Source organism: Bufo bufo, chromosome 3 (assembly GCF_905171765.1).
Source record: "Bufo bufo chromosome 3, aBufBuf1.1, whole genome shotgun sequence".
Classification (NCBI taxonomy): Eukaryota; Metazoa; Chordata; class Amphibia; order Anura; family Bufonidae; genus Bufo; species Bufo bufo.
Genome location: NC_053391.1, coordinates 618,200,304 through 618,322,199, shown reverse-complemented (window position 1 = coordinate 618,322,199; position 121,896 = coordinate 618,200,304). Strand labels below are relative to the sequence as shown.

Sequence of the window (121,896 nt, the reverse complement as noted above, 5' to 3'; positions counted from 1 at the left end):
TTATTGAAAGAATATACTCATTAGTCCAATCGCCATATGACATTTCCTTTTCCATGTGTCCTACAAGAGACTAATGATGCCATTAACATGTATTAAATGGTCACCCACTGATGGAGAAATATATGGCTGATCACTGGGGAAGAGAATGACCATACAGGCCACTTAGTGTAATGTCCACCTCATCAGTTTATGATATGGATGAATTTTAATTAGATATTACAAACATCTTATATAGTAAGTAGCCACAGACCACACACAGGACAAAGCGTACGTGTTTTAAAAGGTTTTCCATTTATTAACCTTGAAGTGTTAGAAGAATGGCAGTATTATTTTACACAAAGCATTAAAAAATAGTTCATTAATTTCATCATTTCCCATGCACATTAGTAGGGCTGGCAGATGGTGGTCAGTACATTATAGTATTTACACACCTATTAAAGGGGTTCCCCAGGAATTTGATATTGATGTCCTATCCTGAGGATAAGTTATCAATATCAGATTGGCGGAGTCCGAATCCCGGGACCCGACGATCAGCTATCCGAGTCTCAGTAAGCACTTAGGCTTCTTCCTATTTCAGTGACATCACTGTACATAGGCAATGTGGCCTTGCTGTAGTCTGATGGAGGCCAATGTGTGGCCGAAACGTCACATTGTACACAGCCGCAATACCAATTAAAAATATCCTTTCTTGCAACTCAATTGCTGGAGTTTCTATATTTTTTATCACTGTACATAGGCAATGTGGCCTAGGCAGAAACTCAGTCCCATTCACATGAATGGGGCTGAGCTGCAACACCAAGCACAGCCACTATACAATGTACGGCGCTGTGCTTGATAAGCTGAGAAGAGACCACAGCGCTCAGTGAAGCTCTGGTGAGCACAAAGGCCTGCTCAAACAGCTGATAGGCAGAGGTCGCAGGCGTCAGTCCCTTGGCGAACTGATATTGACGACCTATACTGAAGATAGGCCATCAGTATGAAATTCCTGGACAACCCCACACAGCTTGTGCAATGCATATTCTAGTAACAAGAGATATAGGAAAAACAAGGTCATTTTCAAACTCACATTTGCAGAACGTATTAGGTGCATCACAGACAGAAGACATATAAAGAGGATCTGTCACCAGATCTCACAAAATAAACTGCATACTTTATAACATTTCTTAGACCGGATAAGGTTGGTGCTTTAAAAATCCATGGTAGAATGGCGGTATTATTCGTTCTCAGGCTGGGTTCACACTTGAGTGTTTTACAGCGCGTTCAAACGCGCTGTAAAACGCTCAACACATGAAAACCAATGCTTCCCTATGGCCCTGGTTCTCACTTGAGCGTTTTACAGCGCTGAAAAACGCGCTGTAAAACGCCCTACGCTCAAACAAGTACTTGAGCTTCTTTGGGGCGTTTTGACGCGCGTTTACTATTGCAAAAAACGCTCGTCAAAAACGCGCGTCAAACGCGCATATCAAAGACGCTCAGGTCTGAACCCAGCCTTAAAGTTTTCCTGTGGAACTAAGAGAGATGATGAGAGTCCAGGGTAATTACGAGTTAAACTCACTCCCCACCCACAGAATCTGATAAGCTCCTTACAGTGTACCTCTTCTCCTGCTGCTGGTCAAATCTCATACTTCTCAGTATACGCTGCAGTCTGTTTCTGTAGTCAGACAGACAGTTTTCCAGCAGAAGTTTCGGTGTCTAATTACAGTTTCTAAATCCATCTACTGATTTATTTTTCTTTTACTGCAGAGTCACCAGATGTAAGGCAGCTATCTAATGAGTCAATGTTCTACCCTTTAAATAAGCTTTGAGACATGACTCGGATAATAAATAAGCCAGCCTCTCATCTGCAGATAAAGTGCTGGCTTATTTATTACCCGAGTCATGTCTCAAGGCCGATTTAAAGGGTCTAACATTGACTTACAGGATAGCTGTCTTACATCTGGTGGCATTAGAGGCAGAGCTTGCTATGACCTCAGTTGCATACCTTCTTCCCATAATTCCAGAGGAGCATGTATGGCCTATAAGCCTCCTCAAGGCGACTAAGGCGCTCTCTGTAAGGAGACTACAGCTTGGACAGAGCAGTGTAAGGTTTCCGCAGCTGCAGGAGAAGAGGTACACTGATAGATGCGTGGTGGAGACAGCAGACTCTCACCTCTCTCAGTCCCTAGCTGGACTCATAAAATGCTCATTATAATATCAGGCAGAAAGTATCATGCCGCCATTCTGACATGGATCTACGCAATAACATATGCCGATTGTCTTCTGAGATCTGGTAACAGATCCTCTTTAATACGGCTGCTTCATAAAAAGTTAGCATTCATCTTCATTAATTCACTTTATGCATGATTTATTATCTCATTTTCTTTAAAAAGGAGGTTATTTTACATGTCTCATATATTGATTTCAATAGTCATTTCTGTTCAGGTAGGACCGCCATTAAAATGAATGGGAAACCTTAAAGCTAATGCTTGCATTGCTAACTCCCAAGGTGCACGTGGACCCCCTGCTACTACGGGCATAAGTCCTAACAGGGAATGAGATGAGCTCTTTAAAACTGCCCTCAACCCAATGATTACTACTTGGCGTACTGCATTATTATAACCAGTGTCCTGCTCTGACAGATTTACTTTAATAACCCTTAAGGTGACACCGTACACATTAGATTAAAGTGGATCAAAATGGATTATTTTAACCAAAATGATCCTTTAGTGAAATTTATTACAACACTGAATGATCTTTTTAGCTGACTGATGAAAGACTGTGATCATTTCATTAGAAAGCAGCCATGATTGAAATTTTCATCCATTAGTGAATACACTAGAAAAGGTTTTCACCCCTCGCACGGTTTCATTGAATATATTCTGCCAGTCTGAACAACTGTAACGGCCAATACGGACTAATATGTGTAAGGCTGCATCTGCAAAATCATCGTTAAATGGGTTGTGCAATGAAAAATATTCTCCATTTTTCACACCAGCACCTGCATCTGAATACTTTTGTAATTGTATGTAATTAATTTTTTTTTATAGCCACCAAGTTATTCACTGAAACATATCTGTATAGCGCCACCTGCTGTTTGCTCTTTTTCTAAATTCTCTGTCCAGCTAACTGAGGTTGACATATCTGCTCAGTTCCATCCTTCAACTGCCACCTGAGCTGCTGCAGAAAGGGCATGTCCCCTAAGCTTCCAGATTGAAATAAATCTAATTGAGCATTGGTGCAATGAATGTGGAGATCTCTGGAGCCATGTGAGTTACAGGGCTGGTTCTAGCTTTGTTAGCAAGAGGTTGTCATGTTCTATATGATGTCTGATTCTCATTTTTTACATTACTCTTGGGACAACCTACTTCTGTCTAATATGTATGGCCACCTTAATATTCCATTTCTCCAAGCATGATAACTGCAGCCATGCATCAGTCTCTATTAAAGGGCAATGCTTCTTAATGGAGGCACCGCACTAGTGTCCTGAGCTACGTTATACCATCACAATACATTATACTCATTTGGAGAACAGCATTAAAACTTCTAAAGTCACTCAGCAATTCATGTAAAAATGTGAAAGCAGCGATATACCTGGGTCTCATATCAAGCAATGTGAACTCTATAGCCCTTTAGGCAATAAATGCTGAACGTTGTAGGAACATTTCATTAAAAGGGAATGTGCCATCAGAAAATGACCGATTGTTTACATCACGTATTTATGTTTTTAGAATTTTTGCTAAGATTTTTTTAATGTTCCATGTCACTTATCTATATATATATATTTTTTTATATATTTAATTCTGCAATTTTCACACTGGCCACTAGGTCTAATAATAGGGCATGATTTCCTGTAGCTATTATCACCACTACAGGAAGAATCACAATGACAAGTAACACCGCTGTATAGATAAGACAGGATCCACCATTCACAGACGGTGATATCACAGCTTATCTACTCCCTCCTGACCTCTGCACAGGTCACAGAACATGCTTACGAAACGCTCCTATAGAAGTCAATGGGTCAGCTCTTGTCCACTGTGTTTGTGGCCCATATAGCTGCTCTTAAAAGACAGGAAGTCCTAACATATGTTAAGCCTAGTGGCTAGTGTGAAAACTGCAGGACTAGATACATTTTCTTAAAGGGAACCTGTCACCGGGATTTTGTGTATAGAGCTGAGGAGATGGGTTGCTAGATTGCCATTAACACATCCGAAATATCCAGTCCCCATAGCTCTGTGTGCTTTTATTGTGTAAAAAACCCGATTTGATACATATGCAAATGAACCTGAGATGAGTCCTGTCCCTGACTCATCTCACGTACAGGACTCATCTCAGGTTAATTTGGATATGTATCAAATCGTTCTTTTACACAATAAAAGCACACAGAGCTATGGGGACTGGGTATTGCGGATGTGCTAGCGGCCATCTAGCAACCCATGTCCTCAGCTCTATACACAAAATCCTGAGGACAGGTTCCCTTTAAATATAGATAGTAACATGGAAAAAATTAAAGGTTTATTCTTGTTATAACACGTTATCCCGTCCAGAAGATAGCCAAAAATGGGAAGCACATACCTTGTGGAGCCCCCCGGAAATGGAAGGGGCGGCTGGTCGGAAAAGCACGCCGCTGCTCTATTCATTTCTATGGAAGTGACGGAGATAGCCAAATATTGCGCTCGACTAGTTGCATCATTCCCACAGACATGTAAATGAGCACTAGTGTGCAGACATGACCATTGCTCCAAATAAATGAGGGACTCGGGAATGCTGATCATACATGTATTTCCTGTCCTGTGCATAGGTGATAGATGTTGTTCCTGATCCAACCCCATTAAAAGGGTTGGCTAACCTGGAACAGAGATCGGACCCACACTTATCTCCAAACGTAGTCCCCGAAGTGAAGGCGAGCACACCGCCCATGCTTTCCATTCATCACTATTGTAGTTCTGAAAATAACATAGTGATCGCCTTCAGCTATTCTCAGACGTCCCATAGCGGTAAATGGAAAACGCACCACACAAGTGCGGCCACCTCTTCATTCGCCTCTACAAGACTGACGGAAATAGCTGATCCAGCGCTTGGTTATTTTCAGATCTCCTATAGCAGTGAACAGAAGGTGACCACGCATACACGGCTGCTCTATGTTTGCTTTGGGTGTCCCGTTCTGGACATAGGAGCGTGTCCCAGACATGGTACCTGCACCTACTTGATATTGATGGCATATCCTAGCAATATGGCATCAATGTCCCAGATAGGCCAACCCCTTAACTACAGCATTACCAAACCCTGGTGTTTCCCCCAATCGTACAATAAATAATACTGTATCTTCCATTGTAAAACTGATGAAAATGACATTGTAGAATTACAGTGGATATGTTAAAATACTTAATAGTACATGAATTAAAAAGGAAAGGAAGCAACCCCATTCCATGTTCACCCCTTCACAATAGGTTGCTGTGGAGTATGCACAGTACCAGTCACGTTCAGATTATATCATTATTTCTAGCTCCGTTTTCTGTAGATGGCACGGGCTCTACGTCAGGGTGATTAGTGGCCAGTCAAAAATTGTCATACCTCTTACATAACCGTGAGAGTCCTGCAAGGTGAGTAATATGTGCACCCAATGCTTGCTTCTGATGGTGTGCCAATGACCACCACCCAACTCCATAACAAACACAATACTATGTACAAAGAAAATGGCGTGTTAGCGCGTATAGCAGAAAGCCCTCACTGCATTTCCCCTTACTTAGTAAAAGATGTTCTTTATAACTGTACATCACCTCATCTACTGTAGTAATAGTGTTAAATGGAAACCAAACTAATTAATCACCCATCATGGAATGGAGGATAGAAATGTAATGTGTCATACGCCGGAATCCCAAAAAAGGCTGGTGGCTGATGGCCAAGAGGGTTCCTACAGTAATTACTGTAGAATGCTGTAGGTGGGTACACTCGCTAATGGTAGTCATTAGTCCCACCTGGATCATGTGATGGGCTCCAAGAATTTTTCATTAGAGCCCAATGATCCCTCTAGTTGCTCCTACTTGACAAGAGGGATCATGAAGGAGGTGAGAAAAGCCACCATCTATAGTGAGTGGCAGTGAGCAGCTTCATGTCAAGCCCATTAAGACTGGCCATAGATATGAGGCAGTCTCATGTCAGTTGTAACTAGCAGACCGCCCCCTGATGAAAAGGATCAGACAAGTCTGCTTTCAATCTGCCCAACCTGTCCAAATCTGGTGCCCTCTTATTCCTGTGCCCACAATTATATATCCAATCCAAGGTAGTGGAGGTTGGCCATAGTCTCTTCAGTAGTAGAGTATTAAGTGGCTAGCTTGAGACTTCTAATGTCACCCTGGTGTGGCCTATTTCCTGGGTACAGAAGGACAGACTGGTAAAATGGTGCCAACATCCAACAGCCCAATGAGAAAAATTATACACTGATCTCCCCAAATCATACAGAACACCTAATATGTACATACCCTTTAAAAAAATTAAAAAAAACACTAGGACTAAACCCCTAACATTTCTGTGATTCTTTTTTAAAATCATAAAGCAGCAAATTACATGCTCTATTAAAACTCACTGAAAAGGTGTGAGGAATACTACATTTCATGAACTAAAATAGTATAAAACTGACTAAATAAAAAATGTAAAAATAAATTAGTCCCATAGGCTAACCTTGTCATGATTCCTGTGTCAGTTAATGCCTGCCGGTTACAGTAACGAAAACCCTCAGAGACAAGTCTTTTAAAAAGAATAAAAAAATCCAGAACCTAAAAAGACCCTAAAAACAGTGATACAGATGAACCTCGCTAAAATGCTGTGGACTTCAAGAATGATTATTGCCAGCCGCGCTGGGGCAATCCTGGCTGCAGTGGAAACGGTGTACCAGGTCCTGTGGGAAAACCGGCAAAGGCGTCTGCTTGTGCGGAAAATCCTTCAAGGGCGGATGCCTGATGATAGAGACAATTCAATGAGAGTTCATAGTACACTATGGGTAGCAATTTTTATAAAAAAAATAAACAAAACATGGCCTGAAGGGAAGAATATTTCTGGGCGGATGAGACGACAGAGGTGCAATGAGCTCAAAAACAGTACTGCATGTGACTACGTAAAGGAGGACAGTCCACCCGGTTTCAAGAATAAGAGTCCCCGACTTGTCTTCTGCTGCCAACTTCTCAAAATTTTTGTTTTATTTCTTAGCTTCACCGGTTTATATGAAAGAAATTGACTGAACACCAATATGTCAGCCAATACAGCTCCCACATCGGGAGGTCATATACCATGTTGTTTCCTGCACTCCGAGTCTGAGAAAATATTCAAAGTCAAATAAAACAAAGATTTCAAATTGTAAATTCTACTGTGGGCGCTGCAGGTTTCTGGAGAAGTGGGTTCCGTTCACACCAAACAAAATTCTGAGGCAGAGCAAACCCCGCTGTTCTCAATATGCGTGAACATGCCAAACTAGTCCGAGATTCAGGAAAAGTTTAAGATTTTTCTCCGGAGTTGCCATTCACTGGTCTGCACACTATCAGGACGGCAAACCGGTTTTTAATCTTTGTTACATGCTTGTGATTTTATCCGTTCTATAAGCACAGTAAATGCTGGATGCTTAATGGTGGTTGCGGTACTTCACTATTCTCTGCTCCTTTCTCTGGTTAATATAGGGAAATTAGGAACAGAGATTTGATTGGAGTCTACATTGTGCAGAGCAGTGATTCACTACTCCAGAGAAAAATCTTAAACTTTTCATAAATCTCGGACTGGTTTGGCCTGTTCCCGCTTATTGCGGTTTTTCTCTGACTCAGAACTGAGAGAATATGATTAGTGATGGAGTGATTTAGGAGCAGATGATATACCGTCTTTTTTGCTTTATAAGATGCACTTTTCCCCCCCAAAAGTGGGAGGAGGGTGCATGGCAGTGCATCTTAGTGATTGCTTCCATTATGTTAAACACTCACTAGTATGTAGGCGGCACGAGGAGAGAAGCGCTGTAGTCATCCTCCCTGGTCTTCCTCCAGGCACTGCACTGCCCTATCCTGACTGCCTACAGTGTCAGGACATAGGTCGCACTAGGGCCTGATGCTGTACACAGTCAGGTCACAGTGCAGTGTGGTCCGAGAGAAGACCAGAGAGCGGCGAGTGCAGGAGAGACCGCCGGACATGGAGAGTAGTGGCGGAACAGGAGAGGTAAGTTAAAGAAAAACTCCTGCCCAAAAAATTTATAATTTTAGAAAGGTACATGATGTAATGTAGTGAATGTAATCTCACCAGTGGCTGTATTTGTGAGTTATAACCTCCCTTCTGCTTCTCACCTGTGTCATGTGACCAGCAATTAGACTCTCTAAATTACACAACATCTTATGTGTGGACAGGAAGTCAGTTTCTCTATGAATTCCTTTGGGAGCCTCACTCTCAGTCTCATAGGAATTAATAGAGACATAACTGACTTCCTGTCCTGTGTCCATTGGAGATCAGAGAGTTGGTCACATGACATCACTTTCTAGCGGGTCAGAGAATAAACAGTTTGCCGGGAGTTCTACTTCAATTTATTTATTTTAGCTCTGATGGGGCTCTGACGTGGAGTTCTGATCTGAGCATCCGATATGGGGGTCTGATCTGAGCATCCGATATGGGGGTCTGATCTGAGCATCCGATATGGGGGTCTGATCTGAGCATCCGATATGGGGGTCTGATCTGAGCATCCGATATGGGGGTCTGATCTGAGCATCCGATATGGGGGTCTGATCTGAGCATCCGATATGGAGTTCAGATCGAGGATCTGATATGGGGTCTGATCTGGGGATCCGATATGGGGGTCTCATCTGAGTTCTGATGTAAAAACTAGATTTTTGTACTTATCGTAAAATCTGTTTCTCTTCCATTCATTGGGGGACACAGGCTTGACCATGGGTATAGCTGTTGCCACTAGGAGGCGGACACTAAGCACAATGGTGTGAGCTCCTCCCTTCAGCTATACCATTCCTACCGGGACTAAGCTAAATCATCTAGTGCAAAAGCAGTAGGAGAAGCAAGAAAAAAACACAGGAAGACAAAACTATGTACAAACTCAGAACCACGCAGGCCAGAAAAGGCCCGTAAAAGAGAGAACGGGTGGGAGCTGTGTCCCCCAATGAACGGGAGAGAAACAGATTTTACGGCAAGTACAAAAATCCGATTTTCTCTTCCATTCATTGGGGGACACATGCTTGACCATGGGATGTTAAAGAGCAGTCCCAAGGGTGGCCATAAACAAGAATCCACCAGCCAATCTGAGAACCGCCGTCTGCAAAACTATACACCCCAGAGAAGCGTCAGAAGACGCAAAGGTGTGTACCCTGTAAAATTTGGAAAAAGTGTGCAAAAAAGACCAGGTAGCCGCCTTGCATACCTGAAGGGCCGAAGCCCCATGATGCACTGCCCAAGAGGCCCCCACTGCCCGAGCAGAATGAGCAGTAGCCCGGATAGGTGGGGTCCGGTCACTGACGTGGTGCGCTTCCACAATGGCCGAATGAATCCATCAGGAAATGGAGGTTTTAGACGCAGCCAGCCCACGTGTCAGCCCCTCTGGAATGACAAATAGGGAATCCGTCCGCCGAAAAAATGACGTCTGGGACAGATGGATGCGAACGGCTCGTACCAAATCCAGAGTGTGGAGCAACTGCTCATGAGGATGAGACAGGGCAGGACAAAAGGAAGGTAGAATGATCTCTTCATTGAGATGGAATGCCGACACAACCTTCAGAAGGAAGGACCGAACAGGACGAAGGACTACTTTGTCCTGATGGAGGATCAGGAAGGGCGACGACAGGAAAGAGCCACGAGTTTAGACACCCTACGGATGAAAGTGATTGTCACCAAAAAGGCCACCTTGTAGGACAGGAAGTGAAGCACCTGCGGCAAAGGCTCAAACGGTGAAGACTGGAGAGAGCTGAGCACTAGATAAAAGGATTCAACGGAGGAAGGGGCTGCAGCGTGCGCAACCCCCTGCAGAAAGGTCCGAACCGCAGAAAGTGAAGCCAAGTTCCGCTGAAAAAGAATGGAAAGAGCCGAAACTTGCCCTTTGAGGGAATTGAGAGCCAGCTGCTGACGCTCGCACCAACAAAAGTAGGACTTCCAGGTCCGGTGGTAGATTCGGGAAGACGACAGCTTTTGGGCACGAATCGTGGTCTGGACAACAGCATCCGAGAAACCCAGAGCCCTTAGTACGGCGGCATCAACATGCCGTTAAATGTAGAGACCCTAAATTCGGGTGGAAGATTGGTCCCTGCGACAAGAGGTCCTCCCAAAGGGGAAGACGCCAGGGTTCGTCGGCGAGGAGGGCGACTAGAGATGCGTGCCACACTCTGCGTGGCCAATCAGGGGCCACGAGAATGACGGGCAGACCTTCAGACCTGATCTTCCGGAGGAGAAGCGAAATGGGGGGGGAAGAGGAGGGAACACGTAAGGAAAGTGAACTGACTCTATGGAATCACTAGGGCGTCGTACGCCAGGGCCATGGGATTCTTGGACCGTGCGACAAAGTTCTCGACCTTGTGGTTGAAGCGGGAGGCCATGAGATCCACGCCCAGCTGACCCCATAGCTCGCAGATGGCTATTAAAACTTGCGGGTGAAAAGCCCATTCGCCGGGATCGAGATGTTCCCGGCTGAAGAAGTCGGCAATCCAGTTGTCGACGCCGGGAATGTGAACCGCCGACAGCGCCAGAATATGGCTCTCCGCCCAGCTGAGAATCTGAGCCGTTTCCGCCATGGCTGCCGGGCTCCAGGTGCAGCCCTGATGATTGAGGTACGCCACAGCCGTGGAGCTGTCAGACTAAACTCGAACTGGACGTCACCGAAGATGGTCAATCCAATGAAGCAGAGCAACAAATCGCTCTCAATTACAGAATGTTGATTGGGAGGGAGCGTTCCTTGTGTGACCACACACCATGAACGGATAGATTTCCCAACACTCCCCCCCCCCCCCCCCAACCCCAGAGGCTTGTGTCCGTTGTCAGCACCGTCCAACAGAGAGGAAGGAAAGAGCGGCCCGACGTGAGCATCGAGGAAACTAACCACCACCTGAGGGCCCGGCGGGTCGGGGCACGGAGACGTATAAGCCGATCCAGGGAGGCTGGAGACTGGTCCCAATTGGTTAGAATGGCTCGCTTTGGAGTCCTGGTATGGAACTGAGCATAGGGAACTGCTTCGAAGGCAGAGACCATGTGACCCAGGCCCGCATGCAGTGACGAATGGGAAGAGGATGGGGCCGCAACAAGGGGAGAATCTGAAGACGGTGAGTGGATAGCTTCCCCGGGGGCAAGAATACCTTGGCCTGAAAGGTGTCGAGTAACATGCCCAGAAAGGTTAGCCGCTTAGATGGATAAAAACATGACTTTTGCCGGTTCAGGATCCATCCAAAACGTTCCAGGGTGTCCAGGACTGTGCGCAGGCTGTCTGCCGTTGCCCGGAATGACAGACCCTTTATCAGGATATTGTCCAAGTATGGAATCGCCACTATACCCCTGGCATGGAGCAAGGCCATGACTGCCGCCAGAACCTTCGTAAAGACTCTGGGAGCTGTGGCCAGGCTGAACGGGAGGGCCACAAACTGGTAGTGAAAGGGACCCACTGCAAACTGGAGAAACCTTTGGTGACTGACGCAGATGGGAACATGAAGATAAGCGTCCTTGATGTCTATCGAGGACAGGTACTCCCCCGGTTCCATGAACGCAATGACTGATCTCAAGGAAGTCCATGCGGAAGCGACTGAGCCGAAGGAAGCGGTTAAGTGCTTTGAGGTCCAGAACGTCCCCTCCTTTTTGGGGACCACAAAGAGATTGGAGTAAAACCTGCGAAAACGGTCTTGAGCAGGAACTGGGACGATCACTCCCTGTTGCAGAAGTGTGTGAAAGAGGGAGAGGCCAGGAGAGACTAGCGAAAAAAATTGAGGCGGAGGGGGGACCTGAATACCAGCTTGTAACCCTCTGAGATGACCTCCCTCACCCAGGCATCCGAGATGTGAGCCATAAAAACATGACGAAACAGATGAAGACGGCCACCTACCCGATCGAAGGGCGCTGGAAGCTGCACGTCATGCAGATGAGGTCTTGGGGTCATAGGACTTGGAGCCCTGTTGATGGGGATGCCAAGAAGGGCGAGGTTTGAAGGAAGGCTTGCGCTTCTGATCCGGGGCAGACTTGTCGATTGGCCTCTTGGGGCTGGAAAAACTCTGAAAGGGGCGAAAAAGAGGTTTACGCTTTTTCACTTGTTGAAACAAAACCTATTCTGTGGTAAATGAGTGCTCTTATCACCTGTAGCGTCAGAAATGATCTCGTCCAGGGTTTTGCCAAAAAGTCTGCTGCCGGTAAAGGGGAGGGCCGTCAAGGTCCGCTTTGAAGCATTATCTGCTGCCCAGCAGGGAAGCCACAGGATACGGCGAATAGTTACCAAAAGGGCTGACGAGCGGCCCATTAGCCTGGCTGCGTCCAGAGAGGCTTCACAAATATACGCACAGGCATGGGAGAGCTGCAGGGCAATATTCGAAAGTTCCTCCGAGGGGTCCCCCGAGGAGAGACCCTGACATACATTGTTTGCCCACTCACCAGTGCTGTGGCCAATGCTTCAAAGGATGATTCTGCAAAATATTCCAATTATTTATCCCCAAAATCAGAAAAAGAAGCCCCATCCGCCCTCGACAAAGTGGTATGTTTTGCCAAGCGGGATACTGGTGGGTCAACTATAGGTGACCACTTAGTCAAATCCTCCGGAAATGGATAAAGGACATCTAAGCGTTTTGGTAAGGCAAAACGTCTATCAGGAAAATCCCACTCCTTGGAAAAGAGGAATCAAAATCCTGGTGGTTGGGGAAACCTTTGGGCGAGCGATGGGACCTCCTGAAGGAAAAACTCGAGCCGGTCGATAAGGGTGCGGGGTTCTCAACCTGTAAGGTCTCTATAACCGCTGTAATGGGATCGTCCACCATGGAGGACAGTTTTGAAGACGGACCCTCAGGAGAGACAAAATCCGCATCTGAAAACCTCTCCTCGGAACATGCCTCTCCCAAGGAGGACACATTGGAGTGAGACTCTCTCGGAGGTGGCGGAGAGGCAGCGGAAACTGTAGACGCAGACACCCTTTTGGGGGAGAATGGTCTGGCCCATTTAGTTGGATGGCCGCGATGGGAATGAGCCCCAGGTCCCCAGAGTCGGACTGGTCAGAGGACGGCCTTGCAGACAAACGCCCCAGTATTTCCACAATGGCTTTGTTGGTATGGGAGACTTCCTGTACCATCCTTGACAGGGAGAGCGCCCACTCCGGCTCTACCATAGGCTGAGCAGTAGGGGCGACTGGGTTAGGGTCATAGCCACTTGGCGGTGGAGCAGAGCACGAAGAGCAGAGGGGATCTAACTGACCGGATGGAAATTTTGAGGGACAAGAAGCACAAGCAAAATGGCGCACAGAAGTGACCGCCTGCTTTGAGGTCTGGGCTCAGACATAATGAATACCCTGTAGTGACAGGTAGGAGGATTGAGGGGGTAGGTTAAACCCTGTAGGAAGGGGAGACAGAGCTTACCCGGCCTGTGTCCCTCACTGCAGCTTGTCCGGAGGTGCCTTGAGCCAGAGTCCCGCAGAGGTCCACTTGAAACAGGAGGTGGGTGCAGGCGAAAAAAGGCGCCAAGATTCGTGCCAGGATACAGATGAAGGAGAGGGAGTGGAGCGAACTTCATGCCCCACCCCAAAATGGAGTTGGTCCCCGGCGAAAACACAGGGAAGCGCAGGCCCGACCCTTCTGCTGTCCCTGCTAAAGAGGCCTCCGGCCCCTCCCCTTCCCGCTTGCGGGATAGCAAAGCTGCGGCTAGAGCCCCGGCCGAATGGAGATGCCGGCCGGGAGAGAAGAACCCGCAGGCAGCCGATGCAAGAGTAGGCCGCAGAGAAGCCGGGGCCTCAATTAGCAGCGGCCCGGGCAGAGCACGGGACCGGGAACGCTGATAAGGAGGAAGGGACCCGAAGAGAGGGGGCATTGCGCTCTGGAGGCTTCTCCCCCCACTCCTGACAGGAGAAAGACGCATGGAGGGGACAAGAACTCTATGGGGGAAACCACATGGGGGTAACCTGAGAAGGGGAGGGAGGAGGAAGGAGAGGAGCACTTTGGGGTCCAGAAATACTCACGTGTCCGGCGTCTTCTGCCCGCCCTGGCTCCAGCCAGATCACCATCTTCAGTGTGCGGACCCTTGGGGAGGGCCGCTACACAGGAAATAGAGGGTACTTGTAGTGGGCGGTCGTGGTGATCCGAAGGCTGGCGGGATGCAGAGGCTTTAGGAACCTCTGGTCCTCCTTAACTTCTGGAGACCGGGAAGGAGCACCGGGCTTAGGGAGACCCCCTGGTCTCCCGTCACCTGGGTGGATGTGTAGGCAGCTAGGACTGCCTGAAATCCCGCTAGAAGAAAAAAAGAAAAATCAAAAGAGTAAAAAATTAGCAGACCTGCAAAGCAGGGAGGTCTGCCTCCTACAGACACTAAAACGGATTTAGCTTAGTGCCTGTAGGAAGGGTACAGCTGAAGGGAGGAGCTCACACCTTTGTGCTTAGTGTCCGCCTCCTAGTGGCAACAGCTATACCCATGGTCAAGCCTGTGTCCCCCAATGATACGGATTAGAAATATATATATTTTTTCCATATTTTCCTTCTCTAAATCCTAGGTGCGTCTTATCACGTGTGTCTTATAAAGCGAAAAATACAATATTACTTTTCTGAACTAATTTTCCATTTAGTAGCCTGGGGAAGTTGGGTGACAACCTAGGAGCTGTTGAGTTGTCCAATTTAGTTGTCAGCTATTCTTAAAACCAGCTAAAAAAACAGGAAACCATAAAATTTCAACAGGAACAAAAGGTAAATTCTTATTCTATTATATGATGCACATCAACTACTAATAAAAGGAGGAAATATACAAAATTACGGATAAGCTTTAAACCAGAAAAAGCAATACGAACACATCTTGACTTACGTGATATATTGTACTGCAAGGGTAAAATAGCGGAACATTTTCATATAATAGAAGAGTACAGGAAGGGACATCTACATAAACTAATACAAATGAAAACCTAAAGTAACTAATATCATTGCAATCTGTCATGTTGGAGGCAACAGCAGATTCATCTGTGCATTAGAATTACATAAATATCCCCATGGAGCTTGTAAGGAAGATACTTGCCTGTAATAAAGCGGACTGTGCCGCTGCCGCTGCTGCTGCGCTCTGCTGGAGTCCTTGCAGCGACTGAGGATTCTGTGGAAATCCAGGAAGACCAGAGAGAGAAAGGAGAGGAAAAGCTGAAGGCCTGTGGGAAAAGAACACACACAACCATTATGAGCTACTAAACGCTAATTAAGCAAAAGCCTTAAAGGGGTTTCCAGGATTTTGATATTAATGGCCTATCCTTAGGATAGGCCATTAATATCTGACTGGTGGGGATCTGACAGAACAGCTGATCAGTGGGAGTGTAGGGTGTCACAGCCCCATAGATTAGATATTGATGGCCTATTCTGAGGAGAACCCCTTTAAGCTGGCCATATACTTCAGACGGATGTTCAACCGACAGCTGAACCTTCCAACCCACCCATACACATGCATGCTCAGTTTAGGCAAGTGTGCACGTGTTCTCAATCAGCAGAATGGAATAAGCTGGACCTGCCATCACAGAAAAGTCAGAACACCTCCATGCACATTAGATGGTCGAAATCGGTGGGTTCGCTGCCGTTTGACTAATGTGTATATGGATACCTTAAGCGTCTACTCTTAAAAATGGGGTTGGTTTCCCAGGATTTTAAAACGGATGACCTATCTTCTGGATAGATCATCAGTATCTGATTGGTGGGGGTCCGGCACCCACGATCCCCACCGATCAGCTGTTTGAGAAGGCACCAGCACTCCTGTGAGCGCCACAGACTTCTCGCAGCTAACCAAGCACAGCGCCGTACATTGTATAGTGGCTGCTGCTGCGCGGTGCCTAGGCCACGTCATTCGATGAACATACTGTCACATGGCCTAGAAAAAAGCAGAGGGTAGGCTGCGGAGCTCAAAGGAGCACCGATGCCTTCTCAAACAGATGATCGGCGGGGGTCCCGGGTGTTGGTCCCCCAAATATCAGATACGGATGATCTATCCTGAGCATAGGTCAACAGTTATATTGTCTCGAGAGACCTCTTTAATTTCACGTGAACAATGCAGAATCTGGGTGAAAAAATCTGCTCTGAACTGCATTTTATTCTTAAAATAATTTAACTGACATAAATCAGGTAAAATATAGATTTACATAAAACAATGCAAAAATAAATTCATTACTACTAACCCGGCTTGTGCCACAAGAGCTGAGTTGAAGTTGGAGCTGAAAGCCGAGGCAAATCCTGGTAGGACAGATGCCGGAGATGGAGCGGACGCACATGCTGACACTGGAGGAACTGCTGACAATGTAGAGGGAGGCTGGAGTCCAGGGAAGGATGGAAGAGCAGGGTTGACTGGTGGTGTGCTAGAAACCGTGAATCCAGGAAAAGATGGATTTGATGAGACCAGGGCTCCCTGTGGTACAGGAAACAGTGAAGGGACAGCAGTGGAAAGGTTTAATGGAAACTGAGAAGCAGCCGCAACTGCTGCGGCAGCTGGTGCGGACAGGCCGGGGAATACTGAGGACGTTAAAGGTGGAGTTGCAGTAGCAGCTATGCTGGTAGACGTTAGCATTGGAACAGATGGAGTAAAAGCTGGGCTACTTGCAAATGGAGATCCATTGGCCAGTGATGTGAAAGCAGGGAAAACGGGAGGCATTGCTGCGGAGGAACACAAAGCCAGTGAAGATAAGTTTGGGCCGCCTAGATTTCCATTGATTGAGGAAAGCCCTGACAATCCTGGATTCATCGAATTAGACAGACTTGGTCCGGATGGAAACACATGGCCTAGAACTGGAGGCAATCCTAGAGAACCATGAGAAGGTGTTGCTGAACGCGATGGACCCTTGAAAGCGGAAGGTGATGGACTGGCCGGTTCAGTTTTGACCAATATATTAGCTGCAGATGGTGAAGATGTAAGATTTTGTTCTGATATGGAAGTGGACGCACTCTGAGCTTGTGGACCTATGGATGCACAACTAAGAGGAGATGGTGTGGCCAACAGAGGTTGTCCTGGGATTGATGCGGATGTAGAAATTGGATTTGATAACGAAAGTGAAGAGGAACCTGAAAATATAGAAGTTCCAGGAGTGGTGGTTCTCTGAGGTGTGGGGGTTGAACATGGAGGAGTAAAAGGCTTGTTTAACGAGGAGATTGATTCTGTATTTGGAAGACTTGACAATGGCAACAGTCCGGATGTAGGCAATGAAGGCATTGATGGAGAATTCATTAACCCTGGATCATTTGAAGTTAAAAATCCTTTTAAAACAGACAGCAAAGGATTGCCTATTTGTCCAGCAGCTCCGGCAAAATCAGAAAGAGTTGGGCTAGCCATACCCTGAAAGGCAGGATTAAAGGGCAATTGTAGACCAGCAAATATAGATGGCATCATAGCATTGCTTACAGTGCTTGTAGAAGATGTGGCCGAAAATGGAAATCCTGGAAGTGACAAGGATGATGCTGCATTATTGGGCCCAAGATTAGCATATGGTGTGGAGGAACTTGGTTGGGCTGGAAGACCAGGGAATACTGAAGGGATCGATGTTGAAGGTGTGCTAACCGTTGGTATGGGTGTACCAGAGGACATCTGAGCACTTTTTATTACTGTTGGAGTGGGTGTAGAGGATTTAGGAGATGCCATTGAGGGAGGACCTTGCCCTGGCAATGCTGTTAGAGGAGAAGTCATGTTCATTCCAGAGTGTGGAGTGGTAGGAGTTGATGGTTGCTGCAATGTCTTAGCAGGAGAAGCAGCAGGAGCTGGGACAGGAGTTGCAACAGGTGTTGGGGGAGCAGAATTGTTTCCATGTGGAGAAGCAAGAAGGTTTGCTGGAGAAGCAGCAGCTACAAAAAGCAGATTAAAAAAGGTATTTAGTATAAAAATAAAAAATAAAAGACAAATCTAAGCACCATAAACATGAAATGTATTGGACATGACGAGCTTAAAGTGTACCTAAACTTTTACATTCACTTTATTAAAACCTAAAAAAAATTAATTTGTAATATACTTTTTTTTTTTGTTAAACTTTTCCTAGTAAAGTTCAAAAGCCTATTGCGCTTTGCAATCCTTACTCCTGTACGCTGCTATGGGAGTACGGATTCCACTGGGGGCGCACTGAGCACTGTACAGGCTGGAGCATCACTGCTTGCTCTGTTAATGCATGGAGTTTGGCTTCTCATTCCCCTTTTCTAAATTTCACATCCCCCCACCCATCACTTGGTTGAACTTGATTAAATGTCTTTTTTTGACCGTACTATGTAAATAATTTCAATAGCTCTTTAGTGCTTGACACAGGAGGAAATAGCTCCACTCCCTTCTGTGTGGAGATGTCATCTAGGATGTGACCAAAGGATGGCTCTGTGCCATAGTGTCCAAGCTGTGCCCATTTGCTCCTTCCCCTCCAGCCGCATCATCATCTTCTTGCTACTCCTAACTCTCCCCTACGAGCTGCTTTGCTTCACATATGATGTGACTGCAGCTATCAGAGACTCTTCATGCCTCCAGAGAAGATGATGTTGTGTCACATACTCACCTGACCACAGGTCCAGGCACACTCAGTCACCATGTTGGGATTTCCACTCTGCTCCCCTCACCTTTGTTACTGCTGCTGACTGTTCCTATGTTTCATAAGCGCCGAAGAGTTGATGAAAGGCGAGGTGGGCAGAGAGGAAAGCAGAGATCACAGGGAGGTCCAATTACAGTCTAAGGTCCCATGCTCACGGCAGTATCCGTTTTGTGGTCAAGAAAATGCAGAACCGCAAAATATGGATGAGGTCCATGTTGGATCCGTATTTTTTGCAGAACCATTGACTTCAATGGGTCCGTGGTCCACATTTTGAGGACAAGTATAGGACATGTATCTTTGTGCCGGATGGACATATGAATAAGGAAGCACATGTGCTTTCCGCATTCGTATGTCTGTTCCACAAAAGGATAGACAAATGTTTGCAAAATGAAGACCACGGACCCTTTGAAAACAATGGGTCCACAAATAAAAATGCGGACGGCACACAGACCGCATCTGTACATTGTGGATCCAATTTACGAACCGCAAAACAGATCGGGCTGTGTGCATGGGGCCTAAAGGCCAATTGGAGCTTGCCGGGAGTTCCTGACACATCAAGGAGATGGAACAGCATCTTCTCCGGAGGCATAAAGAGTCATCACATGTGATGTAACTGTAGGTGAAGGGGGCTACGAGTAAGAAGAAGATGATGCGGCGGCTGGAGGGGAAACAGCAAATGTGCACAGCTTGGGAATCTAGGAACGTGAGCCAAACCCATTTGTCTCGACACAGAAGGGAGTGGTTTCTTTCCATGTGGACCATAAGGCCCCTTTCAAACAGGCAAGTATTCCGCGCGGATGCGATGCGCGAGTTGAACGCATTGCACCCGCACTGAATCCGGACCCATTCACTTCTATGGGGCTGTTCACATGAGCGGTGATTTTTACGCATCACTTGTGCGTTGCGTGAAAATCGCAGCATGCTCTATATTCTGCGTTTTTTCACGCAACGCAGGCCCCATAGAAGTGAATGGGGTTGCGATTTTCACGCAAGCATCCGCAAGCAAGTGCAAGCAAGTGCAAGCAAGTGCGGATGCGGTGCGATTTTCATGCACGGTTGCTAGGAGACGATCGGGATGGGGACCCGATCATTATTATTTCCCCTTATAACATGGTTATAAAGGGAAAATAATACACTGCTCAAAAAAATTAAGGGAACACAAAAATAACACATCCTAGATCTGAATTAATTAAATATTCTTCTGAAATACTTTGTTCTTTACATAGTTGAATGTGCTGACAACAAAATCACACAAAAATAAAAAAATGGAAATCAAATTTTTCAACCCATGGAGGTCTCGATTTGGAGTCACCCTCAAAATTAAAGTGGAAAAACACACTACAGGCTGATCCAACTTTGATGTAATGTCCTTAAAACAAGTCAAAATGAGGCTCAATAGTGTGTGTGGCCTCCACGTGCCTGTATGACCTCCCTACAATGCCTGTGCATGCTCCTGATGAGGTGGCGAGACATGATGTCCCAGATGTGCTCAATTGGATTCAGGTCTGGGGAATGGGCGGGCCAGTCCATAGCATCAATGCCTTTGTCTTGCAGGAACTGCTGACACACTCCAGCCACATGAGGTCTAGCATTGTCTTGCATTAGGAGGAACCCAGGGTCAACCGCACCAGCATATGGTCTCACAAGGGGTCTGAGGATCTCATCTCGGTACCTAATGGCAGTCAGGCTACCTCTGGCGAGCACATGGAGGGCTGTGCGGTCCTCCAAAGAAATGCCACCCCACACCATTATTGACCCAATGCCAAACCGGTCATGCTGGAGGATGTTGCAGGCAGCAGAACGTTCTCCACGGCGTCTCAAGACTCTTTCACGTCTGTCACATGTGCTCAGTGTGAACCTGCTTTCATCTGTGAAGAGCACAGGGCGCCAGTGGCGAATTTGCCAATATTGGTGTTCTCTGGAAAATGCCAAACGTCCTGCCCGGTGTTGGGCTGTAAGCACAACCCCCACCTGTGGACGTCGGGCCCTCATATCACCCTCATGGAGTCTGTTTCTGACCGTTTGAGCAGACACATGCACATTTGTGGCCTGCTGGAGGTCATTTTGCAGGGCTCTGGCAGTGCTCCTCCTGTTCCTCCCTGCACAAAGGCGGAGATAGCGGTCCTGCTGCTGGGTTGTTGCCCTCCTACGGCCTCCTCCACGTCTCCTGATGTACTGGCATGTCTCCTGGTAGCGCCTCCATGCTCTGGACACTACGCTGACAGACACAGCAAACCTTCTTGCCACAGCTCGCATTGATGTGCCATCCTGGATAAGCTGCACTACCTGAGCCACTTGTGTGGGTTGTAGACTCCGTCTCATGCTACCACTAGAGTGAAAGCACCGCCAGCATTCAAAAGTGACCAAAACATCAGCCAGGAAGCATAGGAATTGAGAAGCGATCTGTGGTCACCACCTGCAGAACCACTCCTTTATTGGGGGTGTCTTGCTAATTGCCTATAATTTCCACCTGTTGTCTATCCCATTTGCACAACAGCATGTGAAATTGATTGTCACTCAGTGTTGCTTCCTAAGTGGACAGTTTGATTTCACAGAAGTGTGATTGACTTGGAGTTACATTGTGTTGTTTAAGTGTTCCCTTTATTTTTTTTGAGCAGTGTAGCATTCTGAATACAGAATGCATAGTAAAATAGCGCTGGAGGGGTTACATTTTTTTAATTTAACTCACCTTAGTCCACTTGCTCGCGCAGCCCGGCATCTCCTTCTGTCTCCTTTGCTGAACAGGACCTGTGGTGACGTCACTCCGGTGATCACATGATCTTTTACCATGGTGATGGATCATGTGATGACTGGAGTGACGTCACCACAGGTCCTGTTCAGCAAAGGAGACAGAAGGAGATGCCGGGCTGCGCGAGCAAGTGGACTACGGTGAGTTAAATAATTTTATTGATTTTTTTAACCCCTCCAGCGCTATTTTACTATGCATTCTGTATTCAGAATGCTATTATTTTCCCTTATAACCTTGTTATAAGGAGAAATAATACAATCTACACAACCCCGATCCCAAGCCCGAACTTCTGTGAAGAAGTTCGGGTTTAGGTACCAAACATGCGCGATTTTTCTCACGCGAGTGCAAAACGCATTACAATCTTTTGCACTCGCGCAGAAAAATCGCGGGTGTTTCCGTAACGCACCCGCACCTTTTCCCGCAGCGCCCGTCTGAAAGAGGCCTAAGAGTTACTGAAATTCTGGTCAAGCAGGAAGGCCTGAAGACAGGAAAGTTCTAATACATGATGTAAATGTATATCTTGATAAGAGTTTGCAAATGCAATATCATTTTATATATATATTTTTTTTTATTCCTGTAATACAACTTTAAGGCCCCCATACAAATTATGCTATTGTTATCTGGACCCACCAATTTGGTGGTTCTGGCTGATTAGGTGTATGGGGAGTAAACGGTTCAGCTTTCTGGCCAATGAAAACTGAGTCAAGTGTATATAATGGAGCCAAACTAGGGTCCAACCAACAGCTACTGAAGGTGGATGGGAGACTTTAAAACGAGCCCCACACCTGATAACAGATTTTGCAAACACAGCAGCATCAATATCAGGCATGCTCGGAAATGGAAGATCTCCACCACAGTCCACGGGGGCTGTAACTGACACTGGACACTCCAACATAGACTTATGTAGGACGCTCTAGCCATTTCTATAAGCTATTAAGACATTATGTGTGAATTTCCAACCCTGACGGCATTGTCATTAAACAAACGTGCAGTGTTTCCTACTTGCTTACCTTGGCTGGGTGTAGATTTTTCTTGAGCAGCAGGATCTTCAATTCCTAGAAAACCACACAGATAATTGGCTTGATATGTTCTACAAGTATAATATGCACTGACAAGCATATACAACTAGTGTTACCTGGGGCAGGTGTAACTGGATTAGAAGAATAAGCAGGAAGTAAAGTTCCGGGAGGCAAGTTCGGAATGAGGGTACCATTCACGTATGCACCTATAGATGTAGCAAACAAAAATTAAAACAATGGTGACGTCCGCTACAGCTGGGCTTACACTTTCAGATTTGCCCCAATCACATGGTCATGCAGATTGGGATCCTCTGCAGCTCCATGCAGAGAGATTTTGTTAAGCTTGGTACAGGCAATTGTGCTCCAATCATAAAATAGAAGCATGCCATTCCCAATATGGCCGCCTTCACTTCTATTCCCATTGTTCTGCTCTCTTATAAGAGCAAAACAACGAAAATAACTGAAGCCTCAGATCTGCCATATGATGGACAAGAACGACACTCGATGGAACCCACCGACTATGGTGGCGTTGGTTGAGTTTCTATCATGTGACCCAGCAATTTGCCAGACAAAATGGCGAGACATACTGCACATTTTTGTCAGCTACAATGGTGGCCCCTAATGGGCTTAAAGTGGTTTTCCCAAGCCTATTATACTGATGACCAATCCTCTGGATAGGTCATCTGTATCTAATCGGTGGGGGCCCGACATCCAGAACCCCTGCCGATCAGCTGTTTGAAAAGGCACCAGCGCCGCAGTCACATAGCCTAGGGGCAGCTCAGCCCCACTGAAGTCAAAGGGGCTGAGTACAGCGCTACTGCGAACGCCGGTGCCTTCTCAAACCGCTGATCGGCGGGGGTCCCGGGTGATGGATCCCCACTGATCAGATACTGATGAACTATCCAGACTTTTCCCCAAATCTTGGAAAATCCTTTTAATGCAGTCATCATTTTAATCACTGTTTATATGTGGTGAAGGTTTCAACAATGGAGATCAAATCAGATACATACATTTCTTGATAAAAGGTCAGATTATGAGCAACACAATTTTTCAAAAAGAACAGAAGAAGGAAAAACTGAATAAGAAAAAAATACGATGAAAAAAAATGGGCAATGACCGATGTGCATGATTTCCCTTGGTGTCACAGTTGTTCACATGGTTGAAATTAATTCACCAACTACAGATGAATAAGAACCTAACAATCACATGGCTAAAATTACCATAGAGCATATTGGATGAGGTATAGGTGTCTACAATAGTCAGGACTGGATGATTTACTTAAGTCAGATTTATATAATTCAATGATATCGAGAGCGTACAAAAAACAATGATCTATAACAGAATAAAGAAACTAAGCCAAACAAAAGCAACTGAAACAATAAAATAAATAAATGAATAGAAATGGTGCTAATCCTGGCAGGCTCGCCAATTTGTTTATGGACCCATATGCCTTTCCAAGGTGTACGAAGTGTATCTACCTTTTCCTTGTACATGCAATGACTGTCAGCATGTGTATGACAAGTATCATTTGCAGAAAACAGAATAAGTTTAGTTACTGTTATTCTCGTTTGTCTTAGCCCAATCGCGACAACTGGTGCTAAGGCTTGCTGCCCCTCCCCTTTCAGATAAAGTTTGACCTTCTCCAGAGGTATTTAAGTTTGACTGCTCCTTCTTTACCGCCATTGTCTTCCCATAGCAATCTAAAAAATAGAAGAGCAAGAAAAACAAAACAGAGCCCTGACACAGTTTAGAACGCTCTGCATGCCATAACGGTAAAAACTCTACTTGGTTATATACATTTTTATTTTCTCATACAGCTTTGCATCAGGTTTCCTACTTTGCACTGATGGAGAATTGCCTTCCCCCTGCCTCATTGTCATATGACACAGAAGGAGCATGCATAGGGGAGGTCACCATGAGGTTTGGAACATGCAGTGTACGCTTCATTGCTAGGCAAAACCATAAACTATCATATACTATATGATATTCAATATATAAAATAATATACTACTGTAAACACTGAATAGCTAAGTATATAGAATCTTCCTAATGTGATCAACGACCGTATTTTTCACTCCCATAAGACGCATTCCCCCCCCCCCCCCCCCCCCTCAAAAAAAAAAGTGTGGAGAAATGTCCCTGTGTCTTATGGGGTGAATACTAATAAGCCAGGGCTCCAGATGGCGACCAGATTTTTTAGTCTTGTCGCCATTTGCGGCTAGACCCGCAGCTCTGCAGTTGAATACAGCGGCGGGGCACAGGAGATGATAGTTCTCTGCCCCGCCAAGGATGTTCTTCTCAGCAGCGCAGTGGAGAAAGAGTCTCTCCCTCCCCCCTGTGCTGCCGCCGCCAGTAAGAAGAGAGACGGGAGGAGGAGGGGAGGGGCTGTGGCCACTGCGCCACCAATGAAGATAACTGACCTGTTAATACAAATACAGGAGGCGGGTGCCGGAATCAAATAGCCGGCACCCAACCTCTATAACAGGGAGCGGCACCTGAAGGGTTAACTGCAGCGGATCGCAGCTCCCTGTCATAGAGGTCGGGTGCCGGCTATTTGATTCCGGCACCCGCCTCCTGTATTTGTATTAACAGGTCAGTTATCTTCATTAGTGGCGCAGTGCCCCCCCCCCCCCCCCCCCATCCCAACACCCCAGTATAATAAACATTGGTGGCGCAGTGCCAATGAGGGTTAAAAATAAATAAATAAACTCACCTCCTCCAATTGATCGCGTAGCTGCCGGTCTCCTGTTCTTTCTTCAGGACCTGTCAAAGGACCTGTGGTGACGTCACTGAGCTCATCACATGGTCCATTACCATGGTGATGGATAATGTGATGTATCATGTGATGAGCACAGTGATGTCACCACAGGTCCTTTGACAGATCCTGAATAAAGAACAGGAGACCGGCAGCTACGCGATCAATTGGAGGAGGCGAGTTCATTTTTTTTTAACCCTCAATTGACCTTCTACTAAGCATTCTATATTAAAGAATGCTATTATTTTTCCTTATAACCATGTTATAAGGGAAAATAATACAGTGAATAGACTTTCATCCTGGCAACCATGCGTGAAAATCGCACTGCATCCGCACTTGCTTGCGGATGCTTGCGATTTTCACGCAGCCCCATTAACTTATATGGGGCCTGCGTTGTGTGAAACGCACAACATAGAGCATGCTGCGATTTTCACGCAACACACAAGTGATGCGTGAAAATCACCGCTCATGTGCACAGCACCATAGAAGTGAATGGGTCCGGATTCAGTGCGGGTGCAATGCGTTCACCTCAAGCATTGCACCCGCGCAGAAATCTCGCCTGTGTGAAAGGGGCCTAAGGGTGAACAGGACAAGGGTTCCAGCCCCTAAGGGGGCTAATAGTAAGTATAAAAAAAATAAAAAAAAAACACTAAGGCTACCTTCACACTTGCGGCAGTGCGATCCGGCAAGCAGTTCCGTCGTCTGAATTGCCCGCCGGATCCGCCGATCTGGATGTGACTGAAAGCATTTGTGAGACGCCTCCGGATGCGGATCCATCTCACAAATGCATTGCAAGAACGAATCCATCTCTCCGCTTGTCATGCGGACAGACGGATCCGTCTTGTATCTTTTTACACATTTTTACCGGTCTGCGCATGCGCAGACCGGAAGGACGGATCCGGCATTCTGGTATTTTGAATGCCAAATCTGGCATTAATACATTCCTATGGGGAAAAATGCCGGATCCGGCATTCAGGCAAGTCTTCAGTTTTTTTCGCCGGAGATAAAACCGTAGCATGCTACGGTTTTCTCTTTTCTCTTTTGCCTGATCAGTCAAAACGACTGAACTGAAGACATCCTGATGAATCCTGAACGGATTACTCTCCATTCAGAATGCATGGGAATATACCTGATCAGTTCTTTTCCGGTATAGAGACCCTAGGACGGAACTCTATGCTGGAAATGAAAAACGCTAGTGTGAAAGTACCCTAAAATATTAAGTTTAAATCCCCCCCTTTCCTGTGGCATGGGGGCTGATGAGAAACATGGGGGGCGGCGAGTCTTAAGGGGTGAAAAATATGGTACTTTTAACTTTTTGCACAACCCAAATCCTTGGTTTGTTCTGTCTTCTCACAACCAAAGCCAGATCCTGTTTTTTTTCCCCATCTATGATATTGCAAACTGATACCATAAAAAGCTCATATTTGTAATACTTTATATATTTTTACTAAAAAGTGTCAGGACTATGTTCTCATCACGGGCATCTATGCCCCTTTTGACGCATCCCATTATCTTATTGGCCTTGGTACCAGCTGCCTGACACTGGTTTTACAGCTTAGTTTGCTGTTCACTAAAATCCTTTTCCATGTCAGTGTTACCCAGTGTTTTACCGTATAGTATGTACGGGTGACTTTCATTATTCCTTCCCATGTGCATAACCTTACATTTCTCAGTGTTTAAGGGGTTATCTGATATCATACAACAGGACCCCCATGTGCCAGGCCCCTCAGAAGAAATATACCTACCCCGCTCCGGGTCCCCAGACCGCCGCCGCTGCTTCTCCCTGAAAACATCCGGTGTTAGGGGGGAGCAGCCAATGGCAGGCGGAGACGGGGACGAGTCACCCGCGATGCTCGGGAGGCTCGTCCCGGCCTACCATCGGTTGCTCCCCCCCCCCCAGGACCAGGAGCTGCGCAGGGAGCGGGTAAGTATTTTCCCTCTGAGGGGCTCAGTACATGTTGGGGCTGTTGTATGATATTGGATAACCCATTTAAACCTTATTTTCCACTTCTCAAATCTTCAACTTACCCAACTCCTTCAATTGCCTTTGCTAGGGAATATCAATTAAAAGAGAAGAGGCAGGATTTGGGCATAACAACCCTGAGCACGGGCAAGAAGGTGCGAACCTCCTTTAGATCTCTGATTAGTATAAAGTGGGAGCAGTTAACAAAAATGATTATTGCTACTTCACAAGACAGCATGCATGGACTGTTAAGGTATTCCAGGTGGTTTGGAGTCCAATTTTGTGCCGCTTTCCCTTTAATTACCGTACTTGAGTATCATATGCAAAAATTTATATTTTACTGTAGAATCCCTCTACAAGATGGCCCAATGTTGACCCCCATGGTACCCCACTATTAACAGTAACCCTTGGGATATTTACCCCTTTGTACCCCACAAGTGATAGTAACCAAATCTGAGTGTGTACCGTTAATAACCACTGTTTTCTATCACTGAGCCAGTTACTTACCCACTGTGACACAGTGAGGGGTTGTGTCTGGCAAGGTTGGTATTTTCCTCCCAGCATGTGCGGCTGGGCTGGTTTCCAGTCAGGTGAGGTCAAATACCGGACTGGAGTTTAAGTGCCGGTCCGGGTTTTGGCAGCACCTGGCTGTCCTTAAATAGGCAGCAGGGCTCAGCAGAGATGTCTCTGTTTTTGGGGTCTGAGGCTTTGTGCCGTGCTGGAGAAACAGCCCCCCTAAAGCCTGCTGTGGACTACTGGAGGCAGAACTGCCAGCAAGGTGACTTGTGTTATATGAACTTTCCATTGTGTGTGAATTAACAGCAAAGGTTTCCAGCATTAATTGGTCCCATTTCCTTTGCTACTGGGTAGCGAGAACATGCTCTGGGTTCCTCTACCACGAGGTAGCAAGCAAAAAGGTAGGGAACAGGTTCAAGAGTCATGGGATAGGCATGAAGGAGGAAACTTACACCACCAGCCCCTTCTGTCCTGGGTGGCAAATCAATCCACCACTGTGGGGGTAAATTCTGATCTCTGCTATGGGACACCCTCTCCTGTATGTACACTACTGATAATGATTCTGAACTATCGTATTAACCTATTAAAACCAAGATATCACTATCTCTGGAGAAGGTCAATAGTTAAACGGAGTGAAGACTGGGTAACCCACACGTGTAAAAAGACAGTCGGGACTTACTGAGTACGCTACGTGTCCCAGGTCAGGCGGCAACTGTAGTCTAATAAATTCTTTCCCCCCCCCCCCCCCCCCCCCCACCCCCCCCCCCCCCCCCCGATCCTGACAATGACCTGTTATTACTAGTAGTAAAAAGGCATTTTAAAGGGTATGTCAATACACAATTTTTTTTTTTTTAAGAGCATTATCCCTAATCAACACATATTTAAAGGGGTTGTCCGGGTTCAGAGCAGTTTGTTTATATTTTTACACTGCTAGGTAGAGGCTTCCGCCTAGCAGTGTTGCCGGTGACGTCACCGGCACTGGTGGGTGGGCTTTAGCGCTGCCCTAGGCTGTTTTACAGGCTAGGGCAGCGCTAAAGCCTACCCATTAGTGCCGGTGACGTCACTGGGCTCAGTGACAGGCAGAAGCCTCTTAAAGCATGTACAGACTAGAAACCATCCACTCGGATATGCGGGTATCACAAGGAGGGAGGGTACAGTACGGGAAACACTACATTATATGAGCTCTGTACGGACAAACCATGAACTGTGCACAAGACCGGGCATAACTGAAAAGCCTTAGGAGATAAATATATATTATTAGTTACTCAAGATTTAAAGAGGTTCTCCACCATAAAGGAGTTGTCCACTTTAAAAGAACACAGGCTAAATGGGCCTGCAGTCCATGTTGTGCCACAGTAATCATACGTGTACCTTTCAACTCACCTGAGCCGCTTTTCACGAGGCCCGCAGTTGCCCACCTACCATCTATATAAACATCCCACCTATATCCATGGTAACCAAAACAAGTGGTTCAATCATGTGACTGCTCTCTTACCCATCCATGCATCCTCTTCTGTGCAGGCGCTGGATAGGGTCAACTACTGTTTGGCGCCTGTGCAGAAGAGGATGCGGCCGTGAAAGGTGCCAACCTGTTTTAATGTATTTCTTACACAGGTAAGAGCTTTACACCCTTGCCCTTTCTCTGCCCACAGCTTAGTGACAATTCTGCCTTGAGCTAAGGACCAGAAGGTAGACAGGTCTGGTTGCTAGGGACAAGCTTCCTGACAACAAGACTGGGTCGTCAGACAGGGTAGCCCTAGCAACCAGAGAGTCAGACATCACTTCTGAACAGGCTGAGAATCGAAAGATGTTTACCCCTTTTCCAATACAATGAACGCCAGAAGTGATGAGAAAAGCAGCAGACGCTTTATAATGGAAACTACTGCACACCAAAAATGTACGGGCCGGAAAATAATTAATAGGAGCTAAAATATTAATGACAGATACCGGTGGACGTCATATTAAAGGGAACCTGTCACGTTGAACATGGTGTCTGAGCTGCAAGCAGCATATTATAGAGCAGGAGACGCTGAGCAGACTGATATACAGTTTGGTGTGAAAAGATTCAGTAACTTGTCATTTATACATCTAAATTCCTGCCCATTCTGAGCTTTGAAGTCTGAGCTTTGAAGATTGACAGCTATCTCTGACATCAAGGAGGCGGTCCTATCAGAGATTGACAGCTATCTCTGACATCAAGGAGGCGGTCCTATCAGAGATTGACAGCTATCTCTGACATCAAGGAGGCGGTCCTATCAGAGATTGACAGCTAGCTCTGATGACAAGGAGGCGGTCCTATCAGTGATCGACCGATATCTGACGTGAAGAAGGCGGTCCTATCAGTGATTGACAGCCATCTATGACATCAAGGAGGCTGTCCTATCAATGATTGACAGCCATCTATGACATCAAGGAGGCTGTCCTATCAATGATTGACAGCCATCTATGACATCAAGGAGGCTGTCCTATCAATGATTGACAGCCATCTATGACATCAAGGAGGCTGTCCTATCAATGATTGACAGCCATCTATGACATCAAGGAGGCGGTCCTATCAATGATTGACAGCTATCTATGACATCAAGGAGGCGGTCCTATCAATGATTGACAGCTATCTATGACATCAAGGAGGCGGTCCTATCAATGATTGACAGCTATGACATCAAGGAGGCGGTCCCATCAATGATTGACAGCTATCTCTGACATCAAGGAGGCGGTCCTATCAGAGATTGACAGCTATCTCTGACATCAAGGAGGCGGTCCTATCAGAGATTGACAGCTATCTCTGACATCAAGGAGGCGGTCCTATCAGAGATTGACAGCTAGCTCTGATGACAAGGAGGCGGTCCTATCAGTGATCGACCGATATCTGACGTGAAGAAGGCGGTCCTATCAGTGATTGACAGCCATCTATGACATCAAGGAGGCTGTCCTATCAATGATTGACAGCCATCTATGACATCAAGGAGGCTGTCCTATCAATGATTGACAGCCATCTATGACATCAAGGAGGCTGTCCTATCAATGATTGACAGCCATCTATGACATCAAGGAGGCGGTCCTATCAATGATTGACAGCTATCTATGACATCAAGGAGGCGGTCCTATCAATGATTGACAGCTATCTATGACATCAAGGAGGCGGTCCTATCAATGATTGACAGCTATCTCGGACGTCAAGGAGGCTGTCCTATCAGAGATTGACATTCCGCTCCGCTCTGGCGGTGCGGAGCCAAACGGATCCGTCCTGACTTACAATGTAAGTCAATGGGGACGGATCCGTTTACATTGACACAAATATGGTGCAATTGTAAACTGATCCATCCCCCATTGACTTTCAATGTAAAGTTAGGACGGATCCGTTTGACTTACACTTAGATATTTTTTTTACGAAGTTATGCAGATGGATCCGTACTGAACGGATACCAGCGTTTGCATTTATAGGTGCGGATCCGTCTGAGCAGATACCAGACGGATCCGCACCTAACGCAGGTGTGTAAGTAGCCTTATCTTGCATTTTCATGGTGACAAGTTCCATATATAACTGAAAACCAATTTACAAGTACTGGTGGGTCCTTGTGACAACTCCTTTTCTGTCAATAGCACTACAGAACTGCATTTTCTTCAGTGGGAATGCTTTCTTAGAGGGCATTCCACCTACAAATCAAGGAACTGCCTGTAAACATAAGAATGTGAGTTTTCCTGCCAATCACTAGCCTCAGTGGCCCCGAGCCATACATGCGAGCAGTGACTGGCTGCAGCGGTCACATAAGCGGTCAGCTCCATAAGTGTAAACAAACAGAGGCGGGGACCACCAGAGGATCCATCATTATATGCATTATTAGAGAAAAGGGACATCACAGAAAGGGGTCTCCCACTACCTGTGGCTCTCGCTCTGGCAGAACCAGCCTGTCTATAAATTACACACAAAGCCATTCATTTGAATGGTCGCCTCGCTTTACTACAGTTCCACAGCTGAACAATATGGGTTTTAGAAGCTAGACATAGGCCAGCATAAAGGGGTTGTCCAAGTGATTAAAAACAGGCAACCCTCGTCATAAAATAACATCTACTCACGTATTTCATTCCTCCACTTACGGTGCTGCAGCCAAGAAATCATCTTCTCGGCTGCAGTGATGACATTCCTGTCCACGTGACTACTGGCCTTGGCGGTATGCAGCACTTGACCTCTGAAGCCAGTGATTGGCTGCAGCAGTCACATGGACATCCACACTGCAGCCAACAGCACAGACCATAAACAGCATGGCAGCAAGGATCGGACAGTGCTAGGGATGAAATAGGCGAGTATATGTTACATTACATAAATAGTGCCATGGAGGACCCTTTTTTTTTTTAAATACCTCAGACAACCCTTTTAATTTCAAAAAGGGTAAAGTCCTATGAACGAAGTAGACACTTGAGGACTACAGAGCATGCGGCAAGAGGAGCGACGGGTACATGAACAGAACAGACGCTGGATGATGGAAGAGGAAACAAGAGGAGAAGAGGAAGGCAATGAGTCAAAGGCCTAAGCAACGTGCTTAGAGATATTGTTACTGATCAGGATAGAAAACGGATTGGCGATTAATAGAGATTAACGCTGTAGACAGCATGACCGCTGCTGGAATAAAGTAGACCTGGATCTATGTTTGTACTCCAGGCTACATGTCTAAGTAATTTGGAGAAAACAATTATCCTTCTCTTACTTGGCGCAATAGTTGGGTGAGGTCGGCACGGCGGAATCGGGTATGGCACTGGCCTGTGTGGATTATATGTAGAAGGCGGCTGTGGAGAAAAGAAAAGACAGGTTAGATATAGCTAGCTGTAATGAAAATGGATGCAAAGAAATCTGTCCTAATACATACCGGCTTACAGGGCCCAAGAATTCTGGCGGCAATACCCAAGCCTTCGGTTGTATCTTCTCCTTCTTTCTTTATTGCAGTTCCCTTTAAAAAAAAAAAAAAAAAAGGATTATTTTCTCCATTTTATTGTAGGCTCTGTTCAAATTCCTAGGAATCCTTTCAGCAATGGAGCAGTGTAGTGTCTCTCAGTAACCCGTCGCTGCTGAACCGTCTGCAAGGAATGAATGCCGGTTAAGCTGCATGCGTAAAGCCTCATTCACACGTCCGTGTCCATGCTGAAATCCGTGAGCAGGTGCATCTTCACGGACAGCTTTACGGTGTTGGGTCCATGTGTCCGTTTTTTGCTGTCCGTGTTTCACTGACACTGAACAGCTGAATTTTTTTTTTCAAAGCATCTCTTCTTAATGATCCGTGAAACACGAATGCAACAGTGGTTTTCACGGACCCATAGACTATCATGGACGTGATGGATGCGTGAACACAGACAAAATAGAGCAAGGCATCCGTGCTAAAAACACTGATGTCTGAATACACACATTAAAATGAATGGGGACGTATGCTGTCCGTGGAGAACACGTACAGCACGCGTCCGTGAAACACTGCCGTGTGAATGAGGCTCAAGTAACACGGATGTGGACGCATGGTGCCAGTTGGTTAACCCTAGCAGAAGGGCATAGAGAGCTACCTTTCATCTGGCACCCTGTACAGGAATTTCAGTAACCAATTAATAGATGCAGGGGACATTTCTTTCTAGTTTTTTTTTCTTTTTTGATTGGCTGCAGCGGTAATGTCGTTGTCAGGACATCATCTCTGCAGCAGGAGGTATAGAACAGCGGGGGACTGAGCATCCCCGATACAGGAGCGGAGAGGGACCAGAGATGTCAGCATGCACACAACCGTATACAAATTGCGGCTCAGCAGAACACAGATACCGGCGGCATGCATCCTGCATGCTGTTCGCATCTTCTGCAGGCCCACTGCAATGAATGGGTCTGCATTTTTTCCCCCAAAAAAAGTGTGAATCGGATGTGGACCGAAGATATGGTTGTGTGCATGATGCCAATCTGAAGGCAGGGCAGCAATCAAAGTTTGGCAACTGTTTTTCTTTTTTTCCTTACAGATTTTGACATATTTGCATTCCAGTCATTTCTGCAAAAGTGACAATTATAGTACAATTATATTGGATGTCACTTTTAAACTGGCATAGGAAGCGAAGCTCCGAACCCTCACTCTGTAACTGATAGCGTATATGTGTGGCCATGCTGACAACGCCAACATTTCTGATATCATTGTATAGCTATAAAACAAAACGAGACTGTCCTGTATTGGAAGTTTTTATCGCTTCAATAAAGTATTCCTCTTTGCTACAAGATTGAGCTGGATTTTACGTTTTGTTTTTGAGTTTACAAGCTGGTTCCGTGCTCATGGCAAAGAGGAGCAGGTGAGATCTGCCTTTTCTTCTCTATGTGATCATTGTATAGCTATGAATTGGACATTAGTACATATCAGAAAAGGATGTAGGATGTGCTGTTCACAGGTGAAATTTCAGGAACATGTCCATTTAAAGGGCATCTGTCAGCAGATTTGTACCTATGACACTGGCTGACCTGTTACATGTGCACCTGGCAGCTGAAGACATCTGTGTTGGTCCCATGTTCATATGTGTCCGCATTGCTGAGAAAAGTGATGTTTTAATATATGCAAATGAGCCTTTAGGAGCAACAGGGGCGTTACCATTACACCTAGAGGCTTATTTGCATATATCAAAACACCACTTTTCTCAGCAATGTGGACACATATGAACATGGGACCAACACAGACGCCTTCAGCTGCCAAGTGCACATGTAACAGGTCAGCCAGTGTCATAGGAACAAATCTGCTGACAGATGCCCTTTAAATCTGCAGCTACTGTTATGTAGACCCCTCAGAGTCTAAAGTAGAATGGAATACAGAAATAACTTCTTAAGGGACCCATTATGCTTACATGAAATATTCCATAAGTGCGACTGGGTCTCCCCTTAGGATATGGATTTCCAGGGATTATTCCACATGAAGAAATCATAGCATTGGGCGCTTTGCAGCCTCTCTTTGCAGCCTAAAAAAAGAGAAAAGGGAGCATCGGTTTATAGTAAATGTGAGAAATCTGATGATCACATATGAAGAGAGACAGTGGCAATAGATCAGAAAGCAGCAGTCAGCATAGACTATAATGAAGTCTGACGGTAAGGGCAAATGCACACATTCAGGATTTATGTGCAGAAAATGCACATTGAAATCCGCAGGTGTTCGCAGGGAAATCCGTGCGGACAATCCGCATCAATTGGTGCGGATTTACATGTGAATTTGGTGCAGATTTTACTCTCCCCATTGAAGTGAATTAAGAAAATCTGCATGAAATCCGGTCAGGAAAAATAAAATAAATTGATGTGCTGCAGATTTTAACCACCTCAGCCCCCAGTGCTTAAACACCCTGAAAGACCAGGCCACTTTTTACACTTCTGACCTACACTACTTTCACCGTTTATTGCTCGGTCATGCAACTTACCACCCAAATGAATTTTACCTCCTTTTCTTCTCACTAATAGAGCTTTCATTTGGTGGTATTTCATTGCTGCTGACATTTTTACTTTTTTTGTTATTAATCGAAATTTAACGATTTTTTTTGCAAAAAAATGACATTTTTCACTTTCAGTTGTAAAATTTTGCAAAAAAAACGACATCCATATATAAATTTTGCTCTAAATTTATTGTTCTACATGTCTTTGATTAAAAAAAAATGTTTGGGTAAAAAAAAAATGGTTTGGGTAAAAGTTATAGCGTTTACAAACTATGGTACAAAAATGTGAATTTCCGCTTTTTGAAGCAGCTCTGACTTTCTGAGCACCTGTCATGTTTCCTGAGGTTCTACAATGGCCAGACAGTACAAACACCCCACAAATGACCCCATTTCGGAAAATACACACCCTAAGGTATTCGCTGATGGGCATAGTGAGTTCATAGAACTTTTTATTTTTTGTCACAAGTTAGCGGAAAATGATGATTTTTTTCTTTTTTTTTTTTTTTCTTACAAAGTCTCATATTCCACTAACTTGTGACAAAAAATAAAAACTTCCATGAACTCACTATGCCCATCACGAAATACCTTGGGGTCTCTTCTTTCCAAAATGGGGTCACTTGTGGGGTAGTTATACTGCCCTGGCATTCTAGGGGCCCAAATGTGTGGTAAGGAGTTTGAAATCAAATTCTGTAAAAAATGACGAGTGAAATCCGAAAGGTGCTCTTTGGAATGTGGGCCCCTTTGCCCACCTAGGCTGCAAAAAAGTGTCACACATCTGGTATCGCCGTATTCAGGAGACGTTGGGGAATGTGTTTTGGGGTGTCTTTTTACATATACCCATGCTGGGTGAGATAAATATCTTGGTCAAATGCCAACTTTGTATAAAAAAATGGGAAAAGTTGTCTTTTGCCAAGATATTTCTCTCACCCAGCATGGGTATATGTAAAATGACACCCCAAAACACATTCCCCACCTTCTCCTGAGTACGGAGATACCAGATGTGTGACACTTTTTTGCAGCCTAGGTGGGCAAAGGGGCCCATATTCCAAAGAGCACCTTTCGGATTTCACTCGTCATTTTTTACAGAATTTGATTTCAAACTCCTTACCACACATTTGGGCCCCTAGAATGCCAGGGCAGTATAACTACCCCACAAGTGACCCCATTTTGGAAAGAAGAGACCCCAGGGTATTCGCTGATGGGCATAGTGAGTTCATGGAAGTTTTTATTTTTTGTCACAAGTTAGTGGAATATGAGACTTTGTATGAAAAAAAAAAAAAAAAAAAAAAAAAAAAAAAAATCATCATTTTCCACTAACTTGTGACAAAAAATAAAAAATTCTAGGAACTCGCCATGCCCCTCACGGAATACCTTGGGGTGTCTTCTTTCCAAAATGGGGTCACTTGTGGGGTAGTTATACTGCCCTGGCATTTTCCAGGGGCCCTAATGTGTGGTAAGTAGGTAAATAACCAGTGAAATCCGAAAGGTGCTCTTTGGAATGTGGGCCCCTTTGCCCACCTAGGCTGCAAAAAAGTGTCACACATCTGGTATCGCCGTATTCAGGAAACGTTGGGGAATGTGTTTTGGGGTGTCTTTTTACATATACCCATGCTGGGTGTGAGAAATATCTTGGCAAAAGACAACTTTTTCCATTTTTTTATACAAAGTTGGCATTTGACCAAGATATTTATCTCACCCAGCATGGGTATATGTAAAATGACACCCCAAAACACATTGCCCAACTTCTCCTGAGTACGGCGATACCAGATGTGTGACACTTTTTTGCAGCCTAGATGCGCAAAGGGGCCCAAATTCCTTTTAGGAGGGCATTTTTAGACATTTGGATACCAGACTTCTTCTCACGCTTTGGGGCCCCTAGAATGCCAGGGCAGTATAAATACCCCACATGTGACCCCATTTTGGAAAGAAGACACCCCAAGGTATTCAATGAGGGGCATGGCGAGTTCATAGAAATTTTTTTTTTTTGGCACAAGTTAGCGGAAATTGATATTTTTTATTTTTTTCTCACAAAGTCTCCCGTTCGGCTAACTTGGGACAAAAATTTCAATCTTTCATGGACTCAATATGCCCCTCACGGAATACCTGGGGGTGTCTTCTTTCCGAAATGGGGTCACATGTGGGGTATTTATACTGCCCTGGCATTCTAGGGGCCCTAAAGCGTGAGAAGAAGTCTGGAATATAAATGTCTAAAAAAATTTACGCATTTGGATTCCGTGAGGGGTAGGGTGACTTCATGTGAGATTTTATTTTTTGTCACAAGTTAGTGGAATATGTGACTTTGTAAGAAAAAAAAAAAAATTCCGCTAACTTGGGCCAAAAAAAAGACTGAATGCAGCCTTACAGAGGGGGGGGGGATCAATGACAGGGGGGTGATCAATGACAGGGGGGGTGATCAATGACAGGGGGGTGATCAGGGAGTCTATATGGGGTGATCACCCAACTGTCATTGATCACCCCCCTGTAAGGCTGCATTCAGACGTCCGTATGATTTTTACGGATCCGATCAGTCTATCAGTGGATCCGTAAAAATCATGCGGACATCTGAATGGAGCTTTACAGGGGGGTGATCAATGACAGAGGGGTAATCAATGACAGGGGGGTGATCAGGGAGTCTATATGGGGTGATCACCACAGTCATTGATCACTCCCCTGTAAGGCTGCATTCAGACGTCCGTATGATTTTTACGGATCCGATCAGTCTATCAGTGGATCCGTAAAAATCATGCGGACATCTGAATGGAGCTTTACAGGGGGGTGATCAATGACAGAGGGGTAATCAATGACAGGGGGGTGATCAGGGAGTCTATATGGGGTGATCAGGGGTGATCAAGGGCTAATAAGGGGTTAATAAGTGACGGGGGGGGGGGGGGGGGTGTAGTGTAGTGGTGCTTGGTGCAACATATTACTGAGCTGCCTGTGTCCTCTGGTGGTCGATCCAAACAAAGGGGACCACCAGAGGACCAGGTAGCAGGTATATTAGACGCTGTTATCAAAACAGCGTCTAATATACCTGTTAGGGGTTAAAAAAATCACATCTCCAGCCTGCCAGCGAACGATCGCCGCTGGCAGGCTGGAGATCCACTCGCTTACCTTCCGATCCTGTGAACGCGCGCGCCTGTGTGCGCGCGTTCACAGGAAATCTCGCGTCTCGCGAGAGGACGCACCGGCGCGTCCACCCAGAACAACAGGACCGCCGCAAAGACGCAATCCTGCGTACGGCGGTCCTGAGGAGGTTAAAATCAGCACCGCAGGTCAAAATCCACACAGAAAAAATCTGCATCGTGTACATGATCATTTTAAATTCTCATAGAATACAGTGTACATGACCTACGGTGCAGATTCTCCACATCCAATGCGGATTGTGTGCATTAAGCCTAAGAGCTTAAGGGCTAATCATGGAGGCAGATGGTGTGAGCAGCCCCCACTGACCACACGTGTGCAGGACAGTATTGCAGTTATATTGGGGAGCGGTTTTCAGGGCACTTTTCATTAGGCTTGGTATCTATACATTCTCATTCATGCAAATATCTGGCCATTCAATGTAAAAGCCATCGACTAGAATGGTCGTGCATGGGGCCACATACAAGGCTGAGCAGACAGGAGACGATGTGGTACAGAGCTGCTGCCAATTCATTCTAGCAGTCAGAGGGGGCCACACAGATCAGACCCCCACCAATCAGCAATATGCCACAAATGATAAGACACTCACATGCGGGTGCCAGCTCCCACATCATGGTGGATATATCAGTCATAAAGATCCAGTGTACCCATGAGACTGCGGCAGTAATGCACAGCTCCTGCAGCAAGGGGCGGGCCTAAGCCATTGGAGCACCGCTTCACATCATCTTCCACCCTTTGCCGCCACTCCTTCGTCTTGATTGACAGGGTCAGGCACCCTCACTGTCTGGCTCTGTATTCCTGGCACATGCACAGATCGGATGGCAGCATCAGGTAAAGTGCAGTTATCCCAATGCAGAGATCCAAATGCTGCATGCACCAGGTGAATGTTGCGGGATTACTAGGCTTGGCAGGAAGACAGTGAAAATGTCTGACCCGTCACTGAAGGAGAGCGGGAAATGGCGGTGGTGAAACAGTGCTCAGAGGGGCTAGGCCTGTCCCTTGCTACTCCAAACGTCTAACTAGCATATTGAAAGTGCCTATTTCTCTAAAACGGAGCCACTCAGCTCTCTTACTAAGTGCTTAATCAGCATAATCAACCCTAAGAGGCAGTATGCCCGATTTCATAGGGTTGATCATGCAGAAAGATACTCTTTAAGGGTAAACCATTTGTGTCACCTGTTCCAGGATTCTTCTGCAGCGTTTCTTCTCAGATAGGTTTGTCTTAAAAAGTTCTTCGACTGGTTTATAATTTGATGCATCATGAATATTCCTGAAAAGAAAAAGACCAAGGTGTTTACTCATGAAGATGCCAGGGGTCATTATTCAGGCCAAGTGACCACTGCAGAAGAGCATTAAAAAGGGTTGTCTCATCTCAGACAATGGGGGCATATTACTAGGATATGCCCCCATTGTCTTATAGGTGCGGGTCCCACCACTGGGACCCGCACCTGTATCGGGAACGGAGCCCTGCAAGGTGGTGGATGGGAGCACACCGTGCATGACCGGCCACCGCTCCCATTCACTTCTATGGGCCCGAGGGAAATAGCCAAGCCAGCGCTCGGCTATTTTCGGCAGATCCATAGAAGATGAATGGAGTGCGGCTGTGCATGTGCAGTGTACCCTCCAACACTTTCGGCGCTCCATTCTCCCAGCGTTGGGACCTGCACCTATCAGACAATGGGGGCATATCCTAGCGATATGCCCCCATTGTCTGTGAAGAGACAACCCCTTCAACAAGAAATAACCATCTTAAGTAACGTGACACCGATAACCTGTAATACATAAAGGGGGTCTAAAACGCTGGTCTTAAGGCGACTTCTACATAACTTCGCCAGATCCACCACTGCGTCTAAATGTACGCCAGCTTCCTTGCTGGCATAGATTTAGACCGTTTTCTACGTCTAAAACAGCCGCAGAAAATGATGAATGAGACGAGTCTGCTGGCCCATCCCCTTTCCCTGACCACGCTACGTCCGCTTCTTTAGACCTGGCGTGAGCGGGGAAAAGTCGCAGATTGCAGCGCAAAGAACCCTTGCGTCACAATCTGCACCAGAAATACGTCTAATATAAGGGTATTTCTTTTAGTAAATAACCCCTAATAGCTTTCCAGAAAGACATTCAGTGATAATCAATCCAAACTTATCCTGAGCATAGGTCATCATTATCTGTAACTGGATAGCCCCTTTAAATAAAACAGGTCGCCCGCTCACACCTGATTGTCATCCCATTGACTCCAATTTCACCTTCAAATTATCTGCTAATCTTAAAGGTTCACATACTTTTGCCTCTCACAGACATAGGATATTGGATCATTTGCCTCAACAAATAAAGGACTACGTTTAATATTTTTGACTAATTTGTTTGATCTGTTTATCTTTATCTACTTTTAGCACTTGTCTGAAAATCTGATGCAGTTTTAGGTCAAATGTATGCAGAAATATAGACAATTCTGAAGGGTTCACAAACTTTCAAGCACTTCTGTATCAGCTTTGTGCCATTCATACTCTTAACTGAAGCATTTTCCTGCCGGCCTGTGTATAGTACATGACTATCCTACTACTGATATATGAAGTGTATTCTAGAAGTGAACTCTGGTAGCAGCGATCACACAGCAGCAGAGCTCTGGCGTCAGCAGAAGTCGCTCCCATCTCTAGAGACCATGCCACCGGAGCACGGAAATCTCAGATGATCACTTATTACACAGACAATGGATACAACTAACTTGCAAAGAGAAAGAAACTTCAGGAAGAAAGCCAAAAATACTGTTTTAACACAAAATATGCTACCAGATCAGAGGTGTGTCCTCGCTGGTTCTCATCTAAAGGTTACCATTTCTGGACTCGCACTTCCACATTATACTTAACTTCGCTGTTGAAAGTAAGTGGCAGATTATCAAATTTGTAAGAGAATCTTTTTGTCCTAACCAGCACATAAAACCGTGCATCCAGCGATAAACCATTGACACTGACACCAGCCATGTGCACATGGCCGGCACTATAATAGAAAATGCCTATTCTTGTCCGCTATTGCGGACAAGAATAGGACATGTTCTATTTTTTTGCGGTGCCGCGGAACGGAAGTTCAGGGCCGCAGAACTGAAGTGCGGATCCGGACAGCACACTGTGTGCTGTCCACATCTTTTCCGGCTCCATTGAAAATGAATGGGTCCGCACCCATTATGTAAGTGCTCACTAGCATTAGGTGCAGAGAGCAGGTGAAGGGCTGTGAGCGCTGTCGGTACTCACCCTCCCTTTTCTTCTCCGGCCCGAAGCTGCACAGAGTCAAGTGAGAGTGGAGCAAGGGCCTGACTCTGGCGCCAGATGGGGGTCCGTCTGGCATGGGCGCCAGATGGGGGTCCGTCTGGCATGGGCGCCAGATGGGGGTCCGTCTGGCATGGGCGCCAGATGGGGGTCCGTCTGGCATGGGCGCCAGATGGGGGTCCGTCTGGCATGGGCGCCAGATGGGGGTCCGTCTGGCATGGGCGCCAGATGGGGGTCCGTCTGGCATGGGCGCCAGATGGGGGTCCGTCTGGCATGGGCGCCAGATGGGGGTCCGTCTGGCATGGGCGCCAGATGGGGGTCCGTCTGGCATGGGCGCCAGATGGGGGTCCGTCTGGCATGGGCGCCAGATGGGGGTCCGTCTGGCATGGGCGCCAGATGGGGGTCCGTCTGGCATGGGCGCCAGATGGGGGTCCGTCTGGCATGGGCGCCAGATGGGGGTCCGTCTGGCATGGGCGCCAGATGGGGGTCCGTCTGGCATGGGCGCCAGATGGGGGTCCGTCTGGCATGGGCGCCAGATGGGGGTCCGTCTGGCATGGGCGCCAGATGGGGGTCCGTCTGGCATGGGCGCCAGATGGGGGTCCGTCTGGCATGGACGCCAGATGGGGGTCCGTCTGGCATGGACGCCAGATGGGGGTCCGTCTGGCATGGACGCCAGATGGGGGTCCGTCTGGCATGGACGCCAGATGGGGGTCCGTCTGGCATGGACGCCAGATGGGGGTCCGTCTGGCATGGACGCCAGATGGGGGTCCGTCTGGCATGGACGCCAGATGGGGGTCCGTCTGGCATGGACGCCAGATGGGGGTCCGTCTGGCATGGACGCCAGATGGGGGTCCGTCTGGCATGGACGCCAGATGGGGGTCCGTCTGGCATGGACGCCAGATGGGGGTCCGTCTGGCATGGACGCCAGATGGGGGTCCGTCTGGCATGGACGCCAGATGGGGGTCCGTCTGGCATGGACGCCAGATGGGGGTCCGTCTGGCATGGACGCCAGATGGGGGTCCGTCTGACCTGGACGCCAGATGGGGGTCCGTCTGACCTGACTTACCTTACTTACCTACCTCTGGTTCTCCTGGGAGGGCTCTCTTTTCCTGGATGCAGCAGTGATGTCACATTGGCTGCAGCAGTCACATGTCTATCACAAACCAGTGATATTAATTTACTTTGCATTCTGTATTAAGAATGCTATTATTTTCCCTTATAACCATGTTATAAGGGAAAATAATAAAATTTACACAACACCGATCCCAAACCCGAACTTCTGTGAAGAATTCCGGGTTCGGGACTGGGTACCAAACATGCCGATTTTTCTCACGCGCGTGCAAAACGCTTTGCACTCGCGTAGAAAATCGTGCATTTTCCCGCATCCTATCCGGCCCTCACATGCGACGCCCGTGTGAAAGAGGCCTTAAAGTATCAGATGTAGATACAGACAAGAGTAACACCACCTCAGGTTAGGTGTTCTCCAAAAAACTGTAGATATGGCAAAGATACCTTGAATAAAGCTGGCCATACATTTTAGATTGGATGATAATGATCTGTCCTGACAGCCCACCGTACACATGCATTCTTGACTCGGCTGAGAATGTATGTGTCCTGAATAGGGAGAGGAGAGATGGCTGCTGCCAGACACCATCTTTCCAAGAACAAAAGGACCTGGTGTGTTGAAATCCAAATCGCCCAATCCTTCTCTGCAAGATCTGTTGTCAGGTAGAGTCAAAAGGCCCCCCCATACACATTAGATGGTCAGCCATCCCTGCCCAAATCAGTGTGTTCGGCTAACATACATCTAATGTGCATAGCCAGCTTAAAAGGATTGTCTCATTCGAGACATATCACTAGGATGTGCCACCAATGTCAGAAAGATGTGGGTCCCACCTCTAAGACCCACACCCATCACCAGAATGGGACCCCTCCATTCATTTCTACGGGACTGCCAAAATGTTATTTTCAGCACTCCAATAGAAATGAATGCAGGGCACAGTATTCTGGAGATAGATGCAGGTCCTAGAGGAGAGGTGGGACCCGCACCCATCTGACATCGTTAGTAGAGATGAGCGTAGCCGCTTCGCAAAAACATTTGTTAAAATACTGTATGGGGCTGCGTCTCTGTACAGTATTACAATGTATGGGCTCTGATGAGCCGAAGAAGGTTATTCACAAAGTCGTGCGAGACTGTTGAATAACTTCGGTAATTGGTTATTACAGTGAAAAACCCGGCTTCGGTTCAGCGAGGTACCTTGGAACCAAAGCTGAGTTCAGTTCCAAGGTTTTCCACTATAATAATCAATTACCAAAGTTGGTCAACAAAGTCGCGGACAACTTCGCGATCAGCGGACTTCGGCTCATCGGAGCCCATACATTCTAATACTGTACAGAGACGAATCTCCGTATAGTATTATAACAAATTCTTTAGCGAAGCAGCTTCGGATGTAGCATATCCTAGAAATTTGCCACCAATGTCTCAGACGAGACAACTGATCTAAACCAGGATCTAGTGCTAGGCACAAGTTACAGAAGGTCAGGCCCCTACGTCGAGCTTCCTTGAGGGAGGAATAGGAGTAGCGACTGGCATCTGCCCCTAGTACAGACTGTACTGTATGGAAACTCAGGAGCGACTGGTAGGCACAAGATCATGTGAGGATCTGCACCGCAGGACGCCAGAATTAATGTAATAATTACTTCTCCGCTAGTAGTTATCATTACATAACAGGCGGAAAATCATACGGGAACACACACAGCAATCTCTATGGACAATGCTGCAATCACACGAGTCAAGTTTGAAAACAACAAAACACCTAATGGCCTCGGTGTTTGTTGTCACCGTCCCTCTGATAACAGACATCTGACTTGTAAAGATGTAATCCCTCTGGTGACCTGATTTCCCTTGTCCGTCACAGCCATTATCAGGAGTTAGTGCAAGGTCACTGAGGTAGTGCTCACATACAGTACGGGGCGAGGGGTCAGACATCCCATGAAACATTTTCATACCAAAGTCCTAGCTGTTTTAAAGTAATTTTTAACATTAAAAAAAAAGCATTTTTTGCTTCCATTTGTGCCCCTTGGTACAGGCTCTGGACTGAATCAATCTCCTTCCCCCTCTGGCAGCTGACAATATATACCCCTTCTCATGTCCCTGCAAGAGTCTTCCAAGCTATCCTGAGACACTACTGCAGAACTTCTGTTCAGTCTCTGACAAGCAGGACAGAAAGATCTTATTAGCTGTTCTGCGGTGAACGAGGACCACTACGTGGAGACCTGGCCGTGTGACCAGCAGCATTCAGCTCAGGGCATGGACGTACAGAGGGAGGTAACATGACAACTAGACATTTCTCTGTGATAAGACATATGACGAGGTTGCAATAAACCTTGCAATAAATCTACAGCTGCCACACGCTTATGTGAAAGAGCATATGAAAGGGGATGCAAATTCAATGGCTGACCCCACGGATATACTCACAAGGCCAGCAGCTCCAGGGCACTCAGCCGGTCCTTACTGAACGTGAAGCAGTTCAGGATGTTCACAACCTTTGCAGCAGGAATGGCAACCATTTTCTAAAAAAAGAACAAACAATGTTAGAAACACATTCCTGTCACTGACTTAAACCCTTAAAGGGAATGTGCAAGAATGTGGGGGGGGGGACTTGGCAGGATCGGCTGAGTGTCCTGGAGGCTCCCCGCTCCTTCCCCTCCAAGCCTGCAATGCTCCGCTTGCTCGATGTAAACATCCGGTTTGACATCACCGCAGCCAATCATTGGCCATGGCGGTGCCCGGCTCCCCTTATATCATGACAAATGGTCACCGCCGCGGTCAGTGCTGCAGGCAACGTCTCAGCGAGGGAGCCCAGCACAGCAGCCCAAACCGAGAAGAGGAGCAGGGAGCAAGCACCAGGAAGCAGGTAAGTAAGCTTCCCTTTACAGGTCCGGCCGAGTGGGTTTGCCAAAAAATTCCCCATTCTTGCACAACCCCTTTAAGAACAAGCCTATTTTGCCGTTAAAAAGGAGCCGTCACCTCTCCTGACATGTCTGTTTTAGTAACTACTTGCATTTCCCATGTAATACCGCTCTTGGGGCATGTATTCTTATGAGTCTGTCTTCTTCAAGCCCCACAGGAGTTTTTTCAACACCACATTCAGGTAAGAACTCATGCACATGGCTATTTCCCCCGCCGTGGCGAGTCCGCAATACACGGGGCACTAGCCGTGTGCACCGCGCATAACGGATGCGGACCCATTCGGAGATGCGGTGCGGAAGCACGGGACGGGACCCCATGGAAGTACTACGGAGTGCTTTTGTGGTGCTTCTGGGCGTGCCAGCGCGATTCAAGTAAATGGGTCCGTGATCTGCATGCGGCTGCCCCACGGTTAGTGACCGTGCATTGCGGACCGAGCCCGGCCAGCACACAGTCGTGTGCATGAGCCCCAACAGTAATATTTTCCTTTTTCCATTGACTTGTTTTGGGGCTGAGTTTGCGGTGCACATGTTTTACACCGTTACATAAGTCAATAAGGTTGATCTAGTCCAACTTACTGACTCATTTTTATTAGCTCTTTCTGGGGGGAAATGGAAAAAAAAAAATCTTGCACCGATTTTTCTTATTCTCTTTGCATCAAAACGTGATGGAGGCTCCTGCTGGAACCTCTGCCACTGCCGTGTACCTAGCCTAAGGCGTGACATTTAATCTACGGGTCTGTATGATCACCCACAACACCAAATTATTGAAGTTTTTTTTAGGTCTTACTTCTTTGCTCAACAACAGCACGTTTTATGCAACAAAAATAAAAAAGTCTCTGCATTAGAAGGACCATAATTATTTTATCTTGATTTCTGCACCATGAGATGAAGTTTTTATTGGGACAAAAAGCAATTCCGCTACTAGTTTTTGCATTTTTTTCTGTTACTCACTGTGCGGTCAAATTAAGTGTGCACAGTATTGTACAGGTTTGTTTTTTCGGTTTGTTTTTTCCTTCCTGTGTATTGTTTTATAATTAACTTTATGATTTTTTTTGTCTCACTAGGGGACTTCGCAATGCAATCCTTTGACTGCTCATATCCCAAACCAATACAGCTTGCAGTGTAAAACTGACTGGCTGTCCATAAGGACAATAAGGTTACAGTCCTGGTAAGTCTGGAGACGCTTGTTAGGTCCCCGGCCGCCATGGCAACCAAGGGGCACCCTGTGAATGAGTTTGAGGGGGGAAATGTGGACATATGAAGCCCCCTTCCCTCTGTCGAACCCGCTAGACGCCACAGGCACTATGGACAGTTGTCAGTCAGTGAATGAGAACACTCTTGTTCAAATTCAGTGCCTGAAAACATGTACACACCTCGCCTGCTCTCTGCTGAGAAGGCCGACACTCCAGACTGATACACTGTACCGAACCATCAGAGATTTGAGTGGCTGCCGATGTATTTTTTTTGGCACCTATGACTGATCACTGAGGGCCAAAAGGCTGTGAAAGGCTCAACACTTTTTGGGCGGCCCCCATGGACAGACATTATAAGTATTGACTACCATTTAAAGGGCTTGTCTCATGTTAGACATAGGGAGGGACATATCGATGTGTTATTCCACCGATGTCAGGTGGGTGCAGCTTCCACCTCTGGGACCCACACCTATCTCCAGAAAGGGCCCTGAAAGTGCAGCAGAGCACATGACACATGCACAGCGGGCTCTCCAATTATTTCTATGGGCAGAGGTCGCAGTACGTTTTTTCCAGAAGAGTAAAACTACTCCTCTGACCATTTTTGAGGAGTATTTTTACCCGAGGTAATACAAATACATAATACGTAGGCCGGCACTCGCTCACATCTGCGTTTGGGGCGTCTGATGCAGATTCTGTCGAAAGACCAGACAGAAAAGCCTCATATGCAGAACTTTTTTGTCTGGTAAAAAGACAGATCCTGAACGGAAAACTGATCGGACTCCATCGTAGTCAGCGGAGTCTGCTCAGCTTCTTCCTGTCAGTGAGGCTGGGTTCAGAACAACAGAAGTAAATAGTGGTGGTGTGAATGGGGATTTATGGAGGTGACCCAGTACTGGTCTAAGTATACAGCAGACAATTATAGCCAAGTGATAAAGTACGGGGAAGATCCGCTATATTGGACTGGACTATCACTCGGCTATAACAGCCTGCTGTCCATTCACTACATACATCAGTGTGACATGTATGGTGCATACGGTGCAGGGTGTGATGATCACACAGTGGGGTGACAGGAGGGGGGGGGGGGGGGAATCATATAAGATTTTATGTCTCCCCTTCTTGTATTCCTTTAGATCATGTCCTCATGATAACTATTCTGCACACACTTAGGGACTACGCTCCTCATTATCCTGCAGCCGGAGGGGGGGTGCTAGTTATGGGGTGATAGCAAAGTGGACAGAATTACGAGGAAGCAGAACGAGATGCAGAGAACTGGGAGACTGGACGGAACCATGATTGGGGGAGGGGGGATTCACTCACTTGAAGACTGACGGGCCGAGTTTTTAACTGCCACAACTCTCCCACCCCCCAGCCCGCTCCTCCCGGGGACCGTGGGGACGCAGGCATGGGGGCAGCTCTTCTATCAGACCGGGGACCAGTCACATGAGTTTGCGGCTCCTTAGCTCTCCAGCGGCCCGGTCATGTTTCCTGGGGTCCTTGTGCAGCGTGCCCCGCTCTCCTTACTACACCCCCTCCTCTTTCCAGCTCCCGCCAGCTCCCCCTGCTGTTGGACCTGTATCACTCCAGCGCGCACCCAAACCAACTAGTAACAAGGCTCCTTCCTGTAATGAGCTTTGTTATTGGTTATTTCAGGCACATGCAGATCGCTGCGCTGCCCGTGCCGTTCACAGCGCGCCCTGTGCTGATGAATGTGGGGGAAAAGTCTAAGGCGTATTGGTACGTCTGAACAAGGGTCTATGATGCTTGTACAGTTGTTATTGCGACCTCTGCCTATTGGAGTTCCGAAAATCACAGAGCAAGCGCGCTTGGCTATTTTCAGCAGTTCCATGGAAATTAAAGGAGGGCAGCCACACATGTGCGACTACTTTCCGCTCACTTTTGGGGTCTCGTTCTTCAGATAGAAGTGGATCCGAGAGGTGGGACCCGCACCTTTCTGACAATGGTGGCATATCTTTGCGATATGCCACCTACTTCTAAGATGATACAACCCCTTCGAGTGACACTGGCAATCGAGATGGAAGATCAAGCATCGTACAAGGCGGTTCAGTGGATGGTAAAACCGCCCCCAAAGCTGCTCCTGCAGAGTGTCATCTGAAGAACCAACCCTGCTGAGGTCTGAAGAACATGGAACGTCCTGTCCACAAACGGTCAGCCACCAAGGAACACAGACTGAATATACTCACCAGCTGCATGGCCTTCACCGCCTTCAGCTGAGGAACAGACCAGGAGAAGTATCTTAATAATTCCACCACCTACAAGAGAAAGACTTGGTTATACAATATCCTGAGAAGCAGCAGATCCCACCGGCGGATCCCACAGCTATGATATGAGATGGCTGCATTTTATGATCCCCTCCTCATTTTGGTTTCCAATACTGCACCAGGAAACCTGACCTAACAGCTGGCACAGTGCCAATTCTAATAATCTTGAAGGATAAAAACCCAGAGAACCCTTCTACAACATGTTCCTTTAAGAGGATCTTACTGCACCTGTTCACAGGAAAAATATCCTTGTACGTGCTCCAAGGCCTTGACTTTATAATCCGTAGAAACAGCCTGAGGAGAGACGACAAAAACATGATCAGAAGACGTCTTGACAATATCACTTTATAGTGAAATAACTAACATTCTGCTATCCCAATACGTGCACCATGGGGCCGATTCATCATAGGTTTTACACCACTTTTATGGCATAAAAAGGTCACAAAGTGGCAAAGTGGAGGGTGTGTGTGGCCTTCTATGGCCTGACTGATTCACTATAATTTACACAAAATGGCGTAAAACAAGGGCATCTGTCAGCAGATTTGCACCTATGACACTGGCTGACCTGTTACATGTGCACTTGGCAGCTGAAGGAGTCTGTGTTGGTCCTATGTTCATATGTGCCCACATTGCTGAGAAAAGTGAAGTTTTAATATATGCAAATGAGCCTCTAGGAGCAACGGGGGCGTTGTTATTGCACCTAGAGGCTCTGCTCTCTCTCTCTGCAATTGCCGCTCCCTGTGCACCATGATTGACAGGACCAGCCAGGGAAAATAAATAATTCCCAGTGTAACCCTTTAAAGGCTCCATCGCATGTACCGTACCTTTCTCACTTCATCCAGCACTATCTCGAATGACTTCTTGTCCATGATTGCACTCTTATCCTTCTTACAGGTCACAGTCCAAAATCCAAAAAGTTTATTTGTCCCTTTCCCTCTTTGGCTCCGGTCCGGCCAGCTATTACAGCGTTATGAGTGCGACAAGCCCATCATCACTGAGTGAAGGCGTTTTCACCTGCACATGTAAAAGATGCTTCAATCTGAAAACAAGATGGAGGAGCTAATCAAATAATGCCATCAATCACAAAAATCTGAAAACAGTGGGAAATAATAATTATGCCGTGCGTTGTTATGATTAGTCTCTGTAAGTTCAACAAATTTTGCATAAAAACTAAGAAACTTTGTGCTATATCTTATTAGAGAAAAATGCCTCTTTCTCCACTTAGGAGTCACTTCTCCCCCTCCTGCACTGAGCATTCACCCCCAATTCACTGCTAAAATACTTCCTGGGAGACAGATTATCAGCTCACTTAGGGATCAGGTGACTTGCTGCCCACAGTTGTCTATGGAGAGGGAAGACAGAGGCATGGACACACATAGACGCTGCTGAGTCTAGTTAGTTTTCTATCTTATCCCAGTGATGGATTTACAGCTACACTGCTGTATAAAGCGCCCCATGCTGCCGTTTCTGAGGGTGCTTAATAAAACAATAAATAAAAAAATTACGCCCCCACATGTCACACCGCATCTTCTAGCCCCGCTCCCGGCAATCCCAAACTATATATCCCACTATTTCAAAATAACCATTATGGAAAGGAAACGTTCATTTAGAAAAATATATATTTTTGCTGCACCTCGTGCTATAAATGAATGGAAAAAAAGACTATATAAAAAACGTATAAAAAAAAAAAAATGATAAAATAAAAAGGACATAAAAATAAATCCCCATGTATCGCTGAGAAAAAGAAAAAAAAAACAGGTGGAAAAATTTATTTACAGAACTGAACAGGAAAAAAAAAAAAGTTATGTTTTCAAAGACACATGAGCTAAAAATAAATAAATGGATGGAAAATGTGTCTGGTGAGGAAAGGGTCAGAGACTGGTCAGAAAAAAAGTTAACAAGGGATTGTACATGATTTATAACTAATTAAGACCCTAATTAAAATAAAACTGATGGCACTGTAAATGTGTGGGCATAGCAGGATGAGGCAGAGAACATACCCTGCCACTGCCTGAGGCCTTCTCTGATTACCAGAAACAATCTGACAATACCGGTAAAACCCCTGCCACAGCGGCCTGACAACCAGATCTGTACTGGGGAGAATGACAACCATAGTAATTAGGATACTCTCTGCAGCGTCCAGGGGTATGTTCACACAGTGTTTTCTCATGCATGTTCCACACCGAAATGCTTTGCATAAGTCCCATTGATTTAAAGGGGCTCTCCATCATAGTTAACACAGCGCAGTTTTGCAATCTGCACTGTGGAAAACAAAAGTATAAACAGGGTGCAGATCTGTGACAACTGAAAATCCGAGGCCGAGAGCCATGAGGCGGCTAGCTTCCCAATGCCCATGGTTTTCAATAGGGGCTGGGGACGGACGCCTCACATGCCCCTCTATCAGCAGCCATGCGCCGTACTGCGCGCTGCACTAACATGGGGGCCATGCTTCACAGAATAAGGGCTCGTTCACACGACCGTGACGTTTTTTGCGGTCCGCAAATTGCGGATCCGCAAAACACGGATGGCGCCCGTGTGCCTTCCGCAATTTGCGGAACGGAACAGGCGGCCTATTCTTGTCCGTTTTGACAGGACTCATAATTTTTGCGGGGCCACAGAACGGAGCAACGGATACAGACAGCACACAGAGTGCTGTCCGCATCTTTTGCGGACCCATTTAAATGAATGGTTTCGTATACGGAACGCAGAAAACGGCCCGTATACGGAACGCAAAATACATTCGTGTGAACAAGCAAACATACATGCGTCAAATTGTACCACTTTTTAGGCAGATTTTTGGTGCAGACACATTAGTAAACCTGGGGCCTGAGTGCTAATAAATCTCCCAGATTACCGTGCGAAAAAAATAAAAAAATAAAGAAACCGCAGCACATTACATTACCAGCAAAGCGTAGCAGATTACACGAGCCTCATGTACGCTTTGCCGATTGTTTCTGTGTGGATTTCCAAACTTACAGCATGTCCATTATGTTCGCGGTTTTAGCTGCGGATTCCACCCTTTTCAAAGGAAGGGCGAGATCTGCAGCAAAACCGTATGTAATCTGCACCAAAATCCGCAATTAGAAATATGATGCAGAAACGCACATAAATCCGCAGGGAAATTCATGCGGATCTTATGTGCGTTCGCCCGCGTGTGCAGGAGGTCTAAGGCGGAGAGAGCGGCTGTGTGGAGGGGGACTGGGGGTTTTTGGTCGGAGCTTTCTCGGAGAGTCTTCGGCTGAGATGAGGGGTGTGAGAGGGGGCACCGGTGGACGGAGTAGGGGGAACGAGATGATGTGAGAGTAGTGACGCAATCCTGTTTAGAAGAGGCGAGTGCAGACTCGGAGTTGAGGACGGGTTGTCGGCGGTTTTCTTCCAGCGTCGTTCTGCGTGTTTTGTCTGGTGCCAGGCTTGTCCATGGATTTGCCGGGCTCTGGGGAGTGTAAGGGGCGACAGGGCCAAGGGCTGAAGGAGTTGTGGTGTTGTAGAAAGGGGCGATGTGGTGGACGGCGGTGAGAGGGAGTCAGTGTGTGAATGGAGAGGTGTGCGAGGGCATGGACGGGAGGGGCAGCTGAGGGGAGTGGATGAGAAGAAGAAAATTGCGGTCTGAGGGGAGTTTAAAGGGGCTTTCCCATCTTGAACATTGGGGACACATCACTAGGATATGCCCCCAATGTCTGATAGGTCCAGGTCCTACGTCCTATCCTTAGAGCAGAGCCCCCAAAGTAACAGAGGGCACACCACATGCCACCCTCCATTCATTCCTAAGGGAGTGCCAAAAAGCGATGGCTCGGCTATTTCCGTCAGCCCCATAGAAGTGAATGGAGCGGTGGCCACGTGGTGTGTTGAGGGAAGTGTTTAATTGAAATATATATGCCCTTACATATATATTGGCCCTTTTGCATGGGCCAGTCCAGGTGGTAGGTGTATACATAGAGATGTATGTATGCCCCTTGTCAGCATACATCTCTATGTATATAATATATGTATAGGTGGGCTTATTGCTGCCCATTTAGACACCCTGTTTTGTATATGTATATATATATATATATATATATATACATACATATACATATACACACACACACTTATGGATGTGCCCCAAGCATCTATAAGTGTATATATACAGTTAAACTGCCCAGAAGTTCCCATGCCCCTGTGTGCCGCTCACCTCCAGCGCTGTAATTACAGCGCCGGAGATGTGCGATATCTCCACAGGCGGGAGGATCAAAGGATCCCCCTGCCTGGGAGCGCGGGCTGGTGCAGGGTGGGAAAATGGGAGCGAACGCCGCAGGGTTTAAATACCCCAGCGGCACTGCGCTCCGGCAGATCGGGATCCCCCCTTGAAGGAGAGTGCATCCGGCGCTCGGACAGGGAACCCCTGCCGGGCGCCCAGCAGAGCGCTGTGCTCTGCGCTCAGGAGTCCTCCCCCCTACATAGAAGAGAGCGCAGGCAGCCACCCGGGCTGCGCTGCACTGATACACAGGACCCCTACCCTCCTCCCGGAAGCAGAGGGCTGCGCTCTGAAGACCCCCCCCCCCCGTTCACATAGAGGGAGCGCAGACACTGAAAAGGAAGGAGCTGTGCTCTGCACTCACCCGACCAGCTCAGATCCTCGGCAGCCCCAGAGAAGATAGAGAGAGGGAGCAGCCAGTGCTCATCACTGACCGAGTCATGGATTGGCTAAGTATCCATGTCTCCTTCCCCTGCTGCAGTCCCAAGCATAAACCCCTCTACCCTGCCATCATTCCCTGTTCCCCTGCGTTAACCCCTGCTCTGCCCTGACACCCCTGCAAAGCATTAACCTCTGCATTGCCCTGTCCCTGCAGAGCCCTGACCATTAACCCCTTCAATGCCTGATCCCTGCTACTGCTGCCCTGATAACCCCTGCCATACCAGATGTTAACCTGTGTACCTTGGCCTGCATCTATTTTCTCCTGCAGTGCCACAATTGTGTTTAAACCCTTGTATCCGGTAGGGACAGTAAGTAGCCAGGCGGGTAGGTTATTGATATGTGTGTATGTGAATGTATTATTGTAATGTATAGATAGTGTGTGGGGTGGAATGGTAATTGTGTGTAGTGTAGTTAGGTTTGTATTGTGTTTATTGTAGTACTGTTTCTTTACTGCGGTGTGTACGTCTATATGTATATATATTTATATCCATTGATCTATAAATATATATAGATATATAGAGTTAGACTTGTATAATTGTATTGTGTAATAAATATTCTTTATTGTTCATAATAAGGTGTATGGTGTTTTTAGTAGTCGCCGCCGTAGTATGGTAGTAAGGGCTCTTTCACACTTGCGTTATTGTCTTCCGGCATAGAGTTCCGTCGTCGGGGCTCTATGCCGGAAGAATACTGATCAGGATTATCCTAATGCATTCTGAATGGAGAGTAATCCGTTCAGGATGCATCAGGATGTCTTCAGTTCCGGTACGGAACGTTTTTTGGCCGGAGAAAATACTGCAGCATGCTGCGCTTTTTGCTCCGGCCAAAAATCCTGAAGACTTGCCGCAAGGCCGGATCCGGGATCAATGCCCATTGAAAGGCATTGATCCGGATCCGGCCTTAAGCTAAACGTCGTTTCGGCGCATTGCCGGACCCGACGTTTAGCTTTTTCTGAATAGTTACCATGGCTACCGGGACGCTAAAGTCCTGACAGCCATGGTAAGTGTAGCGGGGAGCAGGGGAGCAGTATACTTACCGTCCGTGCGGCTCCCCGGGCGCTCCAGAGTGACGTCAGGGCGCCCCAAGCGCATGGATCACGTGATCACATGGATCACGTCATCCATGCGCATGGGGCGCTCTGACGTCATTCTGGAGCGCCCGGGGAGCCGCACGGACTGTAAGTATACCGCTCCCCCGCTCCCCACTACTACTATGGCAACCAGGACTTTAATAGCGTCCTGGGTGCCATAGTAACACTGAAAGCATTTGGAAGACGGTTCCGTCTTCAAATGCTTTCAGTACACTTGCGTTGTTACGGATCCGGCAGGCACCTCCGGCAACGGAAGTGCATGCCGGATCCCAACAACGCAAGTGTGAAAGAGGCCTAAGTCGCACGTAGTGTAGTTCAGTGTAGTGTATATGCAATCAGAGGTAATCAGTAGTGTTTGTTGCTTATTTAGGTATAAATAGGCGGAGTCATCACTAGACGACTCACGTTTATTTATGAATATTAATTATTGAGATTTGCGTAAATATCAATAATTAATATCCCCTTTAACGTGGTGCGTTCCCATTCATTGCAATAGGACTTCTGAAAATAGCCGAGCTTGCCGCTTGCCTATTTCCGGCGCTCTCATAGAAATGAATGGAAGGTGGCTGTGCACGCATGGTGCGCCCTCCGTCTCTTCAGAAGCTCCGTTCTAAGGATAGGTGAGGGTCCCAGAGGTGGGACATTGGGGAAAATATCCTAGCAATATGTCTCCAATGTCCAAGATGGGACAAGCCCTTCAAGAGATTAGATAGGGAGCAGGGGGGAAGCAGGTCTACTGTGTGGGTGGCTGTGGAGGACGTCAGAGGCAGGAGATTAGAGGCAGCTCAATGGCGGGCGTCAATAGCTATGCTGAAATCCGCCATGATGATGGTGGGGAGGTCAGCTGAGAGGAACTGTAGAAGCCACGTATGGTGGACGGAGAGGAGATGTGGACAGAGTGGACTTCGAAAGAAGGGAGGGGGAGGAAGAGTGAAGAATGAAATGTGAGCAGAGCATCAACTGCGCTGACACACTGTAACAAAACATCAGGACAAGAGATAGTGTAAAGTAGAACTGATTTAGTTGCCCACAGCAGCCAATCAGATTCCACCTTTCATTTACCAAAAGAGCTCTAAGAAATGAAAGGCAGACTCTGATTGGTTGCTATGGGCAACTAAGCCAGTTCTACTTTACACCAGTTTTGATAAATCTCCCCAGGGTTCTCTAGCCTGGATGCAACTGTAACGACTCCTCAGCTGAGGGCAGGACTAGGTCTGCACGGGTTTCCAGCCACTGCAGGTAAACAAGGTTCCATTCACTGACAACAGGACTATTATGATATAAAACCGTAAGTGCACGGAGTACTCCTACTTACCGCCTGTCTACTGAATGGAGGCCGGGCATCTCGGGGGTTCGGGTGATCCCTGCAGACAGCTCTACCGCCCGGCACCAGCCACGTTGTCCGAACGGCGACCGGTCCGTGTATAATCTATCCCGATTCCTGGGATTATTACCGCGGCCGTACAATGGGTCGCAAGCTGCAGGATACGGCATACAGCTTCCGGGGCACACGCACAAAACTGAGGGGCCAGGCAGGGGGGACTGTGAGACCCGAGCACCACGACTCCTCCATAGACACCGGGCAGAGATGGGCGATATCACCTCTGTCTATAGAACATGAATGGAGACCAGTAGTGAAGGGGATTACAGAACCGGCACACGCTGCAGCGGCCAAAAGAAGCCGCACTGTTATCGCATGTAGCAGAACCCCTCAGGGACCCCCATACACATCCAGCCCGCGCTGAGTGATGACGTAGCGGGGAGCTGCAGTCACCTGACACCAGGCGCTAGTTAACCCCTGCGCTCCTGGTGGTCACTTGTGTATACCAAGGTAATGTACATTATAGTGTGTCTATTACTGCTGCTATTAGCTGTGGAACTACAGGGACCAGGAAGCCTCTGACATCAGCTGTAGAACTACAGGGACCAGGAAGCCTCTGACATCAGCTGTAGAACTACAGGGACCAGGAAGCCTCTGACATCAGCTGTAGAACTACAGGGACCAGGAAGCCTCTGACATCAGCTGTAGAACTACAGGGACCAGGAAGCCTCTGACATCAGCTGTAGAACTACAGGGACCAGGAAGCCTCTGACAACAGCGGTAGAACTACAGGGACCAGGAAGCCTCTGACATCAGCTGTAGAACTACAGGTACCAGGAAGCCTCTGACATCAGCTGTAGAACTACAGGGACCAGGAAGCCTCTGACAGCTGTAGAACTACAGGGACCAGGAAGCCTCTGACAGCTGTAGAACTACAGGGACCAGGAAGCCTCTGACATCAGCTGTAGAACTACAGGGACCAGGAAGCCTCTGACATCAGCTGTAGAACTACAGGGACCAGGAAGCCTCTGACATCAGCGGTAGAACTACAGGGACCAGGAAGCCTCTGACATCAGCTGTAGAACTACAGGTACCAGGAAGCCTCTGACATCAGCTGTAGAACTACAGGGACCAGGAAGCCTCTGACAGCTGTAGAACTACAGGGACCAGGAAGCCTCTGACATCAGCTGTAGAACTACAGGGACCAGGAAGCCTCTGACATCAGCTGTAGAACTACAGGGACCAGGAAGCCTCTGACATCAGCGGTAGAACTACAGGGACCAGGAAGCCTCTGACATCAGCGGTAGAACTACAGGGACCAGAAAGCCTCTGACATCAGCTGTAGAACTACAGGTACCAGGAAGCCTCTGACATCAGCGGTAGAACTACAGGGACCAGGAAGCCTCTGACATCAGCGGTAGAACTACAGGGACCAGAAAGCCTCTGACATCAGCTGTAGAACTACAGGTACCAGGAAGCCTCTGACATCAGCGGTAGAACTACAGGGACCAGGAAGCCTCTGACATCAGCGGTAGAACTACAGGGACCAGGAAGCCTCTGACATCAGCGGTAGAACTACAGGGACCAGGAAGCCTCTGACATCAGCTGTAGAACTACAGGGACCAGGAAGCCTCTGACCCATCAGCGGTAGAACTACAGGGACCAGGAAGCCTCTGACATCAGCTGTAGAACTACAGGTACCAGGAAGCCTCTGACATCAGCGGTAGAACTACAGGTACCAGGAAGCCTCTGACATCAGCGGTAGAACTACAGAAACCAGGAAGCCTCTGACATCAGCTGTAGAACTACAGGGACCAGGACGCCTCTGACATCAGCGGTAGAACTACAGAAACCAGGAAGCCTCTGACATCAGCTGTAGAACTACAGGGACCAGGACGCCTCTGACATCAGCTGTAGAACTACAGGGACCAGGACGCCTCTGACATCAGCTGTAGAACTACTATGATTCAGCCGTTCATCTGACTATTGATTGCAGAAAACGAGGCGTATGCTGCAGAAACCTCATTAAAATGAACAGAACTGATTTTCAGCGGCGGAGGTTTCGGCACCGGGTCTGCCACGTGTGAAGTCGCCTGTTGTGCAGCAAGCCTTGATGTGGCCGACAGGATTGATGGAAAAAAGTGTTATCTCTACTTATCCATTGGCTTTTGGTTTGCAGGTGGCGATTCAGTTCATGCCGGGATCACTGATGGGCGCAGTAGTTGATGTGATTACTTGGGCACTGTGGTGAGGAAGCATCAGTGCTATGCCAACGTAGTCACAGGACAGCTGCACCATGAAGTTCAAATCCAACGTCTGCCTGTCTGCCGCCCTGGTCAGCCTGGCCCTGTGTGTGCTGCTGTGGAGGGATGGAAGATATAAGGTGAGTGTCAGGAACACACCGCCGAGGTGCGCTTAAACAGTGAAGACGCCACAGTGCTCGCACGAGCACCACAGCCTCCTCAAACAGCTGATCAGCGAGGGTGCCGGGAGTCAGACCTAGGGTATTCCCACAATAACGATATATATCGCGATAAATGCTCATTTAGAATAAAAAACACTCAAAACATGCACTTGTGTTTCCTTGTTGTCCCCATACAGTAATATCTCTTAGTTCCCCCCCATCTGATGAGGCGGCCTCCCTGCTCCTCCATTCATTCTCTATGGGAGTGCTGGAGATAGCAGTGATCAGACCTCTTCGGCGCTCCCATAGAAAATGGGACATGCTAGCGGAAAACAGTAATAAGTGGGTTGTTCAGAGTGCGCCCATTGTCAGGAAGGGCACACTGGCATCCTAAACATGCCTTTCAGCCAACTAAAACATTGGGGGTCATTTACTAAAGACCAGCACTTCCCATATGGGTCTTAGTCCCTACACACTGCAGCAGCCATATTACCGCAATCCCAGAGCACAGCGACTGTTATCTCAGCCCCGGCCTCTCCGCGCAGCAGTCCCCGGAGCATAGCGACTGTTATCCAGCGCCGGTCTCCTGGCTTCGGGGGTTTACAGCCGCTAGATGCCTTTGTGACCTAATGGACCTGAGATGACGTTATGCCCCCTGTGACTAGGGTTGTCACAATATCAAAATTTTGATTCGATTTCAATCCCATAAAAAAGTATTGCAATATTTGATACCACAAGAAAAAAAATAAAACAGGCTTCTCTGTGGTACTGCCGGCGGGTGTACAGGCATTTGGGAGGTGACAGGTTCCCTTTTAATATTTTACTTTTTATTTAGTAACTATTAGCCCACTTAGAGGCTAGAACCCTTGTCCTATTCACCCTGATCGATCTCTATTAGGGTGAATAGGATTCTGACACTCTCCTTGCTGCCCTGTGCATAGTGCACACAGCAGCAGGGAGTCTACCATGGCAGCCAGGGCTTCAGAGCCCCGTGATTTCACTGCTGGGGCTCCGACTGGAAGTTGCCACTGCCACCAATGAAGATAATACTGGGTTAAGGGGGGACAAGGCCGCTGCGCCACCAATGATTAAAATACTTAGGGGGGGGTGCACTTCACCACCAATGAATATAATGAACCCTTTAATAAAAATGGAGGCGGCGGGTGCCAGCCATATCACACAGTCGGCACCTGGCCTCAATGACAGGGATCCCGCTGAACCGTGTCAATTAACCCCTCAGGTGCCACACCTGAGAGGGGTTAATTGACGGGTTTGGCGGGATCGCCATGTCCTGACATTGAGGCCGGGTGCTGGCTGTATGATACGGCTGGCACCCGCCGTCTCATTTGTATTAACAGGTTAATTATTATCATTGGTGGCGCAGTGCGACCACCCCCCCCCCCAGTATTATATTCATTAGTGGCGCAGTGCGACCATCCCCCCCAGTATTATATTCATTGGTGGTGCAGCGGCCACAGCCTCTCCCCTCCTCCTTACTGCTAAACTGCGATATTGCCGTTTCTTAATACCGCGGTATATCGTGAATACCGGTATATCGCCCAATCCTAGTCGGACCCCCACCAATCTGATATTAATAACTTAGGCCTCTTGCACACGACCGTATGGCTTTTTCAGTATTTTGCGGTCCGCAAAAAACGGATCCGCAAAAATTACGGATGAGGTCCGTGTCCATTCCGTTTTTTCACGGAACAGCTGGCCCCTGATAGAACAGCACTATCCTTGTTCGTTATGCGGACAATAATAGGACATGTTCTATCTTTGAACGGAAATACGTAAACAGAAGGCATACGGAGTACCTTCCGTTTTTTTTGCGGACCCTTTAAAATGAATGGTTCCATATATGGACCGTGCACAAAACGCAAAAAACGGAACGGAAATGAAAAAAAAAAGATGTTCGTGTGAACGAGCCCTTATCCTGAGGATAGGTCATCCGTGTACTAGCTCTGCACAACCCCTATCATATTTCCCCTAGTTACACCTCACCCTTGATATACTCAGGATAGCCCATCAATATCAGATTGGTGAGGTCTGATCCTGAGGATAGGTCATCAATAGTGAAAGCCTGGAAAATCCCTTTAATATTGGAGACCGATCTCATCCGTGGAACAAATAACCTGAACTAAATTGGGACACATTTCTTCATTCTAATAGTCATTACGGACACTGAGCTTGTATTGTGTCAGGCATTGCTGGTTTATCAGGGTGCACATAGTCATGTGCTGCAGACAACAGTCTGAATGTGGCGGTATTTTACTTCCATAGGCCCGGGCAAAATCAGTCTTTAATTTCCTAAGACCAGCGTCACGACAGCTCTACAAACTGGATGCCGGCTGGCCGAGAAGCCCTGGGGGAATTACAGGAGTGCCCTATGACGTCGCTGTGGATCACCTGAACTCACTGGTTTATGTCGCTCAGGTATTTCATATCTTCTATTAAAAGGTTTGACCAGTTTCTATCACTTCAGCTGAGAACAGGACACACATGTGCAGTAAGCCGGATTGGGACAGATGCACACTGGTGCAATATTAATAGTTTTTAGTTCGTAATGCCAATTGCAGCTTGCGCAGGTATTGTAACAGGGCCCTTTAAGATGTTATAGCTCCCGTACCAGGTGAGGAATGCCAGAGGGGGATAATGTCTCTGTGTAGTCGGTATTGTGTCAACGGGGTCTCCTACCTTGGTACGGCTGGACTCCTGGATCCTGGCTCACTTGCAATAAAATTGAGTGTGGTCAGTAGGAGTAATTGAGGAATGAATGCAATCCAGACAGGAAATATAATCCAACTCGTCTTTACTTAAAGGGCTTCTGTCACCCCATTAAACCGTTTTTTTTTTTTTTCTTTACTAATAATCCCTACACTGCAATTTCATCATACATAAGCTAATTAATGATTTTCGTTCAGTAGAATTTGTTAAAAATCGATTTTTATAATATGTAAATTACCTTGCTACCAGCAAGTAGGGCGGCTACTTGCTGGTAGCAGCCCCATCCTCCGATGGTAATGACGCCCCCTCTGCTTGTTGATTGACAGGGCCAGGGAACGGAATCTTTCTGTGCTGGCCCTGCCTGTTTTGATTCAATATCTGGCGCCTGCGCCGCGGTCGTACCTCTCTTCAATCTGCGCAGGCGCACTGAGAGGCGGCCACTCGCTCGGCCGCTCCATCCTCAATGCGCCTGCGCCGATGACGTCACATCTACACCCGGCGCAGGCGCATTGAGGATCGAGCGACCGAGTGAGTGGCCGCCTCTCAGTGCGCATGCGCAGATTGAAGAGAGGTACGGCCGCGGCGCAGGCGCCAGATATTGAATCAAAACAGGCAGGGCCAGCGGAGAAAGATCCCGTCCGCTGGCCCTGTCAATCAACAAGCGGAGGGGCGTCATTAGGATCGGAGGATGCGGCTGCTACCAGCAAGTAGCCGCCCTACTTGCTGGTAGCAAGGTAATTTACATATTATAAAAATCGATTTTTAACAAATTCTACTGAACGAAAATCATTAATTAGCTTATGTATGATGAGATCGCAGTGTAGGGATTATTAGTAAAGGAAAAAAAAAAAAACGGTTTAATGGGGTGACAGAAGCCCTTTAATGCAGCTTTGAATCCATACAAGATACAGCAATAGTCTTGGGTCCCAGCAGGTATTGGCAATATGTGGCAGGAATCTATATGTATTCTGCTTCTTATCATATGCCTAGTAGAACAGGCAGGTATCTATCTTCTGCTCTGTCTGTAGTCTGCTTGATATGGGCCTGACTAGCTGAAGGAGGAATTTGGCTTCTCCGGGTCTTTGGATAAGTACTCACAGGACTGCTCGCAGGGTATGATGGCTTCTTCCTGGAGATCTTTAGTTCTGGAGATGGCTGCTTGCTTGTCAACCAGCTGAGGTAGATGACTCATGCTGGGAAGGGTGATCCTGGGCCTCAGCCGAGGCTTGGATCCTAGGTTAGGATCCCTGTTTCTGGGAGCTCCTACCAACACAGCCTTCCCCAAGGAGGGGGCTGGTACACACTGGATCTAACTGGTTTCTTCCCTCCCTATGAGGCAGGATGTGGGAACATTCCACACCTCCTCAAAGAGGGGGAAGCTAGATTGGAATGTACTATTCCAGTCTAGCAATACTAAACTGGCTAAGATCCTGTTACATACTGCTGCCACCTGCTGGTGTACATGGAAAATTACAGCAATAATATGAAACAGGCATAAAAAATACATATAATGGAAAATGCAATGTTAGACTACACAAGATGACAATACATATGCACCTGACATGTTGTAGTGGGGAGAAAGAGTTTAGTGACACATGCAGCCAGTAATGATGTGCAGTAGTTTAATAAGAATAATTCCTGCTCAAACGCAGGCCCCCTCCTCACCTATGTGCAGGCTCTGCATCAGGAACATGGCTACTGATGCAGAATCCCGTCATTGGCCTCCACAGTAGGCCAAACCTGCCGATTTCAGTGAGGCTGGCCGACCATCTAATGTATATGGGTGTGTCCTGACAGCAGAAGAAGAGTCAGGCATGTCGGTTTTAAGCGTGTCCAATCCTTATGTTCTCAAGGAAATTAATCTGCATGGAGATGGAGGACACAATGCAGGCACGAGATGACAGGTCTCAGTACTTGGTCAGTTGGAGTCTGCGCTACTTGGAGCACAGCAGGAGATTCACTGAGCAAGCGGTGAGACCGAAATATACAGCACAGGTACGAGATGACAGGTTTTGGTGCTTAAAGAGTAGCAGGCACAAGAAGACAGGGCAACATGAGATGTCTAGCCATGTCAATCCAGGAGGGGGAGACTGAAGCTGAAGGAGTGCAAGAAGCTGGTGCTCCGAGGACTCTGTCCGGCCCCACGGTGCTCCAGTTAGGTTATTTGCATATGAATGAAATGCATTTTTCTCAGCAATGGGGCCACGAATAGTCATAATTAGGGTATCGTTTTTATCAGCATGATCAACCCTATCAGGCTGTATCCCTTGTTTAATAAGGTTGATGATGCTGACAGATGCTCTTTAAAGTTAATAGAATCCACTAGGCTGTGTTCAAACTGGAGTCATGCCTTCCAAGTCTGGTGGTTCCTATATGTCTGCTATCAGATTTTCTATCTGATAACAAAGGAGAGCACTCTGATAACAAAGGAGAGCACTAGGGAAGTCAAATTCACCAAGATAGCATAGTAAAAAAATACACATTAGTCTAAAGTTGGTCAAAACAGATGATTTTAACCCAAACGAACGTTTGAAATTTTACAACGAACAGTTGTTGTAGCCAACCATTATCTTCTGAAAAGAAGTCGGTCATGTTCAATAGTTTAGTCTAATAGTCGTTCATGAATGAGGGATCTTTCTTTGACAGAACGTTTCCAGAAAGATCTTTCTTCCATTGCCCGGAACATGTATGTCAACTTACCTATAGAGGAAACCACAAAGCGTATGCCGTGAAAACGAATGGCCCTGACGGACCCCAGTGACACACAGGTTCCTCTGAGGTGTTCATCATGCGTGCATCGCTCTCTTGTATGTGTGACGAGTGGAGCCTCCAACACTCGAATGGGTCCGCAAATCCGGAGATGCGGAACGGAACCCTACGGAAGCACTACTTCCGCTCCGCAAAAAGATAGAACATGTGCTTGTGCATTGCGGCCCGCAGCACGACCACGGGGCGCACACGCCAGTGTGAAAGAGGCCTAAGACTGGGCCCCCTCTTGCCCTGGGCCCCATAGCAGTCGCATGGTCTGCCGCGCGGTAGTTACGCCCCTGTTAATAACTAATGTCAGATTATTATTGTAAAGTAGCCTCAGTCTGTTTAAAGGAGTTGTCTGGTATGGACAACCCTTAGGGCTCTTTCACACTTGCGTTCTTTTCTTCCGGCATAGAGTTCCGTCGTCGGGGCTCTATGCCGGAAGAATCCTGATCAGTTTTATCCTAATGCATTCTGAATGGAGAGAAATCCGTTCAGGATGCATCAGGATACCTTCAGTTCCGGAACGGAACGTTTTTTGGCCGGAGAAAATACTGCAGCATGCTGCGCTTTTTGCTCCGGCCAAAAATCCTGAAGACTTGCCGCAAGGCCGGATCCGGAATTAATGCCCATTGAAAGGCATTGATCCGGATCCGGCTTTAAGCTAAACGTCGTTTCGGCGCATTGCCGGACCCGACATTTAGCTTTTTCTGAATGGTTACCATGGCTGCCGGGACGCTAAAGTCCTGGCAGCCATGGTAAAGTGTAGTGGGGAGCGGGGGAGCAGTATACTTACCGTCCGTGCGGCTCCCCGGGCGCTCCAGAGTGACATCAGGGCGCCCCAAGCGCATGGATCACGTGATCGCATGGATCACGTCATCCATGCGCATGGGGCGCTCTGACGTCATTCTGGAGCGCCCCGGGAGCCGCACGGACTGTAAGTATACCGCTCCCCCGCTCCCCACTACTACTATGGCAACCAGGACTTTAATAGCGTCCTGGCTGCCATAGTAACACTGAACGCAATTTGAAGACGGATCCGTCTTCAAATGCTTTCAGTACACTTGCGTTTTTCCGGATCCGGAGTGTAATTCCGGCAAGTGGAGTGCACACCGGATCCGGACAACGCAAGTGTGAAAGAGGCCTTAACCACATAACCAGTGCCCTGATAATTTTGCCAGCGTGTCCCTCTGCAGGCGAAATACAGTGATCCCTCAAGATACAATGGCCTCAGGATACAAGATCTCCAACATACAACGTCCAGGGCCATCATAAGGTGAAACTAGACTCAACATTCAATGCCTCAGACACGCATCCAATCAGCCACCATGGCCATGTCTCTGGTAAAACATCTGTATTGGTGGTCTAGTAGCCTATTTGCAGTACATTGCAGTACTGCATGTCCTGTACTGCCCCCTGTCTGTGCCAGGATGAGCTACAGGTGACACTAGGTGTTCCACCAGGTTTTCTGTTGTCCCCTAATGGGCATAATAGTGTGGTCAGGGGTTGTGCAGAATTAGAAAAACTTGGCTGTACCTTCCAAAAACTGTGCCACACCTGTGCATGGGTTCTGTGTGGTATTGGAGCTTGGCTCCATTGAAGTGAATGGGGCTGAGCTGTAGTACCTCATACAACCTGCAGAGATGTGTGGCAGTCTAGCTGGAAGAAAGAATCAGTGCTTTTCTAGTCCTGGACAACCTCTTTAGAAAGAGAACAAAAGTGGAACAGAACTGCCAGACTCGGTTAGAAGTCAGAAGAAACAGTTAACATCCTTTACAAAAACGCACCCACCTTGTAAAGACGGAACATGACTCCAGTGGGAACAGAGCCTTGTTGGCTTCTTGTTAAAGGGGTTCCTCTGGATAGATCATCAGCATCTGATTGGTGGGGGTCTGACACCCAGGACCCCTGCCGATCAGCTGTTTGAGAAGGCAGCTGATCGGCGGGGGTCCCGGGTGTCGGACCCCCGCCGATCAGATGCTGATGATCTATCAAGAGGCTAGATCATCAGTTTAAACAAACTGCAGAACCCCTTTAAATAGCAGCAAAGGGGCATGTTCTTGTAAAAAAAAATATATATATATAAATAACTAGACTATTGCTATTTTTATATCGCATTTGTGTTGCCCTAGAGAGGGGATAATGTGTCCAAAGTGCTGGTCTTTACAGAGGACGGATACTTCAAGACCGCCTGGAAAACACACACACTTGAGATGCCTCATGGTATATTTGCAGTGACTGATGAGAAAAACGTAAAGTCCATCTGGATAACGGACGTGGGGCAAGGTAAGTGCACTTATGTCTGGGATGAGACAACCCTTTAAAGGGCTTTCCTGAGATTATTTAACTGATCGGCTATCCTCAGGATAGGTCATCAGTATCTGATTAGGGGTGGTCTGACACCCAGGACCCCGCCGATCAGCTGTTTGAGAATGCACCTATGCTGTGAAGAGGCTGCTGCTTTCACCACAATGCCGCTGTGCCGATGTCCGACCCTGATCGATCAGATATTGATTACCTGTCCTTGATCACTGGACATGTTTACAGGGGACAGTGATCAGCGATCATCAGCCCAAGAGAAAGGCCCTTTAGACGTTTAGGGCAGATCCACAGGATATGTAATAAAAGTCTGGTAGATGTAGGTCCCATCAGGTGAATGGAGAGAGATGTGCATGGGCGACCACTTCTCCTGTTCTGGTCTCGGTGGTGGGACCCCCATGTATCAGTCATTTATGGAGTTTCCTGTGTACAGTCGTGGCCAAAAGTTTTGAGAATTACATAAATATTGGAAATTGGAAAAGTTGCTGCTTAAGTTTTTATAATAGCAATTTGCATATACTCCAGAATGTTATGAAGAGTGATCAGATGAATTGCATAGTCCTTCTTTGCCATGAAAATTAACTTAATCCCCAAAAAACCTTTCCACTGCATTTCATTGCTGTCATTAAAGGACCTGCTGAGATCATTTCAGTAATCGTCTTGTTAACTCAGGTGAGAATGTTGACGAGCACAAGGCTGGAGATCATTATGTCAGGCTGATTGGGTAAAAAATGGCAGACTTGACATGTTAAAAGGAGGGTGATGCTTGAAATCATTGTTCTTCCATTGTTAACCATGGTGACCTGCAAAGATACTCATGCAGCCATCATTGCGTTGCATAAAAATGGCTTCACAGGCAAGGATATTGTGGCTACTAAGATTGCACCTCAATCAACAATTTATAGGATCATCAAGAACTTCAAGGAAAGAGGTTCAATTCTTGTGAAGAAGGCTTCAGGGCGTCCAAGAAAGTCCAGCAAGCGTCAGGATCATCTCCTAAAGAGGATTCAGCTGCGGGATCGGAGTGCCACCAGTGCAGAGCTTGCTCAGGAATGGCAGCAGGCAGATGTGAGCGCATCTGCACGCACAGTGAGACGAAGACTTTTGGAAGATGGCCTGGTGTCAAGAAGGGCAGCAAAGAAGCCACTTCTCTCCAAAAAAAACATCAGGGACAGATTGATCTTCTGCAGAAAGTATGGTGAATGGACTGCTGAGGACTGGGGCAAAGTCATATTCTCCTATGAAGCCTCTTTCCGATTGTTTGGGGCATCTGGAAAAAGGCTTGTCCGGAGAAGAAAGGTGAGCGCTACCATCAGTCCTGTGTCATGCCAACAGTAAAGCATCCTGAGACCATTCATGTGTGGGGTTGCTTCTCATCCAAGGGAGTGGGCTCACTCACAATTTTGCCCAAAAACACAGCCATGAATAAAGAATGGTACCAAAACACCCTCCAACAGCAACTTCTTCCAACAATCCAACAACAGTTTGGTGAAGAACAATGCATTTTCCAGCACGATTGATCACCGTGCCATAAGGCAAAAGTGATAACGATGTGGCTCGGGGACCAAAACGTTGACATTTTGGGTCCATGGCCTGGAAACTCCCCAGATCTTAATCCCATTGAGAACTTGTGGTCAATCCTCAAGAGGCGGGTGGACAAACAAAAACCCACTAATTCTGACAAACTCCAAGAAGTGATTATGAAAGAATGGGTTGCTATCAGTCAGGAATTGGCCCAGAAGTTGATTGAGAGCATGCCCAGTCGAATTACAGAGGTCCTGAAAAAGAAGGGCCAACACTGCAAATACTGACTCTTTCAATAAATGTCATGTAATTGTCGATAAAAGCCTTTGAAACGTATGAAGTGCGTGTAATTATATTTCACTACATCACAGAAACAACTGAAACAAAGATCTAAAAGCAGTTTAGCACCAAACTTTGTGAAAACTAATATTTGTGTCATTCTCAAAACTTTTGGCCACGACTGTATATGCCATAACATCTAAGATAGGAAAACCCTTCACGAAACTGAAAGAGCATCAAATAGGACAGTGGGGAGGTTCTAATCATTGATCCTCACAAATCTAATGGTCCGTGCTAAAATAATCTGTTACCATGATCCTGGGCTATTATCTGCAGTAATAGATGAGTAGTACTGAAAATAAGGAGTCCAGATCCTTATTTTTTTTAAATAACTGACCCCCTTCCCTATTGTTAGCTCTCAAAGCTGCGCTGAAATATACAGTCCGGACTGTGTATGCACAGCAGTCCCGACAATACATTTCAGTGCAGCTTTAAAGGGGTTTTGCACCATTGCTGGGTTTGGCTGGCTCCCCCACTTTGGCAAACCTGCAAAGAGAAGCATACTTACCTGCCTCCCAGCGCTGGCTCCCGGCTACTTCTCTTCCCGGCCTCAGCTTCTCCGCCTGGCTCCCAGGATGTAAACTTCCCCTCTGATGCTGCTTTTGTCCAGGAAAACCAAAAATCGGACAGTGTAAATAAAACCAGTCAGATCCTTTGTTTCCTCATTCCTTCTACTTGATGTAAGTACTGTGCGCAGGTCCTGATACTGTGTGCACAGAGCGCAGTACTGACTGCATTACATCGTGGGGGTTTTATCACGTAATAGCTTTCCTGTCATTACCTTCTGCAGGACCTTATGGACACACGGTAAAACAGTACTCTCCATCTGGAGTGCTCCTTAAAACCCTGGGGACACCAGGTATAGCCGGCTCTCGTCTGAGTCCCCTCCAGTTCGATCAGCCTGCAGACATCTTCATTAAGGAGGAAGATGAAATCTATATTGTGGATGGAGATGGAGGGATGAACAACAGGCTTCTCAAGCTGACGGATGGTACGTCTCTAGATTGATGGGACTGAGTGGTTGCACCATCTGGAGAACCCCGTCCTCAAATCTAAAAGGTCCAGGCAGTTGATACATTTCCATGGCAGCTGTTATCAGTAGGAGGTGTGCGTTTCTAGAGAGGAATTATAGGGTTATGTGGTGCCCTTTCAAATACATAGTCAGGACATGATCAGGGCATTGCCGTGCTCTCCACTTAGGCTAATGGTGGGCAGTGAGAGTGGAGACCCCCATATGATCTCCATATCATATAATAGGGCCTATGGAAAGGCTTTGGACCAATGAGATGACCCCTTTAAGCTGCTCCTCTGATCTTGTATCTACAATTATTTGAAGTCAGATGGATAAAGATCCCGCAGATCATATGGATTAATGCTGGTGTATTTGTTGACAGAGTCCCTTTAAGTGGAATTCTAAGGGATCTGCTCCATACATTTCTTTTTTATGTCTTAGAACGCTTTGATTTTGTTTTAGACTTCAGCTTGCAGTGGACTCTGGGAGGCAATGGAACGAAACCTTCCCAATTTTACATACCTCACAGCGTGGCCATGGATGACGTTGGTCGTGTAAGTATATATGATATTCATCCTATGGTTCACATATCGGTGTAAACTATAGTTACTACTTGGTTCTTTCTACATTTTGCTAATATCTATCTTTTTCAGTATAACTTTTAATAACTTTTCCAATTACACACACTGGCAAAATAACACACCCAGATAGAAATGTCGGATTGCTGTAAAACTCGGCATGCTGTTATGGTATATGATCACAGGTGTGCTCTGATTAGACACTGGGTCTTGCCACAAGAGTGTAAAAGTGTTTCCCCTGTGCCCTTTAAAAAGGCTCTCAGAGGTTACTTTTGAGTAGTGTACCACTTGGTGAGGGATTGTTGCCCACTAGCTATGCTTCTACAACAGTGTTCCACAACTCCAGTCCTCCGGGCCCACCTCCCGGTCATGATTTGAGAAGATCCCACAGAATGAATACCTGGGGTGAGTCCTGATGCACTGACACTAATTATATCACCTGCTCAATACTAAGGAAATCCTGAAAACATGACCGGCAGGTGGGTCCTGAGGACTGGAGTTGAGGAACACGGCTCTACAACATACATTTTGCCCAGTTCCCAGACTTGCACACCCCTGTCACTGCCCGCACTGTTTGCAGGTGCTCAGTAAAAGGACGTATGATGTCATGGCACCCATTTCGTGTCCTGCCATTGCCTGGACAACCACCATTGCCTTTGTCATGAACTAGAAACTATGGACTGGAACCGTATCGTCTTTAGCGACAACAGGTTGTGTTTGGGATCTGACGATGGTTGGGTTTGAGCATGGAGGCCTCGTGGTGAGCGTCTCAATCCTGCCTTTGCTGTGGAGCGACACACTGCCCACCTGGTGGTGTGGTGATCTGCGGAGCCATCACAAACGACAGTCGGTCACCCCTAGTAGTGATGTGTGCAGGACATCCTGTGCCCACATCTGTTCCTCTCATGGCAGGGCTCCTAACTGGCATATTTCAGCTAGATAATGCTCATCCACACACAGCAATGGTTTCTCAGATTGTAACATTTCCTTGGCTGCCCATTCACCAGATTTATTGCAAATTGACCATTTATGGGACCAGCTGGGACGCCAGCTACAGCAATCTAAGAGTGTGCAGGACCTACAGACCCGGCTGTAACATCTGTGGGCAAATGTGCTGCAGGATACCGTACAGAACCTGTGTGCCTCCATGCTGTATCTCAGGGACGCTCAACCGGCGGCCCTCCAGCTGTTGTAAAACTACAACTCCCACCGTGCCCTTCTGTAAGCTGTCTGGGAATGATGGGACACACATCAGATAGTAACACACATCCTTTTTTTTCTCATCTGTTTTTATTTCCTGAACATTATTATGGTGGCGGCCATCTTGCCTGAGCTGTTCTTAGCAGCATTTAGAAAGCATTAAGAAAATTACTTTATGGCAGCCCCATGGTCCATAGACACAATGGTCAGGAGCGGAACCTATGGACTTTTTGTGGACATGCTCTGTGACCTGTGCAGAGGTCATTGTACAAGAAAAGAATAGGACATGTTTTTTTTTTTTTTGCGGAGCCGCGGCCCAGAAGTTCGGGGCTGCACTCCGGAAATGCGGATGCGGAGAGCACATAGTTCCGGCCCCATAGAGAATAAATGGGTCTGCACCCGTTCCCAATATTGCGGAACGGATGCGGACCCATTTGCGTACGTGTGAATGGACCCTAATCCTGAACTTTAGAAGTGCATCCCAATCTACCCCACCCGAGTAAAATCTCTACATTCACCCCTGTCCCATCAGTTTGATTGTTCAAGGGCTATATTGGAAACAAAATGGATTTTATTTAAGTCGCCCCAGGTATATGGTCAAGTGTCACCTTTGCTTATCCGCTTGCACAGAAGTTTTTAATGATGGCAAAAAGACTGGTGTCCTCTAGTCCTCATTTCGATGTTCCGTGAGGATGCATCCATAGAGTTGTCACCTTTCTCTGCTCACCTACTTCCACCGTCCCCTATTTGTATTTGTCTCTATATATGTAGATCTGGGTGGCAGATCGTGGGAATAAAAGGATCCAGGTGTTTGATGCTATGACCGCAGAATGGATTGGAACCTGGGACAGCTGTTTCACAGAAGATGGCCCTTATTCAGTCAGGTATGGATGCCCCTCCTAAAATATACACTCAGTTCATTGTAAAAATGTTGCAGATAAAAAGGGTCATTTATTAAGACTGGCGTTTTAGACACGTTGTTAATATACCCTGTAGCTGGCGGTGGATCTACCGGAGTTATTTGGAGGCACCAGCCTCTACATAATTTCGGCGGATCCACCGCCGCTTCTAAATGTAAAACGGCTTCATTGCTGTCTTACATTTAGACCATTTTCTAAACCAGACATAGAAAGTGATAAATACAACGGGCCACCTATGCCATGCCTACTTTTTTAGACCGGGAAAAGTCGCAGATTGTGGCGCAAAGGACCTTCGTGCTGCAATCTGCGCCAGAAATACGCCTAATTTAGGTGTATTTCTGGCTAGTAAAGATCTTTTCTGATAAAATCTCGGATATTACAAGCTGTAGTGTTGTGAAGAGCTTGGTACTCGGCAGGCGCCATCTGCCAGCAGTTAAAATTGTTTCAGAATGTAAACGATCCTTATGTTGCGTGTAATGAAAAGAAATCAGACTTGAAACTGCAATGTGTACTTCGTGTCAGTGCACAGGCGATACATTAGGCATATCTGTGGTAGCTCTGTATGTAGACATTTACGAGAACTTGTTTCCATATGATGCAGTTAAAGGGTTTTTTGTGGACTTTAAAGGGGTTATTCAACCCCTATAATGATCTCCCTAATGATAGGGCTCCTCATATGGATTATACTTACCCCGCTCCCTGTGTCGCTCCTGATCTCCGCATGGGGGGGATTGGGACGCAGCCAAAATCAGGCCATGACTGGGACGAGCCTCCCTAGCATCACCCGCAATACTAGGGAGGCTTGTCCCCGTCATGACCTGCTATTGGCTGTACCCCCGTCGCCGGATGTTTTGATCCGCATGACAGGGAGATGCAGTGGCGGCCGTGCCGGGATCAGAAGCGACGCTGGTGCCGGGGAGCGGGGTAAGTATAATCCATATGAGGAGCCCAGGCATTACTGATGACATGGTCCATAGGATAGGCGCTCCATATCAGATGTGGCGATCGCTGCACCTCTGTACACGTGCCTGGTCGCTGCAGCTCTGTACACGTGCCTGGTTACTGGTGCTCTGTACACGTGCCTGGTTACTGCAGCTCTGTACACGTGCCTGGTTACTGGTGCTCTGTACACGTGCCCGGTTACTGGTGCTCTGTACACGTGCCCGGTTACTGCAGCTCTGTACACGTGCCCGGTTGCTGCAGCTCTGTACACGTGCCCGGTTGCTGCAGCTCCGTACACGTGCCCGGTTGCTGCAGCTCCGTACACGTGCCCAATTGCTGCAGCTCCGTACACGTGCCCGGTTGCTGCAGCTCCGTACACGTGCCCGGTTGCTGCAGCTCCGTACACGTGCCCGGTTGCTGCAGCTCCGTACACGTGCCCGGTTGCTGCAGCTCCGTACACGTGCCCGGTTGCTGCAGCTCCGTACACGTGCCCGGTTGCTGCAGCTCCGTACACGTGCCCGGTTGCTGCAGCTCCGTACACGTGCCCGGTTGCTGCAGCTCCGTACACGTGCCCGGTTGCTGCAGCTCCGTACACGTGCCCGGTTGCTGCAGCTCCGTACACGTGCCCGGTTGCTGCAGCTCCGTACACGTGCCCGGTTGCTGCAGCTCCGTACACGTGCCCGGTTGCTGCAGCTCTGCTCCCTGCCACAGTTCTCCACTTTAAATCTGCAATCAGAAAGGTTGTAAAATGTGTCATTATTTCCGTCCTCTAGGTTTACATCGGACAAGAAGTATGTTGTCGTGGCCCAGCTGAACATAAGCAGACTGCTTTTCTTGGCTGTACCTCCAGTCGGGGCAATTGGAGACTGCAATGTTGTCAACACCATCCAGATGGCTGATGGGGTCCGACCTCACCTTGTAGATGTCAATGTTGAAACCGGTTCCATATATGTTGCAGAACTTGGTGCTGAACAAGTTCAAAAATATGTGCCCCTTTAAGAAAAAGAGCTATAACTGAGAAGTAACACTAGAACTCTCTAGGATGACGTCTTGAATCCTGCAACTGCTGGTGCCATTCACTGTAGCTTCTTCTATTTCCTTCACTTTTGTTGAGAAGTCTTTATGATTGTGACCTTTTAAGTGTAAGTGTGTTTATGTCATATCCTATGTAAATGTTCCGTTTCCCTTATATTGAGGGAACGCTCTATGAATTCTTTCAATCTCATTTGAAGTGGTTGTCCACTCTTTTGCATATGATGGCCCATCCTCAGGATAGACCATCAATATCTGATCATGGGGGTCCAGCACCCAGTACCCCACCATTCAGCTGTTCTGGAGTTTCACGGGCGCTGGAACAACCGCTCAATCCGTTGTGCAGTGGACAGAGCTGATAACGGCAGTGCTGCTCCTTTATTCTAGACGGCATCCACAGGCCATGCATTAATCTATTGCTCCTCAGCATCATTTCTAAACCTCTTCATTGAGGAGTTTAGTAAACATTTGGATTTAAATGCATAAGCCCCCCTACCACATCAAGGTGGCCTCTGTTGAGTGGGTCCTTACTCCCTACCTCCTTCACTCACTTCAGTAGGAGCAGTGCTGCAGTTAGACCCCCGCCTATCAGTTACTGATGGTCTATCCGCACTTGTCAAGGAGTGGACAACCCCTTTAATAGTTCAGATCTAAGTTTCCACCAAAACTGTCTTGATAGGCCATAATCTTGCAAGTCTCAAAGAGGAAGACAGATGCCAATGGCTTACACATATAATGATGAGATTACTTTAGTATACCGACCATTATTTTTATCTTGGAAGGTCTCTGCCCTTAAGCCTCATTTCTCCAATTTTTAGGATTCCTTCACACTTGAACTTGGGGGTAACTATCTCTCCTTGGGGAGAGCACTTTCATTGGCATGATGAGACTTATAGGCCATACATGCTCCTCTGGAATTCTGGGAAGAAATGAATGCAAATGAGCTCTTACCAAGATCTGCCTCTGATGCCACCAGATGTAAGGCAGCTATCCTATAAGTCAATGTTCAACCCTTTAAATAGGCCTTGAGACATGACTTGGATATATAGGATACCTTACATCTGGTGACATTAGAGACAGAGCTTGTTAAAAGCTCATCTGCATCCCTTTCTTTCCAGAGGAGCATGTATGTCCTATAAGTCTCCTCACACCGATTAAGGAGAGATAGTACCCCCCAAATCCTGACTTAGGCCTCTCACCCAGTTAAGCCAGTACTCTCTGCTCTGCACTGATGAAAGGCAATCACCCCCAAACAGCAGATGAGATGCTGGCTTATTTAATATCCAAATCATGTCTCAAGACCTATTTAAAGGGTCAAGCATTGAGTTATAGGATATAGCTGCCTTACACCTGGTGGCATTAGAGGCAGAGCTTGTTAGGAGCACATTTGTATCCCTTCCATTTACACTTAAATACACTCCTACAATACCAAGCTGTTTTGTGGTCCATGTGGTTTAGTATTATGTCCTTCCCCCCCTTCCTTTTCCAGTATCTGAAAATCGTAATTGGGTTAATATTCTGCTCTGACCTTAGAAACTTTGCTATCTCTGTCAAGTCATTTTAAGGTATTGTCTGGTACTCGCCTTGTTGTATATAGTTTTTTGGGACATCTCTATTCTTATTTTGGTGAATTCTTATGTATTATTATTTGTACTGGAACAGTCAAGAAATAATAAAAGGTGAAATGTTTGTCATTCTGGATTAAAGGGGCTTTCCATACATTAATCAGACCTTCATCTAAATGTGAGGGCCCCATTTCCAGTTTTCAGGTGGCTGCTTGCAGGGTCACTTGTTTACAGGATTGTCGGCCAGACCCTCAACTGTCACACTTATGGCATGCAGTAAGGGCAGGGGACCATATGCTTGTGAGTCTATAAAGGGGTTGTCCAGGATTAGAAAAAACTGCTTTCTTCCAAAAACAGCACCATCCCTGTCCACAAGTTGTGTATGGTTTTGCAGCTCTGTTCCATTGACTCTAATGGGACAAAGCTGTAATAACAGGCACAACCCATGGGCAGTGCTGTTTTTTAAAGAAAGCAGTCATGTTCTTCTAATCCTGAACAACCCCTTGAAGATTTTGGCCTATCCAACCACTAGCAGCATCGGGTAAGTGACTTAAAAACAAGTGAAAACACACCTATGGCTGCTCATAGCGGTACTGTCTCACTTTTATCTCATGTCGCATTGTGCTGGCTGGGAGTCATCCCGCACTGCTGGCAAGTGTCCGCTGGGAGTGTCCTGGCTTTTTGTCAATTGCCCCTCCCCCTTTATCATGATTGATGGGTCCAACATTCCTTTGTGTCATCGTTTCTGGCACAAAAATCCCACAACTGCGCTGTGTATTTCAGAGGCGGCGCATGCACACTAACTTTCCTTCTGTGGGAAGCAAGGAACGTTACGGTGCATTGCAATAAATTATGACATCAGGGAATTCTGGAAACGCTGGACTCAGGCTACTTTCACACTTGCGGCAGAGAGATCCGGCAAGCAGTTCCGTCGCCGGAACTACCTGCCGGATCAGGCAAAACGTATGCCAACTGATGGCATTAGTAAGACTGATCAGGATCCTTATCAGTCTTAAAAATGCCTGATCAGTCGAAAAAATGCATTGAAATGCCGGATCCGTCATTCCGGTGTCATCCGGCATTTATTTTTTTCACCTTTTTTTCAGTCTGCGCAAGTCTTCAGTTTTTTTCGCCGGAGATAAAACCATAGCATGCTACGGTTTTCTCTTTTGCCTGATCAGTCAAAATGACTGAACTGAAGACATCCTGATGCATCCCGAACGAATTGCTCTCCATTCAGAATGCATGGGGATATGCCTGATCAGTTCTTTTCCGGTATAGAGCCCCTGTGACGAAACTCTATGCCGGAAAAGAAAAACGCTAGTGTGAAAGTACCCTCACTCAGGATGAAAAAGGGGGGATTTAGTGAAAAAATTTACAAAGAGCCAGGACAGTTCATTTGCTTGGCAACGTCCAGCGGACCCAAGCTCGAGACGTGATTGACTTGATTTCCTCTGCTGGTATGACACACTGCTATATCTCCTACCCAGCAACGTTAGCAATTGGGTACGCTAAAATCATCTGCAATTCCCTTTAAGGGCTGATGCACACTAACGCATTTTTCGTCCGCATCTGATCCACATTTTTTGGCGTTGGTGGGTGCGGACCCATTCGCTTCAATGGGGCCACAAAAGATGCGGACAGCACTCAGTGTTCTGTCCGCATCCACACGTCCAGTCTATGCCATCTGCAAAATTATAGAACATGTCCTAGTATTGTCCGCATTACTGTTCTATTAGGGGCCGACCATTCCATTCCGCAAAATGCGGAATGCACATGGCCAGTATCCGTGTTTTGCTGATCAGCAAGTACATGAGCCCTAACACTTAACATCAGTAAGACCCCCAGCAATCAGAATGTCTAAGGTGACTTACAATGTAAGACGGGGTTATCTACCGTATTTTATTCATTGGACCCCCAATTAGAACTCAGATCACACCCCCAATGTGAGTAAGAACCCCCCCCCATTCAGATCCTCAATGTAAATGACCCCCAAGCAGACCTCAGATCAAACCCCCAATGTGAATATGACCCCTCCCAAGCAGACCACAGATCAGAAGCCCAATGTGAATGAGCCCCCCCCCCCCCCTACAAGCAGACCTCAGATCAGACCCTCAATGTGAATGACCCCCCCAAGCAGACCTTGGATCAGACCCCCAATGTGAATATGACCCCTCCCAAGCAGACCACAGATCAGAAGCCCAATGTGAATGAGCCCCCCCCCCCTACAAGCAGACCTCAGATCAGACCCTCAATGTGAATGAGCCCCCCCCAGCAGACCTCAGATCAGACCCCCAATATAAATGACCCCCAAGCAGACCACAGATCAGAAGCCCAAAGTGAATGACCCCCCCTACAATCAGCCCTTAGATCAGAGCCCAATGTGAATGACCCCCAAGCAGACCTCAGATCAGACCCTCAATGTGAATGACCCCCCCAAGCAGACCTTGGATCAGACCCCCATTGTGAATATGACCCCCCCCCTCCCAGAAGATCTTAGATCAGAGCCCAATGTGAATGACCCCAAGCAGACATTAAAAAGCAATTAACTTCCCTCTCCTGCTCCAGACACCACCGCTGTGACACTCTTCTAGTTCAGCCTGCTGCGCGCTGTGTTGGGACCCGGCGCACACAGCCTGAGGACACAGTGCGCCGACGTCCTCACACTGTGCGCAGTCACAGCACATCAAGTGGCCAAGGACCAAGAATCGGCGAGTACACACCCCGGAGAGCTCCTGTACGAATTTGCTCCATAAGATGCACTGACATATCCCCCCTACTTTGGGGGGGAAAGAGCCCCTCTTATAGGGCAAAAAATAGGTAAATCAGACCTCCCTCAAAGCCACCCAAAAGCAAGATTATCTTAAAGGCATTATCCCTCAGAACAGAACATTTTTAAATTAAGTATTATTGCAATATACCTGCAATTAAAATATTGTTAGTTTTTTTGTATGTACATTACATTTCCTCTCTGGTAGCGCCCCCTGCTGCTTTATCTTTGGCTGAAATTCTGGCCCACCTTCTCCTGCTTTCAGAGGTGGACAGACATGCTCAGAAGCATCCCTGCTTTCTCCCCTTCAGTGCTGGTGTAGTGATCTCATAGTGAAGCAGCCGGACACCTTTCATTCATTCACATTCGTCCCTACCTCTAATGTCATCGAACTATACAGCTATATCTCTGTCTAGACCGTGGAGAAGGGGATTGCATTCCGTAGCGTTATTTAATAGTGAAATCTTTGGGGCTGTGTGTGAGGATATATCTTCTATGCTGCACTCTTTGGACATGCAGTTGCTCAATTGTCACATGTGACGAGCTGCTGCCCACCTACAGAAAGGGTAGATAAACGGCTTCAGCAATGTGAGTAAGAACCAAAGAATACTGAAAATTTCAATGAAGAGCTGTGCCTTTGCATTTCTATTGTTAAATGAATGGTGAACATTACTGCAAACTATTTTTTTAATTTGTGGGATAACACCTTCAGTAACTATGGCGTCGCATACCTGACATCTGTGCAGCTGCCTCAGAGCTTGGACAAGTGTTACTGCAGCTTCACCCTTCTTTCTACTTAAGAAAATAAAATGTAGCGCTCTTCAGGGCTAAGTGCAAAAATCTACTTCTTAGGTGATAATTAAAACCAGCGCTAATGCAAAGTGCAAACATTCAGTTTCTAACATGGTGATTTAAAAGCAGAAAATAAACTCTTGCATATGTATGAGTATAAATATGTCCTAGGGTAAACTAAGTAGGTACAGGCCTCAGCCTAGGAAAATACTTTTTCCCGAGACAACTCCCCTGATGTAGAGCTGATTGTACGGATGCTGCGACTACATTCCCCATACAATAAGCAGCACCAGATCTCAAGAGGCTGTAGGACAGATTGCCTAATTCTTTAAAGAAGGGTTGTCCAGGGATTTTGATACTGATGAGCCATGCTCAGAATAGGCCATCAATGGTGGGGTTTCCGTCACCTTGCACCCCTGCTGATCAGCTGTTACCTTGAGAACTACATCAGAACTACACAGCTCCATCCATAGTGTAATGGATGGAGCTGGTAACTGCAATACTGCTCCCACTAAAGTGAACTGGAGCAGCCCTGCAGTTACAAGCTTCATCCGCTACACAGTGAATAAAGCTGTAGTTCTAGCGGCAGAGCTGCAAAATAACATCTGATCAGTGGGGGCGCTGGCTGTTGGATCTCTGATGAACTGATATTGATGGCCTATCCTGTCAATTTTGAGCAGTTTTCCTGAATTTCTGGTTTGCATTTCTCCCAGAGATGGTGGGAGGAGATGAGTTCCCATCCACTGAACACAGAAAGTAGAGGAGAATCTGCTTCCTAAACTTTTCTTACTCACGTAGAAGCATCACCGGGATCATGGAGGACATTACAGAGAGGTTCTGACCTGCATAGTTATGAACAACGTGCTTAGGAAGTTTATATGTCAGTGCATGTAACACCAGCAGTCTGCTTCTCTATGTGTGCTCCTGCTCACCCACCCCCCCTCCATAGACTTACAGTGACATGCGTAATATGATCCTCCTGTGACGCTGTTTCTGTCTAGGACAGGATTACGCCATTTTTCAAAGTGAAAAACATGAGAACTAGACATTGCTCACTGATAAGACATATTACAAAGTTTCTTGTGGTCATTTGTACTATTGATTTATGCAACGTTGTGTAAACATTAGTGACCATTTAAGTGTCAGGTTTATGGTGGGATGAAATTTATTGACTCTTTTGTAGAATATTATTAGTTTATGTTCAGAGTCAGTCCAGATAATTAGGATATCATCAATGAAACAAAAGTAGGCCAGGGATTTGATAGTAGGTTATAGGATATGGGATAACAGATAAGTGGGTGTCCAACTGATGGGACACCTGTTGATCACAAGAACAAGGACCCCCCAAACTGAATGGAGAGACATGTCGAGCATGCGCTCTGCCACTCTATTGATCTCTATGGGACTGCTGGAAATACCAGAAGTCTTCTAGAGATGAATGGAGCAGCAGTGCACATGCACAACCTGCCATTCCAGTCCCATGATTGGTGGCCAGGGGCGGATTGGCCATAGACCCTACATGGCGGCCATCCAGGTACATAATGACCTGATTCTCTCCTACACACCTGGCCAGCAGCCGGAGGTGCCCTCCTGAATTCAACTATATGTATATCCACAGGACAGCAATACAGTTGAATACTGTTCAGCAGGTGACAGTATTTTGTGCTGCACTGTGGTATTTGGTTCAGCTGGGGGTGGTATATTGCTCTGCACTATGGTATTGCTGGCACTGCCTTCTTCTGTTGCCCCTGCCTAACTATGTTGCCCCACCTTCTGTCAGTTTGGACCTACCTACAACATGGGGCCACTTTTACGATTTTTTTCGAGGGCCACTTTTAGTTCCCAATCTGTCCCTGTTGGTAGCAGTCTGAGTGGTCGGGTAACATCCAATCTAACAAGTTATCTCCATCAACAGAATAGGGGATAACTTGATATAACCAGAATACCCCTTAAAGGGTTTCTGTCATGAGAAAAATCGTTATGTAGCTGACTGTCATTAGCGATGTGCTAATGTCAGCAGTACATAACAGTATAATTTATAACTCCTGCCTGCTGCCGTTCTCTCAAAATAAAGACTTTTATAATATGCTAATGAGCCTCTAGGTGCTAGTGGGCGTTGCTGCAGCACCTAGAGGCTCTGTATTCTCACGCTTTGGCACGTCCATGTACAGATGATTGAAGTCTGAGTTCTCCTCAGTGTCCCGTAAATCCCGCGCCTGCGCCGCGCAGTGAAAGAAGGACGTGCTCCTGCTGCCGGCTTCCTCACTGCGTCACAGGTGTGGCATATCAAGGTGCTGATTAGACAGCATGAATATTGCACAGGTGTGCCTTAGACTTCCCACAATAAAAGGCCACTCTGAAATGTGCAGTTTGATCACACACCACAGATGTTGCATCGTTTGAGGGAGCGTGCAATTAGCATGCTGACTGCAGGAATGTCTACCAAAGCTGTTGCCCGTGCAATAAATGTTCATTTCTCTACCATAAGCCGTCTCCAAAAGCGTTTCAGAGAATTTGGCAGTACATCCAAGCCGGCCTCACAACCGCAGACCACGTGTAACCACACCAGCCCAGGACCTCCACATCCAGCATGTTACCTTCATAATCATCTGAGACCAGCCACCTGGACAGCTGCAGCAACAATCGGTTTGCATAACCAAAGAATTTCTGCATAAACTGTCAGACACCGTTTCAGGGATGCTCATCTGCATGCTCGTCGTCCTCATCGGGGTCTGGACCTGGCTGCAGTTCGTCATCGTAACGGCAAATGCTCACATTCGATGGCGTCTGGCACGTTGGAGAGGCGTTCTGTTCACGGATCAGGGCAGATGGCAGACAGCGTGTGTGGCGTCGTGTAGGTGAGCGGTTTGCTGACGTCAACGTTGTGGTTTGAGTGGCCCATGGTGGCGGTGGGGTTATGGTATGGGCAGGCGTATGTTATGGACAGCGAACACAGGTGAATTTTATTGATGGCATTTTGAATGCACAGAGATACCGTGATGAAATCCTGAGGCCCATTGTTGTGCCATTCATCCACGACCATCACCTCATGTTGCAGCATGATAATGCACGGCCCCATATTGCAAGGATCTGTACACAATTCCTGGAAGCTGAAAACATCCCAGTTCTTGCATGGCCAGCATACTCACCGGACATGTCACCCATTGAGCATGTTTGGGATGCTCTGGATCGGAGTATACGACAGCGTGTTCCAGTTCCTGACAATATTCTGAAACTTCGCACAGTTATTGAAGAGGAGTGGACCAACGTTCAACAGGCCACAATCAACAACCTGATCAACTCTATGCGACGGAGATGAGATGTGTTGCACTGCGTGAGGCAAATGGGGGCCACACCAGACACTGACTGGTTTTCTGATATCCCCCCCCCCCCCCCTCCCAAGTAAGGCAAAACTGTGCACATTTCAGAGTGGCCTTTTATTGTGGGCAGTCTAAGACACACCTGTGCAATATTCATGCTGTCTAATCAGCACCTTGATATGCCACACCTGAGGTGGGATGGATTATCTCGGCAAAGGAGAAGTGCTCACTAACACAGATTTAGACAGAACAATATTTAAGAGTAATGGGTCTTTTGTGTATGTAGAAAATGTTTCAGATCTTTGAGTTCAGCTCATGCAAAATGGGAGCAAAACAAAAAGTGTTGCGTTTATATTTTTCTTCAGTGTACGTTGTGACGGGAAACTGAAATAATCAGTTCCCTGTCACTGAAAGCCATGAACAACTCATAAGGAGCACTATGTTGCGCTATTATTCTTCTCAAATATGGTGGAGTATCCAATGGTCCAATGGAAGTGTGAACAGTGCCAAAGGCACAGCAAAAAGAACTCCACAAACATGAAACAAGATATTTTACAAATAAATTATAAATTAAGCGGGAAAAAAAAGTACAAACTTTATAGACAGTACGTGAAAAGTACAATAATACGATATGGGTTTTGGTCAGTATTGAAAATTGGATCTTCCCTGTGAAAACAAAGCATAAAAGATCGAGGCCACATTTTTAGCCTATATTTAGATTTCTTTTCTGTTTAATTTCATTTGTCACACAAGGGGGCACCAAAGACTCTTCACGTCCTCAAAGTTGTGAAAAATACTGGAGATTCTGAGACACTTTTATGTGAAGAGTTTCTTTGATTTTCTTGATGTTATTGTCTCATGTCAGTTATATATCAAGCTGAAGTGTACAAACAGAGACCATGAAAAATTTGACAATATTCGTATATTTATCCTTGGTCTTAAAGGTGCTCTCCGGGGGTAGTATAAATAAAGATAATTAAAGTGAGTACCTGATGCACCAGAAAGATGTAATAAATGTAATACAGTGATACTGCCCATAGAATGTGCTGTGTCTTTGCACCCAACACAGAAGGGCTGTACAAACACAGACAAAAAAGTTTCCTTAAAGGGGTCGTCCTAAAGTTAAAAAGAAAAATAAACTATCAATAAATGTTGTGTGATGATGTGCCTTAGCCACACATGACCCAAATATGACCACTGCGCTTTAAATTGGTTGTCCTGTTTGTGTTTCAGTACAAAAAAGCAGGATAATTACAATGTGGATAATCCTTTCCCACAATAGAGGTTCCACAAAGATGATCTGACTGGAACAGACAGTGAGTGTGTGGACACAAGACACACTCTACCAACTAACCAGTTAGACCTAAAGGAGCTATCCCCTTGTTTTCACCATTTAACCCCTATACAGGTATCTGGCCTTCGCTGCAGGGGATCGACCAGGCTGCTACCTCTTGGAATAGTCCCAGTGCAGTTGGCAGCTGACCCACAGGGGGGAGAAATACAAAAAGCCAAGGGGTTGGGCAGTACTTGTAGTTGCTAAACAGGCAGAGATCAGGGCAGGCAGAGTTCATGCAATTCCTTGAAACAGTTCATAGTCAGGGCAGGCAGAGTTCATGCAATTCCTTGAAACAGTTCATAGTCAGGGCAGGCAGCAAAGAGTCAGTACAGTAGACAGGCTCAGATCAGGGCAGGCAGTGGAGAATCAGAGTTGGTATAACAGGCAGAAGTTTAATGCAAGCGCAGACAATCAGAATGGCACACTTTCACTTATAGCTAGGAATCTAAGCTCAGGCAAGGAGTGAGAGAGCAGTCCAGCATTTAAAGCAGAAGCTGATTAACAATTAGAAGCAGCCGTACAACTAGACACAGAGCGGAGGAGGAGGGAGTGGTGGTACAGGCAAAAATGGGAGTAGTAGCAGGGATGGATTAAGTGCATCATAGTGCATCATTATTGGACCCCCTCCCTCAATTTTCCCTTGACCACCCCTCTTCCATAGTTCCACCCCATGTTTTTTCTGGTAAATATTAAAAGTATATGACATCATGGTATGCATATATACATAAGGGCATTATGCATACACATACACAGGGGCATAGTATATACAGGGGCATACTTTTCTACACAAGTGTCACACAGACAAAGATGTGCACCTATCTAACATCACCAATCCTACATCAATGCAGCACTCAGCCTCAGGGTACATTCAGACGACCATATGTGTTCTGCGGTCCGCATGTTGCCGGCTGCATTTTGCGGAACGCACGCGGCCAGCCCTACGATAGAAATGCCTATTCTTGTAGGCAATTACATTAGGAGCCACTGCTACAGTTAATTGGAAGAGGCCCGTAAAGAGTGAGTTACCTCTGCTCTGTTGTTCATGCAGTGCTGTGGCCGCTTCTCACTTTTGCTATAGGATTGTGTGGTGCAGTTTGGGAAGCCATGGCCTCCTACCACCCCCCTCCCCACCCCCAGGGGCCTTGGACCTGGGGTGGCTGACAAGGGCAGACTGGGAACTTAGAATGGCCCTGGAAAAAAATTATAAAAGTGGAACCAATTTTTAGGTGCGTCCAAGTTGACAGAAGGCAGGACAACACAACTAGGCAGGGCCAACAAAAGTCACAAGTAGGCAGGGACCACAGAAGTAGGCGGGCCAGCAATACTGTGCTGCAGCACAAAATACCGCCCCAGCAGAACCAAATACTACACTGCAGCATAAAATACTGCCCTATCCCCATACTGAGGACGGTAATACCATTGAAATCAGGAGGTACCTGTGGCTGCTGACCAAGTGCATAAGTACCTGAGGCTCCTAGCATTAATTAAGGCTGAGAGCATCAGATTGTTATGTACACACTTAACGGCCATGAGGAGGCTCGGGCAGCCTCCTGGGCATCGGCCCACCGGGAAATTTCCCTGTTGGGTCTATGGCCAGTCCGACCATGGTGGCTGCCCAAAACGTTGTGATTATGATCCGCCATTGAGTAGTAGTAGTTCATGAATAGTGTTCCTAATAGACGTAATGGTGGCAGTCCCGGTGGTCGGTAACATCCGATCTAATAGTTATCCCCTATTCTGTGGATGGAGATAACTTGATATAACCAGAATATTCCTTAAATACAGATGACGCAGGACCCTCATTCATGTGATCAGTGGTGGTCCCAGCAGTCGGCCCACACCGATTAGACATTTATCCCTTATTCTATGGATATAGAGCAGGTTGACAACTCAGCACAACCCTTTTAATGGCACTCCATGCTACGGCATACAGTACTGTAACAGGGAAATACGTTGTGATGGGAAACTGAAATAATCAGTTCCCTGTCACTGAAAGCCATGACCAACTCCTATGGAGCACTATGTTGCGCTATTATTCCTGTCAAATATGGTGGAGTATCCTGTGGAAGTGTGAACAGAGCACAAGGCACTGCAAAAAGAAATGCACAAACATGAAGCAAGATATTTTACAAATAAATTATAAATTAAGTGGAACAAAAAGTACAAACTTTACGGACAGTACGTGAAAAGTACAATAATACGATATGGCGCCAAAACCCTTCCATTCATCAGAAATTAATCTGGTCTCAGCGGTGACATGCTGGGTTGTGTGCCACTTGGGGACACGTTGAGGCCAGTGGCGTGCACGTGACCCTGTCTGTGCAGGGAGTTTACATGTGAGGACCAGAAGTCATGGAGTGTGAACGGAGAGGTGGTGAGCAGTAAAAGTATAGCTCCCTTCACAGGTCCTGCTGTAGGGGCTGGATATTTTAAAAAAAAATCTGTACAACCCTTTAAGGCCTCGTGCACAGGAACATATTACAGCTTTTGTACAGACCTGTAATAGGGATGCCATAGTGGTGCGTGAGACATGTATGGAGTTATTCTCACCTTCTCGCATTGCTTGAAGGGGAAAGAATCTCTGTAGACAAGGAATCTGATGGAAGCTATAGGGCAGTAGATGGAGCGGTACGGGCCATGTGCACCATGTACTGCTGTCAGACCCATAGACAATGAATGGAGAAGCAGGGCTCGTGTGTGACCACCACTCCATTCACATTCCTCCTTACTGCAGTGCAGAGGAGGAATGGAGGGCTCGACACCCCCATTCTAGTGATTAAAGGGAAGTTTTTCATGGGACATACCCTTTAATATAAGAACACAGCCTACCAATACATTGACCACTGACTCCACCTAAAATCAAAGAAAATCTGTACATAGAAATCTCTGAACTACTTTAATATACATAATGTACCGGGCTGAGATCTATGGATTGCACTATTGTCATGAAGTGCCATCATGTCCTTATGAATAGAGCGTCCTGCCTTCTGTTCTGGGTCCAGTTTATCAATGGCGGCCATGATTGCTGTGCTGTCATCCATCTGCTGTGTTACCATGCAGGGTAAATGTGAGGCAATAACCACCAATCTCCATTTACACCTAAAATAGCAGCTAGAACTTCCCGTCCTCTCAGCTCTAAAGTGTTTTCTCGTACTTGTTCAGACACTTACACATCTTCCTTATGGCTCTGATCTGTGAATCTCACATAATTAAATAACTTAAAAACCTGATATCCTTAACCCCTTAAGGACCGGGCTCATTTTCACCTTAAGGACCAGGCCATTTTTTGCAAATCTGACCAGTGTCACTTTAAGTGCTCATAACTTTAAAACGCTTTGACTTATCCAGGCCATTCTGAGATTGTTTTTTCGTCACATATTGTACTTCATGACACTGGTAAAATGAAGTCCAAAAAAATTTTTTTTTTGCACAAAAAAATACCTAATTTACCAAAAATTTGAAAAAAATTAGCAAATTTCAAAGTTTCAGTTTCTCTACTTCTGTAATACATAGTAATACCCCAAAAAATTGTGATGACTTTACATTCCCCATATGTCTACTTCATGTTTGAATTGTTTTGGGAATGATATTTTATTTTTTGGGGATGTTATAAGGCTTAGAAGTTTAGAAGCAAATCTTGAAATTTTTCAGAAATTTACAAAAACTCAATTTTTAGCGACCAGTTCAGGTCTGAAGTCACTTTGCGAGGCTTACATAATAGAAACCACCCAAAAATGACCCCATCTAAGAAACTACACCCCTCAAGGTATTCAAAACTGATTTTGCATACATTGTTAACCCTTTAGGTGTTGCACAAGAGTTATTGGCAAATGGGGAGGAAATTTGAGAATTTCATATTTTTGTCAAATTTTTCATTTTAACCCATTTTTTCCACTAACAAAGCAAGGGTTAACAGCCAAAAAAGATTGTATCTTTATTGCCCTGACTCTGCCGTTTACAGAAACACCCAATATGTGACCGTAAACTACTGTACGGCCACACAGCGGGGCGTAGAGTGAAAGGTGCGCCGTTTGGTTTTTGGAAGGCTGATTTTTATGGACTGGTTTTTTGACACCATGTCCCATTTGAAGCCCCCTGATGCACCCCTAGAGGAGAAACTCCCTAAAAGTGACCCCATCCAAGAAACAACACCCCTCAAGGTATTCAAAACTGATTTTACATACGTCGTTAACCCTTTAGGTGTTGCACAAGAGTTATTGGCAAATGGGGATGAAATTTGAGAATTTCATTTTTTTGCCTAATTTTCAATTTTAACCCATTTTTTCCACTAACAAAGCAAGGGTTAACAGCCAAACAAGATTGTATCTTTATTGCCCTGACTCTGCCGTTTACAGAAACACCCCATATGTGGCCGTAAACTACTGTACGGCCACACAGCGGGGCGTAGAGGGAAAGGTGCGCGGTTTGTTTTTTGGAAGCCAGATTTTGCTGGACTGGTTTTTTGACACCATGTCCCATTTGAAGCCCCCCTGATGCACCCCTAGATTAGAAATTCCATAAAAGTGACCCCATCTAAGAAACTACACCCCTCAAGCTATTCAAAACTGATTTTACAAACTTTGTTAACCCTTTAGGTGTTGCACAAGATTTAATGGAAAATAGAGACACAATTTCAAAATTTCACATTTTTGGCAGATTTTCCATTTTAATATTTTTTTTCCAGTTACAAAGCAAGGGTTAACAGCCAAACAAAACTCAATATTTATGGCCCTTATTCTGTAGTTTACAGAAACACCCCATATGTGGTCGTAAACTGCTGTACGGGCACACGGCAGGGCGCAGAAGGAAAGGAATGCCATACGGTTTTTGGAAGGCAGGTTTTGCTGGACTGTTTTTTTTGACACCATGTCCCATTTGAAGCCCCCCTGATGCACCCCTAGAGTAAAAACTCCAAAAAAGTGACTCCATTTTAGAAACTACGGGATAGGGTGGCAGTTTTGTTGGTACTAGTTTAGGGTACATATGATTTTTGGTTGCTCTATATTACACTTTTTGTGCAGCAAGGTAACAAGAAATAGCTTTTTTGGCACGTTTTTTTTTTTGTTATTTACAACATTCATCTGACAGGTTAGATCATGTGGTATTTTTATAGAGCAGGTTGTCGCGGACGCGGCGATACCTAATATGTATACATTTTTTTTTATTTATGTAAGTTTTATACAATAACTTCATTTTTAAAACCAAAAAAATGTTTTAGTGTCTCCATATTCTAAGAGCCATAGTTTTTTCAGTTTTTGGGCGATTATCTTGAGTAGGGTCTCATTTTTTGCGGGATGAGATGACGGTTTGATTGGCACTATTTTGGGGTGCATATGACTTTTTGATCGCTTGCTATTACACTTTTTGTGACGTAAGATGGCAAAAAATGGCTTTTTTTACACTGTTTTTATTTTTATTTTTTTACGGTGGTCATCTGAGGGGTTAGGTCATGTGATATTTTTATAGAGCCGGTCGATACGGACGCGGCAATACCTAATATGTATACTTTTTTTTTATTTATGTAAGTTTTACAGAAAGAGTTCATTTTTGAAAAAAAAAAAAATCATGTTTTAGTGTCTCCATAGTCTAAGAGCCATAGTTTTTTCAGCTTTTGGGCGATTATCTTGAGTAGGGTCTCATTTTTTGCGGGATGAGATGACGGTTTGATTGGTACTATTTTGGCGTACATGCGACTTTTTTGATCACTTTTATTACCTTTTTTGGGAAGTAAGGTGGGCAAAATTTCAATTTTCTCATAGTTTTTATTTTTTTATTTTTATGGCGTTCACCGTGCGGGGAAAGTAACATGACCATTTTATAGATCAGGTCGTTACGGACGCGGCGATACCTAATATGTGTAGTTTATTTTATTTTTTTAATTTTTATTCAGTGATAAATGTTTTTTTTTAATCTTAACTTTTTTCACTTTTTTTTACATTTTTGTGACCCAGACCCACTTGGTTCTTGAAGATCCAGTGGGTCTGGTGTCTGTATAATACAGTACAGAACAATATATATTGTTCTGTACTGTATTTTACTTACACTGAACAGATCTGTGCTTTTAGCATAGATCTGTTCAGCACCATGGACAGCAGGACGCCTGAGCAGGCGTCCTGTTGCCATGGGAACCCTCCCCGTCTGCTCAGAACTTCGCAGACAGGGAAGGGTAAGCACGGGGCTGAGGGGGGCTCTCTGGGGGCTCTCTCCCTCTCCATCGGGGGGCTGCAAAGCCACAGCAGCCCCCCGATGGAGAGGGAGGGAGCTCCCTGACCGATGACAGTTAACTTTTTCCATACAGCGGTCCGTACGGACCGCGGTATGGAAAGGGTTAAACGGCTGACATCTTCACAGATGTCAGCCGTTTATACCAGGGTGCCAGCAATGTGCTGGCACCCTGGTACAACCACTAGAAGCCAACGATCGTTCATGGGGAGGCGGGCGGGGGATCGCGATCCCGCCTGCCGCACCGCCCGCCTCCCGCAACGCCCCCACCGCCTGCGACACCCCCCCCGCACCACCCTCCGGCATAAAATCGTGCAGGGGTGCAGGGGGGGTGAAAAATATTTATTTTAGCCACTCTAAAGTTTCTGATCCCCGCGGTCAGGGACCGCGGCGATCAGAAACTGCAAAAAGCGCAGCAAACCGCAGGTCTGAATTGACCTGCGGTTTGCTGCGATCGCCGATACGGGGGGGTCAAATGACCCCCCCTGCATTGTTACGGGATGCCGGCTGAATGATTTCAGCCGAAATCCCGTTCCAATTAACCCCTGGGGCGCCGGAATACAGATTTTAAGTCAGGACGTACCGGTACGTCCTGGGTCCTTAAGGACTCGGGAAATAGGGCGTACCGGTACGTCCTAGGTCCTTAAGGGGTTAAAGGGGCTGTGTCGTATATGTCAAAAAACCGCAGCACTCGCTTGTCTTCAATTATGCAGGATTTATTTACCAACATAAATGCGATGTTTCGACCGTCATGGTCTTTCTCAACCGAGTGCTGCGTTTTTTTGACATATACGACGCATCTAAGGGGGATCTTCAGACTGGCTCCCAACACGGCTGGCACCACCACAAGAAAGGTTTCATTTTTTCGTTGTGCTGCTATTAACATTTTTTCTCTGTCTATTAAAGGGGCTGTGCCACTATTGTTATTTTATGCTATTATAATATAATATACCGTAAGAATTAAAACTAGCTTATTTTTTCATTTACTTTCTGTTACAAAAATGCTCCAGATTAGAGATATTCCCTTAATGTCATTATAACGGCGCCGCCTGGTGTTTAATCTGTATAGTAATGTGCACGTCCGCCTACTGTGCTGGATGAACATGGTGTCACAACCAGACAGCTGAGAAGCTCTGACAGAAGCCTTTCAGAACCTCCTCCTTGAGTTTTCTTTGTTTTGGTTTTCAGTTTCTCATCTCGTTAGCCTCTCTCAGCTGTCATGCAGTTGGACTGATTGCATCCCTTTAAATTCCTCCCCATGATGCATTAGTGTGCGGCTTATACAACTTCCTGGAGTGTGTGTGCATGCTGTTCCTATTCCCCAGTCTTCTGCAAGATAAGTGCTGTTCATTTATTTATGATTTTCTGTTTGCTGGATCTCAGGTGACCCTGACTCCCTCCGTGTCTAGTGTAGGGAGCCGGTGGTCGTGTCCCCTCACTATTGTAGGGTCTTCAGGTGTTAGATAGTCGAGGTACGTGGATATGCGACCATCCACCTTTGGGGTGTTCGCATAGGCTGAGCAGTCAGGGAGAGTCTGCCAGGTCTCATGCAGGGGTCTCCCTTTTGTTCCTTAGTTGTGGATCCAGTGAGTCATAGATTATTTTGCATTGTCTTGTTTCCTGTACACCATCCGTGACACATGGTCGCACATGCTCAGTTCCATCTTTCAACTGCCACCAGCTCTATCTACTGTTAAAAGCTTTGACAATTACAGGGAGAGAGCTGCAGCCAAAAGGAAGTTCGTAAGACTACGGTCGACTACACTCAAAGACCAACGTCCAGAGCAATTTTGGGCACTTGCTCCATCGAAGGGTAAGAACGTTAGATTTTTAATGCCGGCTTATGTGTGCTGGGAACACACAGTGAATTATTTCAGCGGGACTTCAACATAGCGGGACGCCGCTAGTACTGCTTGTTGGGGAAGAGCAAAACAAAAGTTTTCCTATGTGATTGAGTTCGTATTAACCAACCTTATTCGATAAAACATTGATTCTTATTGGATTAAGACATTTACCTTCAAGCTCATATCTATATTCGAATAAGCATCGATCCTTAGGATCTCGGGATCTGCACACTATTGATTGCTGCTATATGTGTATGCTGTTCTACTATTGTTCAAGTCAGAGACACTAGTATATGCACTTTGTTTTGTATTCAGCGATTATTCCATCATCGATTTTATTGTGTTATTTTATTCCATTGTAGATGTCCTCGATCTTGATGAGCGTTTAGTTACTTCGTTTTGCATTCAGTGATTTTTATCGATTTTATTATCGATTTTATTGTGCTATATTATTCTATTGTAGATGTCCTCAATTTTTATGCTCTAGCCGATATTTTATTGTTTTTGATCTACCCCTCAATTGGGTAGAATTAGGTTTATCTTATAAATAAATTCAGTATTGGTCGAGATATCTGAGAGTGCCCAGTTCCTTCTGTTCTCACATATATATATATATATATATATATATATATACACATATACACAAACACACTACATATGATGAAAGAACACTGAAAATGTTTAGACGACCAGTCATGATGGAGTTAAGCATCTTAACACCTAAATCCATGTAAGCATGAGTGATGAATATGCTAAATTCTCCTTTCCTTCTGGCAGAATTCAGCCGCCCGCCAACTGCAAACAAAGCTTGAATTGACTGAAAATTGTCCATTTGGTCCAATTCCACAGTGAGAACTGCTTCTTCAGCCCAGTTCCCGCCTAAGCTACCACATGTCTGACTTCCCTCAAGCATATTTATGCCTAAAAAGATTATCTTCTGGGCATGATGAAAACCTGTCTTCTGCAGTGAATCTCCAATGAATTTACTTCATAATGACTCAAACATTTGACCATGGTCCAAGTATAAACCAGATCTCCCACTATAGAAATCACGAGGATGACAAAAATGTAAATCCTGGGTGATGGCTGGTGGCTTCTGTTTTTGAACAGCTATTGGATATTGTGATTAGGGGTCCCGTTAATAGACTGTCATTGACAATATCTCACTTTATATCCTATTAGGTTATGTTGACTTAAAGTGGTGTGAAAAATATTCTACATTTTTCAAACCAGCACCTGGATCTGAATACTTTTGCAATTTCATGTAATTGAAAATGTAGTATAGCCAGTGAGTTATTCACTGAAATCTATGTGTATAGCGCCACCTGGTGTTTGTTCTTTTATTTATTTTTCTGTCCACTTTGCAGAGGTGGACGAGCATGCTCAGTTCCATTCTCTATCTGCCACCAGTTGTATCTACTGTTAGAAGCTGTGACAATTAATGGCAGAGAGCTGAAGCAGAAAGGAAATGCCATCTGAGCTGTTAGAGGGAGAGAGCTGCCGCAGAAAAAACACAACCTCTAAGCTGCCATCCTGATAAAAATCTAGCTGTCACGGAGGGTAGGAATGGTGCAGCCCTAAGCTCCACACACACCACTATCCCTACCTACTTGCACGGTCCATCCTAACCGACGGTGCGCAACTGGACGGCAGTCCCTAGCTTCAGTACGTGCAGGGTTCTACAGGGAGGAAACTAGGTGGAAGGAAAACAAGAAACTAAGACAGAAAGGTAAGCTACCAGGCTGGGTAGAAACCAAATAAGCAAATAACAAACCATAAGCAAAATCAGAACAAAATGGAAGCCGAGGTCAAGTGCCAGGAGGTCACGTCAGCACAAAGGAATAACACAAGATCGAGGTCAAATACAAGTTGAGGTCAGGAGCCAGGAGGTCACTTCAGTGCGAAGGGATTACACAGGATCAGGAGTCAAATACAAGCCGAGGTCGAGTTCACAAAATCACACATGCAGGAAAACGCTAGTGAGTAGTAAGACCAATCACAGGCAACTTGTGGCCAGCAAGTTGCCTGTTATATAGGCCAGTCGGAATGGTCACATGACATGGCCAGCGCCACGTGACCCTGCGTCAGCCCCAGCCAAAACCCTGAGCGCCGACTCATATCCGTCGGCGCTTATTCCTGCCCCTGCTCGTTGCCTGGGGGATGGAGGACGCCTGCCGCGCTGAGGAAGCGTGCGCCGCCGGGTCCTCCCCACCCCCTTGTTACCAGCCGCCGGCTTTTCCTCCCTCTCTATCAGCGGGACACCGGCGGTGCTGCAAGGAGGGAGCGCACCGCCGGCTCCCTGTTACACTAAAAGAGCAATTGCAGCAATGAATGGGGAGATCTCTGGATACATATGAGGTAGAGGGCTGGTTCTGTCTTTGTTAGAAAGAGATTGTCATGGACTAGATTATGTCTGATTTTCATTTTTTACCTTAATAAGATGGGGCCCCTACTATGTAATGTATGAAAATAAAAAAAAACAGCATAAGTAGCAATAATTTGAGGTATGTATAATAGCACCTTATATCAGAAAACCTACATTATAGCAAAAATCCACCATATTGGTATTCCCTACTAAAAGGTGACAATGGTCTTGCACCTGACTGCTCACCCCCACCCCAATCTCTGAGCCCCATAGCAAGTGCTATGACTTCTATGGCTATAGTTACACCCATGGGATAAGCCCTTTAATAGCAGGGAAGGTATTCTTACTATTGACGACAACCTCCGATAAACCATATGAGTCAATCGTGTTCCTGTACTTCAGAGGTCCCCAACCACCGGGCCGTGGACTATCTGGTACTGGTCAGCGGGGAGCGCCGGTGTTGAGCGGCGGGGTGGGAACTATTGGTTCCTGTGCCCTACCATTTAGCCTCATAGGCTGAAGGCCACTAGGCCTGAGGCCTATGAGACAGTAATAACGTGCAGGTGGTGGCGACGTCCTGCACCAGGTCACAGGCAACGTCCTGCACCAGGTCACAGGCGTCATGATGACATCATGACGTCACCAGAGACCCGGAGCAGAGCGCCTGTGCCATAATGCAGGCAGCCGGGGAGGAAGTAGCAGCAGGGTGGAAGAATGATGTGGGCAGAAAGCAGGAGAGTTTTTTTTTATTTGGTTTATGGACACTACTGGGGGCACCATATCTAAAGAGGCACTATGGGGGGGGGGGGATTTAATTAAAAGAGACCACTAGTGAGGGGGCCCTATATTAAAAGAGGCCACTAGTGGGGGGGGCACTATATTTAAGGGGCACTATACATAAAGAGGCCACTACTGGGGGTAGTTTATCTAAAGAAGCCACTAATGGAGGGAATTATATGTAAAGAGGCCACACCTGGGGGGGCATTATATTTAAAGAGACAACTACTGAGGGGCATTGTATGTACTGGGGCCTAAACGAGGACGATTACCAAGTAGAGACATAAAAGGAGGCATTAATACTAAATAGATGTGTTCAATTATGCAGAAAGAAGTTGTGGTCAGGAGATGTCATCATGGTGATATGTGCAGCACGCCAGACCTGCAGGGTATTGCAAAGTGAGGTCACGGTTATGGGCAATCGAGGGTTACTCACTGTATTGGAGAACCCTGGGCAGGCATGCGGCAGTGAAGGAGAGGTAGACACAGTTCCTCTGGGGCACACTCTGTATGTAGGGACCAGGCCTGATGGTGGATGAGGTGCCCTGGATGTTACAGGTATTTTGAGTGCCTAAAGCAAGGTCCCCTTTGGATTCGTGACGCCAGTGCCTGTAACGGTGGCACACCGATTTATAGTTGGAATAAGTGAGGTACACAGGTGGTATAGTGAACCAAACGTTGCTTTACTTAAACAGTCCAACTTTGCACATCAAGATAGTAATGCAGTCCTTTATATCACAAGCTTCACAAGCAGGCTTATTTCACAAGATGGCAGGTATTAATCATGCAAGATACTCAGAGGGTAAATCCACAACACACTCAGAATCAGGTTGTACCTTTCCTCGGAAATAGTGTACACTGTTCTTTTAGAACTCCTGTCTGGTTTCAATCCCAAGGCCCAGATGCCTAAATGCTGGCTTAAATCCTTGGTAAATATATATCTCTTACTCCCGTATTAATTCTTGCTTTGCTTTATAGTTCCTCTGCCTATTAGTTTACTTATCTTGGCTGGAAATATCCTTACTTGGCTTGAGGGTAACTGCAGGTTTCTCCCAGGAGGTCCTGTCCTTCTACTGGGGTGACTTCTGAGCTAACTAAGGATCACTTGGACTTCAGGCAGGCTAGGGTTCTTCACTAGCCTCCTGGTCATAGCTAGCAGCCAGGGCTATCAAGCTGCATGTCAGGAGGAGGCCCTCAGCTTGTCTCTGGCTGGTGCCTTCTGACTTCTGTCTCCACAGACTCCTGACTCTGAACTCACTCCTCCCTGTCTGGGCCTGGACATTTATACTAGGGGCTCCCTATCTCCCTCTAGTGTCTGGGATGTCTAACTACACCCAACTAGGCCTGCTAAGCATTTACACAGGGGAACATTGCATATAAAAACACATACAAAAATACATTAAATGCATAGACAAATATAAGATAACTGTCCCTTGTGAGTAGAAGTAACACGCACACCCATTGACCCTTGTGTAGTGCCCACCTTTACCTAGTGGGACACTACATACCACCACGCTATAGCGTTGCCCGTCCTCGGCGCAACATGGGGGCCCTGCCCAGTGGATACTGCATCTGAAAAAGAGAAAATAATGCAAAGCAGGAAAAATACATCTACATTTGCAAAAATACATTATATGCATAAATCAGGCAGTTCCACTGGCTTAGGAGCAAGTACGGTGAAAAGGGGCGTCGTTCTCTTCTCTCAGGATAGTGTAAGGGAACAGGGGCGCTGACCTGGTGCAGCGTATCAGTGATACCAGGATAGTCCATATCAATATTTTAGGTGCAAATTGTCCATAATAGAACAGTAGAAAAGGGTAAAACAATTAAAAGTTCTTGGAGGCTCAAAGAACAAACATGAGTCCGTACTAGTGATGAGCGGGAGGTACCATATTCGATTTCGCGATATTTCGCGAATATTCGAATGAATATTCGCATTATTTTCGTCGAAATCGAATATTCGTAATTATTTTATTTTTCGCGAATAATATGCGAATAAATTTTTCGTACGATTTTTTTTCCTGTATAAGGCAACGTTCCTATGACTATGGCTAGGCTAATATGTGTATTTTACGAAATTTCTTAATACTGCTCTAACTTCGTCTTTTAGAATATTCGAGTTAGAGCAATATTACGAATATTCTAAAAGACGAAGTTAGAGCAATATTAAGAAATTTCGTATAATAGACATAGATTGTAATTTAGCTAATATAGTGCTATAATCCTTTTTTTTTTCTTATCTAATTTTTTTGGCCTCTTCTGAACTTCAGTTTTTGGAAAATATGTACACTATTAAAAAAAATTACTTTAGCAGTATATTAGCTAAATTACAATCTATATGTGTATTTTACGAAATTTCTTAATACTGCTCTAACTTCGTCTTTTAGAATATTCGTAATATTGCTCTAACTCCGTCTTTTAGAATATTACGAATATGCTGTATTTTTCGTATTTTTCGAATATAGTGCTATATTCTTGATTTTCGTATATAGCACTATTTTCGAAAAATTTCGAGTCATTTCATCAGTCAAGTATTACTATGCTTATTGCTAATGCTTAAAGCTTGTGTGCGGATCGCATGTTGTAAAGACGTTTTTTTTTCGCAAAGGCAAAGGCTAGGTTATGTTCCATGACAAGCAACCGTGCCGAGAATTCACTTGACATGTAAAAAGTGTTCAGTTACTCATATAATTTTGACTCTTTCTTATATTGTATGCGAAAATTCGCTACCATTAAATTCCTAAAAAAATTCTGTTCGTGTAATGGTTAGCTGGCTCTTCCCAATACTCATATAATTTTGACTCTTTCTTATATTGTATGCGAAAATTCGCTACCATTAAATTCGTAAAAAAATTCTGTTCGTGTAATGGTTAGCTGGCTCATCCAAACTACTGTTAGCTGCTTTTGCTTACAGCTTGTGTGTGATTTATAATATGTGAGTTGTTCTAAATGCATTGGGCCTAATAAATTATATTTCTATTATTTTATTAGCTTAAAAGGAAACGAAATTTCGTTTTAACGAATATAGAGGCAAATATTCTTATTCTTTGCGAATTCTCGAAGTTGCGATATTCGCAATAAAAATTCGCAATTCGAATATTCGCGCTCAACACTAGTCCGTACCCAGGTTCTTTTCTTATTCAGTGAAAGTGACAAGTATAGCCACCTACCAAGCAAGGACAGAGGTATAAGATCACAGAGGCTCGCATCCAGTGGAGTCCATCTCTGGGCACATTTCTTTTAAATAGCAATATCTCAGAGACTCATGTGCATTTGAGTCTATCTCTGGGCATGTTTCCTTAGACTTAGGTTGCACAATAAAATGACAGCACATAAAAATAGCCCACATTATTCCAATGGCATATATAAAAATAAGTGCTGCAAAACCCTTAATCAACCTGAAAAGGGGGTTAAAGGGTTAAAGGTGCAACATAAAAATAGGCACAACTTGGTGAAATATTGTAGAAGCAGGCAGGAGGTCCTGTCAACAAAATGGCTTTGCTGCAATTGGTATTTCAGTGGGCGACCATACCACTGAGCCGTGGGTAACTGGCAGCAGCAACAAAGGACCAAAACAAAGGACTCCTGTCCTGGAAGGGTTAAATTCTCAGCAATGAGGTCCCTTGATGAAAGCAAATCAAATAAATCAATGGCCTAGCAGGCCAATTCACAGGGGCATATCATATTCATTTTGCATCTCAGTGGTGCTCCCTGGCTCTGCTTGCAAATGAGGCCTGTAGTAAGCTTCCACAGGCGGATGTGCCCACAACACGGTATTGGGGGGCAACTGTAGCATAAATGGACCCCTAATAGGTATTGGCCCCATAGGCCTAGGGGTAATCACAGTTGGGGACCGCATCGGTCCAGGCATAACTATTGTAGGCTGTGTTGGCCTAGGTACCGCCGTCGCAAGCGGTCCGATGGGCTCTGGGATAACTGGTTCTGCGCAGCAAGTCACAGTGTGAGTGGGCCTCCTTGGGGGCCTCAACGTAGCCGCAGTAGCAGTTGGTGGCCGGCTGGTAGGGACAGGTACCCTTACCTCTGACCCAGGGGCATCTGAGTCCTTTGGTGAATCCTCTTTATCCGGTGGCGTAGGTGCCGCTCGGGATGCAGCAAGTTGGCGCAAGCCATGCAGGTGGACTTCCAATCTGGCAATCTGGTCCTCCAGTCTCTCGGGCGCTGCGTCGCTGCAGGGATCCGTCACAGTTGCAGCAGGCTCAGATACGGGATCCGAACTCTCTGGTACGATAACATAGTAACATAGTAACATAGTACATAAGGCCGAAAAAAGACATTTGTCCATCCAGTTCGGCCTGTCATCCTACAAGTTGATCCAGAGGAAGGCAAAAAAAACCCTGTGAGGTAGAAGCCAATTTTCCTCACTTTAGGGGAATAAAAAATTCCTTCCCGACTCCAATCAGGCAATCAGAATAACTCCCTGGATCAACGACCCCTCTCTAGTAGCTATAGCCTGTAATATTATTACACTCCAGAAATACATCCAGGCCCCTCTTGAATTCCTTTATTGTACTCACCATCACCACCTCCTCAGGCAGAGAGTTCCATAGTCTCACTGCTCTTACCGTAAAGAACCCTTTTCTATGTTTGTGTACAAACCTTCTTTCCTCCAAACGCAGAGGATGTCCCCTCGTCACAGTCACAGTCCTGGGGATAAATAGATGATGGGATAGATCTCTGTACTGCCCCCTGATATATTTATACATAGTAATTAGATCTCCCCTCAGTCGTCTTTTTTCTAACGTGAATAACCCTAATTTTGATAATCTTTCAGGGTACTGTAGTTGCCCCATTCCAGTTATTACTTTAGTTGCCCTCCTCTGGACCCTCTCCAGCTCTGCTATGTCTGCCTTGTTTACAGGAGCCCAGAACTGTACACAGTACTCCATGTGTGGTCTGACCAGTGATTTGTAAAGTAGTAGGAATATGTTCTCATCACGGGCATCTATGCCCCTTTTGATGCAACCCATTATCTTATTGGCCTTGGCAGCCGCTGCCTGACACTGTTTTTTGCAGCTTAGTTTGCTGTTTATTAAAATTCCTAGATCCTTTTCCATGTCAGTGTTACCGAGTGTTTTACCATTTAGTATGTACGGGTGACTTGCATTATTCCTTCCCATGTGCATAACTTTACATTTCTCAGTGTTAAACCTCATCTGCCACTTATCTGCCCAAGCCTCCAATCTATCCAGATCCCTCTGTAGTAGTATACTGTCCTCTTCAGTGTTAATTACTTTACACAGTTTAGTGTCATCTGCGAAAATTGATATTTTACTATGCAAGCCTTCTACAAGATCATTAATAAATATATTGAAGAGAATAGATCCCAATACTGACCCCTGAGGTACCCCACTAGTGACAGTGACCCAATCTGAGTATGTACCGTTAATAACCACCCTCTGTTTTCTATCATTGAGCCAGTTACTTACCCACTTACAGACGTTTTCTCCGAGTCCGAGCATTCTCATTTTATATACTAACCTTTTATGAGGTACAGTGTCAAATGCTTTGGAGAAGTCCAGATACACGACATCCATTGATTTGCCGCTGTCAAGTCTAGTACTTACCTCCTCATAGAAACTGATTAAATTAGTTTGACATGACCGATCCCTCACGAAGCCATGCTGATATGGCGTTATTTGCTTATTTCCCATAAGATGCTCTAACATAGCATCTCTCAGAAAACCTTCAAACAGTTTACCCACAACAGATGTTAAACTTACCGGCCTATAGTTTCCAGGCTCTGTTTTTGGACCCTTTTTGAATATTGGCACCACATTTGCCATGCGCCAATCCTGTGGGACATTCCCTGTTAGTACAGAGTCCGCAAATATCAGAAATAAGGGTCTGGCTATGACATTACTTAATTCCCTTAGGATACGGGGGTGTATGCCATCCGGTCCTGGCGATTTGTCTATTTTGATTTTTTTAAGTCGCTGTTGTACTTCTTCCTGGGTCAGACAGGACACTTTTAATGGCGAATTTATTTCAGCATTCAGCATTTCATCTGACAGTTTATTTTCCTCAGTGAATACATTGGAGAAAAAAATATTTAACAGCTTTGCTTTCTCCTCGTCGCTCTCTGCGACTCCCCCCTCATTACTCTTTAAAGGGCCGACACCTTCAGATTTATACTTTTTAACATTTATATAATTGAAGAACATTTTAGGGTTAGTTTTACTCTGTTTGGCAATTAATCTCTCGGTCTCTAGTTTGGCCGCTTTTATTTGTTTTTTACATGTTCTGTTTTTTTCCTTATAGTTTTTCAGTGCTTCCGTGCTACCCTCCTGTTTTAGGGTTTTATATGCTTTCTTTTTGTCATTTATTGCTTTCTTTACAGTTCTGTTTATCCACATTGGTTTCTTTTTGTTCCTTAACCTTTTATTCCCATACGGTATGTACCTCTCACAATGAGATTTTAGGATGTTTTTAAAGATATCCCATTTTTTGGCTGTATTTTTATTTTTGAGGACTTTGTCCCAGTTAGTTAGGCCTATGGCCTCTCTTAGTTGGCTAAATTTAGCTTTTTTGAAGTTTGGTATTTTTGTTTCTCCCTGTAGAAACGCTCTTTTGAATGATAATTGGAAGGTTATTACTTTATGGTCACTATTTCCCAGGTGTCCCCCAACCTGCACGTCTGTTGTTCTGTCAGGTCTATTGGTTAATATTAAGTCCAGTATGGCCGTCCCTCTAGTCGGGTCCTGAACCAGTTGGGAGAGATAATGGTCTTTGGTTATTGCCAAGAATCTGTTTCCTTTATGAGATATACAAGTTTCAGTTTCCCAGTCTATATCTGGGTAGTTGAAGTCCCCCATAATAACCACCTCATTATGATTTGCCGCCTTGTCTATCTCGTTTAGTAGTAGATTTTCTGTGGACTCTGGTATATTAGGTGGTTTATAGTAGACTCCTATTAGTAATTTATTGTTGTTTTTAGCTCCATGTATCTCTACCCACAGTGACTCCACATGTTCATGTCCCTCACTTATATCTTCACGGAGTGTGGGCTTTAGACAAGATTTTACATAAAGGCAGACCCCTCCACCTCTCCGGTTTTGACGATCCTTTCTGAACAGACTGTAACCTTGTACATTAACTGCCCAGTCATAGCTATCATCCAGCCATGTCTCAGTTATTCCCACTATGTCATAGTCCTCCTCACACATCACTAATTCCAGTTCACCAGTTTTATTAGTCAGACTTCTGGCATTAGTATACATACATATGAGAGGTTTATGTATATTTTTTACCCTACACCTTTCCTTCTGAACTGTTCTTGTCCCTCCTTCCATTTCTCCCCCAGTCCCACTACCTTGCCCCCGGTCTCTATCTGCACTATCTTCCCCTTCTATAGTGTAATTACCCTCCCCCCCAGTCCCTAGTTTAAACACTCCTCCAACCTTCTAGCCATCTTCTTCCCCAACACAGCTGCTCCTTCCCCATTGAGGTGCAGCCCGTCCCTACGATAGAGGCTGTAGCCGACAGCGAAGTCGGCCCAGTTCTCCAGGAACCCAAACCCCTCCCTCCTACACCAGTTCTTGAGCCACTTGTTAATTTCCCTAATCTCCCGCTGCCTTTCTTGTGTGGCCCGTGGTACCGGTAGTATTTCGGAAAATACTACCTTTGAGGTCCTTGCCCTAAGCTTTTGCCCTAAATCCCTGAAATCATTTTTAAGGACTCTCCACCTACCCCTAACTTTGTCATTGGTTCCGATATGGACCATGACCGCTGGATCTTCTCCAGCCCCTCCCAGTAATCTGTCAACCCGATCCGCGATATGTCGAACTCTAGCGCCAGGAAGACAGCACACTGTTCGGCGATCACGGTCTTTGTGACAGATTTCCCTATCTGTTCCCCTAATAATTGAGTCTCCCACTACCAGCACCTGTCTGGCCTGCCCTGCTCTCCTGGTCCCCTGCTTACCGGAGCTGACATTCCCCTGACTGGCAGAGGAAGTGTCCGGCTGCGGCAGTGCCGTCCCTGGACTGACATCCCCCTCATCTGCCAAACGTGCAAACTTGTTGGGGTGTGTCAGATCAGGGCTAGCCTCCCTGGCACTCTTCCCTCTACCCCGCTTTCTAAATGTTACCCAGCTAGCTACCTCACTTTCCTCAGCCTCCTCTCTGTCACCCTCTCCCTCATCTACCCCAAAGAGTGCTTGCTCGGTGAGAAGCAAACTTTTTTGCAAATTGTCAATGCCTCTCAGTGTTGCAACTTGCCCATTTAGAGACTCGATTAGCGATTCCAAACGGGTAATTTGCTCACATCTTGAACAAAGAAATTCACCCTGGAACGGCTGTTCCAGGACTGCATACATCATGCAAGATGTGCACTGGACTGCGTTGTCAATTGTGCAACACATACTAAATGGGGATTACACCACAAAAGAAAAAAATACAATACAATGTAGTAATAATATACAGGCTAATTGCAGTCCCCCTCTGAAGTCCCTGAATCTAAAGTCACACACTTACACAACCACACTTAATCAACCACGCGTCGCGGTCAAACTCGCGTTATATATCTGCTTATATTAATATAAATGCAGCTCACTGCACCAGCCTGGTTTGCTTCCCCTCTGGAATCAAAAAGGCTGTGCTGTTCTTACTGCTGAGTTTTTAAAGTCTCCTAATTAGACAGCCACACCCTAATTAAACAGCCACACCCTAATTGCTCACCTGTGCAACCCCTGGAGAAAGAAAAAAAAAAGTGTTATCACAGCACAAAATACAGTCAAACACAGCCACTCATCAATGTCCACAAATTATTTAGCTCTCAGATACTCCCTCACTTAATCTTAAGTCACACACTTAATCAACCACACTTAATCAACCACGCGTCGCGGTCAAACTCGCGTTATATATCTGCTTATATTAATATAAATGCAGCTCACTGCACCAGCCTGGTTTGCTTCCCCTCTGGAATCAAAAAAGCCGCATGTTCCGGCGCCGGATCCGAACTTCTTCCTTTTCGCAAGGCATCAAGGGCTTCCTGGAACTTGTTCGCAGGTAAGGTCATTCCGTCAGGAAAATCTTCATTCTTCAGCATGCTCAATCCTTCTCTGGAGAGCGACAGGGCGGCACCAGTAATTGTAGACAGATCCTCCCATTGCTCTGGGAGGCCGTCCCCCAGGTGCTCCAGTATGGGGAGGCGGAGTCCATTTCTGCAGACATGCAAATGTCCAGACAGGGCGGTGGCGCCGACAGATGGCCTTTCCCGCTCTTTTCAGCAAAAAGGCGCCAATTCTTACCGTCAATTCAGTATGAAGATAATAAATATTATCTTCACACCGCAAATTATTACAGTTCTTTGGCCCAGCAATTTTTAATAAAACAATTAGGGCTTGGTCACTTTAAGGCAATTTTCAGCACACAGTTTTAGATCCGCAATAGTGCAGGAATGTTCGTTATCCTGTTCGTGACGCCAATTTATGCAGCACGCCAGACCTGCAGGGTATTGCGAAGTGAGGTCACGGTTATGGGCAATCGAGGGTTACTCACTGTATTGGAGAACCCTGGGCAGGCATGCGGCAGTGAAAGAGAGGTAGACACAGTTCCTCTGGGGCACACTCGGTATGTAGGGACCAGGCCTGATGGTGGATGAGGTGCCCTGGATGTTACAGGTATTTTGAGTGCCTGGGGCAAGGTCCCTTTTGGATTCGTGACGCCAGTGCCTGTAACGGTGGCACACCGATTTATAGTTGGAATAAGTGAGGTACACAGGTGGTATAGTGAACCAAACGTTGCTTTACTTAAACAGTCCAACTTTGTTCATCAAGATAGTAATGCAGTCCTTTATATCACAAGCTTCACAAGCAGGCTTATTTCACAAGATGGCAGGTATTAATCATGCAAGATACTCAGAGGGTAAATCCACAACACACTCTGAATCAGGTTGTACCTTTCCTCGGAAATAGTGTACACTGTTCTTTTAGAACTCCTGTCTGGTTTCAATCCCAAGGCCCGGATGCCTAAATGCTGGCTTAAATCCTTGGTAAATATATATCTCTTACTCCCGTATTAATTCTTGCTTTGCTTTATAGTTCCTCTGCCTATTAGTTTACTTATCTTGGCTGGAAATATCCTTACTTGGCTTGAGGGTAACTGCAGGTTTCTCCCAGGAGGTCCTGTCCTTCTACTGGGGTGACTTCTGAGCTAACTGAGGCTCACTTGGACTTCAGGCAGGCTAGGGTTCTTCACTAGCCTCCTGGTCATAGCTAGCAGCCAGGGCTATCAAGCTGCATGTCAGGAGGAGGCCCTCAGCTTGTCTCTGGCTGGTGCCTTCTGACTTCTGTCTCCACAGACTCCTGACTCTGAACTCACTCCTCCCCTGTCTGGGCCTGGACATTTATACTAGGGGCTCCCTATCTCCCTCTAGTGTCTGGGATGTCTAACTACACCCAACTAGGCCTGCTAAGCATTTACACAGGGGAACATTGCATATTAAAACACATACAAAAATACATTAAATGCATAGACAAATATAAGATAACTGTCCCTTGTGAGTAGAAGTAACATGCACACCCATTGACCCTTGTGTAGTGCCCACCTTTACCTAGTGGGACACTACATATGTGCAGGACTCAGGAAAAAGGAACGAGAACAACTCCAGCCAGAGGAGACATCACCTGTAAAGTGGGTGCCTAAACGGGATTATTTGGCCTTTATAAAGGGTTATTATTTGCAGTGTTGGCCACGTATTCTGTAATATATACTTTATTGTGTTTTATTATGTACATGATTAACCTGTCCCTGGTGCAAATAAGGTTGGGGACCACTGCTCTACTCCACTAAATGGTTGTGCATTGATTTAACTGGGTGCCTTGTAATATGGATAAGTATTTACTTGTGGGTCCTCTGATGGTAATAGTATCTATAGGGTTCCCAGGCTAATCACCAATCCTCACCCCTACAATCAGTTTATGTCCTGGAAGTTGCATTCTAAATCTTGATTATCCAAGATGTATATTGTTGACGAATTTAAAGGGCTTGTCCGACTGATGATATTTTTAAAACAGTCTAAGATCAGTGTACAATAATCAAATAGGTAATATTCAACATTCTGCAAGAAATGACAGCTCAGCCAATGACTGGCTAAGGTGGGTCACCGCTAGGGGCATTGATTGGCTGAGCGAGAGGGAGCAGGAAGTAGAGAGCAGTGAAGAACCGGGAAGCAGCAGAACCTCAGTAGATCAATGAGATATCACAAATATCATTTGTTTGATTACTTACACCGATCTAAACCTGTTTTAAAGGGTTTCTGTCACCCTGCAAAACTCATTTTTTTTTTTTTTGGATAGTTAGATTGCTCATAGTGCGATATAGCAGAATATAATGCTCTTACTTACATTCATGCGGCCGATTCTTTATAAAACGAACTTTTATAATATGTAAATTCGGGCTCTACCAGCAAGTAGGGCGTCTACTTGCTGGTAGCTGCTGCAGAAATCCGCCCCCTCGCCGTGTTGATTGACAGGGCCAGCCGTGATCTCCTCCTCCGGCCGGCCCTGTCAGTAATTCAAAAATCGCGCGCCTCGCGTCATTCGGCGCAGGCGCTCTGAGATGAGGAGGCTCGTATCCTCAGCACTCCCTCAGTGCGCCTGCGCCGATGACATCACCGAAAGAGAAGACGTCATCGGCGCAGGCGCACTGAGGGAGTGCTGAGGATACGAGCCTCCTCATCTCAGAGCGCCTGCGCCGAATGACGCGAGGCGCGCGATTTTTGAATTACTGACAGGGCCGGCCGGAGGAGGAGATCACGGCTGGCCCTGTCAATCAACACGGCGAGGGGGCGGATTTCTGCAGCAGCTACCAGCAAGTAGACGCCCTACTTGCTGGTAGAGCCCGAATTTACATATTATAAAAGTTTGTTTTATAAAGAATCGGCCGCATGAATGTAAGTAAGAGCATTATATTCTGCTATATCGCACTATGAGCAATCTAACTATCCCAAAAAAAAAAAAGAGTTTTGCAGGGTGACAGAAACCCTTTAAAGAGGATTTCTGGGAGTACATCTGATTGGTAAGGATCCAACTCCTGGTACCTCCACCGATCAGCTGTTTGAAGAGGCCATGGGACTCGGGTCAGCATGGCAGCCTCTTCCTAGGCCAATGATGTCACGTTCATCGGTCACTTGGCCTAGGTGTAGCTTAGTCCCATTCAAACAAATGGGTCTGGGTTGTAATGCCAAGCATATACAATGGACGGCGCTGTGCTTGGTAATCTGTGAGCAGGCGCCACAATCCCCTCCAATCAACTGATCGGCAGCTGTGCTGGGAGTCCCGAGGATAGGTCATCAATAAACATTTCTGGACAACCCCTTTAATCAGATACAATTGCTTTCTTAGTATTATCTCTGGTAGTGCAGTGAATTTTAGCCAACTCTATTTATTTTATGTTGCATAGAGGTCTTTGTGATGGAGAGAGAGCAGGGTCCATCAAATTTTGGGGTTCTTATTGAAGCAGCTCTAGGGACATCTCTTCTGGAAGAAAGTCCTGTCCATCAGCAGCTCTCCTGCAATCTGTGTGGTTAAGATTCCTTGTTAAATTATTGATTGGAGGGAAGCTGCTGACTGACATGGAATTAAAGGGGTTTTCCAGGCTCCTGATATTGATTACCTGTCCTCAGGATAGGTCATTAATATCTGATCGGTGAAGGTCCAACACACCGCACACCTTCTGATCAGCTGCTCCCTGCAGCCTCCGGAGCTGGCACTGTGAATGGAGCAGGAAGCACAGCTCCGTTCAAACTGTAGTGGCCGTGCTAGGTACTGCATGTCAGGCACCATTGAAGGGAATGGGAGCTAAGTTTTAGTCACCCAGCAGGGCAGCTGACTGTGCGTCCTGCTCCATTCACAGTCCAAGTTCCACCGGTGTGGGGCAATTCTGTCATTGTTCTAAGGCAGGCAAGCTCAACCTGCGGCCCTCCAGCTGTTGCAAAACTACAACTCCCATAATTCCCGGACAGCCTACAGCTATCAGCCTACAGAAGGGCATGGTGGGAGTTGTAGTTTTACAACAGCTGGAGGGCTGCAGGATGAGCGTGCCTGTTCTAAGGATTTCGCATTTACAGCGTTCAATGGGCAGTAAAGATGTCATATGGCTTTCTGTGGGTCAGTTTGATTACAGAGATACCACATTTATAGACATTTTATTAATTACCACAGTTATACAGTTTTTATTCTATTAATACTTAAAAAAATATTAAAACTTGTTTTTATTCTATTAATACTTAAAGAAATATTAAAACTTGTAAATTCTTTGCATTGCCTAATTCTGACACCTCTAACCTTCTGATACTTCCATCCACAGAGCTGTGTGAGGCTTTTTTTTTGCAGATTCAGCTGTAGTTTTTTTATTGGTACCATTTTGGAGTATGTATGAATTTTTCATTACTTTTCATTTAATTTTTTGGGGAAGACAAAGCGGCCAATAAATGAAGATTTGGGTACTTAGATTTTTTTCCCATTATGGCATTCATTGTACGGGATAAATAGTTTGTAAAATGCAGAAAGGGTGGAGATTTGAATTCAGAATTTTTCAAAAAATATTTTAAAAAAACAACAACTCTTTTTTACGCTATTTTTTAGCCCCCCTGGGGGCTTTGAACTAGAGATGAGTGAAGCCAGCTTTGGATGCTACATCCGAAGTCGCTTCGCTAAAAAATTTGTTATAATACTGTACAGTATTAGCCCTCATGTACACGAACGTGTGCGCCCCGTGGCCATGCTGCGATCCGCAAATTGCAGGCTGCAATGCACGAACACCGACCGTGGGGCAGCCGCAGCGGATCGCGGACCTATTCACTTTAATGGGTCCGCGATCCGCCCATTCTGCAAAAAGATAGGACATGTTCTATCTTTTTGCGGAACGGAAGTACGGGATGAAACCCCACCGAAGCACTCCGTAGTGCTTCCGTAGGGTTCCATTCCACACCATTCCGCATCTCCATATTTGCGGACCCATTGTAGTGAATGGGTCCGCATCCATGATGCGGAATGCCCACGGAATGGCGCCTGTGTATTGCGGATCCGCAAATGCGGTCTGCAATACGGCAACGGGCAGCACACGTTCGTGTGCAGGAGACCTTAGGATGTATGGGCTCTGATGAGCCGAAGTAAGTTATTAACGAAGTCGCGCGAGACTTCGGCTACTTTCACACTAGCTTTTTTGAGGTTCCGTCATGGATCTGCAAAAACGCTTCCGTTACAATAATGCAACAGCATGCCTCCGTCATGAACGGATATGGTTGTATTATGTCTTCCATAGCCATGACTGATCTGTCATGAACACTATTGAAAGTCAATGGTGGACAGATCCGTTTTCTATTGTGCCAGAGAAAACGGATCCATCCCGATTGACTTACATTGTGTGACAGGACGGATCCGTTTGGCTCCGCTTCGTCAGGCGGACAGAAAAACGCTGAAGGCAGCATATTGGTGTCCGACTCCAGAGCAGAATGGAGACTGAACGGAGGCAAACTGATGCATTCTGAGCGGATCCTTTTCTATTCAGAATGCATTGGGGCAAAACTGATCCGTTTTGGACCGCTTGTGAAAGCCCTGAACGGATCTCACAAACGGAAAGCCAAAACGCCAGTGTGAAAGTAGCCTAACTGATAAGTAAGAACTTTATCTGAGGTCTGCTGTTTGCTCTGTTCGGACTTGACTATTTAATGTATTGCTTTGTCTAATCACGTAACGTTGCGTGTCCTGCCACAAATAAATATACAAAACGTTAATGCAATAAAAAGGTCACCCATAGTAATAGTTCAAGGAGTCAAACAGGGTCCAAAAGTAAATTGATACCAAGGTTATTCTTCTGTTGGTACCTCCAGCCATCATCTGGAATCTGCAGAAGAAACTGCCAGCAAGTGTTCACATCCCCTACAGCGCCACCACTGGGAAAATTATACATTACATGATATTTATTGAAAGTGATTGTCCATATATGACATAGACATGCTGGGTCCTCCAGAAAGAGACACCATCTTTGTAGCCACTCTCCACTTTCAAATTGATGGGCGGCTCTGAAATAGGGACAACCTCTAATAATTCAGAATTCCCTAATATGTTATATGAAAATGACGTCTTGCTCCGCACCACATCGCGGACAGGAAAACGCTGCTTGCAGCGTTTTTCTTTCCGCGATGGGGACGCAACCAAACGGAACGCAATGCATTCTGGTGACTCTGTTTTGTTCAGTTTTGTCCCCATTGACAATGAATAGGGACAAAACTGAAGCGTTTTCTTCCGCTATTGAGACCCTATGACGGAACTCAATAGCGGAATTGAAAATGCAGATGTGAAAGTAGCCTTCGTTGAATAACTTCGGTAATTGATTATTACAATGAAAAACCATCTCCATACGGTATTATAACAAAAAAAATTGAGAAGTGACTTCGGATGTAGCATCCAAAGCTCGCTTCGCTCATTTCTAGTTTGAACATGTGATTGTTAGTATCAAAGGGTATTACATGATAATACTATGCAATGCTCCTGCTAAGCCCTGCCTGAGGCAGAGGAACCTAGTGGTTATGTCACCGAGCCAGCTCTTGAGTGGACATCATGTTTAAAGCCCCAACAGCCGGATCTCCATCCTTTATTTGCAGACATTTACCCATGGTTTGGTTACGGAGTTGTCCCCTTCACCCATAAATTGTCAGAATTAAGGGATCACTTCCATTCTGGGTGGGGGGGATCTTCCAGAGCGACCCAATTTCCTCATTTTACCGGGCCCAGTAAATGCTGGTAAGGAGTTCTTATCAGTATAATGAGCTGTAGACACGGATTATTTATAGTCTTTATCATCATTACAGTTTTATAATTTGTCTGCTTAAAAATGTTGGCTGTTTGTGACTTTGGGTTAGTTGTCAAAAAAAAAAGAAAAATTCTGGTTGACAACCCTGATGGAGACGTAGCCTGTCTGCCAGCCGCATTTTTCAGGACCCAGCAGCTGCCGAAAACGCGGCAATGTGGCCGCTTACAAGACGCACTGATGTCATTCACACATATGGAGGACGCATTTAGAATCCATTCACACAACTGTTTTGCGGTCCGCACATGGCCGGCACTATAAGGCCTCATGCACACAACCGTATGTATTTTGGGGTCCGCAAAAAATAGGGATGACATCCGTGTGCATTCCGTATTTCGCAGAACGGACTAGCTGGCCCCTAATAGAAAAGTACTACCCTTGTTCGTAATGAGGACAATAATAGGACATGTTCTGTTTTTTTGCAGAACGGAAATACGGACCTACGGAAACGGAATGCACACAGAGTACCTTCTGTTTTTTGTGTGGACCCATTGAAATGAAAGGTTCCGTATACGCTCCGCAAAAAAAACGGAACGGAATGAAAATACATTCGTGTGCAAGAGGCCTAAGGGCTCATGTACACGACCGTATGTATTTTGCGGTCTGCAAAAAACAGATCTACAAAAAATGCGGATGACGTCCGTGTGCATTTTGCGGCACGGAACAGCTGGCCCTTCATATAACAGTACTATCCTTGTCCGTTATGCAGACAATAATAGGACGTTCTATTTTTTTGCGGGACGGAAATACGGACACGGAATGCACACTAAGTAACTTCAGTTTTTTTGCGGACCCATTGAAGTGAATGGTTCCACATACAGTCCGCAAAAAAAACAGAACGGACACGGAAAGAAAATACGTGCGTGTGCATGAGCCCTAAGGGCTCGTTCACACGAACGTGTGCTGCCCGTTTCCGTATTACATGGGCACTGTTCTGTGGCCATTCCGCATCACGGATGCGGACCCATTCACTTCAATGGGTCTGCAAATCCGGAGATGCGGAACGGAACACTACGGAGTGCTTCCTGGGGTTCCGTTCCTCCACACCACAAAAAGATAGAACATGCTATATCTTTTTGCAGAACGGAGGGATCGTGGACCCATTCAAGTGAATGGGTCCACGATCCCCATGCGGCTACCCCACGGACGGTGCCCTAATAGAAATGCCTTTTCTTGTCCGTGTCTGCAGTCAGAGACCCCAGGAAGGGACATTACAGTGAGCAGCCTGAAACCAGAAAGCAATAGAAGCCTTTATTATCCCCTACGGAGAACTGCACAGAGAGCAGCCACAGCACTACACCGCCAAGACTCGCTCAGCTGTGCTCCACTGGACTGACCGCCGCCGCGGAGACTGTCGGGATTTGTAGTTTCACAACTGAGAGCTGATTGCTGCACACACCGCCTGACCCCGAGTGTAGAACTTCAGTTCCCAGCGTGCACCGCGCTCCATCGCTTCCTACAGACGGCGTCCTGTGGAGGGAAATTCAGAAAGTTCACTCTTGTGAGGAGCAGAGATGAGCGCGGGGAGGTGAGTGCGGGGCCGAGCACTGCGCTGAGGAGCGGTAACGTCCCCTGTGTGCCCGGTAACCAGGGCACTGCCACCTGCGACTCTACAGCTGAATGCTGGGAGTTGTAGTGTAACAGAAACTGTGACAGTGTTTTTTTTGCAAAACCGACAATGGCCGGTGCTCTCTGTATGTATTTTGCAGAAAAGGGCATTGCAGCTCCTTTTGTGCCATTTCTCTAGAGGGCGATCCGGCACATGACACATACTACTGGTCTGATGGACAAATGTGGTGGCGTCTTCTACGGAGGCGCCCTGAAAAACCGCGGCGCATCCACAGCGGGAAATGTGTCACATCCCTGTCCATTGATGGGAAGACATAGTGGCTGGGTGTGCCGTGTCATCTGGAGTGAGACATGCCCTGCCTCTGACTAGTTGTGGGGGATCCTGAGCAGCGGTGCACCCATGAAAGGGCATGTAGACGGCGGTGCACCCATGACCGAGCATGTAGACGGCGGTGCACCCTTGGAAGGGCATGTAGGCGGCGGTGCACCCTTGAAAGGGCATGTAGACGGCGGTGCACCCATGAAAGGGCATGTAGGCGGCGGTGCACCCATGAAAGGGCATGTAGACGGCGGTGCACCCATGAAAGGGCATGTAGGCGGCGGTGCACCCATGAAAGGGCATGTAGGCGGCGGTGCACCCGTGAAAGGGCATGTAGGCGGCGGTGCACCCATGAAAGGGCATGTAGGCGGCGGTGCACCCATGACCGAGCATGTAGACGGCGGTGCACCCATGACCGAGCATGTAGACGGCGGTGCACCCATGAAAGGGCATGTAGGCGGCGGTGCACCCGTGAAAGGGCATGTAGGCGGCGGTGCACCCGTGAAAGGGCATGTAGGCGGCGGTGCACCCGTGAAAGGGCATGTAGGCGGCGGTGCACCCGTGAAAGGGCATGTAGGCGGCGGTGCACCCGTGAAAGGGCATGTAGGCGGCGGTGCACCCGTGAAAGGGCATGTAGGCGGCGGTGCACCCGTGAAAGGGCATGTAGGCGGCGGTGCACCCGTGAAAGGGCATGTAGGCGGCGGTGCACCCATGAAAGGGCATGTAGGCGGCGGTGCACCCATGAAAGGGCATGTAGGCGGCGGTGCAACCGTGAAAGGGCATGTAGGCGGCGGTGCACCCATGAAAGGGCATGTAGGCGGCGGTGCACCCATGAAAGGGCATGTAGGCGGCGGTGCACCCTTGGAAGGGCATGTAGGCGGCGGTGCACCCATGAAAGGGCATGTAGGCGGCGGTGCACCCATGAAAGGGCATGTAGGCGGCGGTGCACCCATGAAAGGGCATGTAGGCGGCGGTGCACCCATGAAAGGGCATGTAGGCGGCGGTGCACCCATGAAAGGGCATGTAGGCGGCGGTGCACCCATGAAAGGGCATGTAGACGGCGGTATACTCATAACAGAGCAGGTAGATGGCGGTATACCCATGACAGAGCATCTAGATGGCGGCTGCGGTATACCCATGACAGAGCATCTAGATGGCGGTATACCCATGACAGAGCATCTAGATGGCGGTACAGAACAGGTAGATGGCAGTATACCCATGATAGAGCAGGTAGAGGGCAGTATACCCATGACCGAGCATGTAGACGGTTGTTGCCCGGTGTGAGGAACCTCTTTATAAAACTACATGGCTCATGCACACTGTGGTATTATAAGCTGTACACAGCTATAATAGTGTTCCCATAGGTAAGCCGGCGGTGCACCCATGGCAGGGCATCTAGACGGCGGTGCACCCATGACAGGGCATCTAGACGGCGGTGCACCCATGACAGGGCATCTAGACGGCGGTGCACCCATGACAGGGCATCTAGACGGCGGTGCACCCATGACAGGGCATCTAGACGGCGGTGCACCCATGACAGGGCATCTAGACGGCGGTGCACCCATGACAGGGCATCTAGACGGCGGTGCACCCATGAAAGGGCATCTAGACGGCGGTATACTCGTAACAGAGCAGGTAGATGGCGGTATACCCATGACAGAGCAGGTAGATGGCGGTATACCCATGATAGGGCATCTAGACAGTGGTTACCCGGTGTGAGGAACCTCTTTATAAGACTGCATGGCTCATGCACACAGTGGTATTAGAAGCTGTACACAGCTATAATAGTGTTCCCATAGGTAAGACCAATCCTAGCCACTTAAAGGGGTCGTCTCTTTATGACGACTTATCGGCTATCCACAGGTTGGTACCCTGCCGTGCATGAGGGGCCCGTGCTTTCTGTTTGAACAGAGCAGTGAGCACACGTCTATCCACAGCTCCATTCAGCTCTATAGGATTGCCGGAGATGGCCAAGGACTGGCGCTTCACTGTCTTCTGAAGCCACATAGAGTGGAATGGAGCAGCAGCTTGGGGCCCCTGTTGTCATAATCGGTGGGGGCCCCAGCAGTGTAATCCTCACCAGTCAGATCCTGTGGATAAGTTGTTGTAATGGGACAACCCTTTTAACCCCCTAAGTGCCAGCATCTAGGCAGTTAAGAACGGGGCTCCCTCTGTCACCATCGGCCTCCTGCGGACCATGTAAGAAAAATCTACCATAGATCACGCTGCAAAATGGGGTCCAATCATACACTGCTATCCCGCTACACACTGAGGGCTTCTGATGAATTCCCCTCTTACAGGAAGAAGAATTTGCCGAAGACGCCATCACAGACAGAGCAGAAAGAGATGACGGCGGAGAGTCAGCAGCTACAGGTAACGATCTGGAAGGAGGGCAGGAAACTGCAGCTGCCCGGATGCCGTGATCTCTTCATTGTGGGTCTTCTAGAATGATCGGGGTGGTCTCTTCAGAGTCTATTTATTATTGAATTGCACAAGTAGTCGTTCCCTAACATACTGTACTGGCAAGAAAGCACATGCTGCAAGTGGCCATAGGGTGGATAAAAAGAGAGGGATGCCGTAAGGACATGGGGATTTTTTAGTTGGGAATGCTCATGGATAGCAGTGTATTTCTTTAGTACATACCAGTTTATGATGATCTTAGTTTTTTTTTTTCACCTCATCTCAGCAGGAGCTGGAAACCCTGAGACAGGTACATTCATCTGTCCGAGCCGTGAATCAGATGGCTGTCACGTTACAGAGGGTAAGTCATGTCGTCGTGAGTAGTTCTAGCTGACATATTAGAGGGGTTTGCCCCATTACAACAGTTTGCCCCCTATCCACAAGGATATGGCATTAGAGTCTGATCAGCGGGGGCCCAGCATCCGGGGCTGTGCGATTGTGATCTGTGGGCGACCAGACGCTGGGGCACCTGCCGAGCGCTAGAATGAGGACCCACATTCCCCCGTTTGAATTGATGGGGGTCCTCGCTCTAGCGCTCGGCAGGTGCCCCAGCGTTCGGTCCCCCACAGATCAGAAACTATTTCTCTATCCTGGGCATAGGTTTTTGTTACTATGAGTGCACTTTGCATAGTGATATAATTGACTGGGTGTAGAAAACCGCCCCATAATATGGCGTCACGTCCGTGGAGGTGTGGATGATCCCACAGTCCTGCGAGGTGGATGACAGGGTTGTTGTGCTCTGTCTATGGCAGCAGTGAGCAGGAAGGGAGACGGCACGTGCGCACTGCCAGAGCCTTCCCTTCATACAGCTGATCGGCAGGGGTGCAAGGTGTCGGACCGCCTCTGAACTGATATTAATGACCTATACTGAGGATAGGGCATCAGTATTAAAAGCCCGGAGAACCCCTTTAAGTTTTCCAGGAGATCTTTCTTCATTTTCTGGTAGTGTATTAATATAATTTGTGTGCTCTTTACATTGCAGACTCTGGAATCTGTTGCTAAAAACAATAATGACCTGAAAAGTAAGTCTTCTATTTTATGAATTGTACATTCAGATGCCATGAAAAGATCAGCACACTGGCAAAATAAGAGACTTAGGCAGATTTATCATTTTTACATCACTTTTGTGGTAAAACCAGTCATCACAGGACAAATAGACATTTCTCACTGATAAAACATATTACAAAGTTTCTTGTGGTCGCTTGTACTATTGATTTATACAAAGCCTTGTAAAAAAAAAAACTGTGACCATTTAACCTTTGACCGTGTCAGACCTCATGCATAAGGTTGCATCCCTATTCCGCTATATGAAATATGGATAATTTCAGTGTGCCTTCTTTATTTTCTCATGCCCATCAATAGAGCTAAGGGTATTTTCACACTTGCGGCAGGACGGATCCGACAGGCTGTTCACCATGTCGGATCCGTCCTGCGGCTGTTTCGCCGTGCCCCCGGGCCGCCGCTCCGTCCCCATTGACTATAATGGGGATGGGGGCGGAGCTCTGGCGCAGCACGGCTTAAGGCCGCCGGACTAAAATTACTGCATGTCAGGTTTTTTAGTCCGGCGGCTTTCTCCGTGCACCGCCGTGCTGCGCCGGAGCTCCGCCCCCATCCCCATTATAGTCAATGGGGACGGAGCGGGGGCACGGCGAACAGCCACAGGACGGATCCGACATGGTAAACAGCATGTCGGATCCGTCCTGCCGCAAGTGTGAAACTAGCCTAAAACAGACAAGAATAACAATGCACAGAGATTTGCTGATCAGGCGCAGAGATATGCAAAAAAAAAGGGTGTTATCTCTGAAAAAAAACATCACTTTTTGTTATGGGCAATGGTAATACTCATTTACTCATGCATTTCCAGGAGGAGTAACTGAGGGATGGCACAATGTACAGTCTTAAGAAAGGATGCTACGAAATGATTTCAGGAAATTCAAGTGTTTACTAAACAGACATCACCTGGCGTCTTGTTAACCCCATGCCGAATATCCGGAGCTTTGCTGAAAGACATTAAAGGCCCCTTCGCACGTCAATGATTCACAGAGGTGTGCTGTCCATGTTCTCCACGGACAACACGCGTACCTATCAATTGTAATGTGTGTATTCACACATCCATGTGTTAGCACGGTCCGTGGTTTTAGCAGGGATGCTTGCTCTATTTTTATCCGTGTCCACTGATCCATCACACCCATTATAGTCTATGGGTCCGTGTAAAACATGGATGCCATCCATGTTTCACAGACCATTAAGAGGAGATGCTCTGAGAATTGTCAGCTGTGCAGTGTCTGTGGAACACGGATGACGCGCACAGAGCAAAAACGGACACGCAGACCAAACACGGATGACACACGGACAGCACAGATAAACACGGATCCTTCATAACAATCTTGGATGAATCGCTAACCATGGATTTTATCACGGACGTGTGAATGAGGCCTTACTGTTTGCCTTCGCACAGGTTGGGCATTTGTGTGACTGCGAGGCAGCTGCTAGTCCCCTACAACTCCATTGATTCTTTCAGGTTGATGGAAGATTATAAAAGGTAAAAATAAAGTTTGTGCAAAGATTTCCTGAAGAAAATTTTGTCTGAGTAGTGAAGGTCCCCTGTTATACAGGGAATCCACATGACACAGCCGGGGGACACACGTCTTTTGAGCTCCCACCTGTCTGGCATATTTATGACTGAAGTGCTTGAGGAGAGCACCAGTGAGACCCGCAATCCCACAAACAAGCTACACTGACCGAAGAAAAAAAAAAAAAAATTGTTGTGGGTCTTGGAATGCAGCAAAATGAATTATTTTGTGTAAAGAAAAAAAATATTTTATTGTGCAAAAGTAGTAAAACAGAACAAAAAAAATTAACTAAAAAAAAAAAAAAAAATTTGTTACTGTAATTATATCAGCTCATAAGTTAACATATTTACTGTATAAATACAATCCAAAATACAATTATAATATTGCCTCGTACAACTACAGGCAAGAAAAAAGAAATTATGACCAAGGAGAAAAATGTACTTTCTTTAAGAACTAAAATAACTTAATAACCAAGGGGTTAAAAAAGGGGTTCTCACCTCTCCCGACATGTCTGTTTTAATAACTACTTGCATTCTTGTAATATGAATTCTGGAGCTTCTATTCTTATGTCTGTATGCTGTGTCATTCCTGTGTTACCTCTACTAGAAGTTATAAATGAATTGCCAGCAGTCTGCAGTAATGGTACAGAGGGGAGGTAACCAGTTGGGGGGTGTACTACCTGCACAGTCTGAGAATGGCAGCACTGATTGGATAGAGTGAGACTGTGCAAGGACTCCCCCCCCCCCCCCCCCCCAATCTGGTTAACAATAAATAATAAAGGAATGGCACAACTAGGGCTGCAGCTCTCGACTATTATTTTTGGAATCGAGTATTCTATCGAATAATCCAACGATTAATCAAGTACTCTAATAACAAAAAAACTTATAAATGAACGGTTTTCTTTATAAAAAGCCATCAGGTTCCCCCCCCCCAGTGCCATCAGATGCCCCCCCAGTGCCACCAGCTTGCCATCCCCAGTGCCACCATTTCCCCCTCCTAGCCATGTCCCCAGTGCCAGTGAAATAAAATACTTACCTCTCCTGTATGGGCGCCACTCCACAGCTCCTCCATCTTTTTCTCCTCGTCCTGACGTCACACAGCGTCGGGTCATAGTGCGCGCTTACGTGCACTATGACCTGACGATGTGTCAGGATACAGTGCAGCGGGCCCTTAATGACCAATGACGTACTGTGTACGTCATGATGTTGTGTTTAGTTACCGCATCTTGACGTACACAGGTGACACCGGCATATAAACTGGTGTCTCAGATAGCAGAGATGTCCGGCCACCTGGCAGGGACCAATCAGTGTGGTCCCTGCCTTTGAATTGCTGCGATTGGTCAGTCAATCTCCTCAGTGAGTGTTGAGGAGATCGGGTCTGCGCTGCTGTGTTGATCACCCACCCCCCTCCCATCGGGCCGCTGCTCAGCTGTGGCAGCGTCCTGATGGTTACCATGGCAACCGGGCGCCTTACACAGGCATCCAGGCTTGCCATGGTATGTAAGCCTGACAAGGTCCTGAGGCAGGAGCCTGATCAAGCTTACTGTGAATGAAAATACACTGCAGTACACTATACAGTGTATTTTAGAGCCATCAGACCCACTGGATCTTCAAGAACCAAGTGGGTCTGAGTCAAAAAAAGTGTAAAAAAATAAATAAATCTAAGGCCTCTTTCACACGGGCGTCATGTTTTTGGCCCGGATAAGATACAGGTGCGTCGGGGGAAAACTTCACAGAAGTTCAGGTTTGGGTTAGGTGTTGTGTAGATTTTATTATTTTCCCTTATAACATGGTTATAAGGTTATAAGGGAAAATAATAGCATTCTTAATACAGAATGCATAGTACAATAGGGCTGGAGGGGTTAAAAAAAAAATATGTAACTCACCTTAATCCACTTGTTCGCGCAGCCCGGCTTCTCTTCTGTCTTCATCTTTGCTGTGCACAGGAAAAGGACCTTTGATGACGTCACTGCGCTCATCACATGGTCCGTCACATGATCTTTTACCATGGTGATGGATCATGTGACGAGCGCAGTGACGTCACCACAGGTCCTTTTCCTTGTCCTTTTCACAGCAAAGATGAAGACAGAAGAGAAGCCGGGCTGCGCGAGCAAGTGGATTAAGGTGAGTTAAATTATTTTTTCTTTTTTTTAACCCCTCCAGCCCTATTGTACTAAGCATTCTGTATTAAGATTTCTATTATTTTCCCTTATAACCATGTTATAAGGGAAAATAATAATGATCGGGTCTCCATCGCGATCGTCTCCTAGCAACCGTGCGTGAAAATTGCACCGCATCCGCCCTTGCCTGCGGATGTTTGCGATTTTCACGCAGCCCCATTCACTTCTATGGGGCCTGCGTTGCATGGAGAACGCACAAAGAGAAGCATGCTGCGATTTTCACGCAACGCACAAGTGATGCGTGAAAATCACAGCTCATCTGCACAGCCCCATAGAAATGAATGGGTCCGGATTCAGTGCGGGTGCAATGCGTTCACCTCACGCATTGCACCCGCGCGGAAATCTCGCCCGTGTGAAAGGGGCCTAACATTTTCCCATAAACGCACATTTATAATTGGGTAAAAATAAAGAAAAGAAAATAACCTAAACATATTTGGTATCGCCTTGTCCGTAACAACCAGCTGTATAAAAATATCTCATGACCGAACTCCTCAGGTGAACACCGTAGAAAAAAAAAGCCAAAATTGCCAATTATTTGGTCACCTTGCCCCAAAAAGTGTAATAATGAATGATCAAAAAATCATATGTACCCAAAAATAGTACCAATAAAAACGTCAACTCTTCCTGCAAAAAACGAGCCCCTGCAACAGACGATCAGCAGAAAAATTAAAAAAAATATGGCGTTCAGAAAATGGAGACAAAAACATTTTTTTCAAAAATGCTTTATTATGTAAAACTGAAACAAACAAAGAAAGTAGACCTATTTAATATCATCACATCCGTAACAACCTGATCTATAAAAATAGCGCATGATCTAACCGGTCAGATGAACGTTGTAAAAAAACAAAAAATAAAAACGGTGCCAAAACTAGAGTTGTTGCGATACCAAATTTTTGATTCGATTTCAATACCATAAAAAAGTATTGCAATATTCGATACCACGCGAAAAAAATAAACCAAAAAAGCCACGTGCATTCCGCATTTTAAAAAATGGCGAATCGTGCATTTTTTAATTTATTTATTTTAAAATTTATTTTCTGTTCCGTCGTTCACCGCATAGATTTTTATTTTATTTTAATAGTTTGGACTTTTCTGACGTGGCGATATGTGATGTTTATATATTTTAGTTGTGAAATTGGGAAATGGGGTGTTTGTTTGTTTGTTTGTTTGTTTGTTTTTTACACTTTTTATTTAATAACTATTTCCCCCCTTAGGGGCCAGAACCTGGGATCTTCTAATCCCTTGTCCTATTCACCCTAATAGAGCTCTATCAGGGTGAATAGGACCTCACACTCTCCCTGCTGCCCTGTGTATAGTACACACAGCAGCAGGGAGATTTCCATGGCAGCCATGGCTTCAGTAGCATCCTGGCTGCCATGGTAACTGATCGAAGCCCCAGGATTACACTGCTGGGGCTCCGATCAGGATTGCCACTGCACCACCAATGAAGAGGAGGGGACCCTGTGGCCACCGCCACCAATGATTTTAATACTGGGGAGGTTGAGAGGGGCGGGCGCACTGTGCCACCAATGATATTAATGGGGGGGAGGGCGCACTGCGCCACCAATGATAATTCACCCTTAATACAGGAGGCGGGTACTGGCAGCAGATCAGCGGCAGTTAACCCCTCAGGTGCTGCACCTGAGGGGTTAACTGCCGCTTATCGCAGCTCCCTGTCAGAGGCAGGGTGCCGGCTATGTGATTCTGCTGCCGGCACCTGCCTCCTGTATTATGTCTTAAAGACGACCTTATATGGGTCCAGACTTTAAGTAGCAGACTACACAGAGCGGCGCCCAGAGATGTCCCAGCACTTACTATTATTCCTGGGCGCCGCTCCGTTCGCCTGCTGTGCCCCATTACTGTCTCCTGCTCCATATGCTAATTACTATCGGAGCAATGGGGAGGAGACAGCAGCTTCTCTCCTGGGCGTTCCTTCTCCCTGGCTGTAGCGCTGTCCAATCGCAGCGCAGGGAGAAGGAACGCCCAGGAGAGAAGCTGATGTCTCCTCCCCATTGCTCTGATAGTAATTAGCATATGGAGAAGGAGACAGTAATGGGGCACAGCAGGCGAACGGAGCGGCGCCCAGGAATAATAGTATGTGCAGGGAGATCCCTGGGCGCCGCTCTGTGTAGCCTAATACTTAAAGTCTGGAGTTGGACCCAGGAAAAGTTCTATCATTGGTGGCGGCAG

The 121,896-nt window shown here is 46.4% G+C and overlaps 2 protein-coding genes across 3 annotated transcripts; one reads left to right on the top strand and one right to left on the bottom strand.

Annotated features, from left to right (window-relative positions):
* Window positions 1–5,979: 5,979 nt before the first annotated feature.
* Window positions 5,980–56,203, bottom strand: PROSER1 (proline and serine rich 1). Its single transcript, XM_040426092.1, has 15 exons — window positions 56,029–56,203; window positions 49,773–49,987; window positions 49,177–49,242; window positions 48,871–48,939; window positions 44,983–45,077; window positions 39,421–39,514; window positions 34,531–34,641; window positions 32,550–32,630; window positions 32,391–32,469; window positions 24,007–24,150; window positions 22,567–22,656; window positions 22,442–22,486; window positions 16,310–17,945; window positions 15,175–15,298; window positions 5,980–6,935 (listed from the first exon to the last, which is right to left on the bottom strand). The coding sequence occupies exons 2-15, from the start codon at window positions 49,815–49,817 to the stop codon at window positions 6,822–6,824; spliced, it is 2,793 nt and encodes a 930-aa protein (XP_040282026.1). The 5' UTR covers window positions 49,818–49,987; window positions 56,029–56,203; the 3' UTR covers window positions 5,980–6,821.
* A 214-nt stretch (window positions 56,204–56,417) lies between these two features.
* On the top strand, window positions 56,418–74,229 carry NHLRC3 (NHL repeat containing 3). Of its 2 annotated transcripts, none has more exons than XM_040426089.1 (8): window positions 56,418–56,544; window positions 58,214–58,417; window positions 60,722–60,874; window positions 66,049–66,202; window positions 68,889–69,089; window positions 69,573–69,664; window positions 71,660–71,772; window positions 73,524–74,229. In XM_040426089.1, the coding sequence occupies exons 2-8, from the start codon at window positions 58,331–58,333 to the stop codon at window positions 73,747–73,749; spliced, it is 1,026 nt and encodes a 341-aa protein (XP_040282023.1). In that variant the 5' UTR covers window positions 56,418–56,544; window positions 58,214–58,330; the 3' UTR covers window positions 73,750–74,229. The 2 variants fall into 2 exon arrangements, with proteins under 2 accessions (XP_040282023.1, XP_040282024.1); XM_040426090.1 differs by lacking the exon at window positions 56,418–56,544 and adding an exon at window positions 57,713–57,731.
* The last annotated feature ends 47,667 nt before the right edge of the window (window positions 74,230–121,896 follow it).

Bases quoted from the DNA above. Each gene is read 5' to 3' on its own strand.
- PROSER1 (XM_040426092.1), bottom strand. From the start codon at position 49,817: ATGGACAAGAAGTCATTCGAGATAGTGCTGGATGAAGTGAGAAAG. The intron at 49,243-49,772 runs GTACGGTACATG...GTCTCTCCTCAG, and splicing joins TGCTGGATGAAGTGAGAAAG to GCTGTTTCTACGGATTATAA. The intron at 22,657-24,006 runs GTAACTAAACTT...CTACATCTATAG, and splicing joins TAAGACAAACGAGAATAACA to GTGCATACGTGAATGGTACC.
- NHLRC3 (XM_040426089.1), top strand. From the start codon at position 58,331: ATGAAGTTCAAATCCAACGTCTGCCTGTCTGCCGCCCTGGTCAGCCTG. The intron at 69,090-69,572 runs GTACGTCTCTAG...ATTTTGTTTTAG, and splicing joins GCTTCTCAAGCTGACGGATG to ACTTCAGCTTGCAGTGGACT. The intron at 71,773-73,523 runs GTATGGATGCCC...TCCGTCCTCTAG, and splicing joins GATGGCCCTTATTCAGTCAG to GTTTACATCGGACAAGAAGT.